At 36.7% G+C, this 124,023-nt stretch overlaps 7 protein-coding genes across 11 annotated transcripts; 3 read left to right on the forward strand and 4 right to left on the reverse strand.

The window, feature by feature from the left end:
* Positions 1-3,442: 3,442 nt before the first annotated feature.
* On the forward strand, positions 3,443-6,310 carry CFDP2_1 (Craniofacial development protein 2; the record flags this gene model as incomplete). The annotated part of the gene is made up of 1 exon (XM_051207990.1): positions 3,443-6,310. A coding segment is annotated over exon 1 (879 nt), but the record flags the coding sequence as incomplete, so codon positions are not given.
* Positions 6,311-13,099: 6,789 nt separating this feature from the next.
* On the reverse strand, positions 13,100-15,375 carry MS3_00005184 (uncharacterized protein; the record flags this gene model as incomplete). 2 transcript variants are annotated; one of them, XM_012939028.3, is made up of 2 exons in its annotated part: positions 14,961-15,375; positions 13,675-14,923 (listed from the first exon to the last, which is right to left on the reverse strand). In XM_012939028.3, exons 1-2 carry the CDS (start codon positions 15,095-15,097, stop codon positions 13,675-13,677), a joined length of 1,386 nt encoding a protein of 461 aa, XP_012794482.2. In that variant the 5' UTR covers positions 15,098-15,375. The 2 variants fall into 2 exon arrangements, with proteins under 2 accessions (XP_051069164.1, XP_012794482.2); XM_051213208.1 differs by having other exon boundaries at positions 13,100-15,375.
* A 12,389-nt stretch (positions 15,376-27,764) lies between these two features.
* On the forward strand, positions 27,765-31,879 carry MS3_00005185 (uncharacterized protein). Its single transcript, XM_012939029.3, has 4 exons — positions 27,765-27,939; positions 27,975-28,042; positions 29,586-29,805; positions 30,735-31,879. Exons 2-4 carry the CDS (start codon positions 27,988-27,990, stop codon positions 30,994-30,996), a joined length of 537 nt encoding a protein of 178 aa, XP_012794483.1. The 5' UTR covers positions 27,765-27,939; positions 27,975-27,987; the 3' UTR covers positions 30,997-31,879.
* A 7,263-nt stretch (positions 31,880-39,142) lies between these two features.
* Positions 39,143-43,589, reverse strand: MS3_00010594 (uncharacterized protein). Of its 2 annotated transcripts, XM_051218981.1 has the most exons (4): positions 43,504-43,589; positions 41,316-41,532; positions 40,239-40,397; positions 39,143-39,450 (listed from the first exon to the last, which is right to left on the reverse strand). In XM_051218981.1, exons 1-3 carry the CDS (start codon positions 43,580-43,582, stop codon positions 40,277-40,279), a joined length of 417 nt encoding a protein of 138 aa, XP_051069165.1. In that variant the 5' UTR covers positions 43,583-43,589; the 3' UTR covers positions 39,143-39,450; positions 40,239-40,276. The 2 variants fall into 2 exon arrangements, with proteins under 2 accessions (XP_051069165.1, XP_012794484.1); XM_012939030.3 differs by lacking the exon at positions 40,239-40,397.
* Positions 43,590-55,276: 11,687 nt separating this feature from the next.
* On the forward strand, positions 55,277-74,428 carry MS3_00005187 (uncharacterized protein). 2 transcript variants are annotated; one of them, XM_051213209.1, is made up of 14 exons: positions 55,277-55,652; positions 55,685-55,785; positions 55,819-55,910; positions 55,946-56,174; positions 58,243-58,349; positions 59,418-59,531; positions 61,540-61,797; positions 63,621-63,931; positions 64,626-64,723; positions 66,097-66,218; positions 67,937-68,360; positions 72,254-72,516; positions 73,368-73,463; positions 73,691-74,428. In XM_051213209.1, exons 1-13 carry the CDS (start codon positions 55,579-55,581, stop codon positions 73,422-73,424), a joined length of 2,250 nt encoding a protein of 749 aa, XP_051069166.1. In that variant the 5' UTR covers positions 55,277-55,578; the 3' UTR covers positions 73,425-73,463; positions 73,691-74,428. The 2 variants fall into 2 exon arrangements, with proteins under 2 accessions (XP_051069166.1, XP_051069167.1); XM_051213210.1 differs by lacking the exon at positions 73,691-74,428 and having other exon boundaries at positions 55,551-55,785; positions 73,368-73,669.
* Positions 74,429-74,563: 135 nt separating this feature from the next.
* Positions 74,564-79,026, reverse strand: MS3_00005189 (uncharacterized protein). The gene is made up of 4 exons (XM_051213212.1): positions 78,676-79,026; positions 78,426-78,638; positions 77,635-78,385; positions 74,564-75,930 (listed from the first exon to the last, which is right to left on the reverse strand). Exon 4 carries the CDS (start codon positions 75,880-75,882, stop codon positions 75,265-75,267), a length of 618 nt encoding a protein of 205 aa, XP_051069168.1. The 5' UTR covers positions 75,883-75,930; positions 77,635-78,385; positions 78,426-78,638; positions 78,676-79,026; the 3' UTR covers positions 74,564-75,264.
* A 15,215-nt stretch (positions 79,027-94,241) lies between these two features.
* DNAJA3_1 (DnaJ sub A member 3, mitochondrial) lies at positions 94,242-116,949 on the reverse strand. Of its 2 annotated transcripts, XM_051213213.1 has the most exons (11): positions 116,907-116,949; positions 116,768-116,866; positions 116,609-116,733; positions 116,492-116,575; positions 116,201-116,455; positions 114,266-114,539; positions 108,646-108,854; positions 107,145-107,260; positions 103,530-103,627; positions 99,468-99,664; positions 94,242-96,968 (listed from the first exon to the last, which is right to left on the reverse strand). In XM_051213213.1, the coding sequence occupies exons 2-10, from the start codon at positions 116,814-116,816 to the stop codon at positions 99,468-99,470; spliced, it is 1,407 nt and encodes a 468-aa protein (XP_051069169.1). In that variant the 5' UTR covers positions 116,817-116,866; positions 116,907-116,949; the 3' UTR covers positions 94,242-96,968. The 2 variants fall into 2 exon arrangements, with proteins under 2 accessions (XP_051069169.1, XP_051069170.1); XM_051213214.1 differs by lacking the exons at positions 99,468-99,664; positions 107,145-107,260; positions 108,646-108,854 and adding an exon at positions 110,370-113,577 and having other exon boundaries at positions 103,530-104,738.
* Positions 116,950-124,023: the final 7,074 nt, after the last annotated feature.

Genomic DNA, 124,023 nt, shown 5'->3' on the forward strand with positions numbered 1-124,023 from the left:
CTAGTTTGAGCCATAGTCCATGGATTATTGTTGGTTGCGTCCAATCATTTTTATTTGTTCGAACTACTATTAAGTAAATAATCATATGACAATATAATGTGTCATTTGACCTTAATGGTTGTTTTGTACTTATTCATATTTTTTAGTTATGAACTTTTTCCCATATATATCTTCACGTAAATGTGAATGTTTGTATTTTTGTCTATATTATCTTATAAAGTTCATTAATAACATAGATTGATGTAATTCACAGAGGAGTTGATTATTACACCAAACTACACTTCCTGAAATCTCTATACTTTACACGTTTGGTCTGCTAGTGTAGTTTATCTGGAACACATTCATCCTAAAACATTTCATATCAGACTTTTGTCAATTGGATTTGATTATACAACCGAATTAGTTTATAAAAGACACGAAACTAAAAGAGATCTAGATCAAATGGAGTCAGATTCTATCAAAGTGCACGCGATTTAAAAACAACTAGACTGACGACCACTTTGGAACTTGATTGGTAGCGATGCAGACTAAACAAATTACATAAGAAATTAGTCAAAGTAAGTGTGTATTCACTAGTGGCTAACTTGGAGCGCAAATCTGTATAGTTAAATTAAGTCGGATATGGGATATCATCTCAATAATGACAAACAAGCAGAAGTATAAGTGGATTCAATGGATAGTCAAAAATAAAATAGTCAAAGTATATTGGTCCAAGCCCTATCTGTTTAGTTTCGAAATAATCCTGGAATAAAAAAAATTAGTTGGTAGATAGCTGAGTCAAATAAATAGGCGTCTGACGTTCTGTTGTCGCCGAAACATGAGTATTTTTAGAGAACATTTGACTTAGTTCCACGAAATCTGAGACCGTTTGAAAGTACTTGGTAGTTATAAGCAAAGATGGATAGTGGCTAGCAGTGGAATCCAGGACGCGCGTTTCGTCCTGTTTGGGACTCGTCAGCTGGATGTACCCGCACCTCAGAGTTGATGTTCACTCTGGGACTCGAACTCAGTACCGTTCGCTTCAAACGCCATCGCGTTATCCACTTAGCTACTGAGTCCTGATAGCCACTTGCTTGTGCAATGGGTTGAAGTTTAATTCACTTGATATTGTTTTACTTGAATCTTCCCATTGATGTTTTTGGACTGAAATTGATCAATCTCTTATTGGCATATGTGCATACTGTGCGTATGCCTCGATATTGCTTATAATGCTTGTAAATTAAGGCAATATCGAGGCATACGCACAGTATGCACATATGCCAATAAGAGACTGATCAATTTCAGTCCAAAAACATCAATGGGAAGATTCAAGTAAAACAATATCAAGTGAATTGTACTTGATAGTTAGTTAACTTGCGGGACTACAACCCAAAAACATCTTGTTCCAGCCAGATTGTGACCGACTGCAACTTCAAGCAAATGAAGGGTTTTGAAGAGTGTGTATTGAATCTTATTTAAGCTATTTATTTTACCACATGGAAAGCATCTGTTTTTTTCTTCATATAAATAACTTATAATTTATGGTGTTTAATTAATTTAATAAGAGGTCATTGCGAAATGATGAAATGGATTCTATTTATTTTGTCTGAATTGTTGTGTTCTTGATCTTTTCTAGAAATTGTCACCCAAAATTGTTATCTTAATGATAATATAATTTTATAAGTGCTATATTCTCTAGTTTAAATAAGAGATAATAAATGCCATTAAAACTTGTGTAGTGAAAACTATTTGAAAGCATAATTAAAAAATTTCACAACGTAACCATTCACCTTAAAGAATAAAGCACCAACAAAACATTTCTAAATTACCAATCGTTTTCATTGATATGAAACAAGAAATAATAATTCATCACTAGAAAAGTAACATTAATAATCAGTTAGTGATTTTTTTCTCATCAAATTGAACAATGAATATAATGATTGGCATTTGTACTTGAAGTAACTGACTGAATATGTTATCTTCATGTGCAGCTTAATTGTTTTAAGGGATTCTATTCAGTTTCATTGGTAACATTAAATGATGATCATATATGCTAAAAGTGCATTTCTTTCACTAGTTTGGAAGTATATTCCGAAAAAATCTGAAAATCTACAATGAAACATTTGATACAGTTCTCAAGTTTGGTGGACAAGATCTAACTCAAGAAGCTCCCAAATAAAAAGGAAGGAAATGTTGAGAGAGACTTCCAGTCATGTTTATTTTTATATTATGTGTATGTTGGCTTACTGTGAAGGATCTGATCTATGAGTTGTTATTTTTTATAAATTAGATTCCTTTTATTCGAAGAGGCAGTTTGTTCTAATGAGCAAGAAATAATTATTCGATCGCAATTCGGATAATCAATATTACAGTTAGCATACACAGTATTTTTGATTTTAACAATTTATGAAATGAATCTTTTGTGAATATATCCCACCTGCAACAACATTAATCCCTTAATTGTTTTCTTTATATTGAACAATTCCGATAATTTACGTGTTGCTTATACCTAACTGGTACCTACATCGACTATCAATATTGGTAGGCTGGACGAAAATTAGGAACAGCCAAACTGAAGAGTGGCATCAGTCCATAAAGTCATTAAATGATGATCTGAACATTGTTGAAACAATTACACTACTTGGTTGCGGTCAGCGCAATAGCCACAACCAGTTGTTAAAATGTTGACTTGAACGACTTAGTATCGATCGCAATGTAGCAGATTCAATCAACCTTAGATTCTTGGCTTCAGTAGCCCACCATGTATATTCCTTTATTATCTCTTCGAACTACTTTCTCAATGCTTAGTCTTTTTCACAATCATCCCCATTTTCTCACTATTTATCCTGTTACTTTCATTCTGTCGTGCTAATATAGTGTAACAAAATGGTTTGCTCTATGTTGATTATGGCTCATAGATTAGTTTGATAACTATTAGTTTAATTTTAACCTGGGTAACTTATATTAGTTTTTTTTATAGAACTTAGTCTTGTCTTTCGTTAAAAGTTCATCTTTAAGGGTAACCTCCATTTAACAAACTTGAGGGATGAAGTGAGTAAAATTAACAGAATAAGATATTAAACGAATATTGATTCATAATAACTAGTCAATAAATAGACCATGTATAAACGTTTCTTCATATTTATATTCTCGTTCAATTTAATAAATGTTTGAATACTGTGACTCGAATAACTTGATATTTATACATTTTGAAAAGTATAATTTTCATAATAAAAGAAAAACAACCAAAATTCCGCAATAAAAATTAAATCTCGATGTATTTTATGAATAAAAATCAATATTTTATTGCCTGTTAATAAGAACTAGTATATATATATATATATATATATATATATATATATATATATATATATTTGAAATTCAATGTCTTATGCTTTTTCTTTCCCAATGCACGTTAATTATGTACAGATTAAGTCTTGAAAGAATTGATTAAAATACTCGATTTTGTTAGACTTCGTGTGAATTGTTTAGTTCAAAACAAAAGTACAGTATGATGTTCAAGATATTGATGTGTTGTATATGAAGGAACAAAATCCAAATGATAAAATAATGTGAGTTGAGAGGACTCAACGTAAATCAGAAAGGAAAATGGATAAATGAAGATTTATTTGACACAGAAACTAGGATAATTAGCTTTTAATATACTCAGTCTTTTCAATATGAATTTATGTCAGATTTGTTAATAGCGTAAATTTTGGAAAACGATAACTTAGTCAAACCACAACTGAATAAATCAAAGCTCTTCACGTGAGAATGAATATCGCAATTACTTAAGATTTGTTAAATTATGATTTTGCTGCTTTGATGGAAAGGTCTTGTATCATGTTTATTTGAATGTTCAACTAGTTCTGATGTAAAACTGACAAAATGAATGTCAATTCTTGAGAATACTGTAAACTTCCACCAGGCTATGGAAATAGCAACATGATTTACGAATGTCCTATTTCAATTATAATTTGATAGGGACATTTGTGAACAAAGAATTTAGTGACTTTTTAAAATGATAACTTTCGCGTTCAGTCAATTTCGATGCCAAATTAAATATTGAAGCTCGGGATGGAAACATGTGCTTTGATATACCTTTAATCTGAAGTACATGTCACCTATTTACCAATTATCACGCGTTGAAAAATACCAAAGCTGGAAAAAACCGATTTAATCGTTTATTGACGGGCTTGGCTCCAGAGTTAATAATACGATTATGGTTCATTCATCAGTGTTAAGATAATAATCTCTGAAGTGTGGTAAGATTATATATATACATAATCTGGTATATTTCCGGACCTTTTGATTTAGTGTTTAGCATTTTCTTTAGAAGTTATAGTAAATTTATTTCTTCCATTCAACTTTCGACTACGTTTAGACAAATATTCAGATGTAATTTGCAATGTGGTCTATCAATATGAAAATATAGACGTTAATTCTTTGAGAACTATTTTTAAAAAGTTTGAATAATTTATCAAACGCGAAATTTACTGACAGCTTTTAATAATTATAATGGTGGCCAGCATTGGCATTCATTCATTACGAACACTAGGATCCAGGGACATCGAGATAACGTCTTAAATAAAGCGAAACAAACATCGCGGGTTTCACTGTTAACCACCATTCCGATTTTAATTGAAATTTGTGACTAAATGGTAATGTAGAGGCAATCCATATAGTTTGTACATTAACCAAAGACAGCGGTTAATTACAACACGTAACATCAACAACCGAACGACTCAAACACCTACAAATCCGATTTCAACAAATGAAAAATTTCCATCGAGTAGTCTTAAATAGGGAGTATTTGAGTGAATCATTGTTTTCATTCACAGTTATAAATCCATAATCACTATATTACAATGGCCAAAATAAATTATATGTATGAACTTTTATAACTCCGTCCGTAGCTCTTCTAGAGTTACTGCCGGTCCCAAGCCCGGGTAAAGGAGGGGGGTTGGGCATGGGGTTAGCGACCCCATCTCATAGAAAACTAACCCGCTAAAAAACGCTAACCAAAGATAATTCAAACCATTTAAACTCTACCCTGGGAGTTAGGTCTTCATTTAGAAGAAATATGACGCCTCATAGTGAAAGCCGAGTTCCTTCAGAAGCCACGAGGCCGATGCCCCTTCTAACAACCAGAGAAACAATTTTTATAGGTACATGGAATGTCCGGACAATGTGGGAGGCCAGGAAGACCAGTCAAATAACAATGGAAATGAGGAGATACAACTTAGCAGTACTGGGAATCAGCGAAACCCATTGGACCCAAGCTGGACAACAAAGGCTAAATACGGGAGAGATGCTACTTTACTCCGGAAAATGCTCCACACACTCAGAGAGTTGCTCTAATGCTGTCCACAGTAGCACGAAATGCACTTGTAGGATGGGAACCTAACGGATCATCAAAGCATCATTCAAAACAAAGAAGGAGGGGATCACAATGAATATTATCCAATGTTATGCACCCGCCAATGATAGTAACGACGACATTAAAGATCAATTCTATGAGAGGCTGCAATCAATCATAGAGAAGTGCCCAAGAAAAGAACTCACCATTCATACGGGAGATCTAAATGCCAAAGTCGGGATAGAAAACACCGGATATGAAGATATAAAAAGACGACATGGACTGGGAGAGAGAAACGAAAATGGGGAAATATTTGCAAATCTATGTTCATTCAATAAACTAGCCATAGGCGGCACAATATTTCTACACAAACGCATACACAAAGCTACATGGATCTCACCGGACCACACTACAGAGAACCAGATAGATCATATTTGCATCAATAAAAAATTCCGAGGGACAATGGAAAATGTGAGAACTAGGAGGGGTGCTGACACAGCTTCAGATCACCACCTAGTTGTGGCCAATTTAAAACTGAAGCTAAAGAAAAACTGGACAACTGGACAAACAGCACTACAAAGGTTCAATACAGCCTTCCTTCGAGATACTGACAAACTCAATGAATTCAAGATAGCTCTCAACAACAGATTCCAAGCCTTTCAAGATCTACTGAAGGAAGAAGAAACTACCATGGAGGACAACTGGAAAGGCATCAAAGAAACATTGACTTCAACGTGTCAAGAGGTTCTGGGCCTAAAGAAACACCAGCATAAGGAATGGATCTCTATAGAAACACTGGACAAGATCAAAGAAAGGAAGAACGAGAAGACAGCAATTAACAACAGCCGAACACGGGCAGAGGAAGTCCAAGCACAAGCTGAATACATAGAAGCAAACAAGCAAGTGAAGAGGAGCATTAGAGCCAACAGGAAGAAATACGTGGAAGAATTAGCAACGACGGCAGAAAAAGCTGCTAGAGAAGGAAATATGAAACAGCTCTACGATACAACGAAGAAACTATCAGGGAAATACAGTAAACCAGAGAGGCCGGTCAAAGACAAAGAAGGCAAGCCAATCACTGAAATTCAACAACAGCGAAACAGATGGGTAGAATACTTCGAGGAACTCCTGAATAGGCCGGCTCCAATGAATCCACCGAACATCGAAGTAGCACACACAGATCTTCCTATAGATGTCAATCCACCAACTACGGAGGAAATTAGAATGGCCGTCAGACAAATCAAGAACGGGAAAGCAGCGGGACCCGACAACATACCAGCTGAAGCACTGAAATCAGACATCGAAGCAACCACAAGCATGCTTTATCTTCTATTCAAAAAGATTTGGGAGGAGGAACAAGTGCCGATGGACTGGAAAGAAGGACACCTCGTCAAGATTCCAAAGAAAGGAGATCTGAGCAAATGTGAAAACTACAGAGGCATTACACTACTGTCAATACTAGGGAAAGTCTTCAACAGAGTGTTGCTGAACCGGATGAAAGATGCAGTAGACGCCCAACTTCGAGATCAACAGGATGGATCCCGTAAGGATCGGTCGTGCACAGACAAAATTGCGACACTACGGATCATCGTCGAACAATCAGTTGAGCGGACCTCGTCACTGCACATCAACTTCAATGATTATGAAAAGGCATTTGACGCTGTAAATAGGACGTTATGGAAACTTCTTCGACACTCCGGAGTTCCTGAGAAGAGTGACAACATTATCCGGCACCCATACGACTGACTACAGTGCAAAGTAGGACAGCTGACAGACGCATTCCAAGTGAGGACCGGAGTCAGACAAGGCTGTTTACGCTCTACCTCCCTCTTTCTTCTGGTGGTCGACTGGATTATGAAGACCTCGACATCTGAAGGAAAACACGGAATACAATGGACGGCTCAGAACCAATTAGACGATTTGGAATTCGCAGATGACCTAACCCTCCTATCGCATAGACACGAACAAATGCAGATAAGGACAGGCAGTGTAGCAGCAGTCTCTGCATCAGTAGGCTCCAACATATACAAGGGGAAAACCAAGGTCCTCAAATTCGAAACGAAGAAGAGCAATCCAATCACTCTTGATGGCGAAACTCTGGAAGATGTAGAGTCCTTCACATACCTGGGAAGCATCATCGATGAATAAGGAGGTTCAGATGCAGACGTAAAGGCGAGGATCGGCAAAGCAAGGGCCGCATTCCTTCAATTGAAGAACATATGGAACTCAAAACAACTTTCAACCAATATCAAAGTCAGAATCTTCAATACGAACGTCAAGGCAGTTCTACTGTATGGAGCTGAAACTTGGAGAACTACAACAACCACAATCAAGAAAGTACAAGTATTTATAAATAACTGTCTACGCAAGATACTCAACATCCATTGGCCGGATACCATCAGCAATAGCCTTCTGTGGGAGAGAACAAACCAACTTCCAGCTGAAGAAGAAATTAGGACAAGACGATGGAAATGGATAGGACATACATTACGCAAATCGTCAAACTGCATCACGAGGCAAGCCCTAACTTGGAATCCTGAAGTGAAGCGAAAAAGAGGAAGGCCAAAGAACACATTGCGTCGGATAATAGAAGCAGATATGAAAAGGATGAATAACAACTGGAAAGAGCTGGAAAGGATTGTCCAGGACAGGGTTGGATGGCGAATGCTGGTGAGCGGCCTATGCTCCTTCACGAGGAGTAGCAGGCGTAAGTGGCTCAGACGTGTCAAGATTATTTTATTAGTAAAGTTGATAAAGGTCGTTTAAAAAAGGGGTAAGGAATTTCGTCGTGAAGAATGAATATAAGAAACCGACATAAGAAAACAGACCACGTGATGATGCACGGTGGGAGAAATTTTACGCCGGAAATGATTCGGAATAATAATAATAATAATAATAATAATAATAATAATAATAAAGTCATATAAACATGAAGTATAATTAGGACAGTCATAAGAAATGTATATAAACTGGGATGAATGTGCAAATAAACGATAGAGCAGAATCAGGGATAGGTAAGGGTCCATTCTATGTGACTTTTATTTATGGGAAGACCTCAATTGTAAGCCATGATAATGAGAGGTTGAATGTGCCACTTTTGGATACATGAGTTAGATTCTCGGAGTTGATCTTGATTGCTTCAGCTGTGTAAGTTATAATCTTGCTCCATTTAGGTAAACTGTTTAGGACTTTATGCAAAATCGAGAAGGCTTCTACTAGATGAGAAAGGACAGTGCAGTTGAACAGGTAGGAAATTTTTAAAGAACTCATCAGTAACTTGCCGCTGAGCATTTACGGGTTCGATTGAAAAGGTAACATGCAATGTATCCAAATTAAGTTTACCTAAACCACTTTTAGATTTGAACAGTGGAAATAAACATTTTACTTTTAAAATGAGTGGTTGTATTTTGAATGATTAAATTTTACCTCAAATTGATAGAATTAGAATCAACTAATAATGTACACTTGTTACTGCAACACTTAATAACTCTAATTTTATAAACACCACCACCAAAACGTCTAAGAAATGAAATTATAAGTATCTTCAGCCAGAAAATCAGAACGCTAGGAAAAACTAGCTGTCGGTTATTGCGAATGAGCTAAAGCTATCTAAACCTCACTCACTGACGGACCATAATGTCTAAAAAGGATATTCCAACTAGACGATTTGTATACTGGCTATATGTACATAACATATTTAGTTAAATCGCACCACAGAGATAAAAAATTTCAGAATAACTTTAGTTCGTTGTGGCAACAAATAAACGTAAACTAGAAATATTTCAACGTAATGCTGCAGTCTACACGCAGCGATCTAGTATTTAGAAGTTGTTTTCCAACCTCATAACTGACTTAAGCATCACATAACGCTAATCAAAACTAATATGATATCGGAAGCCGTTTAAAATCCAAGAGCCAACAGTCACCGAAAAAATAAGAGATAAACCCGACAAAGTGGGTCACAAAGATATTTCCCTCACCATCAAATAATTTTATAAGACCAAAAACAAAATCATTAAACACATATATAAACACAAACTGTTGCCTGAAACAAAGTCAGTTGAACGAAATTTGGAATAATGGTCTGCTTTTTAGAAGTCAAGTGTTTCAACCACTTAAATGACTTAAATATCATATCAGTCAAGACGACATATGGTTCGGGAAACTTCAATGGATTACACTAATATAAAAATAACTTATAGAATAGAAGCAAAAATCCCCAACATTACCATAAGACAAAAACATTTGTCAACACCAATAATTCTGAGCACAAGTACTACTTCAGGAATTTATTATAGAAGTCGAGATTAATTATTTTTAAATGAAGCTGTTTCAATTGCTAAGTACTGTGAATGGTAAAGTTAATTACATATGCTGCGGGTCAGTCAACTAGTTATCATGTGGAAGCTTAGGAGCTACTAAATATAGTAAATTTAAATAGCCTTCATAAATCAACAAAGATAACAGCAATAACTCCACTATTAGCCCATCAGTACTTTTAGCATACAACTTTAATATTATCATTTTCTGTGTACACATAGATATACGGCTTAGTAACCATGTAAACTGTCAAACTAAACCACTTACTTTGTGTTAACGAATGGTTGACCCAATCTGAACAAGAGGATTATACCCCAACCAATAAATCAAGTTCACAAAAGAATCATTTAGTATCATTATGTAAAACATAAGAAATTCAAGCTAATTCCGTCATTCACTAGAAACAATGTCCTTATAACGAATACGTTTTTGAAGTATTTTCGTCAGTACCAATATTATTAATTCCATTACGTAGCAGTAGAGAAGTATGAGTTTATCAGATAAGGCTACAGTCAATCCTCGTCAATATCATCTATTCTCTCTACACTTGCACCTTTCTTTTATAAAGAAAATCAAGAGCAAGGCTTCGGTACGTACCTTGAATCAATTTCTTTTATGATTTAAAATGATGTGATTGATTGCCGAATTTACTATCGGCCAGTTATAACAAAAATGCATCAGCTCTAATCTTAATTGTCACATATATACTAGGCAATAAAAATGCTATTCCGGTCGTATATTCAGCTCGACTTTTGTGCAGGTTGCTAAATATGATACAAACAACAGAACCAACATCATGAAAAAAACGTAGTTTTGCTTCCATACAGTTATTCAGTTAGATATTACAGAAAGATTAAATAATTCACAAAATATGATTTAGAAGAATTGAGGAAATAAATTAAGAATTATCATCAATTTTTCCATGACTTATTCGTGTTGATTTATACTTTTAAAATGCCAATGTTTGTTTGCTTCGACTTTACTGTTCGCCTTTTCAGTGATATAAAAGCAGATCGAGTTACAATTAAAATTACAGTGAAGTAACACGTGGTAGCAACGTAAAATTCACCATACACTCGTGGTTGTTCCACTCTGAGTGAAGTTTTGTTATTATTACTTATTTTAACACAGATATTGGTACAAGGAGGCAGCAAATACATATATGTCACACAAATCTTACTTGATGTGTGAGGGCTGTGACACTGCCCGGGTGCCCAAACCGAAGTAGGTGGTTTCCTTAGGGGGCCAAACCCGGAGCCTTCGACCTGAAAGTCTGATCCACAAGGCAGTGGAGCATCGTAAGGAGATGCCGTCCCACGGTAGCCGGTGACCAACGACTGGTTCATACGCCATTTGTTCCTTCACGATACTGCAGCCCATGTGCACCGTTGGTTCGGAATCACGGTTTTCCAACTCCCATAGATGGACTCGCCATGTCCACCGGTCCGGTTAAAGCGCCGGACATTCGCTTTTCATCCTCTCATTTTCGTAAACAACCCCGACGCGAGAAGGCAGTGAGTAGGACTTCCCTGGCAGAGGTTATATACGCGTTACTTTTTGTTTCTAACTTACAGAATGAGCTAGCAACCTTGGATTGACAGGCTATTGTAATGTAGATAATTTACAATGTGATCAAGTCTCTTCACTACCTAACAATTAAACCCCACTTCAACATCAGGATCTCTAACGTATGCTGAGTATTATTACATATGGACAAGCTAAGCAACACCAAACTTCCCATAACACTATAATCGTTTAATTGGTAAACTGAAAAAATGTGAAGTGATGTCTCAGAACTGGTTCAAATAGTTTAGTCGCATCGATTCTCCATATCTCTCTTAAATTTTAAATAAATTCCATTTTAAACTTTCCGTCTGTTGCGTTAATACAGTTCATATAGTGCTTAAATATACGATGAAGTTGGCATTAGTACCCAATCGTTTGTTCCATTCCTTAGTGTACTAATGTGCAGCAACTCGAAGTGGTAAACATTAGACCGGGCCCCACGTTGGTAACTGACCAACAGAAAAGTAGCCAGTTTCTTAGCAATAACTGTAGACTAAGTAGAGCTTTTCCACTCAAAATATTCAATTGGTGACTCCTCTTGTAGGTGCTGATCAGGAAAGCTGTAACTCGATGTAGTATAAGCAGACATTCCATAGATTAATAATATTTCCCAAGGAATCCCAAAGCACTTCGTAGCTGCCACTTACCCATGAAATCCTCACTTTAGGAGACAAACTGTAAATGGTTCTGAACATATACGATCTTGACCACTTTAATCGATTCATGTCTAAAATTTTACTGCTAAGCCTGGCTTCCTTAGCTGAAGCTCTACCATCTATTTCCACTAATAACTATCACTAAATTTGAATGATGGCTCGCAGGATTATATGCCCGGATACAGGCTCTTACGTTAACACTTAACAATTGTTTTACATGGCTATGTAGGAGGAAAAATTATTCACTAGGAAATATACGTATGTACCACCGACGTGCTGGGAACTATCCTGATGCAATTTTACAATTCACCATCTTATTATTCCTAGTTTAATAGTACAAGTAGTGAAGTGATCATCACAATGAAATGATATGTGACCTGGATATTGGGCAACAAGACAAATTTTACTCGAATTACCTTGATACTCTGCGTCCGATGTCGACAGTGTTAATACTTTAGCCCTACTTTATGCGGATAATTCACAGAATACGCTTATTACTAATTAACAGCATGGCGAGAAAGTTGTGGAGCATCTGAACTTACCAGTCAAGTATTAACTCGGCAAGTATTTAAAAGTACGAAACTCAGTAAATGCGAGGTAGGCTTTACTGAGATTAAAAGAGGAAAGTATGGAGTTCGCAAACTAAAATACAAGCGTTTTTAATGCGAAATGTTTCGTTAAGATTCAAAATTAGCAGGTATTAGATCTTGGGTTTCCCCATGCGCTTAATGACCTCAGTCCATAGACTGGAATGTTGGTACGCATCATAAAGCAAAATAAGACAAACATGTGACTCAGGTGTGAAGCGAAACAAACTGTACGAAGCTATGAGGTGCCTTGGGAATTAGGGAAGATGACCACAAGTAACAATTAAGTTGAATAGTATGATCTCAGAGTCTACAAAAAGTCGCCGGCATTAAATAAGGGATTGCTAATGTGCTGTATGCAACAAAAGACTCCATGAATAAAACCAAAGATAAAATTTGGGATCTGCTTACTTATGTACCTCTGAGGTACTTTTTCCAAAGTTAGACAAGTGTTTCTATTCCGATCACCACTTTAGAATCACCGATGTACGTAACGCGTCGACTAAGATGCTTTCCCGTCGTCTACCTCGAACAGAAAATTACAGTCATGGTATGCATAAAACAGCCCAAAATAAATTACTTTGTGAATCTTATACCTTGAAAGTTTTATGCAGCAACAAATAAACGCAGAATATGAAGTGAGATTTGATTTCTCATAAAAAAAATTAAAATAATCAAAATGGGTCAAAGGATTGATTACATAAAACATTAGGTGTCGACTAGATAAATGAAAAGCAGGAACAAAAAGCACGTATATAATGGGTAAATTCAGAAATCCTTCTATTAAGGGGGAGGAAATATGTCAGTACACAAATGTACACTAATTACAAGATTGACAAAATACTAGTGTGACGATAAATGCACCAATGCAATGAATGAACTGAAAGGTTAGATTATGCACAGATCTTAGATTAACTGGAATAGTAAGTTTATTTTATAGAATTATTTACAAAATCAAGACTTTGGTAACCGTCACATCGTTACACAATTTCCAAGTTTCAGCAAACAAGCGAGAGATCAAATGCGGTAATAAACGATATAGAAACAATAAAATATAACGAGTTCATAAATAATCCGATTACCTGGAATCCACAACATTTAAAGTACGATATCAGGTAATGAATAGCTGAATATATAAATATTGTATCACGAGCTGTGGCAATTACAACAGAAATGAAAAAGAGGTAACGTATATTTCACAAGTTTACTAAGTGTGTGTGGTCACAAGCTCCGGAGTTTGAGAATTGAGTACACAAGACACAGGCCCGGCGCACGTTTTTTTGTGGTAATAAAACGAGGCACCCCAACGGTACCGTTTACCACAACTCCCACAGAGGTACTTACCTTCAGCACGATGCTTTCCATCTACATGCTGTTTGAGAGATAGTTTGGAGTTGAACTCCTTGCCACACATGTTACACGAAAAAATACCACCAGGATTAGAGTGCATTAAAGTTGTATCTTTTAGTTGTGAAAGATATTCGGGCGGTAATTCCCGGAAATTTGAAATAGAATTCCTTTGTCGCGGAGATCTGAATCCTAAGTTGTTTGAAGTAGACAGGGCTCTATTAGCAAGATTTTCGAAGACGGAGGATGCCGACACAACTTTTGGACATATAGTTGCATGCTCAAGGTAGGAAGGGACATTTAGAAAGCTTTCCGTGCATAGGCATGTTAGCGAACAGTTAGCTGCATCGTCCCCGATGACTGGAACATTCTGAATGATGTTATCGTTCGCCAGTTCTTGAGTGAAAGAAACTCCTGGTGCATTCATGAAACGGTTGAACGCGGTTTGTCTCGGTGAAATATGATCGACATGCATTTGGGAATCCTCGACTTTCATAATTGAACCATTAAGACAACGGTAGTCAGAAGCGTGACCGATTTCACTCATACTAATGACCGGACGTTTTTTACACCGTTGCTTGTGATGGTAATAAACAGGTGGCCAACGGTAGACATTACCACACCACCTGCACTTGTAGCGAGGAGGAAAATGGAGATGCATGTGTTGGTCGAGAAGAGATTTGCTTTTAAAACCCTTATAACATTTTGGACAACCGTATGGCTTGTCACCTGACGGACCTGGAGCAGACGATACCGTAGACTGACGGTAAGGGTGGTAGACATTAGGCTGACCCAATTTCGTACCCGCTATACCGTCACAGTTAGAATGAAGGATGCTAGGTAGAATTCTACGTCCGTCCTTAAGCGAGGCGAAGTTGCGACGAGGATCTTCCAAGTCAGTAGATGCTACGGGACAATCTACATAGTGCCTTAAAAACAACGGCAAACGGTTATAAGAGTCTCCACATGTACAAGAGAAGCTCCCTTCATCAGGATGAACACTTTCGAAATGATCCCAAAGCTGTTCAGACGTGCCGGCTGAAAATTTGCATTCTGGGCATGATCGAAGAGATGTGCCATTCGGAAGAGCTTGAACAGTTGGGTTGCAACTAATAAAGTTGAACATACATTAAAATTATCACTTACCTGTCGCTTTTGTAACAACACTTTTGAATGTGGGACACGATAAAAGAGAGAAATTCACTGTCACTCCCAACTGGTTTGTGTAGTTGCTTCAACTTGTGAAACTGCTCAAAGACATCAGGCTCAACACTGATTTGCATGTTTTATATTCAAAACTTTTAATATATGAACATGCGAAAAAACTATAACATATTCAGAGGCTTTACAAAAGACTCCAGTCCGTACGGCAAATGTCCAAAAAACGCGCTCCGAATTCTAAATTGCTCAGGAGTGAAGCACCAACTAGATGTTTAAGGAAAAGGATTGTAATTACGAAGACGTATCATCTTTGTAACGGTCTTTTCAAAACTGGAAAAAGTGAAAGCTCATATAGTAACAAAATACATAGTTAGAAAATGACACATGACGTAGTCTTCTCAATTGCCTTTATACAATAAAGTAAATCTCTGGGATTGTTTTAAAAGAACCAGTCGAAAGCGTCATCACTAAATCTTTCACCTTTGAATATTTCTTTTAACAGAGGAGTTACTATAATGCTCTCATGTGTTTTGCGCCTCTTATTACATGTTTCGCTGAACACCGATGTCGCTCTCAAGGGATATAGTGTCAATTGGAGTCCGATACCAAAAGCAATTTTCCGTTGCTTAAACAATCCAGATGATTTTAGGATTGATGACGAAGGCCGATCGGGACTGGTGACAATGCTAGTAAACTGTGAAGACAGTAATCCTCTGTGGAGGTATACGGATCGCCCATTCATAAGGACTATTGTCGGTATATTTTTGACAACTTTAAACATGGATCATTTAGGACAAATGCGAGAAAATATATATGTTTTAAATAGATGTCCACTACTTACATACCAACACCACAACTTTATTTCACATAATGGATGATTCGCATATGCTAGACATGACACTTATGAACAACACATTTAGGCTGGGGAGAGTGTAATATATTCAATACGACAAGCAAGAGGTTGCACAGAGTAACCGCGCTTGCGTGGAGAACCATGCTATATCCCCACTGTTCACAATTACTGACCTCTCCGCCTTAAACGTTGAATGTGAATTTTCTCATTTACCTTATGTTTAGTTTCGAGTATCACGTGGTTAGAATCAATACCACTATACCTAGAAAAATGCAAGCAACTTCAAGCCATACGTAATCGCACCGTTTAATCGTTGAACCTCGGTAGGTAGTAATCCACAAAATGTAAACAAACGAGTGGCAACAGCAGGTGGGTAATTAAAAATTAGGGAGCAATACATAGTGCTAAAAGAAGATGAGCACCAGATCCAGATTAACCTGTTCGTAATCTGAAAGGTCAATTCCATCACAGCGGCTCTCTTTGACAAGCCGAAAATGGAGTTTTCCATTTGTTATGTTCAATGTCAAAGTTGTTCTAGTAGAACAGTATTTTAAAACATTATACCGGTCTCAAATCATCTCCAATACAGAAATAGCCTGATAGCTGAATTGAACCACTGAAATAGTGTATGCAAACAAGAAAATATCTCCGCCCCTATATGTTGAGAAAAGTTTCCACAATCCTGCTAACACTACTTATTGAGTTATACTCCTAGTCACCAGACCAGGCAGCCGTCCCAAACAATTGAAAGCGGGCATCACAATAGGCATTTATGGAACACAAACAAATGAATTTTATGACCACTTGCTGGCAACATTTGCCTCGGCACCCTCCTCAGGTTTATGGAATCTCTGATTCACACTGGTCCTCAAACACTTATTTACAAAACTCTTTTCACCCAAACAACACAGTTTCAGGGAGGACCACCAATTAGTCATCAATTAGTTAACTGCAGTGAGCAGATGCACCAAAGTTCTCAATCGTGGGTCGAAACTGAATGTGGTACACCTCGTCACTTTTGAGGTTCACAGACAGGATTGGTTTGCTTGTTGACAAATCGTTTAAAAAAAATCGATGGTATCGAATTATGGATCAGAAATGTCTTTTCGAATCGAAAGCAAATATTATTACTCGCCATATTAGTTTGACGTTACTTCATGTATTATTATTTAGCTTAGAATTGGTCGGGAAACGAGGTTTGTTTGGTAACTGAACACTGTAGGGGCACCGGATAAGAGGGACGGTCGGCTGACATTACTGCATAGAGCGAAGGATTTGATCAGCCTGTGTTGGTTAGGTTAAAAAAAGTCAGATTCGCTCAAAGTTCCCCGCCGTTTCGTCCAAACGTCTTGAACGAAGTGACATAAGGCGGCTATTTTGTGATTCAATTGTTGTGAGTGTTCTCCTAGTTAAGTGATTCTTTCCCACAGGAAAACCGAAAGCTCATTAGGAAGAACGTTAATTCAGTTCTCTTTGTCATGTAGTGCACATGCTGGATCGATTACTGCCTCGTATTCTGGGATATCAATTTCCTTACTGAACGTCCTCACCTTTGTTTTAAACTTGGTTTGGTACAGAAAACAACGTAAGAAATTTAAGAATAACTTAACAGTTCTAGATACGCGAACTTTGTGTGGATCGTTGTTTTACTCAAGGATTAAGACGAAATATCAAACAACGGGTAAGTTCTAAATGTTAGTGGTACTTTCTTCATTTATGAAATTATTGTTTTGACGAATAACTGGTTTTTATTGATTACCTAATGCTGTTCGCATTGCGTCAGGTTGAAGATATTTTTAGTCGATGTTAGCGGTGCGTTTTAACGCATAATACTGAACAGGCGCTTCAGAAGCGAGACTGAATTCGATAGTGTGCTAAAAGAATTCCGAAATGTAGGACAAAATGATTTTTTCCTTCTCAGACTAACATACTCATTACATTCACATCGAAAGTAAACTGCTTTTTGCAGATACTCGTTATTTCGGTCGGTGATAACGGATAATTTTTGTTGGGTGCTTCTTGTTCTGTTTGACTGGAAGCAGAAAGAATTGCAGGCAGATATAACCTGCATCAAGGATAAATTGTGACATGACGGTGTCTTTTGAGTTATTTACTACCGGCACACATAATACGAACATTTACAGGTACGCTCGATCAATTACGAAATATTAACTGCATAGTTCATTATATTCTTAGACATTGCAATCGAGGAAAGATAGATAACACTTAAACACTTTCCGTAATAACACAACAATTTCACTACCCAGACGATGCAAGCAGTATGTGCAGAATCAATGAAACCAGTTTTTACTTAAGAATCATCAATACTTCGGTAAAACTGTGGTTTCTCTAAAAAATCGCATTGCTTTACTTATGAGGAATATGTGACCAATTAATGTGGCACTTACCATAGTGTTATACACGGTTCCTGTATATTTTCAGAAAGCGAGCAGGAAAGGCTAGAAACGTCAACTGTCGCTCATATAACTTTTAATTCTCAGATACGCTACATATGTCAGTCCAGTCAACAACGATGATGCTTAAAATGGACAGAACTCTTTATAGCTGTATAATAGGATCTTACATAATATTCCAAAATAGTTTAACACCAAATTTTAGGGCACATTTTTGCTTAAAACTCCGACTGAGGTCTATTCGAAGTGATAAATAATGACTTTCAATTTCTTGAGTTTACATTGTTACAAATAACCACATTAGGCTGACTTGACATTCACCCAGGTTGTGAGCAACAACTACGTCAAACTACTAATGAACTGGAACAAACGTTATGTAACAAGCACAAGCATTATGAAAATTAATGTGTTACGGAAAACATTCTGTTAATAGTTGATAAATAACGACATCCAAAATCCTCGACAACACGTAGCGTATGCGCGAGAACTCGTAGTCTGACTTCCTCACCGTGTCAACGTACTGTATTTAGAATTCGAGATCATGCATACCCCAAGTACAAAAGAATCATTAGTTCGCACAAACACCACAGTATTCCACCATAGTATTGACTGAGGTCATTCCAAATCCTAGCACTCTTAATTTAGCTATAACCTAGAGTAGTCCAGCTCCGTACTGAATTTCGTATTCTGTCACAATAGTGGATGACCAAATGAAGTTTGCAATCGTTTTATCGATAAGAGAGTTTTCTATGGATGGAACAGTAATGATTTTAGTTTTAGCGGTTCTAGTCATCGCATAAGATAGTGGCATCCGATTGATTCATGTAGGAATTTAGTTGAATTGGAAACTTTATTGTGTCAGGTCGCCTGAGAGTTTTGACATTTTCTCAGGGAATGTACTCACTTCTCCATGCTTTTATTTATCTCGAAGCAGGAAAATGGTAAATGAATGCTCTTCGTGGTTATTTGGATACCTAGTAGATATAATTTGTGCAACATATGAAGGACCTTGCAGTGATAATTTTTGATATAACGGGACTATTCCTATCTGCGAATAAATCAGATATAATGTGTCTTCATCTACTCCGGTTGAAGAACATGGAGATCCAGAGATTCTGATGGACATTTGCGATTGATGTTGTTGTGTTCTTTCTGGCATCGAAGTATTTTAAGAAAGTTGGTCCCTTGTAATTGGTTTAAAGGAACTTACTTTACACGGTTCATTTCATACTATTGTGTGTGCTATACATCTAAAGTAAACTGCTGTATGAACTCGTTGATACCACAAGGATTCGGAGTTTGACAACGTCTTTACAAGTAATACCTTTATAACCGAAGTATTCCAACTATGTCAAATCAGAGGTCAGAAATGAAATGGTTCGAGGGTATATTTGAAGACCTATTTATATATCTGGACCGTTTGATCTAATCTGGCTACCTGTGATGTGATGCGGATACGTGACTGAGTGCCATCAGATAGGTGTGTCAAGTAAAACTATTTTATCTTATTCGGACACATAAATATTGGCACAAGAGGGCACCAAATATATTTGCGCCACATAAAACAATAAGAATTCGAAGAGGAAAAAAAGCAATAACGAACAGATTAGTGTAAGGTAGTGTAATAATACCAATAATAATAATGATAATAATAATAATAATAGTAATAATGGGGGAAACGGAAAGGTACAGCCAGAAGAATTCTTTCAGTTAAGGAAGATACAACCATTTATTTATGAAGAAAGTAAAAGAATGTTACAGCAGGATCGCCACTGGCTTCTATTCCGAACCATATCTGATGACGTCTCTAGCCACTGTGTTGCACCACCTCTCAGACCTCAGCCAGGGAGTTGTGAAGGACCAACAGAAGCCAGCCTTTGCAGCTTTCTTTCATACCACGATACCATGTCGTACACTAACCACCTCTCCGCTTTTTCTAACCAGTCCCAGAGTCGGCAAATAATGCACAACGTGGGATCCTCTGGGAAGACGTTCGTAGTACGTGTCCAAGCCACCGAAGTCGATGTTTCAAGATGGTGATACCAATTGGATTATCGTCTCTGTGCCCGGACACACTATGCCGAACCTCTGCATGGTGTTGCCACTGGATGTCCTCACACCTCCGGAGACAACGATGATCGAACACAGAGTCGTCTAACATTCTCAACCCGGAGAGGCCAGGTTTCACAAGCATAGAGCGAAACTGCTCTCACCGACGCGTTGCAGATCCCACCTTTTACAGCCAGACTAGCATCACGAAGGCGCCAAAGATGGCCTAGATTGGCATAAGCCGCAACAGATCCACACCGCCATTATTTACATCCATCAGAGCTGTTTCCAGAATGTCATCGATGGCAAAGTTGAAGAGAAATGGCAGGATTGGGCAACCCTGCCTAACCCCACTGCTCGAATGGAACAATGAAGAGAGGTGGTTGTATGCCCTCACTCCACCTGAGGTGTTTGTATATAGGGCTTTTAGGATGTTAATAAACTTCCCAGGCACACCCTTCTTCAATAGACAATCCCAGAGAACAGTCCTGTCCAACGAATTGAAAGCAGCCCTGATATCAAGAAACACTACGATTGTTGACCTTTGATAAGTATGACAGTGTTCTAACATTTGCGGAGGGTGAAGAAATGATTAGTATATCATCGACAAGAACGAGAACCAGCCTGCTCCTCGCGAGTCAATGTTTCTCGGGTTTTGAACAACCTACGAAGTATGACGGAAGCCAATAGCTTGGACGCAATCGGAAGTGGACTTATCCCCGATAGTTGTTACAGGAACGATGTGAACCCTTTTTAAAGATAGGGACAACTGTCGACTCATTCCATGACTTTGGTGCACCTTTGTAAACAACGTTTTCAGTTCCTTAGCCAGGAAGTCACCACCATCTTTAAAAAGAGCCGGAGGTAAGTCATCTGGGTCAGGTGATTTGTGGCGTTTCAAGAGTTTGAGTTCCTTGCGGACTTCCTCCTCGTTTGGTGGATCAGTCGTCACCGGCCATGGAGGGCAGGACAGTCTGACCGATGTTGCCGGAGCAGCAGGCCAGTTGAACTGCCCTTCGAAAAATTCTGCCCATCGTCCAAGGCGTCAATGGATTTCAGTGATTGGCATCCCACCATCCTCACAGATTGTTTCGCTCACACCAGACTTCTTGCTGCCAGCGGCTCGGATGTGTTGAAAGAGCCTCCAGTAGTTACCAGATGCAGCTGCTGCTTTCAGCTCTTTAACATGCTCCGACCACCAGGCTTCTTGTTCCTTACGCAAGCTTTGCCCGACTTCATTACGCAACAGCCTCTGTTTGTGGTCAAACTCACAGTCACTCGGGGTAGACCGACGGGCTTCAATGAGTTGTAAGGAGCCTGTAGAAACCCAGTGCTTATAAGAGGGACGTTTCGCGTCATAAAGTTGCAACTAATGCTCATCTATACTTTTCGGTGGAATGGTAGCTTGCCTAGAAGCTAGCTCGATTCGATACTTACTTGCAACTAACTTGCTGACATCAATCCTTTGGTGGAGGTCACTTCGTTGGCCACTGAAATGTAAGGTAAGATTGGCGCAGACCAAGGCATGATCAGAGTCCAGATAGGTACCCTAAAGGAGCGGCAGTCTTGTACACAACCACGCCAGTTAGTGCTAACTAGAAACAGGTTGTGGTCTGTGCACGGCTGCAGTAGACGGTCCCCGTTATCTGTCCTGAGACCAACAAGTCCCCATCGGCCACCTAAACAACTCTCTTCTGTGCCTAGACGCCCGACCTGAGCATTCAAGTATCCGGCTAGTATTACAATATCTGTCGAACGCACTTTCTGGAGAAGAATAGTTAACTGGTAGTAGAATTCATCCTTGATTGCATCCAGACTGCAATCTGTCGGAGCATAGGCAGAGATGATGAAAAGACATCGTTTCTCACGCCGATTTCTTCTCACTTTGATGGAACTTTCTAATCCAACAGCACATAACCGACTGTTAATGGGGATCTAATCGATTAGTGCTGCCTCAGCTCTAGCGCTCAGTGCGACACCAACGCCAGCAAAACTGGACGAAGATGCCACAGGGTCCCCGGATAAACGCACGTAAAACAAGTACATCAGACGAGAATCTGTCATTCATTAAAGATATGTACTATAAATATGTAATTTTATGGATTCGTGATATCAGTGCATCACAGTAATTTATTATTTCAGCAGATACTATTCTATAAATAAATCTTATTTTCGACTTACTAAATAATTGATATTTTGTGCGCACACACACATACACTATAAGAACAAGAGAATATTTATTTATCTTTTATTATTTGGCGGAAAATAGATTGAAGTGGAGTTCTGCTGAAACTTGACTAATTGCTTACTTTTATTATTGTCATTATTTTCTGATGATTTGAGTGCTTTATTCCGTTTCATTGTGACGAACTGTACAACAACAGAAAAATTAAATGCTTTTTATAATAAAAAATGAACTATGATAAAAAATTGCATATACATGTATGATAGAAATGTTCAGAATAATTAAATATTCTAAAAACTTTTCAACTGATATAATCACTACTTAAAACGTCACAGTAAATTATAGATCATTACTAGATCCTATGGACTTTTCAAATTTTTATTTGTTTGCTGTTGTCATACAGCTGAGGTGTCATCATAGACTATCATCAGAGGTAAACACACTAATTCAGTCAATTATATCAAGTCTTCATTCAATAAAAACTATTATCTAATATTGACCCATGGTATAGAGTTGATAGAATTTTTTAAAGCTTACGCCATCAAAACTTTGTTATTCGGTATCAGCTGAATGAGACGAAAATATAGAAGCAAACAAACCGAATAGTGAGTTATTTCGCTTTGATTAAAGTGTGATTAGTATATTCATAATATTTTATATAGAGTTTTCCTGTGTTTCGGAGATGACTTAGTTCTACAGATCAGATTTGCAGCGAAACTGTTGAATTAATTTATTCAGCATGTTAATATAACGTATCTGACATCTGATTTTGATTTCATTTACACAATATTTTATTTGTTTTGATGGTTAGCCAATATTAAATGACCATTTCGGAAAGCCCCATATTCTACAACTGTAACGATGATCAAAGTTAGAAGTGAACTAGAGTCATGACAGTACGCGAGCTTGAGTTGTTTAATCTGCTAGACCATAGGTTTATCAAATAATTAGTGATTATATTCCTACTTAAATAAACCATATAATATATATTTATTAAATTGATCAGTTTAGTTTTACCTCTTAGAATGTTCTATTTAGAGATCTTTCGTCAAACGATACAAGAATAAGTATAAGAACTTAACTCTTGAGAATCCTTATTCGAATCCATGACTGAATATAAAATCCGTTTTGTCGGATCGGTCAGCAGGTTGTTTGAATTAACATTCAATTAACCTCAAATCATCCCGAGCTAAATGAAGTTTATGGGTACGAATAAAGGACAACAATCAAGCAGAAACAAAATATAGGAGCATGTAAATCAGTTATATCGGTCATAATTGAAAATCTTAAATGAAGCTTCAATAAGTCAACATTTTGAATAGTAGAGTGAAAAATGCACCGAAAACAAAAAGACACTCATTGCACTTGTCTCTACCTGCTGGATTCCGTCACGTTCACATCATCGTCAGTCAATTGTAATCGACAGAATTTTTTGAAAAGCCCTCAGAAAAGTTGAAGTAGTACATTTTATTAGTTTTCTCTATTTCCAACTTTCATCTGTAGAATTATCAATAACACGATCGATCCTTACACAATCCTGCCTGTTGGTCTCGAAGTTAGGTGTCGACGGAGTCCTTCATTCTGTTTAACAACACTTTGTTGAAGATCTTTCCTGGTATCAAGAGAAGAGTGCTGCCTCTGTAGTTATCACAGTTGCTGAGATCGCCTTTCTTTGGTATTTTGACCACGAGACAAACATCTTACAAGGTAAAAAAGAAAACGAATTCAGTAGAATTCGAAAACTAATAAGAACATCGAAAATCTCTTACCTTCAAATATGAAATTGAGGTTAACTCGAATATAGTATTTCTAAAAACATTGATATTATCCTTAACATGCTATCTTGAATTTTTCATCAAGCCCATAAAACTGAGTCGTGTCTGATTTAGTTAGCACACAAAACACATCGTTACTGTTTAGCCATTTATTGCAGCGTGTTTATAATTCAGTCAACTTTCACTAAATGATGGTGTTTTATATCAGAGAATATTAATTAACCTGAGTATCAAAATATTAGGAATGGTATTACGAATTAACTCATAGAATAGCAGCATTTTTTCTAAAGTGGATAGTCGGAATAATAACAATCTTTAGGTTCATGAGTACACATTTGAAATGACGTATTTAGAGGTGATTCCGATACAAAGTAATCACTTTCACCGACTCATATTTTATTCGATTGTAAGTAATCAAAGTAGTAGCATTGTATGTATTCAATGAATAAAAAACAATGGATTTGTCCAAATGTACTTTATTTGTTATGAATAAATCAAGTACTTCAACAAGCTGGCAATATACAAAAATAAATATTATTGAAATAGTTGGATTTGTATTCAAACTATTCGTCTTTCAGTAAAAACACTATCAAGAGTTTTCATAACAGCGACGGCGTTTATCGACAGAAAGTATTGTAAGAATGAAGCAAAGAGATTTGACGATGCATTTTTTCACCTGAATTTCAATAATATTACATCAACAAAACGTTCTGAAAGTAATATATATGATTAGATTATCGCTCACGAATACCGAGTCTTTCAGGTTTTGGAAACCGGATTTTTCGTAAACATTGACACAATATTAGGTAATTAAAGTTTACAGAAACTGTTATCACAAATCATTAGTCTTATTGGTCCTATTTATTTAAAAAGGACATTGGATTAAACTAGTTACTAGACGTTAAGATGTAATTCCATCAAAATGTGTTCAACTAAATAATTCATTGTACATAACTTTTAAATACGTAATTCGATAACTTATAGCATGTGTATACATCAGTTGGTTATTCAAAATATTTTTATACTTCAGAACACATTTGTTCATAAAAGGTTTCTCATGCTAGCAAATGAGAATTATTAACACATGGTCATTTATTGTATTACATAATAACTTTCGTGTTAGTAGCAGATGAAGGATGACAATGGAATGACATGTTTTTAAAACATTTTGTGTTTGGATAAATTCTAAATAAAATCACAACATAATGAAACCAGGAAGTCAGTTTAATAAATATTTGGTACATCGTTCAAATTACATTGATCAGTCCACATGTATATATACATACTGAAAATTATTCCAAAAACTACTAATTTTAGATATTTATAGTGATATGATAAGACGATGAGATGACCCTAATAGTTTGTGTATTAATCAATTAAGTGTAGTTCTCTTTATACTACTTTCTGGTTATTCATGAATTTAATGTTTCTCGTTTAAGTTCAAGTGAAAAGATTGTTAGTCGCATGTACAGTCTTGTTTCTAAGCGCTGTTCCTGAAAGAAGTTGTTTGATGCTTTTAATCAACATTATCAGGTAACTAAATGTCTGTAATTTGTGGATCGTATAAAGTAGCAACGATTATTGAATCAAAGGTGACTAATAATTAAAATAACATTCAATTACTGAAAATCACTATTTGAACAAATATTCATTAAAAGTATACGAACTAATACGTTAAATAATAACCATTTGGGTTTTAAAACTATTTTTTCTTGCATGGGATAGGATGCCTACTCGTGAACTCATAACGTATCTGCTTCTCAATGTTGATTATTTCTGCAATATCTAGCAATTTTCCATCAGCTTAGTGGATGACTAATGCATATAAGAACATAATTTTCACCATAGGTTTCACTTCAAGCTCTAACTTTCACGTTCTTTGCTTTTTTCATTCGGCAGGTTAGGATACGCTAAAGTGGGATATTTACAAAAGATATATTTAAATGGCTTTAGGTGATTACGCTAAAGTCAACTATGAAAATTACATTCTGATATGCGTTGGTGGCAGACTAAATGAACGAAAATACTTACGAATGCTAGATATCTCCATTTTATTGAACAGTAAGGGGATGGTTATATCCGCATATGTTTTTTGATATCGTATTTCAAAAACTTGAAAATGTTGCGAAAATGTTCTACAGTTACATTTTCAAATGAGTAGTGACACTAATTGAGCTCAACGAAAGGTCCTTTAAACCTATCGTCATTTTATTTTATTTCGTTATGAAATGAATGTTTCAGTCCATTGAATTTATAATAGTAATTAAAAAATATGTACTAACGTATTTATCAATTTTTAACCTAGATAACAGTAATTATGCAGTCAAGAGAACGCGATTGGTTTAATGGAAACAATTGTTATTATAAACAATTGTACCAGTGATTGTTTTACTGTACTTGTTTGTTTAACTGTACTAAAGACGTCCATGATTCTTCTATTCTTCCTCCTGTTGATTGTGACCTTGCACGAATTCGGTTGTGCTCAGTAACCGCACTTGTACTCCTTTGGCACGATCTCGGTATTATTTCAATAGCACGAGATCGCCTATAAATACATGTCGACTACAGCCATCAACTGCCTTCTGATATTTGGCCTACGGGGGATCTTATCGGTTAACTGGCACGTAGTCTTCCTGCAGTGGTTATCATAGTCAACCGCAACTCGACGCCACACTACAGATTTTTGACTTCTGGTAAACTGTTTGTTACAGTTGTGCACGTGGTTGATCATACCAATGAGTGTTATGAAGGAGTATCTTAGTGATTTAATGAGCGGAATTTTCGATTATTAAAATAGATGAAAATAATGTTAGTCGGTGGATGACAATAAGTGATGCCATACCACCGACTAACGGCTGTTAACAAATCATATTATTGGTAAAAAGAAATCAGTGTTTTGAAGTCGAATATAAGAAGAAAACCAGAAGGATAGACAATTTTATGTCGTAAAATAACATGCTTTTATGCAAGACACTAAAAAAAAATAAGCATGATGAAATGTCATAGAGGGTTGAAGAAATCTCGTCTGTTGATTGCTCACACTTCAATCAATTGGGATCTGGTTATTGTGTCTATTCATTGTGAAACTGATCAGTGTGATCTAAAATAATGTTTTTTAGGCATAGGTGGGTGGTGGCTAGTAGTGTGATTCAGGACTGCGGTTTTCTTCTTATATGGGGCTTGTCGGCTAGGTGTACCTACATCACAGATCTCATGCTAACTCCAGGACTAAAACTTGGTACCTTTTGCTTCAAACGTCATCACGTTATCCACTATATGAACTTTACTTAACTATGAATGATTGTGTTCAGAAATGTAATGATGGGCTTGCCTAGTTTGTAGCCCGATGTAACGAATTTCAGTTAATGTTTAAAGTATCTGTCTTTATAATACCCTCCTCCTGTATAGCCTACTTAAAAGTTTATCTTATCATATTATTAATAGTATTATTAATGTTGTTAAATTCTATCAGTAACATGATTTCCATATTTTACCAATGTTTTATCATCAAACCAAAAGTTTTTTCACAAACTACAGATAAGGTTGGGCTTGATTTTAAGTGAAATCACATATATTTCTGTGTCATCTCTTAAATATAAGTAAGTTGATCATACTATCTGTTCTGTAATTGGTTATTTAGTTAGTGATTTAGTGACTGTTTACATAGATAAGTGTGCGTGCATTTCAGGTATATGTGCTGGAATTTTTTAACATTTGTTTTAGTGGATTACCTATAATGCTGCTGTACATATATATCTTGTTATTTATAACAAATGTAAAGGGATCAGGAAGTAGGTTACTATCTAGTTTATGACTTTCGTGATTTTCAAGTGTGAAATGCTCTTCAAATTTTATCTATCATCTCACATATCTTATGAAAAAATGTTTTTTTATCATATAACTTAAATTACTTTGATAGAAATTTTACAGAGTGATAACCCAATTCTGTTTATTCTGTAGATTACTTAGAAATAGGTGATGTTTGTGAACTAATTTGAACAATTTCAGGGGTTGAAATTTCCTTCTTAGAATTGAATCCTGATAGATGTTTGTTCATTTGGATGTATCAAGTGTTTCTTGGCGGGACTATAATTTATGGACGAACCAATCAGATTTAAGATAATAGGTATCGGAATTCAGAACGAAATTTATCCTCTCATTTGGCTAAATATTATTTCGGCATTATAGTTGATGTCACTTCGTGTTGAAAGCATTAAATCTAATTCTTAATCCTAACCATCAATTGTAAATCATAATTCTAATTCCTCACACTGGTTTATAACCCTCATTTAGTCGTAGTTATTGGGTGGACATTCTCAAAGTCACTTTAGCGTCGCTCAAAGGTCATCCATGAATTATAGTCTCACCTATATTTTATTTATAGAAAACAAGTTCATTGACCATTGATTATTACAATTTATTAAAGTAAGATTTAAATGTCTTTCCTTAATACAACTTGCATATTGGATTCATCTAATCGAATGGACTTAAATGATGCGACTTATAGCTTTTACTTTCTGAATTTAAAATTTTAGTTTTTTCCAATTTCTTATCGACTTACAAACTAAATGAACCTACCGATATTTTTCCTATTATTTCATTAACTAAAAAAAGAATATCTCAGTTGAAGGGTCTGTGTCTATTGAAATGAACATTTTCCTGTGACTACGATATCCCAGAAAAATGTAATATAATATTGTAATTAGATTATTTAATGTCATGTTTGATAGAGAATACATAACGATCACTGAATAAGATTTATAAGATTTAAAGTGCTACAGAATTCCATAAAATGTTCATTTCCGTTCTTCTTGGATACGATTACATTCTTTTAATTGGTAATCGTTAAAAGGTGTATTATGTAACACTACCTGATTTTATACTACACGACTGAACTTCATTTTAGGATACTTTATATGTGTTAGTATATATTACCCATCATGGATTCTAAAAAACAAGCATTTATAGAATAGTTCAGATGTTAAGAGACGGTAAAAATGGTAAGACAATTTAATTATAAATCGTATTGTGTTTAACGCAAGGATCCCTCTAGGGTTTTCATACTCATTAGAGTAAAATAATTTTCTGTAAGATATTGTTTTCATTTATTAGTACAGTGGTGTTTGTTTGTCCACTTTCATAATAAGACACTTAATTATGTAAAATTATTGATAACGGTTAGATTTCAATAAAATATCGGGTTGAGGTTGATGAATTAATTTTAGATTTATGTATGTATTGCCGGTTCAAGCGAATAAATTCTATGGTTAAAATAAACAAACTGTGATTGAAAATGCTTTATCGGGTTATTATGTACATAATATTTATTTTTAGGAACTCTTCAATGCTTCCAGAATGTTTACAGTATAGCCAGTTTTATTGGTCCGCAGTATTCTGGAAATGTGTATTTCACAAAGCATGGCTCAAGTCTCACAGTAACTGGATATTTATCAGGTTTTCCGCGAAATAAATGGTTGGGTGTTCATATACATGAATATGGTGCATTAGGTAATAAATGTAATGACGCCGGACCACATTTTAATCCGTTTAACAGGTAAACATTAAATTGAAAAATTCTTTAATAAAGGCTACATGAAATATCATAACTGCACACTTATTATCTGAATATAATTCCAAAAGAATATATCATCTCTGTAGACATCATCGAAATATTCATTTGGATTACTCAAATGACAATATCTTCGAGTTAAAACAACTTTTGATCAAATTAAAAAGATGAAAAGAGATAGCTCATTTTTATTATTAAGGATAAATATCTATACTGAATAAGTTATTTAGTCTGAACCAGTGATTTGATTGTCGAATTATTCCAATCATTATTCTTAGGTATAAGCTTTCTAAAAATCTATTTGAACTCATTAATGTGTATTATTTATGATAATGATAAAATAAACTCTTTTTGAGGTTCAGACCAATGGTAATCATTATATCATCATTTCATCTCGTAACACATGAAGATATGCAGTAATTAAAGAAACAGAGAGTAAATGAAAAAAACACATCGACAATTCAAAATAAAGTTGATATTGTGGAATCTATGTGTTTTAGTTTAGGATGCCTTTCTTTAGTTCAGAAGGTAATTTCATCTTCAGTGGATAAAATGAATTCAGATAAATTGTTTATAGATTTAGATTTAAATAAGCGTTATCCTACAGTAGACATTTACTTAAACAATACCACAAAATATCTAATATACTTCTTATACAAATGATTTTCTATCTCATATGAGGCAAAAATCAGAGGAATTTTAATGTCTTAATTTCAGTAAGTGAATATTTAGAATAATAGTATAAATCATTTAACCAACTTGTCATTGAAAACAAGCAAAAAACAACAAATAAACTTAGAGTTTCAACAACATTATGAAATCTGGAAATATACTAATTACAAATGGATGATGATTTTTTAAATATTTGACATTGTTGTTTACTCATACTAAAGTTATTACGTAATCATTTTCAGTGACCATGGTGGACTAACAGGTTCGCCAAGACATCCTGGAGATTTTGGAAATCATTATGTCGATCAAAATGGTATTTTGACTCTTGATTTCGATGTTGATATTTCTTCTATTACTAAATTTAATGGATTTCTTGGAAGAGCACTGGTTATCCATGAGAAAGAAGATGACTTAGGCAGAATGGATGATGATGGAAGTCGCAAGACAGGCAATTCCGGCAAACGTTTGACATGTGCTGTAGTTGGTGTTTGGAAAGCTCCATAAACTAATTTTGGATCATTTTTCATATTTATTTACAGTAAGACAAATTCAAAACGAATTGTTATTTACCTAAATCTTATTCTATCAAACTCTAGTGATATATGGTTTTAAAAGTTTTTGTGTTGGTTCATTCATTTTTTGAGCAAATCCAACTAGTAATAAACGTTGGACAGTTGATAGTAGCAATAAAGTTATTCCTAGTTTTATTACACATTATTTATGGTTGGTCTAGGGTTAGTGAGTACTGTGGAAGTATTGATATTATATTCATTTTGTTTCAGTTGTACTATTTAAACTTGGATTAATTTTGATTTGGTTATTTTTTTCTGAAGAAGTGACTTACACTGAGTCACGAAACGTCAAAAAATTTAATTCTTCTACTCATTGAGATATTACAAATATATTAATTTATTTATAACTCATATTACTGTTTTAAACTATTTAGTATGCATCATTTCCAATTCTTAGATGAAAAGCTGCTTCCTAAAAATACTTTCTAGTATTGTGAATCATTTCAAGTCACATTTTTACTCAACGTGTTTTCATATTTTCAATAAAATTAGTTCAATGTGACTTGTCTTTCAAAAACTGAACTCTGTAAAAAGAAACAAAAGACCACCTACTTCTATAGCATTCAAAGACGATACCATGAAAGAAGCTTAAAATAAGTTATTTGTTTAATATCAATTGAAGTTCTTATAGAGATCCTGTTTATTTTTATTGATTACTTTACGTGTAAATAGTTAGAAACTTTAGATGAACGGCTTGATCATAAATTATTGATCTAACAAGGAATTCAGCACAAAAAGACATATCTAGATGTGTAACTGTATTAAGGTATCAATGGATGTGCATAATTACTGTTTTTTGTAATTTAATCTTAACGCCATTAAGAATGCATTAATAATATTTTGGTCACATGTTGGTATCTATTTTCTTATAGTACGGCAGATTGTAGAGAATAATGCACAGATTAATGTGGTGTATAGTGGAAGATTACAACAATCAACACTGATTGAATAATGTGTTATGAATTGTTTGCCTCATTCAGACAGCCATTTCTAGTACGCTTCTACCTCTTATTCTGAATAGTATTGCAAATGGTAGATTCGCAGACTCTGTATTCAATTTTGATGGTAGTTGCTAGTTATTGATACGAAAGTACTCATCGAACACAGACTGGATAGATCATGCTCCCGTTGGAACATTTTATAAGTAGAGTTGATATAGCTCTTCAGAGAAATAAATCAGGAGTAATCTACTTCATACTTATAAGAATGTTTGGGATGGATAAAGCATGATTTAGTTGTAAGCTACGCCAATATTTAGAACGATAACTTCAGTTATTTTGCAAACTTTAAAAGCGCAAGCATCTTGAAAAGTACGCATACTTTCATTATTCGGTTTTCTTTTACATAGCTTTGAATTTCTAATAACTACAGTGTCCTATGATTAGAGTGTCATTCTATGTTGGCGATTGATCCTTAAATAATTCCGTGCCTTCTATATTGATGAAACAATTACATGACAGAAATAGCTAACTGAAAACAAACATCAATATGAAATATTAATTCATAGTAATCTATATAGTAGTTAATAAACTTCACTCATTCTCACGGGAATTCGAAAAAGCATTCATTAAAAGTGAATGTATAAAATCTGTATTTATTATTATCAACATTTTTCAACTTAGCAAAAATAGTCCAAATTGAATCGCTCTAAATACCTTTGAATATATATTTCAGAAATTTGAAAATGAGTTTATCTAATGAGAAATGAATTAAGACTAACTTTAACCTGTGCAAAAACCGACTATCAGCTTCAATTGAGAATAAAAATCAATTAATTAAATCTTTGATTGATGTTTGATTTGTCTTCATCATGCAATTAATTATTGTTTTTCACTATTCTTTACCGTAGTTACTAAAATTTGCACTGACATGTGACTATGAACGAGTCAATATTTAGATTATTCTTTCACGTATACAGCTATAATGTAAAGTTGAGTTGAAGAAAATTTTTGCCAATTTATTTCAAACTTAGATTATAACCCTTTGTAGCCTTGTACAAGACTGTGAGCAAAATAAACATGCCAGTGGTAGATTAACATCGCTGATGACTCTTCTTAGTTGATTACAAGATTAGTTAGCTGTATACAGGGAATTTCTTTTTAAGTAAATATCATCTCAAAAGCTTATCTGACCAAAATATCTATCTTCTGATTTGTGTTAAAACATTTGATTACTTAGGGTAATAATTCACTGAACCAAAATGATAAAAAACATTTGAAAAACCATTCAAGTCTTATTCTCCCTCATATTTATTCAATAATTACGACGATACTGACGTTTATAATTTGAAGTGTCGATACTTGTTGTTATTTGTTGTTTATTTATTATAAACACACTTTTTCTGAGTACTTTAAAGTAAAAGCAAATTCGTCAAAACATCGTATTGCTCTTGTTAGAAATCATGTGTATGATTTAAAAATAAATAAAATGCATAATACAAGTTCATACAAGAACATCAACCACAATCATTAAATAACCATGCTAAGTTTAATAAAGAAATTAAACTTTTATTCTGTTAGAGGAGCACTCAAGACTAGCTTTATAATTTCTCTCGGTCAAACTTTTGTCGAATTTTTCGATCAAAGTGATAATCAAGCAATATCAATTAAAGTGATATTTTTTAGTTTTGTCATTTCGTTACGCCATGTCCATTCTAACCAAGTTAGAGAATTGTATGATACTACACGAAAGTATGTTGATTAAGTGCTAATCACACTATTCATTTCATCAAGTGTACTAAGATCAAACTTTACTTCAGTAATGTCTTGGTATTTTGTTCTCAGTGCACTTCACAAAGTTCTGGAGTCGTCTAATAACTTTTTGTTTGCGTTTTGTCAAACAAATGATTATTTTACTGACTGTCATATAAATAAGTGTGTATATGTATTAAAGTACGATTTAAGTGTATCACTGGCAATTACATCGATTTGTGACTTGCTCTATATAGTAAAATAAATTAGTGACAAACAGGGAATGTTAGAAACCTTGAGAAATTGAACATTAAGAAGGATAAGTATATTATCTTTACAACTTCACTGCACATTGTTATGATCTCTCTTATTACGATGCAGCTAATCCTATTTTTTTCTCATTTTTTCGGAAACCTTACTTCTCTCGACAAATCCTTGAATCAGAACACGGCTGAACAGGAACGTAATTTTACACCAAAGGTTGAATAAAAGTAGGAATCACAATAAGCAAAACATTGGCATATATATAAGTTTTACACAAGAAGATTCTGGAGACTTTTCCAAGTATTCATTAGCTCCGAGTGACTAAGAAATGACCAATCAGCGTACCCCAACTCAATCCAATCTCTTTCCCGCTAACACACATAATTTAAACAATCGATAGATTCTATGATATCATCTTTTTTCATGAGCAACAAAGCCATAGGCTCTTAAGAAATCAGATGGTAAACTCCCTCTAGAACTTATATCAAGAAGGTGGTTTAAAAAATCCTTTTCACTTTGAGTTCGTTTTTCAGAAAAACTAGTGATTTATAGTATTTAATTTATAGTATTAGAACGAATAGTTTGACAAAAATTGGGCTCCGAGTATAGAAAAGACATTATATGTAAAAACTGTATTTGAAATAATCTCAGCGATTGAAGTTTAAATAGTTTCAATGTGTTTTCTAGCAAGCTTGTCTTGACGTCTTCAGGGTAGAAGTCCAGACAAGTTTGCTAGACAAAACGTTGGAATTATTTAAACTTCTATCGCTGAGATTATTTCAAATATAATTTTCACATATCAAACTAGTTATCTGCTTGCTAAAATAGATGCTTTGCGTGAATATCAACTTTAAAGAAGATATACCCAATGTTAACAAAATATTTCAAATTTTTTCACAAGAGTGTTCTTTGGATCAACCATGAGGTCAGTGTTCACAAGTTTACCTGTGATTCCTAATGATCTAAAAAACAAGTTTACTTATCCGACTACTTTGATACGTATTCATCAATTCATCTGTTCCAAGAGTGTTGAGTACATTAGTTGTTTAATGATAATTCTATCCAGCACGTTGATGAACACTATTCTATATGATTAAAAGGAGATAGCAGTGGTTTATTTAAGCAATGATGGATAGTGGCTAGCAGTGGAATCCAGAACGCGCGTTTCGTTGTATTTGGGACTCATCAGCTGGATGTACCTGCATCTCAGAGTTGGTATTCACTCTGGGAATCGAACCCAGTACCGTTCGCTTCAGGATTCAGTAGCTTGGTGGATAACGCGATGGCGTTTGAAGCGAACGGTACTCGGTTCTTCTTCTTCCATGATGTTATCAAACTACCTGTGGTAAATTTTTATGAAGTACAGAATGCAAAGAAATATCCTGTAGAAAAGATAAAAAAGTTTATAATGGCATGAAACATTTGAATAATTTAAAATATTAATAAGTAATACTTATCAATAGAGAACATTTATTAGAGTTGCTATGTTAAATTCACATATTTGACCTGTTTCATTCACAATATCTCCTAGAGAGAAATTGATGATAACACTAACCAAATAAATGATACATATTTTTTCGTAGATCTATTCACATGCTGGTCTTTGTTAGATTACCAGGAAGAACTAGATAGCTGTTTCGTCCTAGCACAGGAAGTTGCAGAAGCAGCATCCTAGATTGGACCATAAATGAAACCCATGGCCTTAGATACCTTTGTGAGTGTTTAACCTTTAGAGCATCACACCAGAATTTAACGATGTTCATGTCTAGCTCTAACCATTTCACCAAATCACTCCACCATCTATTGTCTGCAACTTCTCACTGGATTTCTTGAAATTGCCTCTCGAAATGGGTTGCTAGTGAGCGCATGATTATTGTTGGTGTTGGGTTATGTTGTACATGATTGTTTCAATGAATGACAGAAGTTAAACACGTACACCAGTGGATGCTGGTAAAATTGTTTAGAGTCTACGAAATTATCGAGCGACCGAAGTCATTGGGTTTATTCCTCCGTGGGGAGTTCATTAGTGAACAATGTTGATGAGTTCCATAATAAGACTAAAAATCCGTCCGAAGTTTCCTGATGGCCTAACTAAAGTTAAACCGTGATACCATATTAGAATATTCAAAACTTTCCGCAAACGCTCCGTACTAATGATACACACATATACAACTTTCATAATGAGATTAATATTGTACTTTGTTATGCCTCTAATTATTTAGTTAAGAAAAAAATGCGAAAATCTTTCTTCTTACCTATAGTAATAGTGATTAAATGTCAGTTTGCAATAAGTATCGAAACAGTTTGATTTGTTGCGATTGTTGAACACAATACATTTGTTTTATTTTGATTTAGTACATGTGGCTACGGAATTCATTAAAATAAGTTATTTATACTAATTTATATTGTTCGTCATTGGAAATGAATTCATTTGTCATTTCTAGTCTATAATTCATATATTTCTCTGTTATTTTATGCAATACAAATCTTTTAATAGATGTCATCCCAAGATCAGAAGTTTTGCAAAAGACCCACAATAATCTATCATGTACAATACTGGATACTAGCGTATTATTAATTATTCTTATATATATTGCGCATTCATTATCAAAAACACTAAAAATCCCCATAAAAAACCTTCTTGTGATTATATCCTTTATTTGGTGTTACTATACAAGCTTATTAAAAGGAGAGAAATTTGGAGATTGTAGTCACTTATCGCCTTGATAATTTGCTTACATTAGCATTATTAAACTTGTTAACAAAGTCAATTTTACTTTTGACGCATCGTTGCATATTTCTTTCATGATCAATATAATTGTTTCATGTATTTGAAACACGAGGCAAAATTATGTTTCTAAAATTCTATTTGTACACTTTAAAAGCGGACATAACGATCAGACCTCAAGTTCATATCATAAAACTTAACCGAGTTTTTCTATAATAACATTTTGATTATGAAAAACATTTTTCACTAATGGGTTTTGTCATTACACAGAAGTAAGAGGTTTTTGAAGAGTTATTTAGTTTGACAAGAGTTCTCATCACAAGTACACTTGAGCCTTTCTCGATCTCAATATGGGGTGAATGAGGGTTGGACATAGGATTAGCAACCACATCCCACAAAATAGAATCTTTAAAAAAAAGCTAACCGTTAAAAATCATTTGAACTATTAAAATAATTTCATGGGAGTTAAGGGGTCATCATATAGAGGAGTTATGATCCCACGTGGTGAATACTGAGATTCTTCAGAAGTTACAAGACGAAGTTCTTTTCTGACAACTAGAGAAACGGTTAATATAAGTATGTAGAATGTCCGGACTATTTGGGAGACCTGGAGGACCACTTTTAACAAAGTAACGTCATCTAGAGAATCAACGAGAACGATGGAATAATTAACAGTTTCTACACAAAAGCACATACTTATGAGCCTATGAAATATTGAACATTAAAATTCTAAGTTCTCGTGTTGGGAGAGTTACTGTTAGTTTACTAAATCCGGATCTTGTCGTTTGCACTTCTGTCTTAATGGGATGAATGTTTGTCCAAGGAAAGTGCTTGTTCAGTTAGAACTACTGATTTTTATACTTATTGAAAATCTAACTTTAAGAAATCTTAATACTTTTAATGAACCATATACATTAACAGGAGAAAATAAGTCTGAAAATTGTCATAATAAGAATGTTAGGAATGTTAAAAACAAATTGAGTGTTATGGTTTATAAAATAAAATTCGATAATCTTCCTCAACATTCCAATATTTCTCATCAAGTTAGCTTTGTTATAGGGATGAAAATGTCTAAATGATTCTTGTGTTCTTGGTTGTTACACATTATCAGATAACACTTAGGACTATTGTTTATTTATTTAGCTAACACCATAGTAATCTTTTGCTTTTAGTTTTGTTAGTTAATAAATCATAATTTAAGCTAAACAATTTATAAACTCTACAAAGATAAAGTTTGTAATAGATAAGCTATTTAATAGTTGAATTCATTAGTCAATTAAAACTAGACCATCATGAAAAACCTCGATGCACTGGATTCATGAATTCAACTATTAAATTACTATAATATCCACAGAATCACCTTCATATAAATTATTGTTGCAGTTTAGTCATACTGTTTGTTAATTATATGCCTGTAGAGAAAATGTTGTTAACGTTTCACGTGAAATTGTCTGATTTGGGTCATAAAACTGTATTTTTAAAGTATGTAAACTTAATAAGGTATGTGGTTGTAAAATCACCTGACTTTAATCAGTTTCTCTAGAAAGGATAGTGGTTTTTACACTAATATTAATTCCTGGAGATATGCAGGTCGTATTATTGTAAGTCGGATATTTATAGCCCCGAAACATTTGAATTCATCAATAACTCAAAAACTGGACTCAGTCTAACTTAAAATTATCTCATCTAATAGATAATTGATGTTTGTGTGAGATCATGCAATAAGAAACGTTATACACTTACTTAAGAAACTTAATAGGATATGATCAGTTACATTGTATTTTATGGGAATCGATTAATCTATAAATACTTCAGTATACTTTAACACTTTCATGCGTTTCAATATAATGAAGACTGATATTAGATTAGACTATAAATTTTGGTAGTGATTAGCAGTAGGATCTACAGTGTATTTTTGTCCTTACTATGACTGACCGGGTGCATATAATTAGATTCGACTATTAAAGCTACTACTAAAGCTTGAATCTCAGTGCTCTATTACGTAAACTTATGAGTCACGGTATCCACTTGTTCTACGGGGATGAATATGATTTTTACTTAAAGGCCCTAAGCATTCTCGTGGTTGATATTTGAGTTTGAAGAGATCGTTCTTTGTTTTCTTCCTAACTCTTAAGACAGATGCCTTAGTATTGTCCATGTGTTGTCAGAAATCAATCATTACTTATAACAATACCAACCAAATTATATACAAATCCGTATGAAAATGTAATATGAAATCGAATTTCGGGACTATATAATGGTGATTTTTTATTGCTATGTATATGTTTCCATTTAGTCTACTTACATAAAATCATAAGTAATCTGTTTAAATATATATAAGGATTTGTGCCCGGGTATATCCCGTACAATTAAAAAGGAAAATAAACTCTCAGTACTCATTTATCATCCGGTTTTTATTATGTGATAAATTCAACAAAAATCATTTCATGGTGCACGATATCCTATTGTAGCACATGCTAATCTGGGACCAGAATTACCGGTTGTTCTACTGCCTTCATCTGCATTTCTTCCAAGATCATCCATATTTGCATGTATAACAAGTGATCGACCAATAAATCCATCATATGGTCCTAGACCTTTTAAACTAACATAGAGATCAAATATCATTACACTGTTGTGTCCAACTCTAATGTTTCCCAAGTCTCCAGCATGTCTAGGGTATCCATGACGTCCACCATGACGTCTAGAATCAAAATAAAACGAAAGGTAACTTTTATTTTTTTCTTTAAAAGTACACACACATAAATAAAATGGTTATTTTTATATTTTCCTCTAAGAAAATTTGTAACTAGATTAAAACGCTTATTACTACTCATCCATTTATTTTATATATAACTGCTAGATTTCAAATGAACAATTTTCAATAACGAATGATATAATGTTTTCAACTCCCAAAATATGCAAAGAATCACTTTAAAAATATTCAGACTTTTCTCTTCTGTAATCTCGTAAACTATATATTTTTTATTTATTGTGATAGAAGACGTTTATTACCATTCAACTGGTAGGATTTATCTAACCATTTCTACATTACTGCTGACTAGACTGAATAATCAACTTCTGAAGACAAAATCAGCATTATCTTCAGGGTAAGAAGATTAACTCATCACTGATTAGTACATATTCAGTCTTGAACGTTTCGAGGATGGAATTACTAATACCCTCTTATGCTTGATACTTTTTATCAACAAAATACATTTTCAAATTAGTGTACATTCATACTTTTCAAAAACATGAATTTGACTCTATAACTGAATATGTCATGTCCAAGTTGATTGTGTGGCCACTGATGTGTTTTAAGGACAGATTAAGAACAGTAATTGATCACTGAGTAGTAACTAGTTTAATATTATCTGCTTCCTAGTATTGGGTTTATTCTGTTTTCAAAATATATCCTAATAGCAAATACAAACTGATATGTTGTCAGATAATTTTTCTTGGTATTTTTATCTAAAATATGAACGTTATTACTTGGTTAAACTGCAAACGTGTATACAGTGACGTTGATTTCACTTCATAGACCATTTTTCATTTGTTGTTTTTATGCAAATACAGCATACACAACCGAAAAGCAAGATCCTCAAATAGAACACGATGAACACCAACGCAATCACGCCTGATGTATAATCTCTGGAAAAAGGAAGAAACGTTCAAGTATCTTGTCAGCATCATCGATAAACAAAGAGGATCTGGTGCCGACGTAAATGGGAGGATTGGCAAATCAAGGGCCACATTCCTACGGCTGAAGAATATATGGAACTCAAAACAACTATCAACAATCACCAAAGTTAGAATCTTCAATACGAACGTCAAGATAGTTCTACTGTACGGAAATGAAACTTGGAGAACTTCTACAACCATCGTCGAAAACGTACAAGTATTTGTAAGCAATTGTTTTTGCAAGATATTCAATATCCGTAGGCCGGATACCATCAGCAACAACCTACTGTCGGCCAGAACATACCAGCTTCTGTCTGAAGAGGAAATTATTAAAAGATGTTGGAAGTGGATAGAATACACATTGAGGAAATCACGAAGCAAGCGCTAATTGGAATGCTGATTGGAAACGGTAAAAAGAAAGACCATGGAGCACACTAAATTGAGAATCGGAAGCAGACTTGAATAGGATGAATAGCGACTGGAACAAACTGGAAAGGATTGCCCAGGACAGATTTGGACAGAGAATGCTGGTGGGTGGCCTATGCTTTTCCACAAGAGGTCACAGGAGTAAGTAAGTAAGTAAGTAAGTAAGTAAAGCAAACTAATCTAAAACATATTCAAGTAATTAGAGTAGACATTGTTTGATTTTGTAACTAGAATTTTATTTGTATTCAACTCTTCGCTCAAAGGTAATAATATTCTAATATATGTTTCACATGTTTAATATGAAATATACAAAATGAAACCTTATAGCTTATTACATATTGAATAAAACCAGAACTATTGTCGCTTTCGTATGTTCAAAGTAAATTTTAGACATCATTCATGATATGTTATTTCGGAGCAAAATTTAAATTGCTGCCGAGGGTAAGCGGATCTTAAACTTACTGGTGGAATGGATTGAAATGAGGACCAGCTTCAAGACACATGTTTCCAAGTCCTCCATAACGATGAATATGTACACCCAACACTGCATCGGGTGGGAGTACTGCCACACTCCCATTGAGGTACATAAAATCTCCATGTTGTGTAAACCACACCGAACCTAAAACTGGTTCTTTTGTAAATGTAGCAATAGCTGGATCAAAACGTCTGCGTCGATGATCTAATGAACGTATTAATAAAACATAAAAAGTCATTCATTCAATCTTTATTTGACAGTCAGTTACCAAATGAGTATTAGATAAACATTAGACAACACAATGTAACTTACAGTATTTATTTTATGTGGTTGTAACAGAAGTAAACATATTTTTTGATAAATTTATTTATTATAATAAATATGTTTACCATTATAGAATTTTCATTTACATATTTACTAGCTGTTAAAATGAAAAAGTAAATGACTGATATTGAAGGTTTTTATTTCACTAAATGTTCTTAAGGTTTTAAACAGTTTTGTATATTCCAGTATGAACCATACTGTGTAACAGAAACCCGTACTTACTATTCATCTTAGATCCTTGTATGTGTTATATTCTCTTGAAATTGTAAATAAAATACTGTGGTACTTATACAATCATTCGCCTAAATTTATCATTGTAGCATATTTAGAAGTTTATCAGTAAATATTGTCAGTAGGTTCAGGATTGGGATCTGTTGTCGATCATCTGTATGTGATTACTTGTTATTATTAGTCAACCACCATAATTGCGGTCATCTCAGCAGTTGACTCATGATCATAGCAAACTAAAATAGTGCTTTTTGGCAATGAGTATTTATTGGTTTTGATTTCTACTTTATTTCCTATTTAGCTTACTTTTGTAATAATGTTTACTTAACCAACTTGCACACATTTTCAACTATAAGTAAGCTTTACATTCTTTATAAATTCCTATCTCAAATTTGATCTAATAAATTCAGACTAAGTATGATATTGTAGGTGATAATCCTGAAGAAATGTTCCACGTGAAACCATAAAACATGAAACATTTATCTGTCTACTAATGTATTCTTTAGATTTTTATAGTATCCATTAAAAACTCACTCTTTTCTAACAGAACGATAGGAAAAAGTAACAAATTAAACTGCTTTTATGTATTATACTATGCATCGGACAGAGATTTAGTTACTTACATCTCCACAATATTTTTTTGAGGTTCATAATCAAATGAAGCTTATTGAAGACTTCTATACATACGTTTGTTTGTAGAAGTGATTCTTGAAAGCTTTTGGTCATAAACTTATCAGTTGTAAACTTCAAACACTATTAGACTACTAAGTTATGCTAATTAACAAATATTTATACACAACAGTCATATCGTCGTTAGCAATCAGATATTAGAATATACAACTTTACTTATTTTTACACATTTAAGAAACTTAATGCATTCTTTATTAATCAAAGAAAAAATCGCTCGTTCTTCATAGAATATCATATTAGGAAATACTGAAGAAAACGTAGGTATGTTCACATATTAGAATGAAACTAGTGAAACTAAAGTTGTAAAATGTCCTCTGGATTATAAGTATTCTCTAACTTCAAACTATAGTGCGTCCAATGTAGATTCACTTACAGTAATAATCACATTATAAAATCAGTCAGGAGAATAAGGTTAGTAGTAAACAACAGACAAACATTACATTTGTTGGAATTCGATGGTCAGTCAGGATGGTTCTCTGGATTACTTCAAAAGTGTAAAAAAAATTAATTAAAATAAAGCAATCTTAAGTATGCAAACAATATTCCTGAAGTGGGTGTAGGAATTCCCTCGCGGAATACTTGCAAATAACAAGAAACTAATGCGTTACTTAATTTTGTTAGCTCTATGTTATTTGAGTAACATTATGCTTTTTTCATTGCAATTCTACTTCAGACCCCTAGTTTTTAAAGACCTAAACAAAATAGTCATATATGTAGTGTAATTCAATATTATTCCCATCCTAATTAAATAACTAGTGGCGAAAAGTTGTCCTTAAGGATATTTAAATCGACATAGACAATTCCTTTTCTTGCCATGTTAAGATAAGTTTCAAAAACAATTTTTAAATGTAAAATGTAATTCTGGCAAAACTATAACCACAAAATAAGCTTTTAAATATATAGATGTATATGAAACGTATATATATAACTTACATGAATAACCATATCCGTATGCGGAACAATAGTTATCAAGAAGAATAAATAATATAACTAAATAGGAATATACCGTCATTTTAATTAATCTCTAAACCATTTTAGCGATGCTACATTTATGTAATTATTGTACAGCGGAATTATTCGTTGCACTTTCGATTTTTTTTTCATATGATCAGAATACACAGTTCACTTATCGACCACACGATTATTGTACAGCATAGTTACTTTATTTCCTTTTTCAGTACTCAATTTATTTATTAAATACAAGTAGGGAAGATAATAATAATAATAATAATAATAATAATAAGTCTTTCTGTAAAATTGAATAGCGCCAAGCAAAGACGAAGTTAATCCACAAAATACATAATTGCACAATACACATTTGGAACAGTCCGATAATACATCTATCTACTATGACTTGTAATATGAAAATAAAGGAAAGCTGATTAAACTAAGTATGACCTTTTAGAAAACTTGAGAAGAAATAATTGATTTGTGGTTTTTGTATGAACTAACGATTCCTTTGCACTTGTGGAATGCTTGACTTCCAATTCTAAATATTGTACATTCCTTCGTGCTTATCTAGTACTTCTTGTTCCAACTGCGTTATTTCTGGGATTCCTGGTATGTACTATGATTCAAATATTTCTAATTATCACATTGGCATCCGGATGGAGCCTGTGATGGAATATTTGGACATACATTCAGATTTTAATGCTTTTGATAATTACTTGGAACTGTTCGGAATCTGAGCTATGACCAACTCAAGTCAACTTATACTATCGCTGTAAATTCTTTTCGAAGTAAAGATAGCCTTTCCTTAAATTTACTGATGTTTGGAGTGTCTTCATCGGCGAGACTACAATTTATGGACGGACCAATCAGCTTTACGATAACGGGTCTTGGCTTTTGGCGCGAAATTAATTAATTCATCTAACTGAATGGAATTTTGGAATTATAACTTACGTCAGTTCATAATGAAAACCATAAATCTTTTTAGCTACCACAATATTTCTAATATGCATTATTATATTATATATTGGTTGTGTGTAATCCCAAGTTTTGTTGCCTCATTTGTTGAACAGACTATATTAAGCTGAAAGCACTACAGAGATAATACTGAAATCCTTACGAATTTTGTTCACATCTCTAAAACGTTTACTGAAGAAAGCCTTTGATACGTTAAGGGTGTTGAGATGACGGCTTATTACAGAGCTGTCTTCTGTCCATTACCGTCATGAATCTGTTTTCGTTTGGACCTTCAGGTTCAATTTTTTATTAACGTTTTTTATGTTTAATATTGTGTGCCTCTGAGTTGTCCATAGATGCACTGATACACTGCAAATAAACATGGAAAATATCAACTAATACAAGTTTTATAAATGACGATGAATGTATGTTCTGGTGAAATCTAGTGTAAACATTTATTGTCATTCCTCGATGAACTGGATTAATAGTTCAAATTACGAATTTCGTTGCCCGTTCAAAGTAATTTATTACTTTACAAAATTCAAAGTGATTAACTGCGAAAATACAAAGTACGTAGAAAAACTGGAAGCGAAGTTAACTAAAAAAGTTGTTGGTTCAATTTAGCGAGTTGTTCAACGATGATCCGTAGTGCTGCTGTCTGATCTGTCCACAATCTATCCATACGGAATCCAACCTATCGATCTCGATGTTTTGCATCCACTGAATCTTTAATTCGGTTTAACAACATTGCTGGAAACTTCCTGGTACTGATAGCAATGTGGTGCCTCTGTGGTTCACATACTTGCTGAGGTTTCCTTTCTTTGATATATTGATTAATTGCCCTTCAGCTAGTATAGTGTCAGGTCCTGCTGTGATCGCGCTATTGACCATACTGATTTATTCGTCTGTTGGTGGGGTAACATCGATAGAAAATCTCTAGCTGTTACCTCAGTGTTCAATGGGTTTGGTGAGATCGGTATATCTTCAAAGTGTTCTATCTACCGGTTTCGCTGATCCTTAATCTCACTGATTGGCTTGCTTTCCTTTTTTGAGTGGTCTCTTCAGTTTGCTATATTTGCCTGCTAGTTTCTCCGTTGCGCCACATAGCCGTCTCATATGTCCTTCTATTGCAGCTTTATCTGCATTCCTTACTATTTGTCTTCGCTTATCGTCTATAATGCTCCTCTCCACACTTTCGTTTGCTTCGGTGTCTTTGACCAGTGATTCTTGAGGCCCATGTTGGATTATCTCCCCTTTCAAGTAGATTTTGTAAAGCTTAACACTTGTTGCTGAGAGCTATATTAAATTCACTGAGTTTTTCAGTATCTCTAGGAAAGTCTGTTTTAAGCTTTGTAATTCTGTTTCTTCGGTTTTTCAGTGCTTCATTAAATTCAGTTTCATCTCGATCATCATGATTTGAACCTATGACGGCTGCTCTCTTTTATCTGATGTCTTCCACCGATCTTCTAAATATTCTTAAGGATGGAAATGTGATCTATCTGGTTCCCTGTTGTGTGGTCTAGTAAAATACATGTAGCTTTGTGTGTGGAGATAGACTTAGTAAACCTATTTTGTAAATAGTTTTTGATATATTTTGCATTTATTTTGCCAATTCTCACAACCTGTAAATTATCATCATAAATATATGACCTTGGATACTTACATTCTTCCTTCTGTTTTTGAGTCTGACATAGCATGACATTGTTAACTGCTCATAATTAAATACACTTTTATACATACGTCTCCTGTTTTATCATGTTTGTGGATGTGATAACGGAACGATTAATTAACTATCATCTATATTTATAGACTTTTGTAACATTCACATTACATTCCACGTTCGGATATACTACTTGAGCCATATCGTCTCATTGGAATTATTATTTACCTATAATTGTGGATTCTGGTACCAAAACCAACGAGACACACGCCAACCTGCCGATTTAAGTAACGTCACTAAACTTTTATTTGTGTAACTATCTCATGTGTTGTTTATTGCTACATTAACTTTTGGATGTAATAACTTTATTGCTGTTTTTCGGTTAATATGCTTTTTGGTCCACCACATGTGTATAGTTTTGTGAGAGGATATAGTGCAATTTAAAACCTTTTTTGATGCACATAAATTTGTAAATCTCTCCACATCTTCGTCATTTTCTTTCAGTCACCTTATAAAACTGATATTTATCGTCTTGACTGCCAACACTGGTGAGTGCGTGGCATTGAATAACACTCATTGTGATCTACTTCTTTTTGTTAGATGATCCTTTGACGTTTCCGGATGTTTGAAATTCTCATTCTGCAAGTACATTACGTACTTCAATGGACAGCATTATTTCAACTCCTTGTATGTGCGAAGCATTTTTTTCTTCATGACCACAGTACAACAGCATCTCTCCCGAATCTATCCTTTTCTGTCCAGCTTGAGTCCATTGGATTTCACTGATTCTGAGCACCACTGAGTGGTATCTCCTCATTTCCGCGGCTATTTGATTGGTCCTTCTGTTCTCCCATATTGTTCCATGAACCACTAAATATTGTTGCTTTGATTGTTAGGAGGGGCATCGGTCTCGTGACTTCCAAAGAATCTCGGTTCTCACTATGGAGCATTATAATTCTTCTAAATGAAAGTCCTCTAACTTCGAAGACAGCATTCGAGATTTTTAAACTTTTTTACTGGTTGGCATCTTTTAACAAAGTCTATTCTACGGGATGGTGTTGCTGATTTCATGCTTAACCCTCCTCCTTCTTCCAGTCTTGAGACCATTAGTGACCTTAAAAGGTTCATAGACGGTGTCAATTGGTGATATTAATGTTATTTTCTTGTATTGACTATCAAATTTCCCACGCGTTTCGGTGTTTCTGTCGAAGAATGACGGTTTCCAACCTGTGGGTTTCATTTAGTCCAAACGGTTTTATGTGAGAATACATGGTGTTCTTATATGTGTATCGGTTGTTTGTTCTACTTACAAGTCTGGTGGTTACAAATGTCGTTATACTTTTGAAATTGTAAACATCATTCAAATAGTTCAAATAGTTCAAATGGTTGTGGACGGAATAGAAGAAACTTTCGCTTAACAGGCTTCCGTGTCTAGTAGCAAGGGAATACCAAAACCTAGGTATGTTAACAATAAAAGAGGAAAAGAAATTAGTAAATCATATTGTAATACTATCCTTAGTCCTTAAGAATAGATCAAGTTGCCTCTTAAAGGACTCCTGGGAAGTCGCTTGGACTAGCTCGGCCGGCAGCGAATTCCAGCATTTGACAACTCTTAAGGAGTAGAAGTTGTGTCTACAGTCCGTTCTGCTATGTTGTGTCTCCAGTTTTTTGGTGTTACCCCTTAGGTTAGTGTTGGAACTAAGCTTAAGTAGGTGTTTGAGAGGATGTCCAGAAGTGTTAAGGATACTATAAGCCATCGAAAGGTCACCTCTAAGACGTCTATACCATAATGGGTAAAAGTTAAGTGAATGGATGCGCTCTTCGTAAGGTTTAAATTTGAGTCCCCGAACTGATTTAATGGCTCGCCGTTGGATACACTCCAGGGTGTCCTTATCCTTTTGGAGTGAGGGGGGAAATACTATGTTTCCGTACTCTAAATGGGGACGGATAAAACTATTGAAGATTATATGGAAAGTTCTTCCGTCAAACTGGCCAAAAATGCGCTTCAATGTTACCGGTGCAAGGTTTGCTAGGAAGGCATTTTTGTCACAGTTAGCGTAAGGCTTTAAGTCGTAGGGCACCAAGACTCCTAAATCTTTTTCGACTTGGGATACTACTAGAGAGAAGGTACCTAAGTTACAACTGTAGTCTGCGACATGTCGCAGATGGATTGCTTTACATTTTGAAGTGTTAAAGGTAAGTCCGTTATCGCCTGCCCAACTTTGAAGTCGAGTCAGATCCTCCTGAAGTGCCTGTAAATCGTCTTGGTTGCGTATCTCTCTCCAAAGTTTCACACCGTCGGCAAAAAGTAATAAGTCTGACGTTACCTGTTGAGGAAGATCATTTGTGTAGATCAAGAAGAGAAGAGGTCCTAGCACTGGGGCCCTGAGGGAACCCACTAGGACATTCCATAGCCCGAGATAAAGTGAAATTAACCCTGACTTTAAAATGTCGATTTTTCAGGTATGAAGTGAGCCGATCGATTAGAGGTGGTCTGATACCCAATCGTTTGAGCTTATTGATAAGACATGTATGGTTAACCTTATCAAAAGCATATGAGAAATCGTTTGAATTCCGCCCAACAGTGCTTTTTGCGGCTTAGCAGGCTAAGGGTACGGTTCTTGATTATTGTAGGTGGCTTGCAGCTTTTGGGAACCGTTTGAGAATCTGAATGGTTTGTAGCACGTAAGAGCGTGTGCAGTAAGAAGTCCCAATGACCGTCCACATCGAGTTGGGGGTGAACATCCCAAACCACCTGTTGTAGATAGCCGTGTAGAGCTGGCACATTTAACCGTTTAAAATTCCAACGCAAGTTATTAGTGGGGTATCTTAGCTTAGTTTTGCTGATAAAACTGAAGGCTATGACGGCATGATCGCTTTTCCCCAGGGGATCCAGGATTGTGAGGTTGTCAACTAGAAATTCTTCGTTTGTGAACACACAGTCTAAGAGCTATGATATCTGACTGTTTCTCCAACGAGTTGCCGACTTCACGATTTCGTATCATCTCAGATCCTCAATGAGGTTGAAGAACCGAGCTTCAGTTCAGTTTTCACCTCCAATATACGTATGTTCCGCGAAATTCACTCTAGGGAGATTGAAGTCCCCTGGAATCAGGATATGAGTGAATCCGAGACGCGTAGGGCAGGATAATCCTTCCAGCATATGACTGTCATACTCGATGTCAGCAGTGTGCTTCCTATATATGACTCCGACTAGACACCTCGAAGTAGTAGACAATCTTACAGAGCACCATATAGACTCCTCAAGATTGTTAAACTCGAGGTTATGAACTTGGTGCACCTCCAAGCAAGAACGTATGTAAACAGCTACTCCACCCCCAATTCCTGATTTTCTGTCATTGCGGAACAAAGTCATCCCAGGCAATGCTAACTCTTGGTCCGAGAACTGAGGAGATATCCAGGTTTCAAATATTCCTATCAGATAGGCCTTATTAGCGTTGCTAAGTTCACGTAATTCATCCAATTTGTTTGGTAGACTCGCGGCGTTCATATATAAGCAGTTTATGCTGTCAATTTGGAACGCGTGAGCTTCGTCCTGTTTTTCTGTATGAGCCTTACGTGAATGAACAGGTAGCCCACCTATATGAGGTTTGCCGAGGTGGTAGGCCCTGTCCTTTACACGTTTTTTTATCGTCTAGACAGTCCACACGTGGAATGGTCAGCTCCAACTTGTCTTTGTGTCTGGTCCTAGCTTCGTATGGCCTATCCGGATGCATGTGGATCCCAGGTGGCAATCGACGTCTGTTGGCACGAAATGCTTCCAGAGTTGCAGCCGCCATGTGGGAAGATGGGTAGGTTATCTTCATTAGACGGGGTCTAGAATCACCATCCTTCTTGGCTAGTCTCGTCACATGCTGAGTCAGTATGTTTTTTAGCCTCAAGGACTGTTTGATGAATTTCCATTCCCTGATGTCAGTCTTTGATTTAGTAGGGTCCGTATTTTTCGGTATATCTTGCACGATTATATTCCTCCCGCGGAAAAACTGATAGCGAGCTTCTTTGGGGATGTTCCGGATGAGATTGCGCTCAGAATACGGTATGTCAGGCAGTATTCTTACATTCCTATCTGATTTCAGTAAATGACTCGCTAGTAAGACATCCTCTACGTCGGTATCATTCTTAAGTGTTACACAAACTAGCCTCGGGTGATTTTTATGCTTAGATTCCTTTCCTCGAGTGAGCCGTGTGACTGTCAAAGGCTCTATTCTTGGAGTTCCAAGTTTCTTGTTCAATTCTCCCTAGAGCGTCCTATCATTTTTGTCCTGCAAACTGAGAGAAAGGTCAGGGTTGTCTTTGAAGTTCATGACTATGAGAGAGTCATCACGAACCGTTATTGTCATCCCAGGTTTTCCGGTGCGTTCAGGTTTAGCACCTTGTTTTTTGGGGGTCGAAGCATGTTTATGGATCTTTGGCTCCTTGATGACCGGACGGACAATCTTGGGGGTAGACCAGATCAACAGTTGACTTCCGTTCAACAGCTGGGATGTTCAACTCAGACTGTGACGCCTGGTTCTTTTTAGCTCTTTTGACATGGGTCCAATCACCTACAGAGTTTTTGGGAACCGCTGTCGCGTTCAAGGACCTTGAGCTGTGAGACCCGAGTTTGCTGAGGGAGTCGAGTACCGTCGTCGTAATCATGGTGCTAAGTTTCAGCGTGTCATCATTAATGCTGTTGCATGCTCCGTCGTTGGTAGACCCGTCGACATCCCTGTTCTCGTTTTCAATGGGCTTCCTTGTTTGTCTACCCATTTTTTGACCGTCTTTTCCCAAGTTTGCCGACAAGTTGCTCTGCAGACCAGTCAGTAGGACAATGATATTACTCAGCAAGACTGCAGCATCCGTGCTGCACGTAACACATCCCCACTTATGATCCGACTTGCTGAGTCTGTTGTAAGCAGTTGCTGTGAGATCTGTGCACGCTTCGTGGAACCAACCTTTGCAGTTGTCGCACTACATGCCAAATGTAACAGCAAAACGGCATCCAGGTCGTTTCCATGAATGTTTCATCACTGCATTGACGTAAACTGTGTTGTGGGTGCTAGCAAAAGCCTAGGACCGTAAAAAATACACTAAAAAACACACTGAAGACGGACAAAATGGATAAAACGGCTGAGATAAACTGAACTAGTCCTTACATGAAAAACTGGAAAAAAACCGAATAGTAAGTTGAGGCAAAACCACAGTTAACTATTAAATTGGGTGAAACTAAAAAAAACCAGTAATCTACCGGACGTTTAGCTCAGGAAAGATTCTTTTGGTCAGAAATGGTACTTTTGTTGCGTAAGAACACAGCAAAAGTTTGATAAATGCAAACCACGTTAGGACTAAACTTCCCCTTCGAAAAGCGAGGTACCGTGGTTCATTGACCACTAATCATAGTTCTTTTAACACTGATGCTTTATTTGCGGACACTGACTGGTCTGGTCGAATTTCTTCTGTACCCATCTCTGAATGAGAAGTTGATGGATCTTTCATCATTCAGATTTTTGAAATCCCAGAAATAAATGTATCAACCAAATTGCTATAAATCAGAAATCCCAAAGTGTATGTAAAGAAAATGGAAACTGAGTAACACATAACACATGTGATCAGCCATTATTAACAATCGGATAGTGACGTTTCAATAGCTTATGATTCAAGAGGAAGCTGACAGTTAGAGCTATACAAAATGCCTCATACTTAATGATAATTAAATGTTGTCTTTGATATTGACCATTATATCCATTTGTAATCCTTTTTGTTCATCTTTAATATTTTCGTCGAGGATGAAGTAGAGACCATATTGATACGGCACAATGAGTAGAACTCAGTCTCTAACTTGATTTTATAAGTCACACAATTTTGATGGTCCGTGTTATTGTGAAGATGTTTTTATAATTCTTCTAAATATCTTTTGTTTTTCTTGAGACATATAGCTTCTTTGACAGTAAATTGGCCATATCTCAACTACTTGTCAAAATCTCACATAGTGTTCAGATTTAAGTGCCGATTGATCTTCTAATGCCATAATAAATGTGAAATAAAAAATGTATGCCAAATCATTAGAGTGTACAATCGAGTTTCTCCTTATAAGCTGATCCGAGAGTTTTAACAAGAAACAGTTACGAGAGGAACCTGAAGATTGATGAGTTTCATTGAAGCCATGGACTTATTAGAGTTGATCGCTCCCGAAACCCTCATAGAGTTAGATGGCCGTTTCCTTCTCACTAATAGCTAGATTAGAATGAAGACTCAAGAAAGACCTAGGCACTAGGTTCCAAACCTTTCATGATCTACTCAGTGGAGAGCAACTAGAAAGGGATCAAAGAGGCGATCACTTTAACATGTTATGAGGTTCTGGGACACACGAAGCACCACCGAAAGAAATGGACCACTGTTGGCACAATGGATAATTATCAAGAAAGGAGGAACAAGAAGTCAGCAATCAATACCAGACGAACAAGAGCAAAGAAAGCTAAGGCACAAAGTGAATACACAGAAATAAACAAGCAGATGAAGTGGAGCATCAGAACCGACAAACTTAAATATGCGGAGGATTTAGCAATGACGGCGGAAAAGGTTGCAAGAGAAGGAAACATGCGACAATGGTGTGATAAAACAAGGAAGCTCGCTGGAAATTATCGTAAACCAGAACTGCCAGTGAAAAGCAAGGAAAGGAAAGTAATCATCAACACTGGAGAACAGCGAAACAGAGGGGAAGAACACATCAAAGAACTCTTGAATTTACCAGCCTCACTGAACCCACTCAACATCGAAGCAGCACCCACGGACCTCTCAATCAATGTTGGCCCACCAACAGTTGAAGAAATCAGCATGGCCATCAGACAAATCAAGAGTGGCAAAGCAGCAGAACCAGACAACATTCCAGCAAAGGCACTAAAAGCAGACGTAGCGGCAACTGCAAGGATACTCCACATTCTCTTCAATAAGATTTGGGATGAGGAACAAGTACCAAAAGACTGGAAAGAAGGACTTCTGATCAAAATACCGAAGAAAGGCGATCTCAGAAAGTGTGATAACTACAGGGGTATCACTCTTCTCTCGATACCAGGAAAAGTCTTCAACAAGATATTGTTAAACAGGATGAATGGCTGCGTAGACGCCCAACTTCGTTACCAACAGGCAGGATTCCGTAAGGATAGATCGTGTACAGATCAAATCGCAACTCTACGGATCATTGTGGAACAATCAATTGAATGGAATTCATCACTCTACATCAACCTCATTGACTACGAAAAGTCATTTGATAGCGTGGACAGAACAACACTATGGAAGCTTCTTCGACACTACGGCGTGCCTCAGAAGATAGTCAATATCATACAGAATTCATATGATGGATTACACTGCAAAATCGTGCATGAAGGGCAGTTGACAAAGTCGTTCGAAATAAAGACCGGTGTTAGGCAAGGTTGCTTACTCTCACCTTTTCTCTTTCTCCTGATGATCGACTGGATCATGAAGACATCAACATCCAAAGGGAAGCACGGGATACAATGGACATCTGAGATGCAGTTAGACTATCTAGACTCCGCAGATGCTCTGGCCCTGCGATTCCAAAAGCAACAACAAATGCAGGAGAAGACGAACAGTGTGGCAGCAGCCTCAGCAGCAGTAGGTCTCAATATACACAAAGAGTAAAGCAAGATTCTCCGATACAACACAGCATGCACCTATTCAATCACAATTGACGGAGAAGATTTGAAGATGTATAAACCTTTACATATTTGGGCAGCATCATTGATGAACAGGGTGGATCTGATGCAGATGTGAAGGCGCGGATCGGCAAAGCAAGAGCAGCATATTTACAACTGAGGAACATCTGGAACGCAAAGCAACTGTCAACCAACACCAAGGTCAGAATTTTCAATGCAAATGTCAAGACAGTTCTACTGTATGGGGCAGAAACCTGGAGAACTATGAAAGCCATCATCCACAAGATACAGGTGTTTATTACCAGTTGTCTATGCAAAATACTTCGGATCCGTTGGCCGGACACTATTAGCAACAATCTACTGTGGGAGAGAACAAACCGGATCCCAGTGGAGGAAGAAATCAGGAAGAAGCGCTGGAAGTGGATAGGACACACATTGAGGAAAGCATCCAACTGCGTCACAAGACAAGCCCTCACATGGAATCCTCAAGGCCAAAGGAAATGAGGAAGACCGAAGAACATATTACGCCGGGAAATGGAGACAGATATGAGGAGAACGAACAAAAATCGGATAGAAGTGGAAAGAAAGGGCCAGGACAGAATGGGTTGGAGAATGCTGGTCGGTGGCCTATGCTCCATTGGGAGTAACAGGCGTAAGTAAAGTAAGTAATAACAACATCTGAGGTCCGTGGTGAGGGTGCCATAGGTTTCCATGGTTATGAGACGCTTTTATCCGTACCAACTTTACAACCGAAAGACACCAACCTAGTTAATACCAGATGTGAGAAACCAAGAAGTTCGAAGATATATTTCAGATTTGCCGACATATTGAGAAGTGTTTGTTCATAGGTATGTATGATAGTTGTTGAGAGGGATGCGTGGAACGACCTATTCAATGGTGATGTGGTGCGGATGCGTGACCAAGTGCCTGTAGCTGGAGTATGTCCGGTCAAGCAAAGAAAGTCAACGTAAATGTCGAAGACATACAGAACTATTTAGTCCCAAGATCCATTTACCGCTACGACCGAAACGTCAGTGGTTGACTCATAACGCATACCATACAGGAAGAACACTCAAAAGCATGCATGACGTATTTAAGAGCGTTACAGACGGCATGGCCCCTAGGAATTTAGGAAGTGCCTGATCGGGCTTAAATGATATCAAATGGGTGGACAGAAATAGACTACCATGGTGTATGGTAAGAGGTGCTATACTTTACGAAAACCCCCTAAGAATAATGGATTTTTACTCACTGTGATATAGAAGGGTGAGAGATTATTTTACATTGATCCAGGAGAATACTAAGTTCCTCATAAATCTACTAGGACACTTACATAAATGTGACAGATACTATAAACTGAACATTCACTGGTTACAAGTCAAACGTAACAGAATAGCAAATAAGCATATATCCTATTCCTTACCAGCAATCAGGACTTAGAATTCCACATTATTTGGGGGTTGTAGTACTTTTCATCAAGCTTTCCGAAAGAAAAGTTGATATTTTCTTAAAAATTCAACATATCTCAGAGTTTTCACAGATTGAAATCATGAGTCAGAGTGACTCACTGATACTTCATCGGTTTGTACTGATTTTATATATCTAGGTTCCTACCTGAGCTATAAGTAATTAATTTTAATTAGAAAAAGAAGTTAGGTAAGCCAATGTCTCTCTTGTTCCTCTCATGACCACTACAACCATTGGGCATTGTAAATCGTTGTTCATAATACTTGGAAATGCGCATCAAAAGGTCGCGCGGGCGTTCCAAAGATGTCTAAAAGCAGTTTAGTTCCTTCTATAAATGATTTCGTAATGATAAAACCTATAAGCAAAGGTGCTTTTGGGTACTGGATTTTTTTCTGTGTAATCTTGAAAGAAAAGTGTTTTTAGGAGCTAAGGCAAACAATTTTGACCTTATATACGCAATAAAAATAATGTCTAAAGAAGAAATGAGGAAAAAAAATCTTGTAGAGAAAGGTAAGTAGATTGTTAATCAATACTACTCCGCAGTTACTTGTGAGCGAAATGCTCTTGCAGTCAGTAAATGTCCATACATCGTCCATTTGTACTACTGTTTGCAAACCACCAGTCACATATATTTGGTAGTAATCATTATTATCGTAGTCTGAAATTGCAGGTTATGGAATACCTCGTCGGTGGTGACCTTAAGTCACTTTTGCTGGTTATGGGCTGTCTTCAAGAATCTCACGCTGCTATCTATACTGTTGAAATTGCAATAGCCTTGGAATATCTTCATACACATGGAATAATTCACCGTGATCTTAAACCGGATAATATACTTATTGACTCCAAAGGACATTTAAAGCTGACGGATTTTGGGTTGTCTACTATAACATGGAAGCGTCGTAAGTTTTCTAAACTTGTCTCATTTGCAAGATTTTCTCAATAACTGCTTTGATCCTTCGAAATTCTTTGTTAGAAGTCACTACTTCTAATAAGTTTATTTTAAAACAGTTTTCATCCTCAAGTTTTGGGTCTGTACTTAATCCTAGTCAAAGTTAAATTTTCTGTAAACATACGAATAAGAATCTAATGTATTAGAGAAATCTTACGTCTAATAATTACTTGAACAGGCTTAGAGTGAAACGGAAACCAACTACTGGATGCATGTCTGATTTTCGTAAATAAACCAACACTGTTTTGAGCGCATTTTCATCATAATTTCACAAAATTTATTCTATGGAGAGGTCCATAACAGTACATTAAATTTGTCAAAAAATGTAGCAGTCGATGAAATATCGGAAAGTTAGGGTCTCAATACAGTCAAGCATTATTCATTGAATGGTAAATATGTCATCATGATAGGAGGCAGCCTTTTTTTTGTTGTTATCTCTCCTAAGGGAATGTCTCTTTCATCGAATTTAGCTCATATAAGTTATCAGTTTTTCCAAATGTTTTATACTTTAAGAAGTATACACCAAAACGTTATGGCAAAGGGAAATCTTTCGTGAACGGACATTCAGTTTCAGTTTGGAAACGACAGAAGGCTTGATGGCCTGTGTTAGTCCTGGCAATGGTGGTCTCTCAGTTGATCCAACTTTCTTTTGAAAGAATCGACGGATGGGGCCTCAACCACGTGCTGAGGTAATGAATTCTACTCGTTGATGATTCGGTGGGAAAGTCGATTGTCAGCTGACAAGTAATTTGTTCTGGGCTTGTGAACTTTTTTGGAGTGTCCTCGTAAATTCTCTGTTTTGGAAGACAAGAAAAATGAGGGCATATCAGGTGCACATTTATCACTAAGCAATTTGAAGACTGTAATCAAGTCACCTCTAGTTCTGCGATATGACAACGGGAAAAGGTTCAACTTGGCCAGTCAAGCTTCATACGGAAGCTTCGCTATTCCGGGAATCAGCTTAATCGCCGTTCTCTGAACCTTTTCTACAAGCTCACTGTCTTTTTCTAAGCAGGGGCTAGCCGCTTATATGCAGTACTCAAGTTTAGGACGTACGAACACTATACAAAGTCAAAAACGTATTGGCGTCGACATGACTAAAAGCCCTACGTATTGACCATAAGGTTCTAAAACCTTTGGCGGCTATTGCACGGCAGTGTGCAGTAGTCTTTAGGTCTTGGCTAACGACAACTCCCAAGTCATTATATGTCTGGACGACAGGTAGCTCAGTGTTATTCATCATGTATGTATCTGTACCTTGATGACCGATATGCATCACAACACACTTGGAAGTATTTATCGGCAACTGCCAGGTTTGAGACCATTCAGATAACTTCTTCAGGTCATTTTGAAGTTCTAAGCTATCACTCTTACATCGTATCGTTCTCCATATCTTGACATCGTTTGCATATAGCAAGACCGATGATGATAGGAGACGAGGAAGGTCACTCACATACAAGAGGAATAGCACTGGCCCCAAAACTGTACCCTGGGGCACTCCACTAAGCACAGTTCCCCAGCTAGATAACTTTGAGTTCACCCTTACTCTTTGTTGACGCCCAACTAAGAAGTCTTTTATCCACATCATGTGGGAATTATTAGTAATACACTTCACATCTGTATTTCTAACATATCTGGGTCATCAGTTATGATTAATTTCTTCGGGAAGTATAAACCGGTGTTACTTCTGCTCAAAAGAATGCCAGTTCTTGTTACTCTTGTTTTGCTTCGTCAAAAGGGATATGTCCACTAAACGTGCTGATATAACTTGGTTGGGTATTTTATGACATTTCAATGTCCCACTGTGTATGTGTGGGGTCCGGTTGTCATCTCTGATCTCTCCGGGTTTATTGTTTCACGGAAATAAATCACTTTCCTGAGACGCTACATAACTTCCATAAAAAAGTCCTCCAATACCCATCTGTGAATACTTGGTAAGCTTTCTCGGTTTTCCTGTGTTATTTGAGTTTTACCTCCCACTTATTTTACCGTCCTTCAATTTGTGTTTACTTTTATAGCCTTGCAGCCAAGTGACGTTTTGAATACACCATCTGTCGTTCCGTTACCTTTTCAATACTACCGAACTCCTGGCCAACTTATCTCGCTGACAACTGAACTGGCTTTCGTAAGTATTCGGGAATTAATTGTGTTTTGTTCACTTAAGAAGCAGTAAAATAATAACATTCAAATAAATCTACCATAAGAACAAATACCATTATCTTCGAATAGACTTGTAATTAGATAACGAACAGTAAAACAACATCTAAATCTGTTATGTCCCGATAAGAATAATGAGTGGTAATTTTTGGGATCCATTTGTGGACCAATACTATACGTATAGTTTACCGTATAATTGTCCGTTAACTAAACTATTATCAATTAAATTTTTAAATATTTCAATGGCAGTCGATTGATTAACTTATCGACTCAATGTTTAAAAACTTCCATGGCAATATCGATTATATACATATAATTGATATATATATATATATATATATATATATATATATATATATATATGTTTTGAATTGTGTTTGTGGGATCGCTCGTTTTTGGTTGTTTGTAGAATATACTTTCCCATTCCAAGCTTGGACTTCTCCCTCTAGTTAGCGGGGCTGGGATGCATCAAATAGCTAGCTTACTGGTCTTTGGTCACTGAGTCTTTGTTCTCGTTCGCAGATTAATTGAACTCGTGATAGCTTCAAACCTATCAAAATCCTGATCTCTTGATAATAGTTTCTTTGAGTTATCTGAGTTATTTCGACAATCTACTCCACAAATCATTAGATTTTATACTCCCTGTTTGAGTCTGTCATCGTACTGTTAGTGTGTTGTACAAGAAGTAAAAATCACATGAGTTACTATTATTTAGTCTCGTAATAGACTGAGCATGGTAAAATGCTTCTCTGAAAGTGTTTACAGTAAGAACGAATAAATATTGTGTTTTTTCTTAGACAGTAAGGGCGCATATAAATAAAGAGTTAAAAAGGCTCATCAAAATAAGAAATAAAACACAAGGATTGTGTCTGAATAAATATAAAAATTGCAGTGTTACGTTATTATGTTTGTGTCTGCCAACAGAATTTAATTTTTCAAGCAGAGTGTATTTGAAAGCACTCGGCTTTGTAGAGTTTCGTAAACTTCGAATTTAACTATTTTCACGTACAACTAATTTATTTATTGTGCTTTTTAGACAGATACACCTATCATACATAAAACTCATGAGGTTCTGGAGGAACGCTTATTGACTTCGCGGGATGACGATGCCAAAACGTGTTTCTCCCCCCAGTGTTTATCTTCAGCAAAAGTAGCGTCATTTGTATATTTTATTTATGTCGTCTAACTTTCGTTGATTAATATTGTGGTTCCGTATGTTGTCAGAGCTATAATTCGTCTCCTTTAATTTGGTCAGATGGTATCTGAATACTGAAATGAATCACATAAATGTGTGATTCATTGTAACACTGGTTCTCAAGCTAGTTATAGGAGTGTTAGTTTTAATGTTCTGTAGTCCTTGAATTTGGTTTTAATCATCTAACAACGTTTGGTTCCAGGCAAAGAAGACCATAATCTCTGTCACATGCTAAGTGTATACACTTAAGTGCACTTAAAGGATGGGAACTCGACCAGTCCACACTCCTTTTTCTTGTAGCATCTATCTGAAGCAGAACAGTCATTCGGAGCTTTTTGATTCCAATTTTTGAGTCACGGACAAATATCTAACTTGCTTCATTTTCGTATCTTCGTCAATGCTCCACCTTGTCTTCGTCACGAACAATTTAAGCTTGTGAAATACCAAGACTTCACTACTAGCAGTCAGTTACAAACAACCTAGGAATAGTATCAGTAGAAGTTATCACACTTCACTGCAGCATAGAAAAAGTAAAGTAACTAGATTGAAGGTCAGGTTGTGAAAATGGTAATACCACTAGTGGTGGTAAACTACACATTGTGAATATGGTTCAAAACGGGAAATGAAATCACGAAATGCACAGTACAAAACAGTATTGCACTGTCAGTTTAGAGGATGTTGAAATCTCAAACATCCAAAACTCCATTTTGAATGGAATACAATCTTCATCAATGTCTCTGAATTTCCGAATCATAATAGTATACTGTTTCTAATATATATATACTTTAGGCGTAAAACTTTTGAAATAGATCCTAGTTGTTGGATGTCTGTTCACGGTTTTGGTGATTGATTTTATAAGAAACTGACATGCTTTCTACGTATCTATGATATTCATTTTCTCATCTTCCGATTACTAGAACTGTGGGATCTGAGTTTTATGGATAGGATTGTATTGGCCAGTAAATTCACTAAACAAGTTCTTAGGCGATTCCATATGCAACTGCATTTTTTGAGTTATTGTTTAAATGTCGTGCTAGTGAAGTGATAATGGTGGTTTTTGCTTGTAATTTATTATAATGACCACCTGTTTCAACTTTATATCTATGGGATCATAATTAATTAGCGTCTGTCATTGCCAGATATTCAAGAGTATCGTAAGTAGTTAGAAGCAGTCTTGGAGTACTTGTTTATGCTCTAAATCAACGATCGATCAGCACTCCTTTATTTTATTTAGGCAGTCGATAGTTCATTCATCCTTCATAACAAACATATTTTTACTAGTATAGGGGTTGTGGAGATTATTAAGTTTCTAACATCAACTGTCACCATTGGATGCCGGCTCAGTGGTCCAGTTGGTTAAGCGTTCGCGCGCGAGACCGGAGGCTCTGGGTTCGGATCCTGCTCGCGGGATCGTGGATGCGCACTGCTGAGGAGTCCCACAATAGGACGAAACGGCCGTTCAGTGCTTCCAGATTTTCAATTGTGGTGGTCTAACATCAATCGGTTCATGATCTCAATCAAAAACATATTTTTATTTATCTGATGTGTGCTGACAGTTTACTGGAAAAGTTTTATTATAGACCCACAGATAGAGCTGATTCTCATTACCACCAACCTCTTATCGATTGGCGCCTGTCTGTGCTAGAAACATGCAAGATCTTATGAACACCTTGTATGAATATTAGCGATTGTTTGACATGGATTTTTAATATGAAATACTTGAAGTGGTGAATCAGGACTGCTTGCTCTCACCGTTTTAGAAATAGAGCGGAAGATATAAATATAAGATATAAATTACTGAATGTACTCCAGGGGATCATCCATCTTGGAAAACTAGTGGTCATTCAAAATAATTTCGTTGTCGAAAACATACTGATCCAATGTGATTTGAAGTTTTGTTTTTAGCTACAAGTACATAAGGATATTCTAATTGATCAATCTACATGATTTTTTTTCTTTTTAGAATTACTTTACTAATTGCGATGTTTCAAATTCATTGCATAAATCCTCTTCAGAACCTTGTTTTGGGTCTGTAGCATTTTTCGATGGACAACATATCTGTGATTTACAACGATTCAGAAGTTTTAGTGATTTTGGTAATAAATCATGGAAATCTCACTTTCGTCAACATTTGGTTCTTTGGTCACCAATGTCCAGAAAATCGCATGCCAGGTGTTCTCAAAATTTTGAAACATCGGAAATCCATTCAGATGAGCTACAGGTGAATTATCGCTGCATTTTGTTTTTCTCAATTTCCTATACTTGCTATCGATCGACGTATTTTCATTCAAATATTGCAAAAAAATATTTATTTTCAACTTCACTCATTCATCTTCAGGGCATAACAAACCCTAGTATGTTCTTGAATAATTAGTTCGAAGGACAGGTATGAAATTATCCACTTGGTGTTTCCCACGTTTTTCATCTGTGGTGCAAGTAAGATGTTCATCTGTTTGCCGAAGTAGAGACCCCGTGTAGGTGATAAGTCTTTGACCATGGGTGTCTTCGAAGCAGTTCTGGGATATTCATTTATTTGTATCAGAGAAAAACAGGGAACACCAAATCACTCAATGAAAATAAGAAAGATCAATATTAAAGGATGCATTTTGTGTGATAAGACAACCAAAATTTATTATATTCAGTCAGAAGGTCCATCTTACCGGGCACAATCATCACGGTCCTAGTCATATCCCTTAATGTTCCAAGTATCTCAAGTTCTTGGTATCTAATACCCTATTCTGGGAATCATGGCGAACGGGTAAGGATGGCAAATCGATTGATGAAGTAGTGAAACTTCATCAGTTGAGATGGCTGGGACACGTGTTACGTATGCCCAACGACCGACTACCTCGACGTGCTATGTTCAGTGGTATAGGAGTAGATTGGAAGAAAGCTAGGGGCGGCCAAACCAAAACATGGCACAAGTCCATGAAGTCACTGACAAGTGGACTGAGTCATGTCGGTAGGTGTAGACTACCTGGTTGGGGACCACGAGATGATGGCAACCGATGGTTAGAGACCTTGAATGACATGGCTCAAAATCGTTTGCAATGGCACAGGTGCATCCACTCTTTGTGTTCTCCCAAATTCTAATCTTCTGAATTCTTCATGTCCCTTTTTTCTCTTTTTAAATTTATTTCACTGGATTATACTCTTTAAATAACATCTCCAAACCCTAATTTTCCTGATTACTGCTTATACTCTTGCTAACTCTACCACTATGGGATTTGAATCGACAACTGTATCTCTGTGCTAATGTGGTGTGGCAACTCGAACTGATGTACGTACGTACGTACGAAGTTCTACGTTGTTACTGACTGACTGACTGATGGCGAATTAATGGGTGATGCTTTAATACAACTATCCTTTTAAGTATATTTGTCTCATAGCCTAGGTTGTCAACTGTTACGTCCTACAATCAACCAATACGCGTAGACGACCTTGAGTAACCAATACGCAACAAGCATTTGGGAGACTGATACTCTATGCCTGATGGTTGGCTCAATACTAATTAGCCCCAAACGTAGAGGGACGCGAAAGCAATGCTCACCAGTCCAGGATCATTATTATATTTCAGACATTCATTTATATACGTACATGACCAGACCATACAGTAGACCAATTGGGTAACAGCATAAACATGAAACAACGACATTAATGATGGGAAAACGGAATGCTAGATAAGTGAGAGATTCTATAGCAACAAATCGCAGTCCAAACAAAAGCCTAGAATTAGGGTAGTGAAAAATAAAACCAAAATATTTAGTAAAAACGCAATCAGTATGTGTAAATAAAACCGTAGCGAAATAGCTTCGAAAGTTTTTACCTTATAGTTAAATCATCCCTTACGACATATGCATAATCTGTCAGATTAAGTCGATGTTCATATGACGTAATTGTAAAACAAGTTTTTTATATATAAATTCTGCTCCACTCCCTTCTCATTAAAATCGATTATATTGTTTAAGTTTTTAGTACAATCTATCATATTTTTAAATATACTCTTAATTGCTTACTGTTTAACATAATATTCAATCATAACAGACGTCTTACTCAAGTCAAGTTAATTCTCTTAGAACTGGCTATAAATTATGTCACCGTCAACGTCATAACTACAATCCACTTCCGAAAAATGGACCAACTTCTGACTTATCTGGTACTCATAGTTTAGCAATTGACAAATCAAAAACATCAGTAACTTTGAAGCCATCATATCACAATCAGGAATGTCAGAATGTGGAAAAAATGCTTAGAAATACAGCTTCGTGTTTGGAAATTTCTTCTTTAAATAGAGATATTCAGGATTTGGTTTTGAACTCCTCTCCATATAATCTGACTGATAGAAATGATTTAAAGTGAGTGCTTGTTTTATTTCTACGTGTTTATTTTAGCTAGTGTTGATTTATATGTGAATAATTTACACATACGGAAGTGTCTTTCGGAGTTTTCAGGTAATAAAGTAGGATTTTGATAAACACGACAGCGTGACGAATAATCGCTACATACGAATGAAGAGATGATCGTGTTCACCGGAACGTAATTAAATCGATGTCTGCTCACCTAAACATTAACAAGTTGCAATCTGCAACTAACGTCTCAGATGAACTTGTACCTTTCAGAAAGAAAGGTGGAACGGCTGTATAAATACATATATATATTACGCTGATGGACTAAAACTGTAGGTTGCAAAGGGTAAAGCGACAAGAATTCGAGGCTAATACTTGCACGGTAATCTTACGAATTGACAATAAGAGGATTTTCGAAAACAAATTAAAGGGCATTCTTGATATGTAACTACCCGCTTGATAAGCTTAGTATAGAAGTGTATATACGGTCGTCTAGTATTATTCACGCGTCTCATGAATGTTTATTTCATGTTATGATTTCCTACTGTATTTGCTAGGCAAAAAATCCTTTGTAGGAGACATTGTCCTGTTTTCCCCAACAAGTTGTGTAATAACCATGTTTGAAATTCGTTTAACAGTACATAACACTTTATTAGGTCACTAACCGATTCCCTGATTTGGTTTCCCCTCATTCATCTTCTAGGCGAAATACTTCGACGGAAAATATGTTGTCTCCAGTTGAAAAAGCCAGATTGAGCCTGTTCCGTCATTCACCATTATCCCACTGTTTAGGTATAAGTGGTACGTTCATCTTTTCGTTTATTTAGTCTATTACATCTTTTTTACTATTAGTTTTCTGTGTGTACAATCACGAAGTTTTTTCGGTTGTAAAGAAATATGAATTATCTTAGTTTGTAAGCATATAGTAGTGAAAATGTGATTATTCTCCATTACCGATAAATTATACTGTTGTATGACATAAAGTAATCATGTGTAAATATTTATTGTTTTGTGTTTAATCACTGTTGAGTTCCGTTTAAAGAAAAAAAAGGAGTTTTGGCTATTCGACGTAATCACTGAATGTCGTAAGTCCTAGGATGACGTTCGTAAACCATGACCAATCCAACATTGTCGGTGTTTGAAGATGGTGATACACCTTAGTATTGCCAACAGTATCGTCACTGAATGTTAGGAATTCTTTGGAGACAATGATGACCAAACATAGAGGCATTGAACATCATCAAATTGACGAGACCAAGTTTTGAAAGCATAGGGGAAAATTACTCACTGATCTGTCATAAACCCGACCATTTACAACCAAACTGACATCATAACGACTCTAAAGATGGCTCGTATTGGCTATCATTGTAGGTAAATTAACTTCATCTGTTATACCACCACCAGCACTCACACAGCTATCTGTATAAACAAACTTTCCGACTGCTTCTAACGGTTCACTACAAATGAGGAAGTGCGGACACAAGTTTCTGTCAGTCTTGGAGAAGTGCTTTACATTTCGAAGGCTTAGAATACGTGCTACGGTTGCGGTTTCTGATTAGGTGCAGTTTAGATTGCTTATATCTCATTTCACAAGAAGACTATGTCATTTGAATACTAAAGATCGAAAGGTTTTTCTACAAGTGATTGATACATACCACTACCACTTCCAGTCTTTGAAACTGTTTCTAGAGTATCAGTAGTCTTCTGTTAGGGGCAAAAGTTCATTATTTGCTAGGAATAAGTTTATAGGCTGATTCTTTGCATTAAAAAGACAAATATGTTTAAATGATTAAAAACCAAAATGATATTATAATTAAGTTATTTGTATTCTTCGCGGTCAGAGTAGTCTGTAATAGAGCTGCTTTTCGTTTTTTTCGTTCATTTCAAGTCAGTCATGCATGATAGTATTGGCAAGTGCGTTTTGTGAGCAAACAAATCGTACGCTATATGTACTTTATATCACAGAAGCACGTAAACTGACAAATGCATGTTAGCTTGTCTTAAACTTATTGATGACTGAATTTCAGACAGGCGAACACAGTTCTCCAAAGTTTATTGTGGATATTCCTTCGTCGTTCGCGCTTTCAGATTTCGACCTACGAGTCTTGACGAGTATTCACTCTTAAAAGTGATATAATTTTTAACATTTCTCACCTTTATTTCATTTTCTTTAGGCGATTATTTATTAAATGATATTGATCTCTCGAATCCATCTATGGATGACTGTATAACTTCTCCAGTGTTACTTAATACACCTTTAAAATTTCCTCATCATTCTCCTGCTTCTATAGTTAAAGTGAGTATCTTTCGTTTACTTAGTTTGGCTCGAATTTCGATAAGAATGTATTGTGGTTCGGTTGAAGTTAGACATTAACACCGTTGGATGCCGGCTCAGAGCCCTAGAGGTTAAGCCCTTGAGCGTGAGAATGAAGGTTTCTCGTTCGAATCCCGTGTGCGGGATCGTGAATGCACAGTGCTGAAGAGTCCTACACTAGGACTAAATGGCCGTCCAGTGATTCCAGGTTCTCATTTGTAGTCTAACATTGATCGGTTCATGATCTCAATTAAAGCTTCACATTGTTTCCTGTTTTACATTTTGAAAATCTAATTTAAGCAAAGGATGAATGACAATGTTTGCAAAATATAATGAGCTGATTGTATTTCCAGCCTTCTCTTCAATGGCATATGTGAACTAATAAATTTAGTTCTTTCAAGATAGTAGCATCAAATTATTAAGGACGGAATTTTCCCCCAAACATCACTAAAATTGCAATGAAAATCTAAGTGATTCTTTATGTAGTCTTTGTGATAGTCCCATAATATTGTTGCGTAATGTATCGAAAGATTTATTTAAACTATGAGGATAGGAAGTGGATTTTAAATTGTTAAGTGGTTGTTTTAACTTTCTGTAAAATAAAAATTGGTTCCTTGTTATCATCTCTTCGTTATCTAGGGAATTGAAAGCTAACCATATACTCTTTTCGAATTATCAGGTTATAGCCTTGTAATTACTATGACCTAAGAAAATTTCACTAAAGCAAAGTTATACTGCCCATTGATTGTTCCTAATGTGCACATTGTATTCATCTTGTGTTCCATGTCCAACTGAAGACTGGTTCGTTAAATTTATGGAGAGGTTGGTTTCCAACTACCTCAGTTCAACTGAAATTGTTTTTTTTCATCACCAGCATTCGAAACTCCCGAAAATTACTTTCTACACGTGATTCATACACTTAATGAATCAAATCATCCCCCAATTCATCACTTTGTAAAAGTTTTTACGTCATCTGTAGGGTCATAGAGTAGGTTGTTTTAAAGTAAAAAAAGGTTGATATTTTTAGAGAATTAAGGCAAATTAGTCATCTTTATAGTTGTGGTTTCCAGTCATTGGGGTAGCATCTATAATCTGTATTTTGAATGATTTATATTTTGTGTACTATTGCAGCAGTAAACGACCATGATGGTTGTCGTTCGGTACATTTTTACTGTTCTAAAATACCATGAAAGTCAAACCATTTCCAAAAGTTCTCCTGCATCTGTTTATAATTTATAAAAATTATCTACATTTATTTTTGTGTCAATCCCGTACATTCCCTCTATAATATATGGGTTATTATCTAAGTTCATAATCTCTAGCGGATAAAGGGTTGGTTAGTTTACGTATTGAAGATGTTGACAATTCATCAACATAAACGACAAACAAACAATGAACACCTTCTTTGAAGACTAAATCGAGATAGATTTTACATAACTCTTAAAGGTAATATAAATGAAGTAATACTAATTTGATAGAACACATATTAAGTTGTTTAATTACTATTTCAGGTTGTTTTAGTCCATCTTTTTTACTGTACTGTGAAGTAGTTTAACGAATTTTTTTGGGATCTTAACTATTATGTATTGATCACTTACCAGGAAGGCATATTCCAATGTTATGTTTTTGATCGGTAATTTTGTTAATTGTTTGAAACCATTTTTGTTATCTGATTTAATAAAATTAAAACTTTGTTTTAGAAAAGTAGCAGACATTTAACTCGGAATTTCCACCCAGTCGAATCAGAAAGTAATCTTCCTGCTCAAACATTGCTTTATTCTAGTCCTTTATGTTCCATGCATATAAATTCAACTTGTAAACGTCAGCGGTTCGACAACAAACTGATCACTTCGTTGAATAGTACACCAGCAATAAGTCCACTTCAAGTTACTACAGAATCACTTGAAAATATATCAAATCTAGAGAGCTTATCTAGTCACTTGTTAGGTACTCCGGAATATTTGGCACCAGAATTATTACTTCATCCTAATTCTAAAAGTGCATGCGATAGTCCAGCTGTCGATTGGTGGGCTTTAGGTGTTATATTATTTGAAATGTTAGTTGGTGTAACTCCATTTGCAGATGAAACTGTAGAAAATGTGTTTCACAATATTCTAAGTTTAGGTATGTTTCAGCAGTGGTTTTTATTTCTTAATTTTATGCAAAAATCCTTAGTATTTTGTTTAATAATAAATAAAGTTGTGAAGTATTTGTTAATTTAGTGGCCTTCGAGTCATATAAGTGATACTATCCGGCTGCCCAAACCAGACTAAGTGGAACAGGGTTGAACCTATAACTGTATTGGTCAAAACCCGATTGCATCGACCAATAGGCCGCCACTGCAGTACTTAGATACAGTTTTGACTGAATTGGTTTGATATGTGCTAAATAGATTTGGATGTTGAACATGTTATATCTACATGAATGTCCTATAAATTTCCATTATTAGCGATAAGGTTCATTCTGATCATTTTCCTGCACCAATTTTTTAATAGCATACGCGATGGTCAAATAATTTTTGATATTTAGCTCTTTGAATTGATTACTCGAGTCTCTGTAGTTTTCAGTCAGTCAGTCAGCTACAACGTAGGATCAGGCACATATGTGCATCGGTCCAGGTTGCCATACCTCATTAGCACAGCAAGATGAACACCGGACTCATAGGAGTGGTTAGGTAAAAGGTGGTAATATATGGGAGAAAGATTGCATATAAGAATATAGTATAGGAAGAAAGAACTAGTTAGTAGAAAGAAAGATATGAAGTGATTTTAATCTCTTAGTTTAAGGGAAGACAGGGAGTGTATACACCTACGCCATTGTGATCGATTCTGAGCCATGTCGCCAAGAGTCCCCAACCATTGGTTACGATAGTCACGCGGACCCCAACCAAGTAGTCTGCATCTACCAACATGACTCAGACTAGAGGTTAGTGACTTCAAGCACTGATGCCACGTTTTGGTTTGGCCACCCCTTACTTTCTTCCAACCATCTCCAATACCGGTTAGCATTGCACGACGTGGTAATCGGTGTTCAGGCATACGTAACACGTGGCCCAACCATCTCAGTCGATGAAGATTAACAACCTCATCAAGTGATTTACCATCATTCCCTAATACCCTGCGTCTAACCTCACTATTACTTACCCGGTGATCCCAGCAGACACCAGCAACATTACTAAGGCATTTATGGTCTCTATAGTTGACCAGATAGTTACTGTACAATACGCATTACATTTAATCATATGATATAAGTGATTAATGTCAGATTCTACTACTATCAAAACTGAAGAATTAGAGGAACCAACACTCAAAGAACAAAGATTTAGAATTTAATTACATACAGTAAACGATACTTCGTTATTGTTCCTCATCAGAATAAATATACTTCCATGAAATCAGTCGGTCAGCAGCAACGTAGATCTTCGTACGTACGTACGTACATACATCAGTCCGAGTTGCCACACCACATCAGCACAGAGATGCAGCTGTCCATTCAAATCCCGTAGTGGTAGGGGTGGTAACAGTATAAGCAGTAATCGGAAAGATTAGGGTTTAAAGATGTTATTCAAGGAATATAATCCAGTGAAATAAATTTGGAAAGATAAAAAAAGGAACATGAAGAATTCAGAAGATTAGAATTTGGGAGAACACAAAGAGTAGATGCACCTGTGCCATCGTAAACCATTTTGAGCCATGTCATTCAAGGTCTCTAACCACCATCGGTTGCTATCATCTCGCGGTCCCCAACCAGGTAGTCTACACCTACCGACATGACTCAGTCCACTTGTCAGTGACTTCATGGACCTATGTCATGTTTTGGTCTTGCCGCTCCTAGCTTTCTTTCAACCTACTCTTATACCATTGAACATCGCACGTCGAGGCAGTCGGTGGTCGGACATACGTAACACGTGTCCCAGCCATCTCAACTGATAAAGTTTCATTACTTCATCAATTGATTTGCCATCCTTACATAGTACCCGTTTCCTAACAACTGTGTTACTTACTCGATGGCCCCAGGATATACGAGCAATGTTTCGATGACACCTATGATCGAACACTAGTAACCTATGAATATCCTCTGTCTTACTGGCCATGTTTCACTGTCATAAAGTAGGACGGAGCGAACTGCTGCACAGTAAACACGTCCTTTGGTTGATAGACGGATATCCCGCCTACGCCACAAATGACGCAAGTTGGCAAAAGCTAGTCGAGTCTTCTGTATCCGTGCTGAGATTTCGTCACACACCAGACCACAAGGGCTGATGAGACTTCCAAGATAAGTGAAGCGGTCGACACGCTCAACTACTTCACTCCCTATCATTAGTTCAAGTGTCGATGCAACCCAATCCTGAAGTAACATTTTGCATGTCGAGGGAGAGAATCGCATGCCGAACATGCTTGCATTGTTGCTTATAGTGGTTAGAAGACTGTGTATTTCGTCAGCGTCTTCACCAAATAGAACTATGTCATTGGTATATTGTAGGTCAAAAGTGAATCTCCCGGTAGAAGTTCAACCCCTGGAAATTTAGATGAGTAGAGTGTTATCTGTAAAAGCACGTCAACGACAAAGTTAAACAAGAATGGATAGAGTGGACAGCCCTGACGAACACCACTTGAGGTAATCAATTCTGATGACAGTTCGCCATAAGCTCTCACTCGACCAGTTGTGTTCGAGTAGAGAGCCTTTACAAGGTTAATGTACTTCCTTAGTACTCCTTTCAGTGACAAACACTGCCATAGAACCTCACGATCAACAGAGTGAAATGCCTCCTTAAGGTCGAGAAATACTACGATTGTGGGGCGTCCGAATGTGTGTCTGTGTTCTAGAACCTGACGTAGTGTGAATATCTGGTCTATACAATCACGTCCAGGTCGAAAACCAGTCTGATTTCCTCTAGTCTGCTCTTCATGAGCTTTAGTTAGGCGTCGAAGTATTATTGAAGCTAATATTTTAGACACTATATTAGTCAAACTGATTTATCTGTGATTGTCACAAGAGGACTTTTGTCCTTTCTTATAGACTGGCACAATCAGTGATTGAGACCAGTCAGATGGGATTACGTCCAGTTCCCAAATTCTACCTAAGACCTCAGTTAATCTTACTGCTAATACTGGACCGCTAACCTTAAAAATTTCAGGAGATAAACTTCCAGGGCCTGCTGCTCTCCCTCGCTTCAGATTTCCTATGGCTTTTTCAACTTCGTAAAGAGTCGGAGGACCTACACTAACTTGCCATTCAGGTTGACTGGAGATCGTGGGAAACCGAAGTGTGACTGAAGGCCAGTTGAACTGATCCCTAAAGTGTTCTGCCCGTCGATCCAATCTCCTGGATTGAGAATGCTATACCTAACAGCTACGGTCGGGACTTCCATGAAATAAATATGACTAATATCATTTATTACTGGACTGTATTTAATAATCTTACTAAAATTGATCAATAATTCTATTATATTGTGTATGAGATTGTCAGATGAGGTGAATGATGAAATTAGTAGAAGAAACTATCAGTCACTACAATATCGAAATAAGAAGTGAGTAGAATTTCACCATTACAAATAATCATAAATCTATTGTCGGTTATCTACAATTAGCATCTTTCACAAGTTTACTGTCCGTATTATGGTGTTGTTTTATCCTTTTCCAAGTTATCGCGTCTAACTATTATTGAGGATTAAAGTGGTTTCTTTCTACATTCAGTAGGACTATCGATCAGTAGATCGTGTAAAGGCGTAATTTAATAACCTAGGCACTTAACTTTCAGTTGTTAAGCTGTATGCTCGGACTCTACCCTACTTATCTTTGTTTTGATAGCTACAAGTGTCAATAGTCCCCATAGAAAACGTGTAACCGAAAGCTAAATATATCAATCCAATTACTGAGTTGTTTTTGAAACATTAAGTGTTTTGGTCTATTTACGGAAGTAGTAATATCCTGCATGTTGCTTGCGTCCGTGTGCCAATATTTCTAGTCTTTTTAATATTGTTTTTCACTGTTGTCAATTTTATGGTTTGTTCACAGATATACACTGGCCTGTTGCTACTACATGTGGATCATCTTTTAACATAAATGAATCACCACAAAAAAACTGTGAACTTTCACAAGCAGCTGTAAACTTAATTAGTGGCCTCTTATCCTATAATCAAACAGACAGACTTCAAGTTGCAAATCAAATAAAGTCAAGTGATTTGTTAATACCTGTTGGTGATTGGAATAATTTACATGATTTAGAAATGCCTTTCATTCCTGATCCTGATAATTCAACAGATACATTTTATTTTGATGTAAGTAAACTAACTATTTGTAATGTTTTATTGTAAGCTATACATTTACGTAAAATGTCTTTGTGACTGCGTAATTTAGCTGAATGTGCGTTATTGTATTATCTGAACATGAGCTTAAGCCTGATAACAGACATCTTAGTCAAATGCCTAATAGTTTTCTTAAATCATTCGTTAAAATACACCAACTCACTCAGGAATATTAAGATTTACCGGATAAGCGAAGCGATAAGTACATCCAACCACTTTACTTCTTGTCATTAGTTTAAGCATCGACGCCAACCAGTCGTGGAGCAGAATTCATTTAGAAGGCAAAACACATGTCTCAAACATACTAGCCTTGTTGCTTAAAACGTTTTAGAAGACTTTGCCATACATTTAGTTTACTATTTGGTTATTCTAAACCAACAAGTGAAACACGTAAGTATACAGAAAAACTCGGTTGAAATTTTCGTCAGATTCTGTGCTTTCTCCTAAGATTTTAGTACAATAATGATTTGATGTATGGGACATCATTTCTAGTCTAGTGTTCAGCTACTTATTCGCTGGCTCATCAATGTTGAAGTTTGTATAATATTACTGGTTATTTTTGTACTACATAACTGTTACTTATATGAAACTTTATGAAATCTATTATGCATTATAGTTCATTACTTTGCGTCGCCTTTATTGAAGACAGAACTAAATTAACATACTTTCATCCCTACAGATGTAGTGCATAACCTAAAGTATTTAATGCATGTATTTGATTACTTAAGTTTATTGTACCCATAACAAAATCCCCTATTGTAATAATGTAACAGTCGTTTTCGTGAGTGAATTATTAAAATGTTTATTCATTCACCCTCATTTAGATTCGTAATCGGTACAATCAATATAGCGAAGAGGATCTATGTGCAAATGTGAAATGACGAAGTCTATGACTTAATTAATTAATTTTCGCTGTACAGGTAATATTATTGATACACGTATTTGTACTTGTGAATAAATGTTTATTTATCAACTTCTTTAACATGCATAATTTTTCCGTCTCCATATCCTAAAAAATCGTTTTTAATTATCGTCATATGTATAACAGTAAGTTAGCGTAGCTCATGTAATGCTTTAATTTATAATTGTATTACAAATTGAGTGTCTATTAAAAATAAATTATTTCTTTCGCTTTTATTTTTTGTAGATGAGTAGGTGTAACAGATAGTGTCATTTAAAACTGCTTTTTAAGTATGAAGCACGTATTTTAGAGTAGGTTTCATAAGCTTAAAATAACTACACTTGCATTCGCATTGCCTTATTTTCTGTTTCTGTAAACATTTGAATCTAACCCTTGATGAATATACACCTTCATTAAGTTTATTTGTCCATTGAATATTGACTTAGTTCCTGCCTGTTTTAAGTGGTTCGTTATTGTGTTCCTCTTTACTTCCATTAGTTGTTTGGAATACGCTGTTCTACTTACATTTGTAATCGGCTCTTAATTTTACTCTACCTGACACAAAATAAATCAATTGAATTTAATTCTCTTGGAATTGCGGGATAACATAGAACGACGGTATCTGGATTCAGGTCGAAATTAGGACTTACCTCAACAGTGTTCAACCTCTTACGACTACGCTTATGTTTATATTGGCGGGATCAACTAATCTCATGTTTACAGTGAGATTAATCTCATCCATCTCTTGAAATTCTAATCTTTACGCTTGCTTACGAGAGCTTTTATGATTATATCTCTACGTTTAGTAAGGGACAGGAAGACGCGATGGGACGTGTTTGGTATCTAACGATGATTGTTAACGGTGTATTCTTACGTTAACATGCATAATTGAAGAATAAATAACTGCGTCTGAGCACCCAATTGTTGGAGGTTATAATGCTTTCAATAGACTATCTTCCGCTTCACTTGGTGTGTTGCCTTCCCAATAGTTGCTATGACATAAGTTCCTATATTGTCACTTAGAGTTAGTAAGTTTTTACATACTCAATGTCATCAGATCGATCTTCAAGTGACAAGTGTCCACACACTTCCCTCAAAGGTGCTTATAGAATGTCATCAGTAAGATATAAAAGTATATTCTGTAAATTGACCTAACTACACTGTTATTTTGGTACATTGTAGAAAAATCACAGTATGTCCCCCTATTCTATCTGGAGTATCTTTACTTAATGGTTTAGAAACGGTGACGGTTTTCATGACCTCTTATCTGCTGTTTTTTAAAAACAGTTCATCTACACTTCGTTCCAGTTGAGATTGGTATCTCAACAACATCGTTAACTGTAAAGGCTCCATCTTATTTCGGAATAGTGGCTTCATGATTGTACATCCTTACCTCCCGGTTAAATATTCTCACACTTCATTTCCTTACTTGTGAAAATGTATCTTCCAATAATATAAAAGGCTAAATCACTGGTTAGTACCGCTATTAGTTTGATATAAAAAGTCAGTAATTTCTGGATGAGTTGCATTTTTTCCAATAACAACTTCACAGACTAGTTGTTTTTTCAAGAATTAATTAGCAAAGATATTTTGCTATTGAAAATAGTTTAACATCTGTCAAAACAGTGCAGTTATGTTTCATACAATTCCTCCCTTTTACGGGTCTTATTAAAGAATAATTAACTGTCGTAGCAGAATTGTGGCTTCTTTTTTATACAGGAATTATTTTTACATAAATTATTCACAAATGCTAATTAGAAAATATCCTTGTGAATATGTTGAGAAAATTCCTACATCACTGTATATATCTAGATAGGTAATTATATATATTCAACAGATTCTTCATCTAAAAACGGTGGATTTAAAAACTCCAATTCTATTAGATCATTTGTAGGCTGAGAAAATATTTTGTAGTTATTATGAACATTTTCATAGTCGATACTTAGTTGTTCAATTAGTTGATTGAACGCTTGTGACATAACGTCACGAAATAATGCAGCTTGTTCTTTTAATTTTTGTTCTAATGTGCTGATTTTCGAATCTTTTTCTGCCTTACAATTTAGGAATTCTTGACGTAAATTTTTCAGTTCATTATTTCTTATCTCAATTAGCTTATTGGCCTCATCTAGTTTTGTGGTTAATTTTTCTATTTCATCTCGAAGATTGGCTACTTTTATTTCGTTTTCTGTGATTAGGAAAGCAGTATGGTTTTGTGTTGATTTTTTCAATTCATTATAATTTCTTACAGACTCCAATTTCTCAGTATATGCTTGATAGCGACGATTTTCTGCATTTTCTGCAATAAATATTTTTCTGCTTACTTCTTCCCGCAAGTTTTTTACGTCTTCCTGTGTTTTTTCTAATACCTCATTCACAGGGTCCTTTGCTTTAGTTTTCTTTCCTTTAGTTTTACGTTTACCACTAACAGATTTTGACATTATTCAGAGCTATTTTTAGTTCAAAACAAATCGTTTTCTGAAGAAATCCTACAATAAACATGTAAATTTTAATAAAAGAAGTTAAGAACTAGGAGATTTATGGTTCACTTTATATGTCTACTTTGTAACAAACATTACAGTTCTCAGACTTAATAAAAATCAATGTACATATTGTATATATTATTCCGGGTTTTAGCAATGAACATTTTTCATACTATACGAGGTCAAAATTGCATTTCTTTCTACATTACATTACATTTCTTACTAATTAGCATATAATCTAGTGATTGACACGAATAAACTTCTTGTTTAGAGCCTAATACTAACACTACATTATGTTATCATATGGCACTCACACAAATTTCAGCTTGGTTGCGTTTAAACTTTACGGCAGTTGGTATTTTCATACCGCATCAGTATTTTGTGTAAATATAAGCTAATTATCATTGGTAAGCTAGTAAAGTTTGCTCGTGTATGGCTTCCTATGCAGTTTTCCTTCACTGCGGTACGTTTCCCTCGTTGTACATCGATTTACCAACCGAATCAAGAAAATTAGAGTAATAACATTATCATTCTATAGAATAATTCTAATGTTGTAATCTCGAATTAGTTCATTCCATAACTACTCTCACTCTCTGTACATTAAGACGAGCACCATTTTTGATAATTACGTGCAACACTTGCGAAAATACTCGTCTGTTCAGATGTGAATAAAAGGAGTGAGAGTCGAAGCAGTCTCATCATTGACCATTAACTTGTCGAAATTAATTTCAAAAAGAGCTCATCCGCATCTTAACTCTTTACGCGTCTTAACAATAACAGTCAGTGTTTTGAAGAGCCGACCTTAATAACCTGCACTTTTATATCAATATTTTGCAGACGACTAATATTCTCTCTGTGGAAGCTTGCAGATAATAGGCGGTTGTTTGATTTGGACCTGTTACAAAATAACAGCTATGCGGCTTTAAACGTCGATTCTCGAATGATATCTCATATTAAACTGTATTTATCGCCCACACATAGTTGGGGATTACAAAGTCTAGTGTGATTAATAATATTCCATTCAGCTGTCGAAAATAAGATTGTGGTAGTTTAATAAATCACCTCAATACGATGTTTTAATAGAACAGATGATGACAAGTTCAAAGTATTTTGTGAAAATATTTGCATCAATTAAACAGGTTTTCGTTATTATGCTATGAATATTCTAATTGACTAATAGTTTGGGTCGATGTGGCCACTTTAAGGAACGAATTTTACTGATCTCGTTAGAGAGTCAATATAGTAACTGGTTATAGCTTTGAAAACCTTACAAATATTCGGTGAAGATTGTATCAGAGACTGAAAGACTTATCTATGAAACATAATAACACCAACCACTGGTTAGCAGGGATATGTAGAAATCAAGTAAGAACAGCTGCAAATGATGACCGACTGTCTGTTGTTATACCAAACAGATGCAGTGGCCCATTCTACTATATAGAAAGTAGATATAAGGGCAGTCAGTCATTCGTCCTCAGATGAAAACTTTAAATTTGACTTGGAAGCATTAAGTCACTTCCAAAAGTTTTACAACCATGTGACTCGGCTATTTATACTTCGAATAGTTTTATAGAAGAAAAACATTGGTGGTTCATGGATAAACCGATAGATTCTGTCGACACAAACCAGTTACATATTTCAAGAAGTGCAGTATCTTCAAGAGTCAACATCAACTGGACATTATTTATCACAATACAATACACAAATTACCTTGACCATTTATAGATGCTACTTTCATCTACTGATTATCGGGGGTCAAATGCGTAGGCCTATTGGCAAGGCATTCATGACTGACCTGATCACGAGATCAGGGAAGGCAGGCGTAGGATGTACCTCAAGGTGAAGTATATTTTTCTATCCACTCACTGGGACCATCGGGTTCGCGTTGCAAGAGATACCCTTCATGAAACGATATTACCAACAAGCGAGACATTTTACCGAATGTTGGTAGTCCCCTTCATCAAAGGCCCAAGTATTTATTTTCATGAAGGGTAACGAATTTCGTGTCACATGTTTACTCTGATGTCTGTTTTATCAGGTTCTTGAGCACTAGATAATGAGGTGTTTCTTCTGATCAAATCACTATCGAAGTTTTATGGTGTTTCATTTTCTTCTCGTGAACTGGTTTTGATTGGTTGACTTTGTTTTATCATTTGTAGATAGATGTAGTGCCAGATATTTTATTCCACACAACACTTGCAGAGGCCTACAAAGGCTTTCCGAAAGAATTATTGTGCACTCTGCTTGACATCCCATGGCTACGTCTTGTAATTTGTGCTAAATACTCGATGCGACATTAGGATAGTTGTCGGCAGTAGAAACATATCATTTGCGCACTCCTAAAGCAACGTGCCATAATGTAACTCCATACAAAGATGTTCGATAACAGATATAGCACCGTACCGTTTCTTGTTTGCAATGACTTGTTACAAAATTGCTGAGGCAATATCAGGTTTGTTTACTAGTAAGGACAACTCTGTGGACAATAATTAGATCCTTACTGTTTTAATCCTTAGTATTGTTTAGTTTCTGCCTATTTTCAGCGTCAACCTCGACTAAGTAATATCTTGGCTTTAAGAACAATTCAATAGAATTATAAGATAAACTGATCTAACCTTATGTGATAAATGTTCACTATCATGCACGAATATATGTGGATTAAGATTGAGCAAAGTGTAATCTTCGAAATTGTATCGTGCTCTGTGCTTTTCAATCTTAAAATGTCACAGTTTTGCATCAGTATATTCTTACATTGGGAAACGAAGTGACTAAGCCGAGGTCACAAACATGCATGTAACTCTTACGCACATGTGTTTCTTTTTCAAAAGCAACAGTCAGAGTTTGTAACATCCACAATACAATATGTTTTCAGGGGATTCGTATGCCTCAGTTGTAATAACAGACTGAAAAAGCAAATCTGCAAACCCGTGGATAGAAAATTGACAAGAAACGTAGAGGTGACGACTAACAAATCATTATAATGCTTTCAACTAATCAAGAAGAGCTCGCGACAACTTATCGAATCTTGAGATTAAGCGTAAGAATCGTGATAGTTTGTAGGCTTACATTTAAGTATCTGCGTCTAGTCACCACGACAATATCGCAAGGTTTTTCAATATCCAATATATTCGGACGAGCTCCTACAAGCTGATTTCTTTTTGCTCACTTCTTCCCATTTCGGTGCAGTTTAACGTATAAGGTTATCTTTAATGTGTATAGATTAGATATTTAATTCCACCGATTTTGGTCTGTTTGGTATTTATTCGTAGATTTATATATCTTGTAATTTCAGATTTGTGTAGTAAGGACAGAAGGCCTACGGCCTATGTTATTCCTCTTCTAGTATGCTTCTGTGAGTGTCCAGTCTTCTCTCGAAAGAGTCAATTGAAGGTGCGGACACCACTGCTTCAGGCAGCAGCTTCCAAGTATTGGTGGCTCGGTGTGAAAACCTGTATGCCACGGGTATTTTGTTCGTCCTTGGCTTTTCTACTCGCCTGCTATGTCCTTTGAGGTATCTTGATCTAGTGGGAAGAAAAAGAGGCAATAAGTTAGGTCCGAAATCATTTCTTAGTATTCTGTACATCAAAATTAGATCTCCCCTTATTCTGCGATAGGACAGAGTAAAGAGGTCCAGTTTTTCAAGCCGCTTTTTGTATGAAAAACCCCGGAGTTCCGGAATTGCACGGGTAGCTGCCCTCTGTACTTTTTCTAGTATGTCTGAGTCACCTTTTAAACAGGGGCTTGCAGCCTGAACACAGTTCTCTAACTTAGTTCTCACTAAGGATGTGTATAATGTGGTGAACATGGTAGTATCAAGCTTAGTGAATGTCCTTTTTAAAGCCCAGAGGGTTCGAAACCCCTTAACTGCGACCTCCCGGCAATGGGCCGTCGTCTTAAGATCATTGCTCACTGTCACCCCTAGGTCCTTATGAGACCGGACTACGGGTAATGACACATCCCCTATGTTGTACGTATTAACCTTTGAATCCCCCAAGTGCATGTAGACACACTTTTCCGCGTTGATAGGCATCAGCCACTCTTTAGACAGTTTATCATATTATTTAAGTCTGCCTGAAGAGTAAATGCGTCTTTGTCTCTATTTATCGCTCGCCAACTTTTTACATCGTCAGCGTATAATAACATTGGATACTGTACTATACTTGTAAGATCATTAACGTACATTATAAAAAGTAAAGGACCTAGGACGGAACCTTGGGGTACTCCACTAAGTACTGGTCTCTAGATGGAACACTTGGAATTTATTCTCACTTTTTGCCTACGACCTACTAGGAAATCCTTAATCCATTTTTAAAGAGGTCCGGCAATACCAAGGTTTGTCAACTTCAATAGAAGTCTATTAGTTGGCACCTTGTCGAAAGCCTTACTGAAATCTATGTAGACAACATCCGCTGAGTTTCCGTTGTCTAGCGCATTAATCCAGAACTCCCTTGCTATAAGGGGGTTCGTTGTACATGATAGACCCTTTCTAAAACCATGTTGTGCTATGTTCAGCGAGTTATTGGTTTCCATAATTCCCGTTATGGTCTTTTTGATTATTCTTTCCAGTATTTTAATTACAACACTGGTGAGACTTACGGGTCTGTAATTTGATGGAACTTATCGTGGACTGTTTTATGTGTGGGCGTGACGATTGCGTCCTTCCAGTCCATAGGTAACACACCTTGGTCAAGTGACATGTTGAATATCACAGTCAGCTATTCCCTAATTTCTGTTTGTAAAGGATACGAGGCCTGGCGGCCCGTATTAGTCCTGGGAATGATGATCTCTCAGATGATCCAACCTTTTTTGAAAGAGTCGACGAATGGAGCCTCAAATACGTGCTGAGGTAATGAATTCCACTCGTTGGTGATTCGATGGAAAAGTCGATAGTCAGCTGACATTTAATTTGTTCTGGGTTTGTGAACTTTTTTGGAGTGTCCTCGTAAATTATTTGTTTTAGAAAACAATAAAAATGGGGCATATCAGGTGCAAATTTGTCACCAAGCAATTCGAATAACGTAATCAAGTCGCCTCTAGTTCTTCGATATGACAACGGGAAAAGGTTTAGCTTATCTTAGTTGCGGTTCTCTGAACCTTTTGGGCAGCGGCTAGCCACTTGTATGTAGAACTCATGTTTAGAACGCACGAACACTGTATACAAAGTCAAAAAAATTTGCGTCGACATGACTGGACTCCTCACGTATTGACCATGAAGTTATGAAACCTTTGCCGATTACTGCACGACAGTGTGCAGTAGTCTTTAAGACCTGGTTGACGATGACTTCCATGTGATTGTATGTATGGACAACAGGTAGCTCGATGTAATTCATCATGCATGTATCTGTACGTTGATGACCGATGTGCATCACAATGAGCTTTCAAGTATTTATCGGCAAATGCCGATGTTTGAAACTATTCAGATAATTTCTCCAGGTGATTTTGAAGTTCTATGCTATCGTCTTCAACTTCTATTGCTCTCAATATATTGTCAGCATATAACAAAACCGCTGATGATAAGATACAAGGAAGGTCATTCACATCTAAGAGGAATAACACCGGTCCCTACACTGCACCCTGATGTACTCCGCTAAGCGCAGTTCCCCAGCTAGACAACTTAAAGTTCACCCGTACTCTTTATTGGCGCCTTACTAGGAAGTCTTTTATCCACATCAATAGGTTGCCTTCAACCCCGACATTTTCAAGCTTATATAACAGCCGGTTGTGCAGAACGTTGTCAAAAGCTTTGCTGAAATCTATATAGGCTGCGTCTACATGTAACTTTTTCATCCTACAGAGTGGACAAGCTTTCATGATCTACTATTAAGTTAGTGAGACATGGATAACCGATCCTTAAACCATGCTGCTTTTCCAAAGAATCTGATTTTCATCGAGATACTTGAACAGCTCTTTCCGAATAATATTTCCTAAGATTTTAATAACCACGCTAGTTAGGCTAACGGGTCAGTAATCCTCAGGTTTATGTTTCGTACCTCTTTTGAAGACAGAACTTACTATTGCGTTCTTCCAGTCTTTTGGTTAACGACCCTGGGTTACGGGTAGATTAAAACATATACGACATTAGCTAATGCCTTTAATAACCTAGAATGCAGTTCATCGGGCCTCATGGATTTGTCTATGTCCAGCTTATTTAGCGATCCAATGACATCGAGTTCTTTAATGGTCACCCTGTCCAGTGTTTGTGTCGGGGGATTTGCATGGACTGACGGGAAGGGTGTTTCTATGGTACATTGCTAAAGTAGTGTGACAATACTTGACATTTACCACGGTCATCCGCTACTAATGATGACGCACTACTGTCCCCACATAGTTCTAATTTATTTCCTCTCCTTTTTGTCCTACAGCTTATATAAGAATAAAAGCGTTTAGGGTATTCTATGGACTCCTTGACAGCTTTTTTTCGTACAACCTTCTAGATTTACGGAGGGTTGAGGCACAGGTGTTCCGAACTTCTTGATATTGAGATTTCTTCTTATCAGTATCCAGTAACCTAAAACGTCCCTGCACTCTACTTCTCTTACGAAGAAAGGTACGAATCTCCCTACTGAACCATGGGGGAGAGTTTCTCGGCCCTCTATTGTAGTCCAAGGGATGTGGGGCATTGTTAATTTTAAATATAAAGTTTGGAATACATCCAAAGCTGTTTCATTCGCGGACTCTAGCATTATTGTCCAACCTACCGATGATGCTTAATGTATAATTTCTTCTATATTTGCTTTCCAGACGTTAGGCCACGACTGGGCTGACGCGTGCTTGTTCCTGACAACTATGTGGAAGTCAAAGCTTAGAACTGCATGATCACTTTTTCCTAGGCATAACATGTAATCGATCAACTAATCAGAAGCTCTTATTCCTTGCATTTCAAGCGGCAAACGAACTTACACGTCCCAATCTCACGGGATACTTTGTTAATAATAGCATATGGGATAGTATTCCTAATAAATGAAGCCACTCCCCCTACTCTACGCTTCTGAATTCTATCGGCTCTTACCGACGTAAAACCTTCAAAATCAAGTTCCATAAATCAATAGACTGAGTCAGCCAAGTTTCTGTGACCGCGATTATATCTGACTTTGTGGAGTCAATCTGTACACCTAGTTCCGACCACTTACTGAGCAAGCTTCCGGCATTACGGTAACAGATCCAAAACGTATTTGAATGGCTTCCTGCTGCGCTCATATAGGCTTTGGCTTCATTCTCTATCGAAGCTTCAAAACCTGAAAATTTTTAATTTTTAAGTTTTTTTCGCCAGCATCTAACCTACGTTGTAGATCTTTTCCGCCTTCCCGTCTTTTTACACGATCTTCCAGCGACAAGCCCCTACGGACAAAAACTCTTGAACCCTTGAATTTATGTCCATTCTGCTAAGCCGGATTGAAGTTAAATAGTGACGAAATTATTCAATACTTCTCGTAATGATGAAATAAAGACCACGTTTTTTATCTTTGTTTACGACGCTTTACATGTAATCACATTTGTTTTTTATATCCATTGTTCTTATGTATCATTTTTAAAAAGCAGAGTGATTGTTCGGCCGCACTAAACATCACCCACTATCGCTGGTTTTCAAATAAACTCTATATTCTGCGTCTGCCTTCTGATATGCTGACCACTGTTTGAAATTATAACGGTGTTATAACATCACTGTAGGCCAATCTTCACTACGTTGTAGTATTATCACGGATTATTTTTGCGTAATACCGTTGGGAAGAATCATTGACATCGCTTTGCTTGTGCCAACATGTGCAAAGAGATCTTCGTTAATCAAGAGAAGAGTGATTGGTTGTTATGTTTGATGGAGTTTACAATTAACAATATCTTCACAACCACTCATCATTTTGTTATTCAATATTACATTTTTTGTGAGAGTGATTTTGATTTGTATTGTTATTTCTCGGTGTATCATTGATACTTGTGCGTGCAGTTATATCTTTAAAGAGCTCTCTTATTGAAGTCCACTACAGCGTGAGAGTATTTGTTTAAGGGCTGCAAAATTTCTGGATACCAGCTTAGAACAAGCAACATGGTATGAATTTGGTAAGTCGCAATGTCCAAATAGTAAAGTGATAATTTGAATAGCAACAGAAAAAGGTTGTTTCAGGATAAAATAAATGGATTAATTAGTAATTTGTAAGGAGATGGAAGTTAAGGATGAGATGAAAAACTGATATAATGGCGTATATGTTGGTTGTCTTAATCAGATGGTTTTTTATTGCTCCACAGCATAGTGAGTTATAATGAAGTCTTCAATCCCAATTTAGTTAGATGTTTGTTTTGTAGAACTTACACTCACCTAGTTTCCTGTAATTACATTTAATCTGAGATCGGGAAATTACTTCAGAAACATGAGGAGAAATTTCGGGTAACCCACTGTAGAAGACTTTGGCGGAAATTTTGGAGGAATGGCTGCAAAATCTAAACTTTTTCCTCATCTGAAAAAATTACTCGAAATTTCTGGTTTTGCCCAATAGTCAACAACTTTTAGGAAACCCATCTAAGTTCTTCGATCAAATGTCAATACTTTACCGCTTTTTGGGTGCATTTTGCACGATTTCTGGTCATCGCTAATAACGCATTCGGAAAACCGCCTGATAACCGATGGCACAAAAAAGATTGGCGATTTAGTTATAATTACCCGAAGATTTCAACCATGCTAGACATATCACTATCAAATGTAACTGACACTTATCTACATCAAGATCCTCAGAAATTCTTATAATAATAATAATAATAATAATTTATTCTCAAATAACAATCTGTTACATGTGGCATGCCAGTTTTCAAGCAAGATCAAATTGTTACAAATGGTACAATTTCCACTGTAGTAAATTACTCATCTGGGTTGGTAATTTATAAGATATGAATGTAGATGGTTTTAGTCAGTATCAAAATTGGCGCGCTTCATGATAGTCGACAGCTTCTAGAAATTGCAATTTTGTGTCCCTTTGGAATATCTAAGGCTTTAAGAATGGTGCAGGATGAAGTCACCCATTCCATATCTCAAGGGGGCTTGTTGCGTGGCGTCGAGTTGAGATTATCTATGAACACTGCTACCAAAAAACACGTGCCAAATAAATCAGAAGGCGAAGATTGGACGTAACCAAATAAATCCATAAAATCCCCGAGAGGCCAAATATCAGAAGACAATTAATGGACCAAGTCGAAATATATTTGCTGGCGATCTCGTGGTATCGAAAGGATACCGAGATCGTGCCAGGATACAAGCTTGGTTACAGAACGTAACCGAATTCGCGCGAAGTTACAATCAAAGTGTGCGTATAAGAATGGAAGCACAAAATGGGTGTCATTAGCATAGTTAAACAAAAGCACATCAAAACAAACACTGGTACAGTTGGTTATAATAATAATTGTTTCTATTAGACCAGTCGTGTTCTCGTGATAAATGGTGAGTCACTACAGGCTAAAAGAGGGAGCAAGTAAAAGAGTAGCCAATATTCATGAAGGAATGTTTAGGGTATGATTATTCAGTCTAATTTCCTTTTATTAAGGTATTTGTTAAGCAAGAGCATTTCAGTGGGTTAAAGAAAATAAGTGTGAACAAGGTATGAGTGGACATACAACTGACGAATGGAGGTGATTCAGGAAGGAGCTGAGTACGGGATTATGTGTGGTTATAAAATATGGTTCTTGAAAACAGTATTGTGATATACAATTGGCTATCTTCTATTTTTGTCGAAGCTATTGGAGCCCTTTTCATTTTTTTTTGCATTATTATTTTTTTAGGTATAATAGGCTCTTGAGTAGGCTTCGTATATTAGCGAGTTGCAAATCGGTCACAAGCACTGTGGACATTTCGTTGAAATCAGATGGCTTCACTTCAATAGCGTAGATAGCAACTACGGATACTTCATTAGGGGATGGTTCTGCTGAAATTGGCCACAACTGCCAGTTAAGGTTTTTGGACAACGACGGACCGTCGCGTTTGAGTTGAAGTTTCAGTTCTCTGAAACTGATTTTGCGTAGCCAATTCTCAGAAATCCTTAGCAAGCTTGTTTTCAGTCCGATTTGGCAGTATAATCCTGCCCAAAAACATGGGTTCCGCCTTGTGGCAACGACTAAGTAAACTTCGAATGGACATAGGGAGTTCAGGAATGTATCCACGAGAATCGTCCAGAGTTCCGTTGACCTTACTTACACTTATGTCAGTTCCCTTTATCATCTCAAATACATATAACTAGCTGGTGATTCATTGTGAGATGAACGGTTGAAGGCGATTCGGTAGTGGCACCATCTAAAATTTATTATTTAATTTGACCTAAACTATACCTTTTGCTGCATTCGGTCCACAATGGACGTAAATACACGAGACAATGGCAGATTCAGGTACAATACTGCTACACCTCTCTGTAGCTTCGGCGTGACCTACTTCTTCTCCATCAACTACTCTTTAGTTTTTATTGTCATTCGTCGTTGACCAGTACTTTTTCTCAAAGTCGGATTTTAACTTCCTCAACCTTAATTGATCGACGGCAGTCCATCAGGTTTGACACTGTTGGCTGTAACCCGTGTCTCATCCCTTGCATTTCGTTCTGCATTATTAGTTTAAAAGAAACAACTACCTGTATCAAGCTGGACAGAATAAGTAGTCGATGTCGTGAATAGTACAAAAAACTAATCTGCACGGCGTGAGATTTTTAATAAATTTAGGAAGGACTGCTTATTGTTTTAGAGCTTTGGGACTTTCTCTATTTTTTCCTCAAAATATGGATATTGGGACGTTGCAAGCTACGAGATAAGGCATCTTGTACGCTGTTAACATGTTAGAAATTATAATAGAATGTTTGTACCAATCTGTCTTCTCAGAAATGAGAGAGATGAACCTTGTTTGTCTTCATCTCTTGAGTAGGTTGTGCTGCTGTCATGGACATGAATTTCAAGTGTCCTCTTATTTAAGTAGTATTCTACTGCAATAAAATCACTAGATCATTGCAACAAATATTGGTTAAACTTTCTGTTATGCAGTGTAGTGTCTCTGTTTGGGAAATGATATAGTCCAGGAAACAGCGTATAAAGAATAAATTAACAATTCTAGATGCACAAAGTTTGCCTGAATCGCTGTTTCACGCAGAGATTAAGACGAAATACCAAATAACCAGTACACTTTAAATGTTAGCAGTACTTTCTTCAGTTAGTGAATTATTATTGCAGTGAATAACGTTTTTGATGATTACCCAATGCTGTTCGTAGTGCTTTATTTTCAAGAGAAATTTCATTTTAAACCAGGTGTTTGATGGTGTAGTAAATAAATTCCAAAGAGTAAGTAAGAACGGTCTTATCCATTCTCAGACTACCCATACTCGTCATACTCGTGTAGAAAGTAAATTGCGGAAAATCATGAGTTTTAAATACATGTTTCTAGTGTTTATGTGTACACTTGGTCATAAGCGCAAACCACGGGGTTCAAGAATAAATGAAAAAACGCTGCAATTTATGTAATATTTAACATGAAAACATCCTTGCCGTCATATGCCTCTGGTATTCATCAGAGGACAAACTTAAAGGTAACATAAACCAATTACGTAGTTCAAACTGCACAGTTATTCATATTCTTAAACAATGCAGTCAATGGAAGATATTACGAACATGCTTTCTGTAATAACATCACCGTTTCGTTTTCAGGCGAGACAAAAAACGCCCACATCCTACGAAGCCAGAAAATGCATAAACAAAGAATTGTAGGTAAAAATGTTGAGCGGTTTGCGATGAAAGTTATAAGTAGGGTCAACGATTATTATTGAAAAAACATCAATAACTACTTAGGTCTCGAGTTCCTCTGACACTCAATTTTTTGTATTCCGTTTCAAGAAAAAACTAGTGTCTCGGAATATTGCAAAGTATGGAGACATGAAAAATTTATCCTATAAGGTCTTTAATGTTATATTTTTAACTCGACCATACATGCAACTTTAGACTGACGTTCCTGCATAAGAAGTTGTTCTTCCTTTATCAGTTGTCGTGATATGTCGATAAAACTTTGCGCAATTGTCATCTTTGTCTTCAACGTGGTTTCATGTGGAAGCATACAGACAAACTGAACAAGTATCCGTTTGTGACAATTATAAACCACCAAGTGTCAGCTCCAGAAGTACACGTTCCGTTACGAGAACCAGTAAGTATGTAAAGCCAATTAATCGAACAGCAAGTATGCAATGTGATCGATAAATACATACATCTGCAGAGACTCATTCTACTGAGACAGCAACTAGCCAATCATGAAACGAACGGTTTCACCTCATTTTGAGTATCAAATTCAATAACGAAACAGAATAGCGACTGATAGAATTTACCTATAGTTGCCTTACTTGTTGTAAAAATGACCTTCATTTTCTAACTCACTACCATTTTCAATTAATCGCTTAATATTTAAATAGGAATCTCAGGTACTGAATAAACCGTCTTAAAATATTCCATTTGTACTATGAAATTTGATAAAAATCCAATTGAAACAGTCATAATACTACTAGCTATTACCAGTTTACATAGAATAATGACACCATTAGGAAGCAATATTTATATATTACTCAACAATATTTATCAGATCTTTGGTTATTATGTCGTCACTGATCGCAGATTCTGTTAACAGATATATCATACATTCGTGGTCACCAATAAAGTATTTCAGTTACCTTTCTCCAAAGAAAACATGAATCGTTTTACCTATGAAGAATATGTTACTAAGTAATGTTACACCTACAGTGGTGTCATATCTAATTTTTGTATATGTTAAGAAAGAGGGAGGATAAGGTTATCAGCGTCAACTATTATGCATTCGACTTTGTCTTTCAAATACGTTACATATTAACATGACAGTTCCGTCGAAATAATGATACGTATGATGGTTAGAACTGCTTATGGTTGTGTAGTAACAACTTATATAATATTCAGAGATCGTTTAAGACAGAAATGCACAACTTGTATTTACTAAACAACTACCAGATATCTCATCTTCATCAACATCCCAGAGGATTATGGATAAACTTTTAAAGGTCGTTAGAACTCACTTTTGCCTGAAAGATATGACAGTGATCTATCTCTGACTTCATAAATAGCGCAGTTTACTTAGATCGGGTTTCGTGGTTACAAATAACTACTATGATTTCACTTAACATTCACCCACGTAGTGAGCAATAACTAAAACAGACTACTAATGAACTAGGATGAACGCTGTGTAACAAGCACAAACATTGTGAAAATTGATTTGTTAAGGTGTAGTGTGGGGTCGAGTCGCAGTTGATTATGATCACCACTACAGGAAGACTATGTGCCAGTTAACCGATAAGATCCCCCATAAGCCGAGTATCAGAAGGCAGTTGATGGCTGTAGTCGAGATGTACTCGTTGGCGATCTCGTGGTATCGAAAGAATACTGAGATCGTGCCAAAGTGGTACAAGTGTGGTTACTGAGCGTAACCGAATTCGTGCAAGTTCACAATCAAAAGAAGGTAGAAAGTTTTTAGTACAGTTAAACAAACAAGCACAATAAAACAATCACTGGTACAATTGGTTATAATCATAGTTGTTTCCGTTACACCAATCGCGTTCTCTTGATAAAAGTAAGTCACTACAAGACAGCCCCCGGTGAACTCATGGACGCTTTGAAACGCCCAGGAATGACCGAATATATGCCATTTGATCATCTTTTGGAACAACAATGCAGCATCTCAACGTGTAGCTTCCTGATTTGATAAATGCTAGAAGCAACTGCTTGCCGGACAAACAAACGTAATAATGATTTCCTCCTTACGAAAAACCATAAATGCCTGACTATGCTGAGCCATACTTGATGACAATATGATTTCTTTCTACTTTTCTTCTCTCTTGTGGCTCACAATGTGGAGGGTCCAATGTTCGAATTCTGAAGTTGTACGTGGTGTAGAAAGATTTCAAGTTCTAGGTATAACAACTGGCGACGAGTTCACACCATCATAGTGATATTTACCTTTGACCAAGCTAAAGGTTTGTTGAAGCATCAAGAGAAAAATGACGAGCAGCAGCAGATCCCTATCCCATAATCTCTAAGTAGGAAAATGAACCTAAATCAAAAGGAGTTTACGGAAGCTCCACTGAAATCCCATGTCGACTACATTACTAATTCTATACACGAATTCCATTTATTTTGGTTTCTCTGGTGTTACGTCGAAGTCATGGTTTCAGAAACATAAAAATGTATTCAAAGTGGACACAGAAATGTGATGATATCTCAAAGATCAGAGTAATACTACGCAAACTTGGCACAACCGAACATGAACACTGAATCAACTTCATTCTTTCCGAAAATCCGAAAGACATTTTCTTTGATTCAACGAACGAAATTTTACTGCAGATCTTTGGCGAACAGTCATCGTTGTTCAATATTAGTTGCCGATATCTCCAATTAGTAAAACCTATAAATATAACGCTGCAAGTAGTGACCAGTGGCTGTGTGAGGTTGGTGGACTTGAAACATGACACTTACATGGTTGACCATATGCACCGGCAATAAATAGGCAAAGATTCTTTTATGAGAAAGCAAAGTAGCTCAATCGAACAGTTATTCAGTCAGTCAGTCAGCTACAACGTAGGATCAGGCACATATGTGCATCGGTCCAGGTTGCTATGCCTCATTATCACAGCAAGATGAACACCGGACTCATAGGAGTGGTTATATATTCATGGTCTTGACGTCTTTAATCGATTCGCTGTTTTTGGTTCGCCACATTCTTTTTTGTGTTGAGAATTACAAATTCGGGCTTGCCTTGTGATGCACTTCAATTGTTTCAGTAAAATACGTTCGATTCACTCAGTGTCCTTTCCCAATTTCTCCCTCAAGTGGCAGCTGGTTTATTCTCTGATCTCTGGGGCAATGCTTCTGGAGCATCTTACCTATTTAATTGTTTATGAAAACCTGGGCTATTTTAATTATGGCAGCAGTAGTCCGGAATTTTGGTGTTGGTTCTTTGAATAGATTGAAATTTTTCTTCGTTGAATCTAACCATTTTGGCGCCTTATTGAACTGCTTCACTGATGTATGAACTAAGAACATGATTTATAATGTCACGTCAAAAGCTAAGTATTTACATTTGATTGAAGGCCTTGATCTAACTGGTCATCATCAAGATAAAAATCCCGACCAGAAAATGCGTCATTTTAATGAATTTATATTCATATATATGCGGAATATTTGTTACAAAGTATCGAAGTTATCCAGAATTGGAAATCAACTTTTACACAGAATATACATATTCCTTTACACCATATATATAATAGCATTATGACTTTTCAATTGTCAGTCAGTCAGCTACAACGTAGGACCAGGCACATATGTGCATCGGTCCAGGTTGCCATACCGCATCAGCACAACAAGATGAACACCGGATTCATAGGAGTGGTTAGGTAAAAGGTAGTAATATGTAAGAGAAAGATTGCATATAGAGATATAGTACAAGAAGAAAGAATTGGTTCGTAGAAAGAAAGATATGAAGTGATTTTAATCTCTTAGTTTAAGGGAAGACAGGGAGTGTATACACCTACGCCATTGTGATCGATTCTGAGCCATGTCGCCAAGAGTCTCCAACCATTGGTTACGATAGTCACGCGGACCCCAACCAAGTAGTCTGCATCTACCAACATGGCTCAGACTAGAGGTTAGTGACTTCAAGCACTGATGCCACGTTTTGGTTTGGCCACCCCTTACTTTCTTCCAACCATCTCCAATACCGGTTAGCATTGCACGACGTGGTAATCGGTGTTCAGGCATACGTAACACGTGGCCCAACCATCTCAGTCGATGAAGATTAACAACCTCATCAAGTGATTTACCATCATTCCCTAATACCCTGCGTCTAACCTCACTATTACTTACCCGATGATCCCAGCAGATGCGAGCAACACTTCTCAGGCAGCTGTGGTCAAATACTAGTAGCTTACGAGTATCTTCTAACATTAATGGCCACGCATCGCAGCCGTAAAGTAGAACAGAACGGACTGCCGCGCAGTATACTCGTCCTTTTATTGATAGACGGATATCTCACCTTCGCCAAAGGTGACGTAAGTTGGCAAAAGCCAAACGAACTTTCCGAATCCGTGCTGAGATTTCGTCAGACACGGACCCATTAGGGCTGATCAGACTTCCAAGATAAGTGAAGTTGTCGACGCGTTCGACTACTTCACTCCCTATCCCTAGTTCAGGTGTTGACGCAGGCCAGTCCTGGAGCAGCAGCTTGCATTTAGAGGGAGAGAGGCGCATTCCAAACATTCTGGCATTGTTGCTCAGTGCTACCAAAAGACTGCATTCTATCAGTGTCTTCACCAAACAGGACTATGTCATTTGTGTATTCTAAGTCGATAAGTGGACCTCCTGGAAGGGGATCAATACCCGAGAATTCAGTAGACGAGAATGTTATTTCCATCAATAGGTCTATGATGAAGTTAAATAAAGATGGAGAAAGTGGACAGCCTTGACGGACACCACTTGAGGTTGCAAAAGCAGATGACAGTTCGCCATAGGCTCTGACTCGACTGGTAGTGTTCGAGTAAAAAGCCCCCACAAGGTTTATGTACTTCTGGGGTACGCCTTTCAATGACAGATACTGCCACAGAATCTCGCGGTCTACAGAGTCAAATGCTAATTTTAAGTCAAGAAAGACCACTATTGTCGGACGCCAGTAAGTATGCCTGTGTTCTAGAACCTGACGAATGGTGAATATGTGGTCGATGCAGCCACGACCAGGTCTGAAGCCAGCTTGATTCTCTCGTGTTTGCAGTTCACGGGTCTTAGTTAGGCGTCTGATAATTATCGAGGCTAGTATTTTAGATATTATATTAGTTAAACTAATCCCTCTATGGTTGTCACAGGATGATTTTAACTCTCTCTTATATATTGTGACGATAGGTGATCGTGACCAGTCAGATGGAATAACGTCTAACTCCCAGCTCTTAGCTAAAATATTAGTCAACCTAATCGCTAAAATTGGTCTACCATCCTTAAAGACCTCTGGAGCCAATCCATCTGGACCAGCTGCCTTTCCTCGTTTCAGATTAACTATAGCCTTTTGAACTTCAGCAAGAGTTGGGGGACCTACTTCAATGTTCCATTCACACTGTCTGGGAATGGAGGGTAGTTGTAGAGTAGCTGAAGGCCAGCTGAACTGTTCTCTGAAATGTTCCGCCCATCGTTCTAAACGTCTGGACTGAGAGCAGATGGGGGTGTCGTCTTTTTCCGAAATAGTCTGACTTACACTTGACTTATTAATTCCAGTTTCTTTTATTAGTCTGTAGAGCTGTCTTGTGTTCCCTATAGACGTCGCCTTTTCCATCTCTTTTGCTTTCGTTGCCCACCACTGCTCACGGTCGTTTCTTAGACTTTTTCTTAACCTAGATCTGATTTGTTGTCGCTCTTCATCATGTTCAGAACCTGATGGGACGAGTTTGCGGGAGTCCATCAGTGTGTTAGACTTTGAAGAAATCCACTGGTTCTTTGTAACTCTGTGGTTTAAATCACTGATATATGTCACTACTGTTTCCATAACTGTTTGTATAGCTTTCCAAGCAACATCTGGGTCAGCCTCGTTTTTATAACTACCTAAGTGTGACCTCAGTTTTCCCTGGAACCTACGTTTGGTTTTATCGTTACTCAATTTTTGCTTCCAGTGAGGCGCAAGCAGATGCGTGCCCGTATTAGGGCATGGTCGGAGTCCAAGCAGGTACTCCAGAATGAGCAACAATCTTGTACCGACCCTCTCCAACGATGACTGATGGCAATATGGTCTATTTGAGTCCATCGATGATTTGGTGTAGGGGGTCGCCATGTTAGACGATGTCTCTCCTTATGCTTAAAATTTGTGTTTGCTAAAAATGAACGATTGTCTGAGCATAGTTGCAGCAGACGATCATCATTATCTGTTCGTTGTTCCGGTGTGCTAAAATACCCACCTAAATGCCTTTCTGTTTGGTTTAAACTACCTATCTGGGCATTAAAGTCACCTGCTACGAGTACTATGTCTGAACGTTTAGCTTTCTGAAGAAGTTCAGATAGCTTTCTGTAAAATTCATCTTTCATTTCATCTGAGCTGCAGTCGATGGGAGCGTATGCAGAAACGACAAAAAGGCAACGACGTGTATCCCTATCCTTCCGAGTTCTTACGGAGCCGTTTAGCCTAACACCACATAGACGACTGTTGACGGGGATCCACTCTAAAAGTGCTTGTTCCACCCTCATGCTTAGTGCTATGCCTACACCTGCCAGTCCACGAGAGCTGGCCATCGGGTCACCAGATACACGGAGGGTGTTTCTCGTTGGCTCACCGTTTTGCCGAGGTGAGGTCAAGTGGATGACCACACTGGGATCCTGTATGCGTGTTTCGGAGACACAGCATACATCAATGGTACGAGACTCTGGGGTTTTGGCCAAGGAAACTTGCTGACCAATTTGACATAGGGTGCGCACATTGAAGGCTCCAATGTGTAGTGTGGAGCGAGGTTTCAGTAGACCTGGGAGTGTTTTGAGCACTAGAATCGTTGGCTATGGTGACACTTGAGGGGGAAGCCGAAAAAAGAAGTTTAGAGTTTGAAGTCGATGTAGGAGGAATAATAGGAATTGAAGAGGGTGGTTGATTATGAATACAGTGGTCTTGAGTGCTGTTACAGTTATGAGGGCGGTTATCACTTCCCGGTTGCCCACACCGTGGAAGGGTTCTTCTGGAGGTACCTGGGAAGGAAATCGGATTAGAAGTAGTCTTAGTGACCCGGGAGCGTGACCGCGGTGCCCAAGGGACAACTGCTTGAGGTCGGTCACACACGGCCTTTTTATGGGTGATTTTTGTGTTAGCTCCGTACTTGCTGAGACCTTTCCGCCGGAGACGGATATCCGTGGGATATCCTCCTTGTGGGAAGGGAGCATCGCTGTCATGCTGGTTGTCTGAGGGCAACACTTTACTGCTGTCACACCTCTGTACAGTCAGCAGTACGACTTCGCCTTCGGACCTTGGGTTTGTTGCTTTTAACCTTACCGCTCCTCAACCGACCTGTCTGTCATGGTACGACCTTGAGGAACGGTTGTTCCAGCCAGTATAGCTCGGTTGCTTCATCACGATAGGCAAGCTCGACCACCACGTCAAGTTAGCAACAACGGTCGGGGATATAGTTATTGCCCAAGACTCACGTGAATACGACCTTCGAGACAAAGCATCTAGTCACAGTAGAGGAATACAGTTCAAAATCTCGGGAAAACTTCATTTATATGGAACAGTCTTCCCTCTGAAATACATATGGCAGATGAATTACATAGGTTTGTAAGACTTCTCAATCAGTCCCTAGCTTGCACTGATCTAGCAAGATTGAACACATCTGCGTTCCACTGAGACAACTTTACGTTCCTTTCCGAGAATGGTTAGCCACCGTGGTGTCTTTCTTCCAGAATTACATGCCCTGCTGAATTGTTTACTAACGGAGAATAATGAATGGATCTAGCCAACAGAATGTCAACCAAAACAGCTCCTATCGTCAAACCTGCTAACGCATTATAGTCTAGCCCTTCCCGTTATGGTAGCAGCAGATGCGCCAAATTACGGAATCGGAGCAATGACCTCAAACGCCTACCTAGGTGGATTTGAGAAAACGATTACCTATACTTCACTATTACTGACAACAAAAGAAAGGAAATATAGTTCCAAAAACGTCCCTTCCTTGTGAAAAATTTCCGCAACATGCTATTCGGCTGACAATTTACATTACTAACAGACCCCAAAAGGTATTACCTATTTATACAGCAAACTGTCAACAGCGATGTGTAACTACATTGCCAGGTTAGGATTTCAGGATAGAGTATCGACCGACAACGGATACGAACAAGCATATGCTTTCTCAAGATCAATTAACATCTTACACAAAATATGAAGTGTTTGTAGCTGCTGTGGAAGTTGAGGTCGAAGATCGCACGGTGTTGACCGACGCATTTTCGGGTCTGCCGGTTACATTCGAAGCTAATAATGAAGCTAGTGAAAAAGATAATACGGTGAAGATTGTTGGCCGTTGTATATTCAACAAGTGACTTACACCTCGACACCATGAAGAGCTATTACAATACATGCGTCGGCGAAACTATCTAACAATTGTCGATTTGTGCATCATATTTGATCACCGGATTGTTATACCCAGAACTCTTAGACACCAAGTTCTAAAACGTTTCCATAACGAACACCTAGATATAATTAAAATGAAGTCACTGACTCGCAGATACACGTACTGACCGTCAATGAACCATTCATATTTCTTAGCTGCTGGAGTTGTATTATTCCATGGCTTTTCATGACATGAGCTTTAATTACATAGTCTTACAACATCTGAAGCAATTTAACGTGAATGTACTAATGATAAAAATAATTTATAAATTTTGGTTAGGGATGATTCAAAAATGCATATCTAAATAGGTAAACATTATGTATAGTAGAACTGTTAGAAATGCATTTTAGTAAGAACATCAACTCTCAGAAGTTTTGGAATTACAAAATGACGCAACTAATGGTTAAAGAAGTGTTCCATTTCTTTACAATGTCACCATCATAAAACATTTGATCAAAATGTGTATATAAGCACACCGAAAATGACAGTTAATCTAGAAAGCATATTCTCAAACAAAAACTGATGTTTTACTGCATATTCACGAACTAAACATTAATTCAAACAATAATCAGCAGGTAATTTAAAATGAAACAAAAAAATAAAAACAGAATATCAGATATTTGGCACTATAATATATATTACAGATGTACAAAAAATTGCAAATAAAAGTGGGTCACGAATGAATACTGCCTAAAGCATGATAACCAAGGAGAATTCGATGTAATTATAGATGAAAAGATGAATTTGCAAAAAACTACTACACACAATCTTTACTAGAATTTTTCACTACAGTATCTGAATCAATTTCTTGAGACTTGGCTTCTTCGTGAGGTTCATTTGGATCTTGAATAGCTAGTCGAATACGAGAGAGAATAAAGCCCGGTGTAGTGTCTATGGCACGCTTACCATCTATGCAATTTAAAAATATTGTAATAAAATATTATTAAATGGAAACACGAAAAAAGTATCTTGTAGTGTTTTAAAACAGGTAAAATTTTCTATACATAAAGCAAACACTAATACAATTTAAGTGTTTCATAAAGTACAATTATTTTCTTACGATTATCAATATTAAACCACAGCCGTATACTATAGAACGGTTATGAAAATAAATAAGTACATCTGTTTTAGTACGTAATAGAATTTCATAGATAAAACCCGAATAATAATGAGAAGCCTAGTGGGACACGACGATTGTTAACGGACGAGAAGTTTGGGTACCAAGGAAAGTGTAAATCATTTTTTCAGTACAGTCTGAATGATATGATAAACGACTATTTCGAAAAACACTTCTACGACAGAAATACATTACCTGATCTTATGAAGTTGATTAAAAATTGTAATCTTTTATGAAATACCAATTTAAATGAACGTTCAGTAGTATTTTTATCTTGGATATAAGTCAAATTCCAAATTTTTTATTTTCCAAAACAATACTTCACATAGTTTATTCACTTTAAACGGTGATACCAGACAGCATGTTTGTAATACTTTAAATGTTTGAAACAGCTTACCTTAATAAGGATCTATTAATCAAATATTCTCCTAGTTAAAAACCACTTTCTTATCATTCACAGCTAAATTTGTTGCTTAAATTTTCTCTTTACATACGAAAGTATCGTTTGGTAATGAGTTTATTCAACATATTATCGAATTTCTGGTTTTACACACTCAAATCAATGTCAAAATATAAGTGAGAAAATAAGCATGCACTATACGCCCTGTTCCAAAAAATAATTCTTATCTTGTCACTTGGAAAAAAAACAGAAAGTACTGCTGCCATAAGCAATATCGCTACAAGAAGTATAAGAGTCATCAAGATTACACAACATTCAATTACAGAATCACGACGGTGGTTAGAAAGACAATAGAAATGATGAAATTTTAAATTAGACTGATCTCCGCAATTTAAGAGAAATCATTAGTCCTTTCAAAAAAAGTAACAATTATTAGAATATCGAAGTGAAAAAAGATCTGTTTGATTCTTAAAACTAGTATGGGACAACTCAATAGCCCTCATCCACGACCGTACATGAGACGAGACCTTGAGGTCTAACGGTGAGTACTTAACCTTTAGATCACTGAACAGGTGTCGAAAGGTTAACATGTTCAGCTTTAATCAATTTACGACAATAGGCAACTATTTTCTTTGGAGGGTAACTGCATTATACATGACATGGTTAAACACCACTGTTAACGGTTTCCCGTAAGAACTCTAGTAATTACCTCTGAAAATCAGTCGCTAGTGGGGATAAGATTATTATCAGTATAGGGATTTTTGGAGACTAACGGAAGTTACTGAGATCGCGAATCAACCAGAGTTAGACAAGCACTAGAAACAAGAAAGCTGTTACCCACTGAAGACAATGGAAGATGGCTTCTCAGTATAGCGAACTGTTTCAAACTGGACACATTAACCATTAGATGTTGATTAAGTTGCTTAGAGGTTAAGCGCCCGCAACTAGATCAGGTCCTGAGGCTTAATACCCGGTAGGGTTGTGGACGTGCAATGTTGATGAGTACCATACTAGGACGAAATAGCTGTTCAATGATATGAAAAGGCCGCTGAGTACAAAAGGGTATGAAATTATTGTCTATTGTTTAAGAAGTTACTCACCAAGAATAAAAATATCTGACAAAAATCAAGCATAAAACATTCTTATGACTATTTTAATTCAGCGAGGAAATAATATTAAAAAAGACAAATTAATACTACATGGAAATTCAGTCTAATTATTTAATTTCCATACAAATGGAGATGAGTTTGGATTTTATTTTATTAGTTAAGGTTTTAGTACTTGGTTGTCCTAAAGCAAACTCGGTTTTTTATTTATTTCATGAGTGACTTGTTAGATTTGTGAAAAGTAGATTGACGGAAAATGGCTATCAATATCGATTCATACCGATCAATAAAAACCTAGAAAAAAAACTAAAAATTATACAGTATGCCATTAGAAGGAAATGATAACTGTCGACATGCAGATTTAGGATATGAAAATTATCATATAAATGCAATTCACTAGGTCAATTAAGATTTATAATCCTGGAGTTAAGCTACTTAAAAAGAACATGTTAGAATTACAATCTGCCAACTGAATACGGGATAGCTGTGGAGGATTTTAACTCGAGGCCCATAACAGATAGGTGTAAAATGCCTGTCGCATTTCAAAAGTTTATAAGCTTTAAATAAGTGATAACTTGTCTTAATTTGTAGGCTATGCTGTAGGAAGGTGGAGGCACTTTTCTACTGCACATAGGTGATGAATGACGAAAGATTGAAACTATTCGTATCCTGCATGAATTATCATCGAATGCATAGAGCCAGAAAATTAGCAGCCTAATGTGTAAAAATCTAGTGGGCAATACGACTACGAACGAAGGTACTTAAACGTGATAAAATAACCATACCTATTTTCTCAAACTCTTTAAGGTCGTATCACATAACCATTTGAGACCGTTAGTTATTCGACCCAAAGCACCGGATGATTCCGTCTCCTCCCTACTATCAACCTGATTGTTCGAATGCAAGTCAGACGTTTCTCTCGATTGTGTTTCCCAGTTTCGGCCAAACGTGTCTCGTAAGTTTCCGTATAGTTGGCGAAGACCTAAGAAATATGAGTGATAAATCATTTAGAACGTTTACGAGCAGAAAATCCTACTTGTTGTGACCAATAAACAAACTAACCTAGATAAAATAAATATACCCCGTAAGAGTATTTAGCGAACGGAGAAATAAGAGGTTTTGTTCAACTTTGCTATATTTACAGTTGTAAAAACATACGAATGCTAAGGTGATAGGTTCTAACACGAACCGAAGTCATTTTTAAGGATTAATAAACAAGGGATAAAACACATAAATTTACAAGGACATGTTATTAATAATTCTAAGACAAACGTAATTTGTTTGTTTCAAATTCATTGATAACACTAACCTGTAACCAAGAAAAATAGTTGCCAAAAATATACATGTTTTATTGAACGAACTGAATGTAATTGTAGCTCGTAAGACCAAAATTTGAACTCATCATTAAAGGTTTTGTTCTACATGTTTACTCAAAGCGCTACCTAATTGAGTTTAAAATTTAGACCATGTACAAACTGAAATTCAGAGCCAAGAGTGAGATAATCTACCACTTACTGACAGGTCTAGTTAGTATGAAATCTGATATCAAAAAACAACTTGAATTAATCGTGAGGAATGAGGTGTATGGTTTAAAATAGCAAAAAGGAAAATATATATAAAATTTAGGAACACCTAATGACTCAATTTTAGCCGTGGTAATGCCATACAAATTAAGACTTCTGTTTAAATAGATAGGACTTTGATATATTCCCTTAAGTTGCAAAGGATAAGAAACGCTTTGATCCAAAAATGAAAGTGATGAGTGAAATCATTAAACCAGCGGTCTTTTGATTTGAAACACGAGGACAATAGTAATGAAAACGGAACTGGCAGCTTGAGCCAGTGTAAAATGTTTCTATGACCTGTGTCAGTGTCAGTCATTTCTATAGAATTTAAAAACGAAGATTCACGTCTTTGTTTAATATCAACAAAATCAAGATAATCTTCAAACTGTCGTATCAGTTTAAAATGTGGGTAATCATTCGGATTTATTTTACTTCAACAATAGATTTATAAAAATTAATCAACGTAGCTAGCCCACCAAGTACAGACTTATATACTCAGCTTGGAGTCAGGATTTCAATGTCTGAGGTCAAATGATACTACCTGATTGTTTAAACTGAAGTAAATCTATGCACAAAAACATGTCTATCAATGTTCCAGGGAAGTAGTAACCCATGAATAGACTCCTAATGAAATCAAAAACAGTGTGATTAAAAGATGTTTTATGGACGCATCACGCTTAGCGTTACAGTATGACTTCGGAATGTGTTGACGGATTACAAATAGTGAGTCTCATTTATTCGGAGTGAAATACTAGGGAGAGAATCCTGAGAAACATTATGTAACTATCTGTTAGCCTCTCTGACAGTAAAATAGCTGAGATGTCAGTTGATTCCGAAGTCTGGGTCAAGGTATCATTATGTGGTTATATCTTAAATGAAATTGATGGTAACTAGTTGCTTTGAAACATGTAAAGGCAACAGATAATTGATATTCTTCCTCAAACAAAGAGTGGAATCACTGGACTATGCTAGAAGAGAGTAAGGCGAGAAAACAAGGATTACATTCTTCCAGATCAAGATATTATAAAAATTTATGAAACCATCAACTTATATTCTGTGCCTATTTCTGAGTTATGTTCTGTGGAGAAACACAAATCAATTCCTGAATACAGTTGATAGAGCTCAAATTAGGCTGAGGTGGTGTAAATGGGGAGATGAGTTGTGAAACGTTATAATTATCCACAAACTACTGCGTAGTCACAGAAATGGTGTAAGCTAGCTAATGTATGTTAATAACTTAAATACGTATTCATGTACCCAGGTTTGAGCTACAATTCGAACTGTAGTTAAACTAGTCAGATTCTCGAACGAAAGCAGATGCATCACAGTTCAAAATCTACAGTTTAACTACTAAGCCACCTTATCACTATTAAACGTATTTTTTACTAAGGATTAAAAAAAGATTTAAGGAATTAATTGAAGCCAAATAAATGTCATCACATAACAACTGACCTGAAAGTGTGCATTAATAACTACTGAAAATCTATTTTAATAGCTATGGGGGGAGTAGATTGATACTCTAACATAAACTAAATGCGCATGGAAGTTAATGTATACTTGACTAATAAAAAACAACATTAAATAACTGTTTGTGTGGCAAATAGAGTGAATTTGATAGGTTGGGTCATTCAAATAAATCGGTTTAGGGCTAAATGACAAGTAAGAAATGGTCAGGGATGCATGCTATTGGTCAATATTTGGCCTGATTATCCGAGGGAAACAGATACGCTCTGGATTGAAAATTTAGCTTGATTTTCTGAGGCATACATAACTACATTAATTAGTGAATTTGTGGATATATCTTGATCCTAACTGTAAAGGTTTCTTATTTACTCCTCGTTTTCTCACTCAAGTATTTAGTTACACCCACTTATCGGAAGATTATATATCAGTATCAGATACGTACGACTGCGTAACACAATAGAATTTCATATTATTATCTAAAGATTAAATTTCGTATAATCACAGATAATAAAACAATTGATATGATAATGTAATACACAACACCGTTCTCATGAAATAATTAATCTCAATCTACACTAGATATTGTCTATTAAGAGTATTACTATGTTTATCTATTAACCATAAATATAATTCGTGAAACTCGAAATTAGACTTCATATCAAATTATTCTCTAAAGTTTATAAAATAATCCTACTCATTGGGATAATACAAAAAAATATATTTATTATTCATTCTAAGAAGAACTTGGTTTAAGATATGCAATAGTAACATTACCTTTTAAATTAATATAAAACTTAATATACAAAAATTAATCTCATGGCATTTATACGAGATAGATTACGTTTATCTTTAAAGTGACAATACAATATATATTTAAGATTTCAACTATTTGACTAAACAATCGTATCAATACTTAACGCATTTAAAATGAGTAGTAGTTAACCATGATTTTTCAGCTAAATAAGTAGTTATATTTTTAAAATAATATTGAATAAAATATGTTAACGAAGACTAAAGGATAAATAAACTTTTACTAGTAGTCTATAGCAAACAAAATAAGTCAATTTCCACGGAAATGAATTCAATTTTCTTAGTATGAAACAGAAAAGACGACAATGGGAATTATAAAATTTACAGATTTTTATACAGAAATTAGGACTTTAATCAGCCAAACTGACGATAATATTAAGGCGAACGATAGTATTCGGAAAAAATGCATCTAGAATTCAGTAAATGATAACTTTGTCGGATATATACATATATATTAGAAGTGAAATTAGTGTTTATAAAACGAAGCAACTCATAGAACTTAAAAACAAATGAAACTTAGCATCTCCCTGGTAAACAACGGTTTGGAAGCTGTGTACCATATCATTTTTATGGTAAATGAATGTATTAAGAATAATTCGGGTTCACCGAAACATATCTTGAAGGTAATGAAATGGCAGATATAGTAATCAAAGAGTTACGAAGCATATAATTATTATGATTCTCGATCAAATCAAAAGTGGTGTTGAAAACTATAAATACTATATTACGAGAAGTAACCAACCATTATAACATATTAGAAATTAAGTTTTCAGCAACAATGAAATTTATGGTCAACTGGAAAAGTATGGAATGTCATTCTAACGAATTTTATGATTACAAACCAAATACACAATGTTTTTTACATGAAAGTTAGTAACACAATGTAAAAATTCACCGACAAAACTTACTTGTTTTATCATGGCCTACAAAAGTGCAACTGAGTTTCAAAACTAACTAAAAGCATACATGCATAGCATAATGAAGTGTAGTCTAAATCACATAACTCACGTTTGTCGGTCGACGTTACGCCTTCAACTGAACCAGTCACGTTATTTTCTGTCTCGGCATAGGCTAGGAGAAGCGCGCGTTGAAGATCAGTTAGTTTCCTACAAGAACCAATAGATATAAAGTCATAGAGGTTAATGTGTCTAAGCTAAATTATGTTGCAATATGTATATAGAACGTTTTGCACTACTCCATACTAAGGTACACTTATAACTACGATTTGATTAAACTAGAGTAAAACATATCAAGGAAATGAACAAAAAAGAATATGGTACAACCCAGCTGAACTACCGTTTACATACGAAAACTTGAACTTAAGACATTTAAAAGCTACCTGATTGTTCGTATCAGACAACAAAACTCGAGAACAAACTCAAGACAAGTGACGAATAAATGAGTTTTGTAAATGTTAACAGTAATATGAATTTTATGAAGTAAATACCATTTGTAACTTAAGAATTCCTAAACGGAAAATCTGAAAAGGAAAACCTAATTTATAAAAATTTTTAATTTAATAATACTTTTATTTTGGTAATAAAAATTTATGTCACGATGTCTTTCACATAACCATTGAATATATATATATATTTGGTGCCCCCTTGTACCAATATTTATGTGTTCAAATAAAATAATAATAACTAATATTTTAATTCCCGACCGTAGATGCTACCTTGACGCGGTGGTCGGGCTTGTCCATCGTGATGACCCAACCGAGCTATATTGGCTGGAACATATGTTCCGGTATGTTCTACCATGTCAGGCAGGTCGATTGGAGACTAAAAGCAGCAACTCAAGGTCTGAGGGCGAGGTCGTACTGCTGATTGTAGGGGGGTGTGACATCAGTAAGGTGTTTCCCTTGGACAACCAGCATCTGCAGCGATGCTGCTTTCTCACAAGGAAGGAAGGGGATAGAAAAGACCGACCCTAAAAATGTCACACCCTCATACCCGTAACAGCACACGAGACCAAGTTGGTCACATTCAAATCCTTCCTACACCTCCTAACACATTTCTTATCTAAACGACTAACTCTTCTCATGTCTCTTTATCACTTCGTATAGCTAGGGCAAACGATTCCAGTACGCAGAACGTTATCCATGGTCTCATGAAAATACGCTCTAAAGTACACGTATGAGCTTTTAACGTCCGAACACTGTGCCAAATAGGACAACATGCTTCCATGTATGGACCTTGAATAGACCAGATATTCACACTACGTCAGGTTCTAGAACACAGACACACATTCGGACTCCCCACAATCGTAGTATTTCTCGACCTTAAGGAGGCATTTCACTCTGTTGATCGTGAGGTTCTATGGCAGTGTTTGTCACTGAAAGGAGTACTAAGGAAGTACATTAACCTTGTAAAGGCTCTCTACTCGAACACAACTGGTCGAGTGAGAGCTTATGGCGAACTGTCATCAGAATTGATTACCTCAAGTGGTGTTCGTCAGGGCTGTCCACTCTATCCATTCTTGTTTAACTTTGTCGTTGACGTGCTTTTACAGATAACACTCTACTCATCTAAATCTCCAGGGGTTGAACTTCTACCGGGAGATTCACTTTTGACCTACAATATACCGATGACATAGTTCTATTTGGTGAAGACGCTGACGAAATACACAGTCTTCTGACCACTATAAGCAACAATACAAGCATGTTCGGCATGCGATTCTCTCCCTCGACATGCAAAATGTTACTTCAGGATTGGGTTGCATCGACACTTGAACTAATGATAGGGAGTGAAGTAGTTGAGCGTGTCGACCGCTTCACTTATCTTGGAAGTCTCATCAGCCCTTGTGGTCTGGTGTGTGACGAAATCTCAGCACGGATACAGAAGACTCGACTAGCTTTTGCCAACTTGCGTCATTTGTGGCGTAGGCGGGATATCCGTCTATCAACCAAAGGACGTGTTTACTGTGCAGCAGTTCGCTCCGTCCTACTTTATGACAGTGAAACATGGCCAGTAAGACAGAGGATATTCATAGGTTACTAGTGTTCGATCATAGGTGTCATCGAAACATTGCTCGTATATCGTGGGACCATCGAGTAAGTAACACAGTTGTTAGGAAACGGGTACTATGTAAGGATGGCAAATCAATTGATGAAGTAATGAAACTTTATCAGTTGAGATGGCTGGGACACGTGTTACGTATGTCCGACCACCGACTGCCTCGACGTGCGATGTTCAATGGTATAGGAGTAGGTTGAAAGAAAGCTAGGAGCGGCAAGACCAAAACATGACATAGGTCCATGAAGTCACTGACAAGTGGACTGAGCCATGTTGGTAGGTGTAGACAACCTGGTTGGGGACCGCGAGATGATAGCAACCGATGGTGGTTAGAGACCTTGAATGACATGGCTCAAAATGGTTTACGATGGCACAGGTGCATCCACTCTTTGTGTTCTCCCAAATTCTAATCTTCTGAATTCTTCATGTTCCTTTTTTTATCTTTCCAAATTTATTTCACTGAATTATACTCCTTGAATAACATCTTTAAACCCTAATCTTTCCGATTACTGCTTATACTGTTACCACCCCTACCACTACGGGATTTGAATGGACAGCTGCATCTCTGTGCTGATGTGGTGTGGCAACTCGAACTGATGTACGTACGTACGTACGAAGTTCTACGTTGTTACTGACTGACTGACTGACAATATATCGAACATTGGTTTACTGATGAATGGACACTTTATGTGCGAATAGGATCTGACAGAGTAACAGTAATAAACACAACTGAATAAAGTATTGAAGAAGTTGAGTAGCTTCAAAAAATATCAACTGTACGGTCTGTTATCACTAAAGTGAATATTTAATAAAATTTTGAACCAAAAATAAAAACAGACATGTAAAATATTATTGAAAATTTAGCAACTTCAAAACGGTAATTTTATGGTAATTTTATTTAATAACAGCTATAGAAATTGAGAGAGCTAGAAAAATATTTCACTGCAGTATTTCGTTGGTAAGAAATGAAGCAAATATAACATTTTGTGATTGAATCAAAAATTACATTGTTGATTAGTACACCAACTGCATTCAGTAGGTTCAACTAAGTAAAACATAAATGATGACACTGATTTTAGAGTGTAATCGAAGTAGTTTTTGTGTACTCGTTTTTACTGAAGATCATTTAGGTGGATGGTTTCTTATAGAAAAAATTTAATTTGTATTTTTATTTGTATAGAATAGTTAGGAAAACGGTTGAATCCGTGATGTAAATTGAGAATTAAATGATCTACCACAAACGGCAATGGATGATGGTTACCTGATATCTTGAGGTGACTGCAATTAGGAATGTGAACTCAGTGGTTTCAAGATGAAACGCTTGCTACAAGGCTAGAAGGTCATGGGTTCGATCCCTAGTAGGTTGTTGGATCAAGACTGTTGAGGAGTTCCTTAATAAGATCAAACAAACAGTACTTACTGGTTTTCAATGATTGGTTGAATAAAGACAGTCTGACATAAAATATTAATTTGCCCTTACGCAACTCATCATGACTTCCACAAAATGTTGTGTAGTTTTATGATAAAACAACGCATAACTAATTGTTTATCATTTTAGTTTACTTACTTTGAAGTAGTGTGATTATTTATGCAACAGTTTGGAACTTACTTAGGAGCTTGAATATGAATATGTATATAATGATCCCCATATCCATATCCATTGATTCGACTAATCCCTTTACCTGGCAACCGAATTCTATCATTACTGCATGATCCAGCCGGAATCTAAGAATGAATATGTAAATGATCAGATTATTATTACCAAATATGGTTCAGAAGTGCATGCAGTGACGACTGAGTTAGATTTTCTTTATAGTATATAACATTATGAATTTATCAAAACAGAAGACATGAGACAAAGTTGTATCGCTTTCAGTTGCATAATTGAGGTCAGCCAGTCAGTCAAACGCAACGCGAAATCTGGTACGTATGTATATAAGTTCAAATTACCATAATGCATTAGCACAGCGAGATGAAATTGTCAGGGCAAATCTCAAAGTGGTAGAGGTAGTAACAGAGTTAGTAGTAATATAAAAGTTAAGCAGTGAAAATACAATTCAAAAAAATATAAATTAGTGGAATAAAAAGATCATGAGGGATTTATAAACTTAGGACCTAAGGGGAGTAAAATATAAATTAGTGAAATAAAGAAAATTATGAGGAATTTGGAAACAGAGTGGATGCATCGACGTTATTAAGAAAGACTTTGAGTTGTGCCACTCAAAGTCTCTAACTAATGGTTACGATAATCACACAATTGAAATAAGAACACTGACAGTAGTGGGACACCAAAAACAGGAAAGGTAGGGGTAGAGACACGTATCTACCTCAGTACAGTGGAAGATGGTCACACAACTTCGTGGATTGGTCGAGGTTAAACATTAACACCGTTGGATACCGGCTCAGTGGTCCAGTAGGTTAAGCGCTCGCACGCAAGCCTGAAGGCCCTGGGTTCGAATCCCACGGGCGGGATCGTGGATGCGCACTGCTGAGGAGTCCCACAATAGGACGAAACGGCCGTCCAGTGCTTCCAGGTTTTTAATGGTGGTCTAACATCAATCGGTTCATGATCCCAATCAAAAGCTTAACAATCTCCACAACCCCTAAAATGATCACTACAAATTACATCAAAGTTTTCACCCGCTGCACGAGTGAGTAGCTATTTGGACTCAAAAGCTAAAAGTATAACGCAATGACGTTTGAAGCAAAAGGTACTATGTTGGAATCCACGATTGAACATCAACTGAGATACAGGTACATACAGTTAACGAGTGCCAGTAAACGCGCGTTTAGTGGTTTTACCGTACTTAGTGAACGTAGAAATGCTTCTTTGAAATGAACGAAATATTTGTTTAAACTAAACTGTGCAAATCAATACTCATCATTTTGTTATTATATGATATGCTCTCTTCCTTTTCATCACGATAAAGTTATCCAGCATTGTAACAAACTTCCACATGTCATATTGTGACAAAATGTATACTATGCTAATGATCTCATAAAGACAAATATAAGTTATAAGTTTGGAATAAGTTCCATTTCATGGTGTCAGCTAAATGAGGATGAATGGGATAGCAAGCAAGATGTTTTAGACATTACAAATTACTTACAGTGACTAGCATATTTTCATAAATTCCCTGTACGCGTATTTTACCACCTAAAGCAGCTTGGGAAAGTGAGACCGTGATGTCTGAATGTATATCTGCACCTTCACGACGAAAATAGCGACTTTTCTCCACACGAATTTGCAGAAATATTTCGTTATTATGCAGACCGTCATTACCAACAGACATTCGCAAAACTTGACCGTCTTCTACCCCTAAAGGCATGGATATAAAAGATGAGGGAATTAGTCAGTCAGTCAGTAACAACGTAGAACTTCGTACGTACGTACGTACATCAGTTCGAGTTGCCACACCACATCAGCACAGAGATGCAGCTGTCCATTCAAATCCCGTAGTGGTAGGGGTGGTAACAGTATAAGCAGTAATCGGAAAGATTAGGGTTTAAAGATGTTATTCAAGGAGTATAATTCAGTGAAATAAATTTGGAAAGATAAAAAAAGGAACATGAAGAATTCAGAAGATTAGAATTTGGGAGAACACAAAGAGTGGATGCACCTGTGCCATCGTAAACCATTTTGAGCCATGTCATTCAAGGTCTCTAACCACCATCGGTTGCTATCATCTCGCGGTCCCCAACCAGGTTGTCTACACCTACCAACATGGCTCAGTCCACTTGTCAGTGACTTCATGGACCTATGTCATGTTTTGGTCTTGCCGCTCCTAGCTTTCTTTCAACCTACTCCTATACCATTGAACATCGCACGTCGAGGCAGTCGGTGGTCGGACATACGTAACACGTGTCCCAGCCATCTCAACTGATAAAGTTTCATTACTTCATCAATTGATTTGCCATCCTTACATAGTACCCGTTTCCTAACAACTGTGTTACTTACTCGATGGTCCCACGATATACGAGCAATGTTTCGATGACACCTATGATCGAACACTAGTAACCTATGAATATCCTCTGTCTTACTGGCCATGTTTCACTGTCATAAAGTAGGACGGAGCGAACTGCTGCACAGTAAACACGTCCTTTGGTTGATAGACGGATATCCCGCCTACGCCACAAATGACGCAAGTTGGCAAAAGCTAGTCGAGTCTTCTGTATCCGTGCTGAGATTTCGTCACACACCAGACCACAAGGGCTGATGAGACTTCCAAGATAAGTGAAGCGGTCGACACGCTCAACTACTTCACTCCCTATCATTAGTTCAAGTGTCGATGCAACCCAATCCTGAAGTAACATTTTGCATGTCGAGGGAGAGAATCGCATGCCGAACATGCTTGTATTGTTGCTTATAGTGGTCAGAAGACTGTGTATTTCGTCAGCGTCTTCACCAAATAGAACTATGTCATCGGTATATTGTAGGTCAAAAGTGAATCTCCCGGTAGAAGTTCAACCCCTGGAGATTTAGATGAGTAGAGTGTTATCTGTAAAAGCACGTCAACGACAAAGTTAAACAAGAATGGATAGAGTGGACAGCCCTGACGAACACCACTTGAGGTAATCAATTCTGATGACAGTTCGCCATAAGCTCTCACTCGACCAGTTGTGTTCGAGTAGAGAGCCTTTACAAGGTTAATGTACTTCCTTAGTACTCCTTTCAGTGACAAACACTGCCATAGAACCTCACGATCAACAGAGTGAAATGCCTCCTTAAGGTCGAGAAATACTACGATTGTGGGGAGTCCGAATGTGTGTCTGTGTTCTAGAACCTGACGTAGTGTGAATATCTGGTCTATACAATCACGTCCAGGTCGTAAACCAGTCTGATTTCCTCTAGTCTGCTCTTCATGAGCTTTAGTTAGGCGTCGAAGTATTATTGAAGCTAATATTTTAGACACTATATTAGTCAAACTTATTCCTCTGTGATTGTCACTAGAGAATTTTTTTCCTTTCTTATAGACTAGCACAATCAGTGATTGAGACCAGTCAGATGGGATTACGTCCAGTTCCCGAATTCTACCTAAGACCTCAGTTAATCTCACTGCTAATACTGGACCGCGATCCTTAAAAATCTCAGAAGTGAACCTGTCAGGGCCTGCTGCTCTCCTTCGCTTCAGATTTCTTATAGCTTTTTCAACTTCGTAAAGATAATAATTCTTTTACTTAAGGAAGATAGAACCTTTTATTTATGAATAAAGTGAAAGTTTACAGCAGGATCGCCACTGGCTTCTGTTCTGAGCCATATCTGATAACGTCTCTAACCACTGTGTCGCACCATCTCTCGGACCCCAACCAGGAAGTCATGAACGACCAACAGAAGCCAGCCTTTTGCAGCTCTCTTTCATACCACGACACCATGTCAGACACTGACCATCTGTCCGCTTTTTCTAACTAGTCCCAGCGTTCGCAAATAATGCACGACGATGAATTCTCTGGGGCGACATTCGTAGTACATATCCAAGCCACCGAAGTCGATGTTTTAAGATGGTGATACCAATTGGATTATCGTCTCTGTGCCCGAACACACGATGCCGAACCTCTGCATCACTAACATGGTGTTGCCACTGGATGTCAGCAATCCTTCAGAGATAGCGATTATCAAACACAGAGTCGTCTGACATCCTTTACTCAGAGAGCCCAGATTTCACAAGAATACAGCGAAACTGCTATCACCGACGCGTTGTAGATCCGACCTTAAACAGACGAACTAGCATCACGAAGGGGCCAAAGATGGCCCTGGTTAGCGTAAGCCGCTCTGTCTTTCACTTTAGGTGCATTGATCTCATCACTCACGACATCACCAGCACTTATGCAGCTACCCAGATACACGAACTTCTCGACTACTTCTATCTGCTTCCCATCCAGAGTGAGTACAGGATTAGAATCCTGCCAGTCTTGTAGAGGTACTTTGCACTTCGAAGGTGCAAAGCACATATCATGCCTACGGACATTGATTGCCAACTGATTAAGTGCGGATTGCATGGCTTGGGCATTGTCGCACAGTCAGATAATATCATCCGCATACTCAAGGTCGAGAAGTCTTTCTCCAGGCAACAGATCCACACCGCCATTAATTACATCTATCAGAGCTGTTTCCAGAACGTCATCGATGGCAAAGTTGAAGAGAAATGGTAGGATTAGGCAACCCTGTCTAACCCCACTGCTTGAATGGAACAATGGAGAAAGGTGGTTGTATGCCGTCACTCTACCTGAGGTTTTTGTATATAGGACCTTTAAGATGTTAATGAACTTCTCAGGTACACCCTTTTTCAATAGACAATCCCAGAGAACAGTCGTGTTCAACGAATCGAAGGCAGCCCTGATGTCAAAAAAAACTACGATTGTTGGTAGGTGATAAGTATGACGGTGTTCTGACATTTGGCGGAGGGTGAAGATATGATCAGTACATCATCGACCAGAACGAAAATCAGCCTGCTCCTCGCAAGTCAATCTTCCTCGGTTTTTGATAGTTGTTACAGGAACGACGTGAACCATTTTTAAAGATAGGGACAACTATCGACTCATTCCATGACGTTGGTACACTTTCTAGCTTCCAGACCTTTGTAAACAACGTCGTCAGTTCCTTAGTCAGAAAGTCACCATCATCTTCAAAAAGAGCCGGAGGTAAGTCATATGGGCCAGGTGATTCGTAGCGCTTCAAGAATTGGAGTTCCTTGCGGACTTCCACCTCATTGGTGGATCAGTTGGAAGAGCTCCCGGTAATTACCTGATGCAGCTGCTGCTTCCAGCTCATTATTACGCTCCGACCACCAGGCTTATCGATCCATACGCAAGCTTTGCCCAATTTCCTTACGTTACATCCTTCATTTGAGATCAAACTCACGGCCACCCGGAGTAGACCGACGGGATTCAATGAGTTGTAAGGAGCCTGAAGAAACCCAGTGCTTGTAAGCGGGACGTTTCGCGAAGCCACAAGCGGCTTTACTCTCCATTTTCATGGCATTGTGAAGTTGCGACCAATGCTCATCTATACTTTTCAGTGGAATGGTAGCTAGCCTAGAGGCTAGCTTGGTTTGATACTTACTAGCAACAGAAGTTGCAACTAACTTACTGACACCAATCCTTTTGTGGAGGTCACTTCATTGGCCACTGAAAAGTAAGGTAAGATTGGCGCAGACCAAGGCATGATCAGAGTCCAGATAGGTACTCCAAAAGTAGCGACAGTCTTGTACACAACCACGCCAGCAGCAGCTGATCGCAATGTGATCAATCAGAGTCCAGGCTTGAGATGCAGAAGGAGGACGCCAGGTGACACATCAGCGATGACTGTGCCGAAAGTTAGTGCTAACTAGAAACAGGTTGTGGTAAGTGCACAGTTGCAGTAGACGGTTCCCGTTATCTGTCCTGAGACCAACAAGTCCACATCGGTCACCTAAACGACTCTCTTCTGTGCCTAGACGCCCGACCTGAGCATTCAAGTCTCCGGCTAGTATTACAATATCTATCGAACGCATTTTCTGTAGGAAAACAGTTAACTGGTGGTAGAATTCATTATTGATTGCATCCGGGCTGCAATCTGTCGGGGCATAGGCGGAGATGACAAAAAGACATAGTTTCTCTTGCCGGACTTTCTAATCTAACGGCACACAACTGACTGTTAATGGGGATCCAATCGATTAGTGTTGCCTCAGCTCTAGAGCTTAGTGAGACACCAACGCCAGCAAGACCAGACGAAGATGCCACAGAGTCCCCAGATAAACGCACGCAAAACAAGCTTTTAGAAGCGACAGATGGAGAGCGAATTTGTAGTACTTCACCAAAGTCTTGAATATGGGTCTCGGATAGACAACAAACATCGATATTAAGACTTTCCAAGGACATAGCCAGCCCTATCTATTGTCCGACCTGCGTAAGTGTGCGAACGTTGAAGGCAGCCAGTTTGAATGGTGCACGTGGTTTCAGAAAAACTGCTTCAGTACTCATATTCGGTGGTAACATACAATTTCCAACCGGACAGTGACTCGAGAACGTTTAGATACAGTCGAATTTTCACAATAGACGAGCTGCTGTATAAGTCGAAAAAATAAGTATAGACAGAGTAGGAATAAAAGAGGGTGAATAATGACGTAGTAAATAATAATAATAATAATAATAATAATAATAATAATAATAATGTGAGTTGTTCGACTGTTAATCGAAGCAAGTATATTATTTTCCGTAAGTATCGTCATTTTATCATTCCGTTTGTGTGTGGGCTGTGATGCTGCCCGAGTGCCCAGACCTAATTGAAATAACTGAAGGTTGACTTAAAAGCTGTAAACCAATATGGGATGATTTCAGAAAAGGAACAAATATTAATTTAACTTCGTTCTCAAATGCAGCTTCATGCACCAAACTTAGATTGTGAGGAACAGTAAGACTACCAGGCTTCCAATCTGGTGAAGTGTTTGAACCTAGAAACTGAAATTACAGTCTTCAAACTACAAAGCAAGAAAATTTCGTTCTCAATGTATGAGAATTTTTCATTTCAGTCGAAATCAGAAAATCATGTAGCTATCAACACAAGCTCAACATTCCTGAATATATATAGACATGATTAATAACACATTCTGATAGTATCTATGAAAAACTGAAAATGACAAGTAAAAAATGTATTGGTCCGTGAAAGTAAGTGACTTTGTTTGTGTATTCTCACACAAAGAAAAGCGAAAATAGAAAATACCCAAAGTAGTGAAAAAAATATACAACAATTACCTGCAGGGATGGATACATTGACTCGTTTACGTCCGACAATCCTACCTTTACCCTCGCATTCTCGACAAGGATGTCGAATGATGGTGCCGGTGCCATGGCATCGCCTACAAACACTCCGGAGCAAAAACGGTCCAGTATTCATGTTCTCAGTTCCTGTTCCACGACAACTTGGACAAGTGGACTTATCTGTCCCAGGTTCAGCACGTGAACCTTGACAGTGTGGGCAATTAGTCACCATATTGACACTGATCTCTTTATTTACACCGCGAGCAGCCTATGAATTGGAATATTTAGGTAATATTGAGTTATGGGTTTAAACGTAGAGATCGTAGATGATTAGAGAGTGTCTACAAAGTTAGAAGACCTGGAATATTTGAAGTGAATAATCGATTCGTCACAACCAATCGAAAACCTGTAATACGTATGTAGTGCCATAAACTGTTACAAAAATCCTCTGGACCGGAAATATTGGAAGAAATATACAGAGGACCAAAGTAACACAGACAATGATCAGAAATAGACAACAATATTATGGATGTTAACTCACGATAATCGATAAAAGGATGTCATAGCAAAGAAAGTTGTTAGTTCTTAACTAATTTTTATCACATATTTGTCACCTTTTTGAGTCTAAAGAACTAATGTTAGATAGTTAACACTAACGAACGTGGCACAACACAATCAATCTCCATTTTTGGGTACTTTGGTTAAACGTTTGAGTACTTAAGTAACCATTTCGCGTTACTCTACAGATATAGAACAAGTTCTTAAGGTCGAAGACGGAAGTATGTTGTTAGGGTTTCGTGATACATTCCTTCAGTGCCTTATAATTTTGATGTTGTGAGATTTTCTCCTGACATTAACAAAGCCTACATTAATTGTTTACATATCCGAACTCTACCATTCAATGTTGCTGTTAATGTTATGATTATATAACTGCTGCAATTTTACTTTTGCACAGCATGGACATTTTGTTTTATGGAGTGTGCTTCTTAGTCCTATGTTATACCCAGAAATTTTTACCGCAAAATAAACATGAATAGAATGGTACGTTATACACAGGGAGTGCCACCATAACTTCCCCAATCACCAGAACTTGAGCAAATACTCAAGAACGAGCAGTATTGGTGCATCATTTAAAAGTGCATTGTGACTTAATATTTGCGACAGAGTGGTTTTTAACACCTTAAACTCATTAAATTGGCTAATGGAGCTGTAGAGCTACAAACCATGTCTAAAATTCAATGTCTTAGGAAATCCAGTCACCGGGTAAGTAATAGTGAGGTTAGACGCAGGGTATTAGGGAATGATGGTAAATCACTTGATGAGGTTATGAATCTTCATCGACTGAGATGGTTGGGCCACGTGTTACGTATGCCTGAACACCGACTACCACGACGTGCAATGCTAACGGGTGTTAGAGATGGTTGGAAGAGAATTAGGGGCGGCCAAACCAAAACGTGGCATCAGTGCTTGAAGACACTAACCTCTAGTCTGAGCCATGTTGGTAGATGCAGACTACTTGGTTGGGGTCCACGTGACTTTCGTAACCGATGGTTGGAGACTCTTGGCGACATGGCTCAGAATCGATCACAATGGCGTCGGTGCATACACTCCCTGTCTTCCCTTAAACTAAGAGATTAAAATCACTTCATATCTTTCTTTCTACGAACCAATTCTTTCTTCTTGTACTATATCTCTATATGCAATCTTTCTCTTATATATTACCACCTTTGACCTAACCACTGGTATGAATCCGGTGTTCATCTCGTTGTGCTGATGCGGTATGGCAACCTGGACCGATGCACATATGTGCCTGGTCCTACGTTGTAGCTGACTGACTGACTGACTGACTGTAATGTGTTTAATATTTTGGATGTCTAATGCGACCATGAGCTTCCGGTAATTTGCTATCTAGCCAACGCCGACACATACCTGTTCAAAAGTGAGATTAACAGGAATCTCCTTAGTTGCATCGGATCCAAATATTGATTCTGCAAAGCCTTTATCACCAGTAGACCATTCATTAAAGACGAATTCACTATCACGAAATATACGCCGGAACAATTCCTCAGGGTTTATGTTAGAGTGAAACTCAAAACCTTGTGACTGGCCACCTCCAAAGTTGTTTTGCGTCGACGCTGACCCGAACTTGTCATACTGGCTTCGCTTATTTTCATCTCCTAGAACCTAACATTGAGTGAGAATGAAGTTCGCGAAGCCTACTTCATATGCCTCACTAACTTCCTGGAACTTTTGTGCCGCCGACTTGTCATTCTTATTAACATCTGGATGGTACTTTTTGGCTAGCTGGAAACAATAAAGAAGCACTTGGATACTCACCTGATAATAAGCTTTCTTTATTTCAGACTGACTAGCTGATTTACTGACTCCTAGTATATTGTAGTAGTCTTTTAACAGGGATATTGAGGTGTAAATATTCCTGAAATTGAACTTTGAGGCACCAGCTTAACAGCACAGTAAAAGAATTAAGATACTTACCTAACTTATGTATGAGCGAGATGCCCTTAAGCGCCATGCCGTAGCGCATACAATAAATGTCGTGGCTCTATTAAGGTCTATTGAATTTTTATTAGTCAGCTAAGAGAAAAACCCAAGTTGAAAACAATTTATTGATTACCCTATTCTTATTCACAATTCACTTTCAAACAAAGTTCAAAGTCATTTTTGAACAATTTGTCACACTATTCAATAGAAGCAGTAATTTTCATACATGTTCTCAATCACCATTACTTTTGTGAGTTTATAAGGCCGAAAGTATATTTGGTCTAGTTTAACTTACGTTATTTTGTTTAAAATTCAGATTTTGGGAGTTTGTTAACTGTGTTTTTAGTTAATTGAACTCACCATCTAGAATCAGGCATAGTTTTGTCGTTTTTCTGCTAGTCTACTGGACTTTGTGCTATTTTATGGTCCGAATCCTATATTTTAGAGGTAAAGCAAACTATTAAATAAATTGTTTTACAATTTCAGGCTGTATTCATCAGTAACAACGGTCCGATTGTTCCCTAATTCATGAGGAACGATTGTAATATAATGGATGTTCCCGGTGGTTTAATGGAATGTGTACCCCTTGAACACCCACTGCACATGTGAAGTGTCTGAGGGTGTTCGAGTGGGAAATTACGTTGCAAGAGATACCCTTCATGAAACGATGTTACCAGCAAGCGAGACATTTTATCGAATGTGGGCAGTCCCCTTCTGAAACGGAAAGAGAACGTTGACAATCCATCCACAGCATTTTTGTTGGACAGTGAAGTCACTTACTTGTTTCTTCACCCTGTCGTGTATTTTAACCCTTGTTCAGATCTCGTTTAACCACACCTTTTAATCTTTGGTCTACCTCGTCTGAGCTTTTTTTATGTGATGTTGATTAAAGAGTTATCTTTTGTTACCTAATTTTCTATTGCATGTTGCCGGACTATTGATGGTAAGGTCGTGTTTGACTACGCTCATGGTCACGGCGTGGTTCAGTGTGTGGCTGGTAACCTCTCGACTGTTTGCTTAGGAGGATTGCTGGAATTGCTGCAGACGTATTTTTGATCCCATCTTGTTGGGAATATTTTGAATGATTCTCACGTATCGAACCCTTTGGTCTTAACTGTTTCCTTTATCGTTTATCGCGCTACCTTGCGTTAGAGAAACTTCTGACTGTATAGCACAAGCTGTACCTTTTGAGGTATTTTGTATTTTTGATGTAATTTGTTTTATTTTTTAAATTAGAACCGCTTAAGTTGAGCACAGAGTTTGCGTTTTGATACAATTTAATGCGAGTATCTCAGAAACTCATCATACGCTATACAGAAGGACGTAGTCTGGCCAATCCGGATAAATTTTGGTTCGTCAGTCCTGCGTTCAAACTGAATACTGGCAGTTCGGTCGTTACACCTTCGTCGAATGCCCAAGTATTCATTGTCATGAAGGGTAACGAATTTTGTGTCACATGTCCTTCTAATCAGGTTTTTGAGCACTAGATAGTGAGCTGTGTTCTACTGATCAAACCACGATCGAAGTTTTATGGACTGTTATATTGGTCTCTTGAACTGGTTTGCATTGGGAAAACTTTGTTTTATCATTTGAGCATAGATGTAACGCCAGGTTTTTTATTCAACACATCACTTGGAGAGGTCTACTAAAGCTTTCCGAAAGACTTTTTCGGAGTCCCTTCTTACGCTCAATAATGTTTTGTTCCGTCTAACAGACTGACTGATTCACTTGTGTCTAGCTACAACAGCAAGTAAAGTTTATCCCGTATTTGTAGAATATGCGGCATTTCACGTCGAACTATATTCATTCCATTATTCCCGTAGTCATTACTTGTTCACAGAGAAGCTGTTATTTTGCACCGAATATTGCGTACTGACACGTTGAGTGCGTGAAAATTCATTCACCTCACCCAGATTGTTGTGTCCCGATAAGAATAATGAATGGTAATTTTTGGGATCCAATTGTGGACCAATATTATGAGTACATTTTTATCGTATAATTGTTATGCAACTAAACTGTTCATATTCATACCCCTCTTATTATGAGCTTTATGGTGACCTATGAGCTACTATTGTACGATTTACCATTCATGAATTATTCCCTATCTGTTAATCGCTACCTCCCTGATTCACAGCCACTTCTGGCTAATTATTGTACAAATGTTGTTTCCTATTTTATTGGTACGTTGTGGTCGGGTTGATTGGTATATAAACAGAGTATGCTTGAAATACAATGATTCACATCTCAGAAGCTGAGACCTGCGTTCTGGACTCAAATGGTTGGGCTAAACAGGGAAGTAGGGCCAATCATAACTCTAGGTCGTTATTACGTGTTTTGCGCGTCTTTGGTTCGATCGATAATACACTGCTCTCTAATCTTACAGTCAAGGACACAAAAATTGGCACGGGGTAAAAATCAATCCAAGTTCAAGTCACAACACAGATGTTATCTACTCAAATATAATTCGTTATTCCTTTTGGGGAAGTTAAAAACCTATATTTAATTTCCCATTCAAAAAAGTATTCCCTTCTCTCTGCACCAAACTTACGGCTTTTTCATTAAAAATAAACCTGGACAACAAATTAGTAATAAGGTCTTCAATATGGCCATCCCTCAAATGTCCAAAGATGTTACATGAAGCAAAAAATGGAATTACAATCGGAACTCTACTGGCATCAAATAGTCTATCCCAAATTTATGACTTTAGATAATATGGCAGTATTAAATATAAAAAGGACAAGAGGAGAGACGTATGTAGGTACTGTTGACAAAACAAAAAGTGATACATATAAAGAAAAAACAAGGAAATGATCATAGAGACAAACATGTACAATAACTTAGGTTGATTGGTTAAGAGTTGACCTCAAAAAACCAAGTGTATGTCAAAACAATAAAGCTCATTTACTCTCAAGGACATATACTAAAGGGTTCTGCCTAAGTTTTAAACCGTTATCTCTAGTTCAACCAAGTCGTTTAGGGAAGTAAATCTAGTGTTTCCTTCCAGCTGATTTCTATTGCGTCAAATGTAGTCCTGCTGGGTAATTACAGAGCTCTAAATCTACTGAATGTAATCGACCAAATCACTCTTATTAACTTAAGAGTTAATGGCTATATCAATACATCAATAAAAACTAAAAAGGCTTCTGACGTCGGTGCGCATGTGGTAAAACAACAAAGTTTTGGATATATTAGGATATTTCAACAACCGTACCTAAATTATTCATTCTGTTTTCAGAATCTTTAATTTCTATGACTGTCTAGAAAACATCTTTTATTAATCTGAATTTGAAGTTAGGGTGTATGTCTATAGACCGTCCGTTATTACACATCGTTTTTAGAATCTTGCAGCAAATAACTAATTGGCACATCCTTAATTATATGTCTTTCCACAGTTTAATTACATTTAATAAGTATGGGTTCACTCAACCGCACTCGTGTATAACATTTAACTACCGGGTCTTCAAAAATCTGATGATTATTAGTAACTAGATTGAGCTAATTTCTTTTCTAATAATTTCGTGCTATGTCATTTTGGGCCTAAGTCGGCAGCTTCTGGGATTATTTACTTGGTCTACTTTTTACTCATGTCAATAATATTCCAAGCTCTTCTCAGAAATCTGAGGCCCCTGAATAATGACATTAATTTATTCTTAAGTAATCAAAGGTTAAACAAGGCATGTCGTCGTACAGGAAATATAGTTTACGGAATAACCCGAAATTAGTAAAGACCGGCTTTGAAACCTAAAAATTTCACATTAACATAGACAAGCGTGGAAAGATGTATCCCGGTGAGATATTCACTCATATTGGCTTTGTTTTTACATCACCGGGCTGTTTATTTACTCTGAAGAATTGACTAACATTGGGTCCCGAAACGTCAGAAATACGATTTTACTGCTCACTGGGATATAGCAAAAATATATTTTTTTATTAACATTCTACTCAATACCCAGTTTACCTGGAGCTATCAGGTACAACCTTGTCATTAATACCTACATCTTTACTCATGTTAAATAGGGTTCTTCGCAAATATTTAAAATACTTGAATGATGTATCACAGTTTCATTACTTGGCATGGATAATGTAATGTACATGTCGAGGAATTCACAGCTAAGAAGAAAGGTTACTCAAGTAAAAAGCTTCTTAGCCACCCTTATTAGTTTAAATCACTGGGACTAAGCTCGACTATTAAGCCGTGCAACTTACATGATCACTACAACTACCACCACCTTCACAGACAGTGCTAGAAAAATGGATCGTCCTTCATTCAATACCTTTAAAAAATTATATATTCAGTGTATGTGATGGTCAAAATAGAACGATTCCATGTGATGTGTGGACTATTTATTGGCAACACAAAATAATTGTCTCCAAAAAACAATGGAACCATAATACAGTAAGTTCAGGGAACCTTGTTTCTTGTTTAATAACCTTTAAACCGTATATGTTTATCATTTTTCACATTGGAAAGTCAAAGATTCTATACATTTTGATCATCGACATATATTTTAAACTATGATTATGCTTTTTTACTGCTTGTACTACTGTTATTAAATTCTTAAACTACTCTATTTCTCATCCACACACTTTCACCGCCGTCCATTGGGTATATACTTTTGATTGTGCCTGCCACATTATACTGTAATTCATCTATTTATTCCATAACAATGACAGATACCACACAGTTAGATAACGTAGTCCAGAGGTTCCAGCTATCTAATTCTCTTTCAATATAATACTTGTGAAGTTAATACTATTAAGGGCACATTTTTCAACGCAGAACATCGAGTAGATGACAATGCTTTTCCGAACAACTAACGTATGCGAGCTCAACATCAAAAAGCTGGTAGAACAATGTTTCTTACCAAGTAACGTAGTGAATTTAATAATTTCAGACGACCTGTTTGTAGAGTAGATGCATTCAATACTTCAAGCTCGTTATCATAAACATGGCACTAACTAGTGTTAACGATGCCGCTCTTTTTCATTTCCTACCTCCTTGGTTCTCGTGAATAATCTCAAATACGCTTACTTTATCATGGAGGCATTTTACTAACCAAACTCTCCTGCATTTATGCCACCGACATATCTTCCTACAGATAACTGAACTGTATTTTGAAAATTAGAATATTATTTGTTCGGACATCTACAATTCTTAATATTACACTCAGTTATACTTTCACAGTTTCGATTGTTTCCTTTCCCATTTTTTCACCTACTGGAATCTATCTCCTATTTGTTGCGACTTATTGTTTTCGGTTTCTATGTATTTGAAGGTCTCCGCTGAATTATGAAGTCAATTGAAAGAGGGACGTACTAATAGTGCTTCGACCTACTTTTATATGTATGTGTGTGATTGAAGATCTTTCTGTGTATACACTTCGAATGGCAACAAAGTCCTATCAATTTGAATGTGCTGCAACTATTCTCCATGCTTGCACTCAGACATATTCTGTTCTTTTTACGGTTCTAAGGAATATTTCTATCCTCTGTTTCACTTGTATGCAACTCTATTTAAATGGTTTTCTCTTTGAATACTTTGTTTTGTCCCATACATTCTGATATAATGGTGGATTCCACACTGACTATGAGCTCCATTGATACTGTTTGAGTTGGTTGGATCTACCTATCGCTTGGTGACCGAATTATCATCATTTATTTTTGAGCAGACTGGGTTGATTTATCCATGAGGAATAGAACAACAGCCCTTTTTTATAGGAACATATTCGCTCCTTGAAAAGTTCATTGTTTCAAGTCTCCTAAGTACAAACCGCACTGAATAAGTTAGTCCAAAGATTACACATTATCACCGTTGTTAGAGGATCTCTGTGTTTGCTAACATAATTGGAGTACGTATGATTAACTATTGTCAGGTAACAGTGAATATGGATCCACAACCCCAAGAAATTTGAAGTCCATGGATCGTTTTTCCTCGAACATTCTTCTTCAATTTAACTTATTTATGGACTAAAAGGAAAATTGACCGACTCTGGTAATCAAATTACTTCTTCCATCAATAAAGAAGTAGGCCGTCGAGGATAAGTAATGCACTATTTTTATACTTAAATATCTTCTTAAGAATTGTTTTAATTCAGCCTTAATATGAAATTCAAAGGTAATAATTGAAAGGTATAAGCATAACATTGAAAGCCATATCGTAGTTATACCACCTACTCCTTCAGTCTAGAAAAACCTTGATAGCTTCTCTCGTTTGGATTGCCCCAAGAAACCTAATCTAGTTCCGCCTGAATAAACCTGGAAATTTCTTGAGGTCTCAGATTAGGATCACATACTGCTTTGTTAATATTTCGTGCCTTAAGTTAACCCTCGTGCTATTGATAGAAGAAACCAGACAAGTAGTGAATAGATCTTTATTTCGATCTTCGCGCAGTCACAGTGGAGCGTGGGATTATCTGTTCAGACAAACAAAGGCTCTCAACATTTAATATAAGATAATAGGGAATATAACGCTTATACAAAATAAGGAAGTGAATGAATACTTGAACAATACTGTTTTGGCATATGCTTGGTTGTTTGGAGTCAACTCTCAACCAACCAACCTAAGCTGTTACAAATACATTAAACCCTACTGATCAGATTTTAGAACTTTGTTTCTTGGGGTCTGCGCCGAAGCACTATTCGTAAGGAAAAGGTATGTATATGGCTGGCGTAGGGCATCTGTGCCAGATGATTGGGCGCCTACTCGAGGTAGATGGGAATGGTGTGTCCAAAAGTCAACGTCGAAGTCAAACCTTGCGGTCTGCACCTAACATGAATTACCCCTTCGTCGTATCAAGGTACTATAGCTACTATGAGGATCGTATGACACAAAGGAAGTCATTACAAAAATATATTAGTAAAAGGGGTTACAACGAAGAGATTGCGACCACCACCATATGGGTCAGTCCATGATGTACGGTTAACTGATGCGCATTGGTTGCCCTTGAACTTGACAAAGACCGATGGACTGCTTGACATTTATTGACTCGACTACCGAATGATCTGGCTAGAACCCAGTATCCTTTCACTGACCATACAGGTATAATTCTTGCTTTCATTTTTCTTAAACTGAACGGAGAAACTAATTCATAATTAATTAGGTGGTCACGGAGTAATAACTATAGAGACCCCTTAAATACTTTTCCTATTATCAGCTAGTTTCATTGTTCCTTCTTATTCATTATATCTTCGTCCCTACACAAAAACAACGATAATTCGTTGTTAACAAACAAGGATCTTCGTTACGAGCA

Source organism: Schistosoma haematobium, chromosome 3, assembly GCF_000699445.3.
Source record: "Schistosoma haematobium chromosome 3, whole genome shotgun sequence".
NCBI classification, from domain to species: domain Eukaryota; kingdom Metazoa; phylum Platyhelminthes; class Trematoda; order Strigeidida; family Schistosomatidae; genus Schistosoma; species Schistosoma haematobium.

Coding starts and splice junctions, on each gene's coding strand:
- MS3_00010594 (XM_012939030.3), bottom strand. CDS start 43,582: ATGACGGTATATTCCTATTTAGTTATATTATTTATTCTTCTTGATAAC. Junction 41,533..43,503: donor ATACGGATATGGTTATTCAT/GTAAGTTATATA, acceptor TACGTTCATTAG/ATCATCGACGCAGACGTTTT. Junction 39,451..41,315: donor CATTTCAATCCATTCCACCA/GTAAGTTTAAGA, acceptor TTTTGATTCTAG/ACGTCATGGTGGACGTCATG.
- DNAJA3_1 (XM_051213213.1), bottom strand. CDS start 116,816: ATGCGCTACGGCATGGCGCTTAAGGGCATCTCGCTCATACATAAGTTA. Junction 116,456..116,491: donor AAGTTAGTGAGGCATATGAA/GTAGGCTTCGCG, acceptor ACTCAATGTTAG/GTTCTAGGAGATGAAAATAA. Junction 99,665..103,529: donor CGTAACGTCGACCGACAAAC/GTGAGTTATGTG, acceptor CATATTTCTTAG/GTCTTCGCCAACTATACGGA.
- MS3_00005185 (XM_012939029.3), top strand. CDS start 27,988: ATGCTGCTGTACATATATATCTTGTTATTTATAACAAATGTAAAGGGA. Junction 28,043..29,585: donor AAATGTAAAGGGATCAGGAA/GTAGGTTACTAT, acceptor ATTTATTTTTAG/GAACTCTTCAATGCTTCCAG. Junction 29,806..30,734: donor CATTTTAATCCGTTTAACAG/GTAAACATTAAA, acceptor AATCATTTTCAG/TGACCATGGTGGACTAACAG.
- MS3_00005187 (XM_051213209.1), top strand. CDS start 55,579: ATGTCTAAAAGCAGTTTAGTTCCTTCTATAAATGATTTCGTAATGATA. Junction 55,911..55,945: donor CCACCAGTCACATATATTTG/GTAGTAATCATT, acceptor CTGAAATTGCAG/GTTATGGAATACCTCGTCGG. Junction 61,798..63,620: donor TCCATTCAGATGAGCTACAG/GTGAATTATCGC, acceptor CAATCATAACAG/ACGTCTTACTCAAGTCAAGT.
- MS3_00005189 (XM_051213212.1), bottom strand. CDS start 75,882: ATGTCAAAATCTGTTAGTGGTAAACGTAAAACTAAAGGAAAGAAAACT.